At 40.8% G+C, this 144179-nt stretch overlaps 1 protein-coding gene and 1 pseudogene across 1 annotated transcript; one reads left to right on the plus strand and one right to left on the minus strand.

Annotated features, from left to right (window-relative positions):
• Positions 1–14805: 14805 nt before the first annotated feature.
• Gnai1 (guanine nucleotide binding protein (G protein), alpha inhibiting 1) lies at positions 14806–110084 on the minus strand. The gene is made up of 8 exons (NM_010305.1): positions 109723–110084; positions 58454–58496; positions 58224–58365; positions 41134–41291; positions 39195–39323; positions 23117–23246; positions 21497–21650; positions 14806–16880 (listed from the first exon to the last, which is right to left on the minus strand). Exons 1-8 carry the CDS (start codon positions 109838–109840, stop codon positions 16690–16692), a joined length of 1065 nt encoding a protein of 354 aa, NP_034435.1. The 5' UTR covers positions 109841–110084; the 3' UTR covers positions 14806–16689.
• On the plus strand, positions 99912–103119 carry Gm3527 (annotated as a pseudogene).
• Positions 110085–144179: the final 34095 nt, after the last annotated feature.

A 144179-nucleotide genomic window follows, 5' to 3' on the forward strand; every position in this document is an offset into this window, starting at 1 on the left:
GTACTGCAAAGAACTAGGGACCTGAAGATGCATTCATGCAACAGTCCCAAGGTTTCTTGAAAGAGAAGGAGCTAAAAGAATAATCAGCTCTTTCATAGCTTTGCTATAGAAATAACTGTAGACAGTTGTCACCATAGCATTAAATACTAGACAGTATCTCTTTTGGCAATTTCGGTCAGCGATAAGACTGGTATCTTCTTCCTCTGTAAACCATCTCCCTGTGGGTGGGTCAGTGTTGCAGCAGAACACAGCCTTTTAATCACCCATCTGCCCTACATTTGTTCAACGTCTCTGCTCTCCCAGCTTGGCTACACATATTTGTCACCAACTTTCTCCCCTCCCCTTCATTCTCTATTTGCCAAGGTTGTTGCTGTGGCTGTTGTTATACTTGTTTATGTGTGTGCATACCTGTAAAGTCAGATGACAACTTGTGGTTAGTTTTCTGCCTCTACCATGTGGGTTCCAAGGATTAGACTGAGATCATTAAGTTTGCCAGCGAATGTCTGCACCTGCTGAGTCATCTCAGAGGCCTTGAGAGGTTAATTATTAAAAGGTGCTTCAGAAACCTCAAGCTTTCTGAGATATTCTTAAAATAACAACTCTTTATGGCAATTCCATGAAAGCCAATTTGAAAGTCAGTCATGTTCTATTCGTTACTACTCTTATTTTTTAAAAAGCATGCCAAGGAAGTCGACTTTGCTTTATTCTTACTTCAATTACAGCACCATTAAAATTGTCACCTAACGTTCAGTAAACATATGGTAGTCCACATATTTTCAGAATTTTAAGCTTACTTTTCCCAGAAAGAAAAGCCCTCACCCAACTTCATTTTCTGTTACGTATTATGGATTCTTTTCCCTATTTTGAGGAAACTCAGCTTAAGATCCTTTTCCCTCCCAATCCTTCTCACATAATGAGGACTTCCAGCAGTGGATCTCCTAGCCTATTCATACATCTAAAAACTTCCATTGACCTTCGGGACTGTGTTTTTCAATAAGATCCAGATTTTGCTTTGAGAAGTTGTAGTTATCTGACCTAGCAAGTGCACAGGATTGGTAGAATTGAATATTTTTATCTTGAACAGGTTTTTGTTTGGCTTTGAATACTTCATTCTTGATCCGTGGGTAATGAACTGATCCTCCAAAGCAGGCCAGATAGTGACTCTCAAAAATATTGGCACTCTCCTCTTAGGAACATTGACTGGCTAATGTTACATGGTAGACGGGAGTTTGCAGACGATTTAAGTGAAAGATCTCAAAATGCAATCAGGGTCCTGGATTATCAAGGCAAGAGCAATGCTATCACAGGGACTTTGATGGTTTGTATAGGTGTGGCCCAGGGAGGGGGACTATTTGGAAGTGTGGCCTTGTTGGAATAGGTGTGTCACTGTGGGTGTGGATTTTAAGACCCTACTCTTAGCTACCTGCCTGTCAATATTCTGCTAGCAGCCATTAGATGAAGATGTAAACTCTCAGCTCTTCCTGTACCATGCCTGCCTGGATGCTGCCATGTTCCCACCTTGATGATACTGGATTGAACCTTTAAAACTGTAAGCCAGCCCCAATTGAATGGTGTCCTTTATAAGACTTGCCTTGGTCACGGTGTCTGTTCACAGCAGTAAAACTACCAGAACAAAGACTACAGAAAAGATGGGAGGCTGAAGGTTTAGAAGACAAAGGCAGCAGTCATAAAACAAGGATAGTGGACAGCTTATAGAAGCTGAATAAAGACAAAGAAACAAAGTTCTCCTTTGGAGTCTCCAGATCACGTGAAGATCTGTGCACCCATTTTTCTTTTTCCTTCCTTCCTTCCTTCCTTCCTTTCTTTCTTTCTTTCTTTCTTTCTTTCTTTCTTTCTTTCTTTCTTTCTTTCTTTCTTTCTTTCTTTCTTTCATGTTTTGGCAGGGTCCTGGAAAGAGGGCTCAGCCAGTAAAGTGCCTGCTATACAAAGTTTCAGGACTGTAATTCAGTTCCACAGGATGCACATGAAAAAGCCAAGAGTAGCAAGGCCTAATAGTAACTGAAATGAAGGGGTGGGGTGGGGGGAGGAGAGAGTAGATTCCTGGTGCTCACTGGCCAGAGAGCTTAGCAGAACTGAAAAGCTCTGGTGTCAGTGAGAAATTCTGTCTCAAAAAGAGAAGGAGAAAGTAGAGGAGGAGGAGGAGGAGGAGGAGGAGGAGGAGGAGGAGGAGGAGGAGGAGGAAGAGGAGGAGAAAGAAGAAGAAGAAGAAGAAGAAGAAGAAGAAGAAGAAGAAGAAGAAGAAGAAGAAGAAGAGGAAGAGGAAGAGGAAGAGGAAGAGGAAGAGGAAGAGGAAGAGGAAGAGGAAGAGGAAGAGGAAGAGGAAGAGGAAGAAGAAGGGGAAGGGGAAAAGTTGAGTGATAAAGGAAAGAGATCAAATGTTGGCCTCTTTGTTTGGCACAAACGTGTACACAACAGGTCTATAAGCACCCAACACACAGAAACACACACACACACAAAACACCTTTTTTCCTTTTATATGTATCACACTGCTGAGGTGGAAACCCAAGGTCTTATGTTTGAACCTATTTTAGATAACTTACCTACATAATTTATAAGAATAAATTATCAATTTAAGCCTAGTTTTGTGTGTGTTTTTTACTGCTTAAATAGGAAGAAAGTAGAAGCTTCTTTGATTTTTTTTTTTTTCTGATTGTCTGAAAACTCAATAAAATTGTAGCTGTCTTCCTGTCTATTCCTTTCAGGCCAGCTTGGAAAGGAACAGAGAAATGTTTTCCTCTGCCTCTGTTCCTTTCATGGGTCACTGCAAAGTCTTCTCTCTATGTAAACTGAAGTCCCAAACCTAACCCTACTGCCTTTATTTACTATAACTACAAGCTCCTGCTGAGAGTGCAGTGATGTTAGCAGTCATGCTGGGACAGTGGATATGAACTGGATTGGACTGACAGGCTGCCATTTCATCTATAGTCCTATTTCATTTTTTCCTGAATCCCAATTAATTGTCAACATCATCCATCCCCCATGTTTTTCTTTCTAGCCTCTAATCTTCATACATACATCCCCATCACCATCAGGAAACTGCAGTCATTAGAACTGCCATACTTCTTATTGTCTGGTACATCATATGACCGATTAGCCCATTTAACTCTGGCAACAAGTACAAGGGGATGGCCCTTAAGTTATTTCACTCATGCTATCGAGAGAAATACTGAGTCCTGGAGATATTAACTGACTCAAGGTTATAGAATGGGTCAAAGCAGGGCCAGGGTTGAGTGTCAGAGTGTCTAACTTCAGCATTGCTGTCTCTGCTTTACCTTCCAAATGGAGCCTGTCCACTGAGGCAGTGCTATGAAGTCATGTGAAAAGCAAAGCCTAGCATTTCTATAACTGATCCTAAATACTTGAGGAAAGGAAACTTGGAGCACAGGCAATAACAACCACAGAGTAGCTTACATCCCATCCAAACCTCTGTGGCAAACTAAGAAAGAAAAGCTTGTTGACCTTGCTTTTATGAAACCAAAATTAAAATATTAGAATTGATTAGGGGAAATAAGTGCTATTGGGAAGAACGTGTACTTTTTAAAATTGCCTTTGTGATCAGAGCTTAGCCACATAAGTGGAGCTGACAGCTGTACGTTACTCACCAGGTCAACGTGTCCTTGATAGGAACTAAACAGAAAGACTAACATTTAATTAGTAAAAAAAAAAACCAGCATCTACTTGGCTTTAAAAATATTGTGAAGGTACATGGTGTGTGTGTGTGTGTGTGTGTGTGTGTGTGTGTGTGTGTGATACACACATGCACATACTCAAGAGCAACAGATCTACTTTGTGGATTCAGTCCTCTTATTCCACCATTATATAGGGTCTTAGTAATGAACAGAGGTCACAAGGCCTGCACACCATGCATCTTTAGTTTCTCTCTCTCTCTCTCTCTCTCTCTCTCTCTCTCTCTCTCTCTCCCCCTGGTTGGTTGGTCAGTTGATTGTTAATTTTTCCATCTGTCTGCTTCATTGTACTTGGTGTAAGAATACCCAGTTCAATACATGTTATGTGGAACAAGACTTCATTCTTTATTATACACATCTATCCTCCAGTGCATATCTATCTCACAATTCTTTATTGGTTAATCAATTGATGGGCACTTGGGCTGTTTCCTGGAGAGATTAATACAGTCAAGGTATAGGCTACATCAGGGCTGTACTTCAGAAAGTCTGGCGTCTTCCTCAGATGTCTCTACCTTCCCAAAAATTCACTGAGGAAATGTTTATTTATAGAGCATTAATTGTGCTATATGGATGTGGAAGCCAAATGTTTCTTTGAAAAACTCTTAAATATGGATAAACACCTAGTCGCTGAAGTCCTGGACTGCAAGGGTTCTGTCTTCAAAGACTGAAGGCACAACCACATTGTTTATGTAATAGCTGCACTCATGCATTCCTAACAACAGTATGCAAAGGTTCTCATGTCTCCACACCCTCCCCAACACTGCTGCCTCTGTTCTTTTAATAGAACTTCTTCTTAGTGGACTTGGGTGATAGCTTTGATGTACATTCACAAAGTGAGCCTTTCCATAGACTCTGGGGCATTTGTACATTTTTTTGTAAATACCTACTTAGGTATGTTCTGCACCCGTTTATGACTGAGTAAATTAGGTTTCCATCATTGTGATAAAATGCCCTAGAAAAGCAATATAAAGGAGGAAAGATTTATGTTATCTCATGCTATGAACTATGTTAGTTCATAGTTCTTGGCTATATTATTTTCTTTCTGTGGTAAGACAACAATCTCTTGTTACAAAATGAAGCCTTGCAGTACTGGCACTGGGCTACATATAATTGAGTTGGTGGTCAAAGGGGTCACATAAGAATCTACAAACAACTCAGGCTTCTGTCAAGTTAAACATTGGTCTTTACAAATAACAGCAAGGCTCCATTGCCGAAGACAATACCCACATAATTCATTGAACATGGAGAAGCCAAGCTGGTGCCCACATAGAGCTTTCCCTCCTATATTCTAGCATATTTGGATTTGATATGGGAAGGTATTCTGTACAATGCCAGAAGAGAAACATAAACACCAATTCAGCCACTTATCCATGGATTGACAATGGTGTCCTGACAGCAAGATATGCTGGCAATGGTGGCACAGAATTTGTGGGAGTAGCCAAGCAATATCTGACTTAACTCAAGGTCCTTTCCATGAGATGGAATTCATACCCAACAATAGGTAACCAAGAACCAAAGACTAGGTAGCTCAGGGTCCTAGAGTAAAGCCACACACCATAGCTTTAAAAAATAGTATCAGTAAAAATGACTCCTAAGAACTTTCTGCTGTACTAATAGATCAGTGTCTTGCTCAGCCATCATTAGAGAAGCTTCCTACTGTAGCAGACAGGAACAAATGCAGAGACCCACAATTAGACATTATATAGAAAATGAAAGACCTTAGAACACTTTTCCCTAAAAGAGATGTCTCCATTAAATCTCTCTTTTTCATTATTAGTTACATAGATACATATGTGTGAACAAATGTATAAATATAACCTACTGTCTGTTTTTGTTGTTTGTTTATATATGATATAAGGAATGAACACGTGGTATTGAATATCCAGTAAGGAGACTTGTCCTAGGGAGAGGCTAATTCTCCCCTTCTCATAATCATTAATCACATGTAGCTTTTAATGTAGGGGTGGACCATATAAAACTTTTCTTCTGTGTTAATATACACATTAACTTTGCCATTGTTCCAGTCTTTCTTATGCAAATATTTCTAGGTGATACTATTTCATAGAAGTATCTTGCACTCTTCCTTTCCTTCTCCTTCAATACTCACTGAGTCACACCTATTGGAATATTGATGTATCTACCGTGGTTGGGATACAAGGCATCCTCCATCATTCTCTATAGACACTTGCTCAGCAACGTTCCTTGCCACCCAATTCATAATAGCTAGGAAATGGAAAGAACCTAAGTGTTCTTCATCAAATAAATGTATAATAAAAATGTGCTACATGTGCACAATAAGATGTTCATCTGTAAAGAAAACTGAAATTTGCAGATAAAGGGATGGATGCATCTAAAAAAAAAGTTATAGTTAATAAATTAACCCAGACCAAGAAAGATAAACACCACATGGTCTCTCTCACCTGAGGCTCCAAATCTTCTGGTAAAAGTATACAACAGGGAGTGACCAGAAAATATAAAGGGACTCTGGGTGTGTAGGTTCTTGAGATGGGACTAACAGGGTACAGGAAATAAGAAGTGGGAAACATAGAAATGTGGAGACAGGCTTCAACTGAAGGGAAGGTTAATACAGAAAGAGAAAGAAGGTAGGACAACTAACACGAATATTTGATAAAGCCTTAAGGGATTATGTTACTTATATTCACCAAATCACACACACACACACACACACACACACACACACTCACACACACACTTGGGTTGACAATGATCCCCAGAAGAACCACAGATTAACCAAACAGCAGTCCCAGTGCCAGTACTAGGTACAATAAATAGCCTTTAGAGTGGTTGAGCAGGTAATCCAGTTAACTTTCCAAAGTATGCAGACAATGAATGGACCCTTGGTTGCCTCTCAGAACTTGAAGATAAGCTCCTCTTCCTGAATAAACCAAATGCGTAGGCCATAAGACTCAGAAGATTAGAGCTGGATCCAACTTGGAAACCTACACTATGCATGATGTCAAGGGAGAGAAGCAGTTAGGAGTCCTCCTCAGCTGTACCACCTGTGAACCACAGCAATGATCATCCTATCATTAATGATTTATAAGGGTACAATAAGCAGTACACACATGCTGGTGGGAACCCATAGCTGTGTAATTGGACTGAAGGCCCACTCCGCAGCAGGGAAGTTATACATAATACTAGAAACCTAGCCAGCTTCCTGGGGTGAGAGAAGTCATGTAGCTTAGAAAATAATGTACTACCTCTACTTTACTGGACCAGTATTCTTTCTTACTACATTTTAAATCTCATCTTTCTACTTGCAGACAAGGATAGCTACCGCCCCTCATCAAAGAAGCGCCTCTTTACAGCAAGCAGAAACTATCACAGAAAACCACAACTAAAATGTCTTGACAGTTTTAATAAATTGTAAAGGAAATTATTGACATCTTCTAATGTATGAGTTATACATAGTATTTAAGTAAAAAGTCATCATAGGTCTCCTGGAATATTTATATATACGTACACTCTGAAAATAGATTTGCTTAAAATATGCACATAAATATCGCCTTCTGATTAGCCTAATGAATCTAATCATAAGGGAACTTCGTAAATCTGGTAAGCTTCAACCATACAGATGAGACTTTGCTGACTATTAAAAACCTTTTGTGCTCTTCTGTCATCTCAAAACCAAAGCTGTCCATCTAGCACCTGAAGGGATTTGAAGTCCTGCTAATTCTGATCCTTGAGAACTCTTGCTCTCACCTTCTTCCTCATCTTCTGGAGCCACTCCCTCTGAACTACGTAAGGACGCTTCAGCTGACTTGCATGCTGGTTCACCAACCTTGTGCTGTTTTGGAAATAGGAAGGAACTTGTCTGAGGGAGTAGAAACAAGGTTTTTAAGAACACAAGACAGCATCATTAAAAACAAAGCACTACTCTTGTGATTTAGGTACAGGACAGTTGGAGATGGGTTGTAAACCTGTGCTTAGTAATTTTCCAGTATTCCAGGAGCCCACTCCAAGCATCAGGACTAAAAATAACTCTAAAGCTCACTTTTTAGAGCATGGACTTTCAAATGTGCACTTGTCTCTTCTGTTACAGATTTGAAGTGGAAATTGGGCTTTTTTCTCCCTCAGCAGCAAAGGGCACATCTATCTCAGCGGCCAAACCACAGCACTTCAGAACTGACATCGTCCAGTTTGGAACAGGGGCTTGTCACTGAAGTAGTATTTTGTTGGAGACCCCAATAATCAGATCTTTCATACCTAAATTTTAACAAACTCCTCTGAAACATTTTCATGAAATTCAATCAGAATTGCTTTAGAATTAAAACAAAACAACAACAAAACAATGTGATATTAAACTTTTTTCCATTTTTTATTAGGTATTTAGCTCATTTACATTTCCAATGCTATACCAAAAGTCCCCCATAGCCACCCACCCCCACTCCCCTACCCATCCACTCCCCCTTTTTGGCCCTGGCGTTCCCCTGTACTGGGGCATATAAAGTTTGTGTGTCCAATGGGCCTCTCTTTCCAGTGATGGCCGACTAGGCCATCTTTTGATACATATGCAGCTAGAGTCAAGAGCTCCGGGGTATTATACTTTTGAATGAATCTTGTTACAGTAGCCCTTCCAGAGGACTTTAAAGCCATGTTGTTTGCACAGTGGGTGTGGAGCTCTCAGAATGGGGGCAGGACCTTGTGTACTGACTGTAAGCTTCCCACTGTGAACTCAGCCAGGACAACACATAAGACACTGGGCCAGTTCTTGTGAAGAATCAGTTAAAACAGGGAATGTGTTAACAGAATAATATGAGCTCAAGGATGAAAACTTAAGTTGTACTTAGGACAAGTGGTTTGGCTTGTATAGTAGGGTTCTAGATCACTTACAGATGGGAAATTCCGTGTATAATAAATGAAGAAAATATGTTATACTTAGTGGAGCTCTGAGAAGCATGTCCTACATAAGTTATATTTAAGAATCTGTTAGGACAGTCTGTTGCAGGAAATATTTAAAAAATAGACCACCAGGCTTCCCGCGCTACCACCAGCAACGGGCAGACCACGTGGCTCCAGCCAGGTGATCTCAACTCCGAGGTTTCTCTGGGCTGGAGCTCCTCAGTCCCTTGGCAGTCAGCGGTCACACCAGCCATCAATCTGGTAGAAACGAAACTCTTGAAGATTCTAACTAACCAATCAGATTTATGAATCAATAAATTCTCAGTTTACAAGATGCCAATACAATAATTTCAGAACCAATTGATAATGATCAAAGTTTTATCTCAATTTTTCTAACCTTATGATATCATAACTACCTGTGGCTATCTAAAGCCATGCTAGTTCAGTTTCTTCCTCCTGTCTGTCCTCCTCAATCTTGGCCTTCTCCTCTCTCCCTGAGACACTCTCTGTCCTGTACATCTTAGCTCCACCTCCCTTTTCCCTGGCCAATCATGGGCCTCCTGCTGCCCTGTTATTTTAGTGTGATTGGACAGGGAAAATCCTGTCACAACAGTCAACTTTGAACAGGCTCAAATCTGAGAAAACAGCAAACATCATCTAATTCAATGAAAGCTAAAGGGACAGTTTTGAAACAGCTTTAGCTTCATTCTTTTGCTTTCAAAAGCAGTAAACAGATGGCTTCCTGTAAAGTTTCCATGAACAATAATTATGATCCAAGCGTGAAACTCAGAAGATTTTAGGTAACCAAATTACATTTCTACACTGGTTCACTTTGTAGACCAGTTTCAGAGTGAAGCTGCACAGTTATTTGTCAGTTTGGTAACGTAAACAGAAAGGACAAAACAAAATAATACAAAACTATGGATCGAATTAGGCAAAATAGAAAACTGTGCTGAAATAGTGAATGAATATGCTTGGTATGTCTGAAACGTAATGAAATATTAAGAACCTCTTTTCTCTTAGTGCCTCCTGCTGCTCTAATGTAACACTCAAGGCTACAAAATTTATAAACACACACACACACACACACACACACACACACACACACACACACACAAAGATGTACTTCTTATAGTTTCTGGAGGCTGAGGGTATAACAAGAAGCTGCAAAGGCATACAACAAAGGTACAAATTTTGAGTTTGGAGCTCTCTCTTCTTACAAAGCTACAAATTGCACTACATGACCCAGGCTGCATCCCTTCATCCAGTCACTTTTACCTCCTAGTATCCCAACTTCCAAATACTTTAAAATTGCAAATCTGCCATAGATTTTACTGCATTATCAAAAGTAACAGGTGTCCTAAAGTCGTAGCTTTTTCCTCCTTTCATTTGAGTTTTCCAGTATCAATAGCAGCACAAGACAGGAGGAGGGTTTTAACCATAAAGATGAAATATGTAGTTAGTTTTTGAGACATTTCATACAAAATGTACATCAATAACCCTTTGGTTATAGATATGTACTGAGTATGATACAAATTTACCATGAAGTGAGGTTTGGAGAAGTAGCTAGGATTTAAGAGTGGAATTCAGTTCCCAGCACAGAGTTTGTGCTTCAGGGTATTTGATGCATTTCTTGCCACTGTAAACACACACACAGGCACAAGCACATGTACGTACGTACGTACACACACACACACACACACACACACACACACACACACACACACACTAAATAAACAAATAAGTAGATAGATAGATAGATAGATAGATAGGTAGATAAACAAACTCTAAAATAACATAGTCTTTATAATCAATAAACAGCAAAGTTTATCAAGGACTTCACACATGCTGTACTCTCTTCTAAATGGTTAAAATTCCCATAAGCTTTAGAGTGAGAACAGTCATTAAGATGAACGATCCACTTAGTACCACTTTCTTAAGAATGATAAAATTGACTCAGAGCAACCAATTAATGAGGGAACCCGACTGTGAAGCCAGACTTCTGTAAAATAACATACTAAGCAATCACTATGCTAATGGTTGCAACACTTATCACATTATTAAATAAGTGCATTAAAGATACCAAGGGTAGTGGGCAGTTCTGCAGACCAAAATATTATGTAAAAATGCATAATTATTGTGCCCTGTACTCCTCTCCCTGATGTTGACAACATAGAAACAGACAAACTGGTACCATGTTGTAGGCACACTTATTTTGCAACTTACTTTTAAGAAAGGTTCAACCTCTTCTCTAGCGCACCACCCCTCTGAGGTAGTGGAAAAGTTATTAGGATATGGGGAAAGTGGATCTGTTCAGCAAGAGTTCTTTAGGGTCAAGCTCTATCTTCTTGGGCAGTAATTCAGTCCCATAGCAAGCACCAAATACAAGTCAGCAGCTGCAGACCCGTCCTCTAGGCAGGCAGACACCAGGCATGAACCAGCAGCTATAGTTCAATAGCGAAGAAACGACCAACTTTCCAACCAGACTGAGGTGAGTTCTTGGGGGCGAGTTTCTCTCAATAACAGCATTACCACAAGTTGAGCTCAACAATGCTATGCAAGGTCAACCAAAACATGTGTGTCATTACTGAAGATTAGTGAGGCCAAACAAACCAAACCAATGCTCAGTGCTCATCTTCCACTGTCTGTGGGGTCACCTGTGTCTGCTCCAGCAAAACATCCTATTACCTGTGTGTCCCTGCAAAACATCATTTGACATAACTGACTTTCTAAACAAACCAGAAATTTCCATGTCACCATGATTTTGTAACCTAAAAAAGTATCAGGGTTCAAAAAGACTCTGAAGCCATGGGTAGAACAAAGTGGAAGACTTTGATAATGTTTTTTTTTTTCTCGAAGGAAGATAACTTTTTAAAGCCATCTAACAAACAAGAAGTCCTGCATTTGATTTGGCTATGTAAAACTTACCTATCAGGAACTTTACCTTGACTGGTTGACAGCACTCAGTAGGAACACACACATTTCTATTTTTTTCAAAGGGGTTGAATATTCTTGAATCAGATTAAGTATAAGAACAGTTTTTCAGAGATGCACTGAAATGAAGAATATTTCTGAATCACAAAAACCTTATTGGTTCTGCAAATGGAAACTGAGACTGTATGTGGGTTAGTCTGAACCTTCTGTATGAGGGAATTGGTCAGGCTTGAACCAGAAAAAGTAAGAAATGTAATTGGAATGGCAGCCTTCCAAAACCACAGTTACCCAAAGAACATACAGAAGGGCAGATAACAGGATATAAAGTATCATGAACAAAATAAAATAATAGCGTGAATGAATACATCCCATACTTTAGGCAGGATTTTAAAGTATTTCCATATATAATTTTCCCTTTTATTGAAAATGGGTTTTTTTATACAATATATCCTGATTACAGTTTCTCCTCTCTCTACTCTTGTCAGTTCCTCACTACCTCTCTCCCTTTCAGATTCACTTTCTCTCAATCACTCATCAAAAAAGAACAGGCTTCTATACGATAACAACCAAACGTGACAAAATAAGATTAAGATAAAACAAAGAACACCACATTCAGGCTGAGCAAGTCAACACAAGAGAAGGAAAGAGCCCCCAAGAGCAGGCACAGGAATCAGAGAGACCCACTGATTCACACAGTCTCATACAAATACTATAATTTATACATATAGGATCTGGTGCAGACCCATGTAGACCCTACGCTTTCTGCTTCAGTATCTGTGAGTTCACATGAGCCTCACTCAGTTAACTCAAGGGTGTCTTGTTCTTCTGTTGTCCTCTAGCCTCTCTGACTCGTACTCTTTGCTCCATCTCCACTTCTACGCGAGTTCCATGAAAGGAGGAATTTGATGGAGACATACCATTTAGTGCTGTGTGTTTCAAGGACTCTCTGTAATGTCTGGCTGTGAATCTCTACATCTGTACTCATTTGCTTCAGGAGGAAGCTTCTCTATAAAGTACTGAACTATGAGTAGTATCATTAGGAGTAATTTTACTGTTATGTTTTTTTTTCCTTAGACCCATATTACTCAGTTTTATCTTAGGTCTCTGAACTATCTAGTCTCTATAGTTATTGGACATTGGAGCAGTGTTGAGTTTTGGTTCCTTTGCAAGGATTGGGCCTTAAGTTGAATTGAGCATTTGTTTGTTACTCCCACAAGTTCTATCCCACCATAACCCTAGCATATTTTGTAGGCGTGGCAGATTTTAGATCAAAGGTTTAGTGGCTGAGATGATATTTATGCCACTTAGCAGCCTACAGAATAACTTCCCACATCAAAGACACTAGAATGTAGGGGTGAAGTGTTTGTGTGGGTGCCAGCTTATTCTCTCCTTGTTCAATGAGTTTGTGTGTTGTCCTCAGCAATGGGGCTCTGCTGTCAATTGTAGGGAACAACCTATTTTCTTGGCAACAGTATGGGTTGTTTGGGGATTGCCATAAGATCCTTTGGCCATATCAGTCCTGGTACTGGACACTTCACTTGGTGACAAGAGATGGCAAATTGGAGTTCTGTCTCTCTCGTTATCTGGAGACTTCATTAGGACCACCTTCATATATTATACAAAGTTTTGACTGCACTGGGATTTCTTTCTACCTGTAAAATGCCTTGTGATTCTAGCACACTCCTCTCATTCCCTCCCTCTATCCCATTATGCCTCCCTCTTCCTGCCTGACCCTCCCATACTCATCTCCAGTTTACCCTTAAGATTTATTCTATTTCTCCCTCCCCAGAAGATCCAGGTGGCCCCCAACCCTGTCCTTTCCTCTATGCCCAACTTCCTTGGGTCTATAGATTGTAGTTTATAATTATTTATCTTCATAATTTATTTGATGTCTAATATCCAGATATAAGCAATTACCATTGGTCTTTCTGTGACTGTTACCTCATTCAGGGTGATTTTTTTTTTCTAGTTCTATCCATTTGACTGAAATTTTCATGATGTCATTTTTTTAAAGCTGAATAATACTCTATTGTGTAAATAAACATTTTCTTCATCTACTCTTCTGTTGAGAAACATCTAGGTTGTTTCCAATTTCTAGCCGTTGTGGATAGAGCAGCAATGAACATGGTTGAACAAGTGTTCTTGTGGTAGAATGAAGCATCTTTCAGGTGTATGCCTAAGAGGGTTATAGTCGGATCTTAAGATAGATGGATTTGCATCTTTCTGAGAATTCACCTAGGCAGGACTTTACAGCCTATCCATGTGACACTTGCAGAAAGTCTGGGCCAAGCACATTTGTATGTAGTATAAAATAGGAGTCAAAAGTACTAAAATGAGGTCAGAAAGAAATGCTTTGACTGGGAGGCTTTAAATAACACTTAATTTTATTGACAACTCAGAGGCAGTGTGGGTTAAAACAGAGGGTGATGTAGTCTGGATTCCATATTAATCAACTCAACCTAGATTACATGGGGTTGAATTTTATTAACAAGCCATTTTAAGGGGAAACGCAATAAAGACCTGAAAACATGAAACTAACAAAAACACCCCTCACCCCAAGTAATAAACTAGGTTATTTAGTGAAAGTGAACATTCCATCTAGAGATGGAGGCAGAGGATATGAAGAAGTCCAGGTGGCCAATTTTAATTGAAAGATTCAGGAATGTCCATCCTCCCTCCCCCCCCCCTCTCTCTCTCTCTCTCTCTCTCTCTGTGTGTGTCTTTCATTTTGTGTTGGACCATGTTCATAGATGTCTTGTACCACATGTGACCTATGGCTTATATATCTTCAACGAAGATGGTATTCAGTAGGTATGTTATATAGCATATATAGTTTATATAGTTATATACATCTGAGGTAATGTACAAAGCTAAAAGGCTTAGTGTGACTTATGGATTTGGAGATTCTAGACTGCTCAACTGACCCCACTCTTTAATCCCTGTGGCAAGCGCCATGCTGGAAGCACATGGGCACAAATGAATCTACTCACTGCCTAAGCCAAGCATTAAAGAAAGCAAGAAAGGGGAGACCACCACAAGCCTCTTCTAACGCACATCTTTATGACCCGAGACCCCAATTCTCCAAGACTCTATGGGCAGAGTGAGCTGGAGGATGAATTCCCATAAGTGGGTGAAAGGCAGGCAATTTAATGTTGACATCATACTTTACAAGAACACTTAGGGCAAACTCAAGCTTCTCAGACAGATGAAGCTAAACTGAGAGAGGACTGGAAACAAAGAAGGGAGCTTTCACACACTACACCTATATTCTAATAGAAAATAAATTCAGTCAATAGGTTTGTAAAATTTTAAAAATTTAGATTTATTGGGATGTATTAGTAGCACAGTTACACAGACTAGAGTTCAGGGATTCACCAATGATGGTCACCAATATGTGCTTCTTTGTGGCTTTTAAACACTACTTTTCACCATTCAAATTTATCCAGAGTATACTTGAATTTCATACATAGCTTCGCAATGTGGGTCTGACAGGTCTTCCATTAGTAAATGAATGGAAATGGATCTTTCATGAAAGGCACATAAAATAATCTAAACTCACACTGAAGGAATTTGGTAACGCTGAATTTCTTTACATTACAAAGAAGGAAACAAATTTGCTCAAAGTAAACAGGTGTGAATGTAGTTTACAGTTCTCCACACGCTTACATATACACAAACTTCAACAGGGAGACTCTGGGGAACTGGCAACACCTAACTCAAGTGAGCAACTATGCACCAGCAAAGCTCGTGGACAGAGTTAATGTTGCAGGATGAGTTCAAAAGGAGAAGGAGCTGGGAAGGCGAGTCAGCTTGCTGAAACCAGGGCGCACACACATTGTAAATGATTTTGTTTCAATGGCACGAACAAAGTTCAGTATGTAGCTGTATTGTAACATCTATTTAAGCCCACATACACTCACTTATCTTGTTAAATACTATTACTCAATTTCTACTTATAATTGTCCACTTAATTTCAGAAATCACACAATAGCTTTAAAAGAATATAAATTCAAGCAAGTGGAAGGAATTTGAATACCTACTGCAAAAGAAGTCATTTTTTGACATAAAGTGATGAACTTGAAACTAGTTCCATATGAATCAAAAGCTCGTATAATATCAGCAATATCATATTTTCTGATTTTCTTCCAGACAAGGAAGTATCATATATGCTTAAATACAAGGGCTTTGTCAAAAAAATACATAAATCAATGTCTCAAAATTCACATAATACTAAAAGTTTTTACCCACAAAAATGCTTTCATCACTCATCTAAACTTCATTATAAATAAAACAGTGGTCATTTAAGTGTATAAAATTAATTTAGCATCACTCCAAGGCAATGCAGAAATTCTATCCAGATACTAAGACCAAATTGAAACAAAGTTGTGGATTTAAAAGTGAAGGACTTTTAAGTCTAAGATCCTGTGTCCTGAAAAAATCTGGAGATTTGGTTTCTTAAATAAATCTAAACTAGAGTCAGAACATCATGCACTCTGTAAATAAATTCTAATGCACTCAATGCTTAAATAATTGATCCAAAGGCAGGTGCATCCAACCTCTGTAAGAACATCCTCAGGAAACACGTAAACGTTAGAGGACAAATCATGTTATTAAAATAGTCTGTGCAATGTTTGTACAAATAACATTTTACGAATACAAGTAAACATAGATTCAGGGTAAGGGCAGTGACATTTCCTAATATTAATTATGGTACCTAAAATTTAGGGGCAGGAACATAAATAAAGCTGATTAAAACTGCCAGACAAAGAACCAATCTGTCATTCCATACAAGGTACTTAATATTTATGTTTTTTTCCAAAGCCATCACACTAGAATCAAAGTTGCCACTCTTACAACCTAAACATATGTGGGAAATCAAAAGTTATGAGTACATCTTACATCTGCATATTTACACCTACACAGAAATCATCAGTACACTAGAGACCAGCTTCAACATCACTCCTCCCTCCCACACCCCAGGGCCATCTTTCTCCTTCAAGACAGGTCCTTCTATTACGTTCAGATAAAGATACAATACAGAACAACTTTGGTCAGAACTCTGGTCAGGTCCAGGATGCATTTGCTGTACACTACATTCTGAGTTGCTGGGACACTCTAGTCTAGAGAGATCCATATATAAGTACTCATCTGTTGGAAAATGCTTTTTTACTACCCACTGCAGAACTTAGAAGAGACCACAGTCTTTTAGGTTATTCTTTATGATGACGTCTGTTACAGCATCGAACACGAACTGCACGTTCTTCGTATCTGTGGCGCACGTGAAGTGGGTGTAAATTTCCTTTGTGTCCTTCCTTTTATTGAGGTCTTCAAACTGACACTGAATATACGCGGCCGCTTCTTCATATGTGTTTGAGCCTGAGATGGGACAAAGGAAAGAAGCATGCAAGAACTTAAACTTGTCTGAGTAAAAGACACTTTAAAACACATATAGTCAGTTTTCTGCATATAAAATAGAGGGACTCCATAACTGCCCTCTCCCTTCTCGAGCAAAATGAACCTCTTTCCAAATGAAAAATACCATACATAAACTAATCTTTACAGGCCGTCTTTAAACCTAAAGATTCTGTTGTCTATGTTTGCTGTTCCTGTTTAAATCTCCAAGAGTCAGACTTTCTTATCTACCACACTCTTTCTTCTACATCCCTAAGCTGGAGAATTCAAGCCACCTAACCCTAAGGTTGGCCCACTGTTACTGTGCTAACCCCAGGGCAAATCAATAATGCCTGTCAAATGCTTCCTTCTCTCCCTCCATATTCACTCATTAATTATCCTTTCACAATTATTTTTTGTTCATATCTGGAATATGGTTAAGGGCTATGAAGTTATCGAAAGAGAAAAATGGGGTGGGGAGGGTCATCCAGCTTTTACTTGAGGGGGTAGAGACTGGCTCCGAGTAAGAACAGTTCAGAAATGGGGTGGCAGAACCTGAGGATACGTGCACACACTCTGACCCAGAGACCCAATGCTGAGCTGCAGGCTTGAGGACTGTGCTGTGGTCAGAGAAGAGTCCCAAAGGCTGCTAGAGCACAGCATGGCCTTCTACGTTGGGAAATATCCTGCAAGTCCATGCACTGTCACTGACAGGGACAATCTGGGAGAATCAGATCATTAGCTGCCATTCAGAAACAAGGACTTTGAATCCTCTTCTGGACCCAAGGAGCCAAACATAAACACGGATGCACCACATGTGACCCAGCTGTTGTTGCCAACCAATGAAAAGGAAATCAGCCGCTCTAATGATCATTTTTCAGGGGGATGAGGGCAGGGGATGAATCAGGTGAGACTGAAAGAGGGTGGGAGAGCTTTCGGGGTGATGGGAAAGTTCAGTTTCTGGATTCAGGCAATAAAGGGCCACTTGGTCCTGTTTGTGTGTTCATTTCCCTCCTTTTCTTTTTATAAGCTTTTTTTTTTTTTTTTTTTTTTTTTTGGTGGGGGTTTTTGTCTGTGTGTGTGTTTTTTTTTTTTTTTTTTTACTTTTTGAGATTATAACAGAATCACTTCATTTTTCATTTCCTTGCCTGCCTTGGAACACCTATCAAATAGCCTTCCTTGCTCTCTTTCAAATTCACAGCCTTTTTCATTGACTGCTGCTCCATGTACAAGTATGTGTACAAAGCTCCAACCTGCTCAGTGTGTTTCAGGTTGTTTATGTGGGCATTCTCAGGGCTCACCAAGGTATTGGATAGAAACCTGGTGCGCTCCTCCCTGAGAAGTTTCTGCTCTCACATCTCTGATTTGTCTGTCACTCTTTGAGTAGAATTGAGGCCTCTTGGATTTTCTCTCATCTACTCTGGGATGTCTATTGGTGTTGTCCTTGTTTAGCTCATGCCTAGGCAGTCATGTGAGACTCTGTACGTAGCTTCTGACATTACTGTGAGATACACTCTCACATCCAACTCTAATCTTCTGGCTCTTACAGTCGTTCTGCCTCCACTTCCATGTCATTCCCCAGGCCTTAGATGCAGGAGCTAATTCACAGATGCATGAATTGGAGCTGGACCCCACAATTCTGTATTTGATTGTTTGTGGTTTTCTAAACATGTTTCATACTAGAGCTAACTGCATATTTGTCCACTTGATACTGTTAGAAAATATTATATGGCATATAACAGAAAAAATCTATTAAATCCCTCTTTTATAATAACCCAAATGACTCATGTGCCTTTCAGGATTCTTTGTGCTCCCCGCTTCTGCTCTGAGGTGCTCTGTTCCACAACTGGGTCTCAGCGTTTACCATGACAACTCAGGATACAAAGTGCTGCTGTGTTCTACAGCACTGCTTCTCTGCAGTCCACCACCATCCAAGATGTTCACTCTTTCCACATCTTTTTTTTTTTTAATTAGGTATTTTCCTCGTTTACATTTTCAATGCTATCCCAAAGGTCCCCCATACCCACCCACCCCCAATCCCCTACCCACCCACTCCCCCTTTTTGGCCCTGGTGTTCCCCTGTACTGGGGCATATAAAGTTTGCAAGTCCAATGGGCCTCTCTTTGCAGTGATGGCCGACTAGGCCATCTTTTGATACATATGCAGCTAACTAACCAAACCCAGATGGGTTCTGTACCACTTTAAAAAACAAAACAACGCAAAACAAGAAACTCTGACAGATAATACAAACAGTATCTCAGCTTTGTTGTATGTTTTCTTACATGTTTTGCTGGATCTCAATTCTTCTTCACCATTACACATCCTGAGATAGACTCTAATGACTCTATCCTGCCAACCCTACCCATTGTTATCACACCATACATAAAAATACCATGCAACGCATGGGAAATGCCACATGACAAGGCCCAGAGAGAAGTTGTGTTTAGTGTGCTAGACAGCATGAATGATACAACCACCGTCACTGAGTTTCTACTTTAATTGTTTTATGTAATAATAAGCCTTTAAAAATCCAATCATTCAGTGCTCTAAAATTTGTATGCAATGTCTTGTTCGGTTAAAGAAGCAATTAGAATATAACTCCTAAATTAATTACAAAGGCGTTTGTGTGAAGTAATTTGTACTGGGTACAGTACTCATAGGCAATACACATTCTGAGTAGCTAAATGACTGTGCCCCAGGGGCTTCCAGATCCATGAATAAACTGGTGAACACATTCTTTGATCTGACTTTCAGTCTGAACAAGAACAAAGTGTGTGTGTGTGTGTGGGGGGGGGCATATATGTGTTTCAGTGTGTACACATTCATGGTGGGAGCATAGGTACTGTCTACCATGGGAACTTTCCTGAAAGAATATATGATTGAGTGAGGGCAACTTCAAAACTGGAAACTTTATGAGACAGTCAAAGGAGAAGGAGAGATTAGCTTGGCTTATGCTTCAGTGCTAAAAACCACATTCAAGAAACAGTTGGAAACAGAGGCAAGGGGCTGCAGAGGGATGTTCAGGGTCTGACAACACAATTCAACAGCCAGCATGACCATGAAAGGACTGGAAATGGATCCCGGTGAAATGGCAACTTACAATGAAGAAGGAGGAGGTGCTTTGCAAGTCAGCAGACAGAGGCAGGATACACCCAAGCAGGTGGGGGCTACACAGGGTTTATCCATAAAACATAAAGGCTCATAGTCGTAAGAACCAAGTGCTCATGGTGATGCAGGAAGCAACGGAACCAATTCTTAGAGCAAGTAGTGCAGATCTGAAATTATAATCTTAGCACTTGGGCTATCAAATGATTATGTAATAGTCTTGTGTTTACCAAGGAACAAGTCCTTTCTGCTTCCACTGAGACCCTAATTAACTGCTTGGTGCAGGCCTAGGTGCAGATGTGTGGTGCACTGGGGTCTCAAGATGGACTATATCTGAGCAGGGCTATCCAAGAACCAATGCCAACAGGCTGCTCAGCGTCAACTTGGAAGCAGCATTCACGCAATGCCCACCAACAACCAGTTCAGTGCAGCATTGACTCAAATTTTATTTAGAGTTTGAGAAGTTCTGGAGAATTATTTTTTGCTTTTTCAAACAGAATGAGGAAAAGGTTAAGAACATTTACATTTTAGATTTAGAGTTCATACAAACCAGTGAAAGTCTTATATTTTAAAGAAACAGGATGGATATAAATATATATATGAAAACCAATTTACTTTGCTTATATATGAGGACTGGAAGGGTGTGTGGGGATAGATAGCTCTGGTCCTGGTATTCACTTTTTGTTTTGGAAACAGGTTCTCATATACCCTGATCTGTCTTTGGACGTTCTATGTAGACCAGGATGGCCTTGAAGTACTGATGTTCCTCTTCATCCCCCAAGACTGGGGCTCATAAGTGTGAACACCAGACTTGCTTTCAATATCAGCTTGGGATGTGCTCCAAGGAAGTAAACCAAATTAAAACCAAGGTTTTAACCCAGTTCCTAATTTTATAGATGAGGCACTGGAACATAGATAAAGTATCTGCTTTGTTTGAGATCACAGACCAAATTTTGTAAAAGCTAGGCCTTTACTCACAGAGGTACATTGTCTATGAGAGTCTCACTATTAAGGCCTGGATTTCCTATCAAAGTTTCCCTGGCACCGTGGAGGAAGTGGCTGCCTCTCTGGCTCCTCTTCACTTGTCTTCTTACAGTAATATTCATGGTCCCTCTTAGAAGCAGGGTGACTGCTATTGTTTATCATGAATGTGTTTGAGAGAAGATAGTGAGCAGAGACAGATCTTATCTTGTTTATCCAATCTGTGATCTGGTTATTTTTTTTTAACAAGTCAGTCTTTACATTTACAGAGACATGGAGACATCTCTGGAAATTACCTCCAAGCCTTTTCACAAAGCAAACCAGGGATGTTCAGAAAAACTTCTCCACACCTTAAGGGACTATTTGTGCTCAAATGCAGTTTGAAAAGTATGACACCCTCCAGTGAAAGAATTAGCATATCAATAAATTCAAACCAACACCTGCAAATCTTGCCATAGGGGGAATTTCACTCAGAAGCACAGGATTTGCTAGGTTACTCTAAGAGAGTGAAATACCTGCATATTCTGGGTAGCATATCGTGAGGGGGCTCTTTTTTATTTTTTCTTCGAAGAGGTCCTTCTTGTTGAGGAAAAGGATGATGGACGTGTCTGTAAACCACTTGTTGTTACAGATGCTATCGAACAGCTTCATGCTCTCGTGCATACGGTTCTGTAATTAAAAAAAAAAAAGAAATCATTTTCATGAACAGTGCAGTTTCTGAGGATCTGTTTTAAAAAGAACAAATGTGGCAACTGCCAGATCCTTTCAGCTGAAAAGCACGTAACACCCTGAAGGATGTCCCAGTTGGTGTCTCAACTCCAATTTTGTCTCTAACCTGTTCTGTCTGAGTCACTTTGGCTTATTTCAAAGTGAAGAAGAAAGAGCCTTAAAGGTTTACTCCCTGTGATGGAAGGGAAGCTGGCCCCGGGGTGAAAGCAATTAACTCCTGATGAAAAAACCCGAATGCCTTCCCTCTCCTCAAGCAACAACAATATACTAGACAACAGCTGGAGACCCTGCACAACCAGGGCTGTGACAATGTGACCAGATCACAGTTCGACCCAGACACTAGGACCATGCACACCCAGTGCTTCCGGCTTTTTCTTTTGCTCGTCTCAGCTTCTAACAACAGCCTAGGGTGCAGATACCCTGTTCTCCCAGGAAGGCTGTAATGAATGATTTTTTTTCCCTCTTCTTCCTGGCCAGCATCTTCTAATTAGACTTATCAGGTGACAGTTGGCCAGGTACAGTGGTTGTGGCTTCTATCTAGTCAGATCTGTGCTCTAGAGCTGATAATAATTCCAGAATACTAACTACATTCTTTGTCATTTCTGGACAAGCACAACATAGATGTTAGCGGGCACCTTGTTCAATGTCTTTCAAACATCACTGGCTCATGCCTGAGAGCTATAGGATGTCACAGTCAAGGGATGTCCACATGGGAACACATGGAGGAAATGTCACTGCTGCACAGGCCATCTAAGCTTTGCTTAGGAGGTAGGTGGAAGCTTTAAGAGCACTGTGTCAAATGGAGAGAGCTGAAATCCAATTAGCCCAGCACAGTGGATGTTAGAGAAGATGACTTCCAGTTCTTGTTTTCTATCCTTTCGTGCTGTGTTCAAAGAGGACACTGACACGTTTTACAGTGGGGAAATGCAAAAAATGTATGTTATGCCCCATTTCCCCCCATGACTGATGACGGTATGAACTTGATTTAGAAAAACCTGAAACCTGCCCATCATTTTCATATGTTTATAAGTGCCAGAGTTTTCAATGTATTAGAAAATACTTCCTAGAGTAATGGTATATTTATTGGATGTTACTTGAAAATTGTTTTTCTATAACTAGAGAAGTATAACATATAAGGAAGATTATAGACCGACAGAGTAACTCATGGGGAAATATGAGCCTTTGGGCAGATGCAGGCAATTCCCAGGTAGATGGATGGAGAAACACCTGTGCCTTCTAAGCATCGGTGCCCTCTGGGCTGCAGCAGAGGCGCTGAAGCAAAGAAATTGAACTTGCAAATACTTCGTTCATGAGCAAGGACTTCTCAAGGCTCCTCAGCTAAGGTCTTGGCAACGTGTGCAGCTCTGGACATTTCAGGCTGTACCCCTACAGCTGCTTCTACTTGCCATTTCTTCATCTTCAGCAAGAACCAGGTCATAGTCACTCAGGGCCACACAGAAGATGATGGCGGTCACCCCTTCAAAGCAGTGGATCCACTTCTTCCGCTCTGACCTCTGACCTCCCACGTCAAACATTCTGTAAGAGGAAAATGTACGATTTGACACCACATTAAATGTTCAAAAGCTCCGAGTTCTGTAATGCCAAAAAAAAAAAGTTTCACATAGCTTGGAGGCTGTGGGATGGGAAGAAAGGAGAAAAGGGACATAGTGGGAGGAAAAAAAATGTTACCAGTTAATTTTCTCAAAGGGAAAAATGTTAATAAATCATTCTTATTAAGCATTTGATTACAGCTAGAGTAACTATAAAGCAAAATCAAAAGTACTCTCCACACACAGCACATCTGGGTCCTTGAGATGGCCCAGAGAACGCCTAGCAGCCTGAGTTCAGCGCCTGGATCCTCTCCACACCCACTCTGTGGCATGTGTGTATGTGTGATATCCTGTGTGCATACACACACATAAACAAATAATAACAAATGAAAATTTAATTTTTTAAAAGCATAGACATCCATTAACAAACATATGAAAGCACTTGGGGACATCACAGCAGCTGAAGATGAATGCATCACACTGTTGTCACCACTGACAGTCCTACAAAGCAATGAAGGAAGCCAGAGATCAAAGAAGCATACTGAACTTGCCAGTCCCAGGCATTAGTGCTACACAACAGGGTTCCCCTATTTCAACCAAGAAATGAGTTCTCTTAAAACAGAGAGCAAGATGTTGGAGGAAAGAAAAAGCAATTACAGGTAAGAAAACGGTTCTGAAATAAAGTAATTCAGAAAGGGGCCAAAAGGTTTGTGTGGATTACAGAATAAAATGGAAAGGGGTAGGGGCTTGAAATTTAGAATAAAATTCCTCAATTTTTATATAAGGCACAATTATGGGGAATTGGAGGCTAATGTGCAAGGTTCTGGGACACAATCAAACAACATAATGCCAATGACCTTTTCTTCTTGTTCCTGGCAAGAGTTTATAAAGTTAAGCAAAAGTTTAAATTTGCATAGACTACATTATACAGCCTAGAAATAACCACTTATATAATGGAAGCGCTCTGTAAACTGGCACAGTTTTAAAGGCCCCATTTATCTTGATGGTACACTAATTAAAACCATTCCTATTTAATTCCCCACAGAGCAGTAGTGGCCTACAAACCAAATCTGAGTTTGTCCACTAAGGTTGTTACTTTTGTCATTATGGTTGGGCTGGAAGCCGCTCACTAAAGTATGTTATAACGAAAGGATCCTACCACAGCATAAATCAGAGTGCACTGGCTGGAAAGAGAACAGAGAGCAGAGTGGTCAAGATAATGACACGTCGTAAGAGAGATCAAACAAGAACAAAGGGAAAACCCATTTAATTAGATCAACATTTCTTAAATTGCCTCGGAATACAATTCATAGAGTTTTAGTATAACCTTAAGAAAGCTCTGTTACGACAAGTCCCTTCCGCTCGACTCGAGCCCCAGGCTACCTTGCCAGCAGAGTCTTGCCCAACACCCGCAAGGGCCCACACGGGACTCCCCACTGGATCCTAAGACCTCTGGTGAGTGGAACACAGCGCCTGCCCCAATCCAATCGCGCGGAACCTGAGACTGCAGTACATAGGGAAGCAGGCTACCCGGGCCTGATCTGGGGCACAAGTCCCTTCCGCTCGACTCGAGCCCCAGGCTACCTTGCCAGCAGAGTCTTGCCCAACACCCGCAAGGGCCCACACGGGACTCCCCACGGGATCCTAAGACCTCTGGTGAGTGGAACATAGCGCCTGCCCCAATCCAATCGCGCGGAACCTGAGACTGCGGTACATAGGGAAGCAGGATACCCGGGCTTGATCTGGGGCACAAACCCCTTCCGCTCCACTCGAGCCCCGGGCTACCTTGCCAGCGGAGTCGCCTGACACCCGCAAGGGCCCACACAGGATTCCACACGAGATCCTAAGACCTCTAGTGAGTGGAACACAACTTCTGCCAGGAGTCTGGTTTGAACACCAGATATCTGGGTACCTGCCCTGCAAGAAGAGAGCTTGCCTGCAGAGAATACTCTGCCCACTGAAACTAAGGAGAGTGCTACACTCCAGGTATGCTTACAGAGGCTAACAGAGTCACCTGAAGAACAAGCTCTTAACAGTGACAACTAAAACAGCTAGCTTCAGAGATTACCAGATGGCGAAAGGCAAACGTAAGAATCCTACTAACAGAAATCAAGACCACTCACCATCATCAGAACGCAGCACTCCCACCCCACCTAGTCCTGGGCACCCCAACACAACCGAAAATCTAGACCCAGATTTAAAAACATTTCTCATGATGATGATAGAGGACATCAAGAAGGACTTTCATAAGTCACTTAAAGAATTACAGGAGAGCACTGCTAAAGAGTTACAGGCCCTTAAAAAAAAGCAGGAAAACACAGCCAAACAGGTAGAAATCATTAAAGAAAAACAGGAAAACACATCCAAACAGGTGATGGAAATGAACAAAACCATACTAGAACTAAAAGGGGAAGTAGACACAATAAAGAAAACCCAAAGCGAGGCAACGCTGGAGATAGAAACCCTAGGAAAGAGATCTGGAACCATAGATGCGAGCATCAGCAACAGAATACAAGAAATGGAAGAGAGCATCTCAGGTGCAGAAGATTCCATAGAGAACATCGACACAACAGTCAAAGAAAATACAAAATGCAAAAGGATCCTAACTCAAAACATCCAGGTAATCCAGGACACAATGAGAAGACCAAACCTACGGATAATAGGAATTGATGAGAATGAAGATTTTCAACTTAAAGGGCCAGCTAATATCTTCAACAAAATAATAGAAGAAAACTTCCCAAACATAAAAAAAGAGATGCCCATGATCATACAAGAAGCCTACAGAACTCCAAATAGACTGGACCAGAAAAGAAATTCCTCCCGACACATAATAATCAGAACAACAAATGCACTAAATAAAGATAGAATATTAAAAGCAGTAAGGGAGAAAGGTCAAGTAACATATAAAGGAAGGCCTATCAGAATTACACCAGACTTTTCACCAGAGACTATGAAAGCCAGAAGAGCCTGGACAGATGTTATACAGACACTAAGAGAACACAAATGCCAGCCCAGGCTACTATACCCGGCCAAACTCTCAAATACCATAGATGGAGAAACCAAAGTATTCCACGACAAAAACAAATTCACACAATATCTTTCCACAAATCCAGCCCTTCAAAGGATAATAACAGAAAAGAAGCAATACAAGGACGGAAATCACGCCCTAGAACAACCAAGAAAGTAATCATTCAACAAACCAAAAAGAAGACAGCCACAAGAACAGAATGCCAAATCTAACAACAAAAATAAAAGGAAGCAATAATTACTTTTCCTTAATATCTCTTAATATCAATGGACTCAATTCCCCAATAAAAAGACATAGACTAACAGACTGGCTACACAAACAGGACCCAAATTCTGCTCCTTACAGGAAACCCATCTCAGGGAAAAGACAGACACTACCTCAGAGTGAAAGGCTGGAAAACAATTTTCCAAGCAAATGGACTGAAGAAACAAGCTGGAGTAGCCATTTTAATATCAGATAAAATCGACTTCCAACCCAAAGTTATCAAAAAAGACAAGGAGGGACACTTCATACTCATCAAAGGTAAAATCCTCCAAGAGGAACTCTCAATTCTGAATATCTACGCACCAAATGCAAGGGCAGCCACATTCATTAAAGAAACTTTAGTAAAGCTCAAAGCATACATTGCACCTCACACAATAATAGTGGGAGACTTCAACACACCACTTTCTTCAAAGGACAGATCGTGGAAACAGAAACTAAACAGGGACACAGTGAAACTAACAGAAGTTATGAAACAAATGGACCTGACAGATATCTACAGAACATTTTATCCTAAAACAAAAGGATATACCTTCTTCTCAGCACCTCACGGGACCTTCTCCAAAATTAACCATATAATTGGTCACAAAACAGGCCTCAATAGATACAAAACTATTGAAATTGTCCCATGTATCCTATCAGACCACCATGGCCTAAGACTGATCTTCAATAACAACATAAATAATGGAAAGCCAACATTCACGTGGAAACTGAATAACACTCTTCTCAATGATACCTTGGTAAAGGAAGGAATAAAGAAAGAAATTAAAGACTTTTTAGAGTTTAATGAAAATGAAGCCACAATGTACCCAAACCTATGGGACACAATGAAAGCATTTCTAAGAGGGAAACTCATAGCTCTGAGTGCCTCCAAGAAGAAACGGGAGACAGCACATACTAGCAGCTTGACAACACATCTAAAAGCCCTAGAAAAAAAGGAAGTAAATTCACCCAAGAGGAGTAGACGGCAGGAAATAATCAAACTCAGGGGTGAAATCAACCAAGTGGAAACAAAAAGAACTATTCAAAGAATTAACCAAACGAGGAGTTGGTTCTTTGAGAAAATCAACAAGATAGATAAACCCTTAGCTAGACTCACTAAAGGGCACAGGGACAAAATCCTAATTAACAAAATCAGAAATGAAAAAAGAGACATAACAACAGATCCTGAAGAAATCCAAAACACCATCAGATCCTTCTACAAAAGGCTATACTCAACAAAACTGGAAAACCTGGATGAAATGGACAAATTTCTGGACAGATACCAGGTACCAAAGTTGAATCAGGATCAAGTTGATCATCTAAACAGTCCCATATCACCTAAAGAAATAGAAGCAGTTATTAATAGTCTCCCAACCAAAAAAAGCCCAGGACCAGATGGGTTTAGTGCAGAGTTCTATCAGACCTTCAAAGAAGATCTAATTCCAGTTCTGCACAAACTATTTCACAAAATAGAAGTAGAAGGTACTCTACCCAACTCATTTTATGAAGCCACTATTACCCTGATACCTAAACCACAGAAAGACCCAACAAAGATAGAGAACTTCAGACCAATTTCTCTTATGAATATCGATGCAAAAATCCTCAATAAAATTCTCGCTAACCGAATCCAAGAACACATTAAAGCAATCATCCATCCTGACCAAGTAGGTTTTATTCCAGGGATGCAGGGATGGTTTAATATACGAAAATCCATCAATGTAATCCATTATATAAACAAACTCAAAGACAAAAACCACATGACCATCTCGTTAGATGCAGAAAAAGCATTTGACAAGATCCAACACCCATTCATGATAAAAGTTTTGGAAAGATCAGGAATTCAAGGCCCATACCTAAACATGATAAAAGCAATCTACAGCAAACCAGTAGCCAACATCAAAGTAAATGGAGAGAAGCTGGAAGCAATCCCACTAAAATCAGGGACTAGACAAGGCTGCCCACTTTCTCCCTACCTTTTCAACATAGTACTTGAAGTATTAGCCAGAGCAATTCGACAACAAAAGGAGATCAAGGGGATACAAATTGGAAAAGAGGAAGTCAAAATATCACTTTTTGCAGATGATATGATAGTATATATAAGTGACCCTAAAAATTCTACCAGAGAACTCCTAAACCTGATAAATAGCTTCGGTGAAGTAGCTGGATATAAAATAAACTCAAACAAGTCAATGGCCTTTCTCTATACAAAGAATAAACAGGCTGAGAAAGAAATTAGGGAAACAACACCCTTCTCAATAGTCACAAATAATATAAAATATCTTGGCGTGACTCTAACTAAGGAAGTGAAAGATCTGTATGATAAAAACTTCAAATCTCTGAAGAAAGAAATTAAGGAAGATCTCAGAAGATGGAAAGATCTCCCATGCTCATGGATTGGCAGGATCAACATTGTAAAAATGGCTATCTTGCCAAAAGCAATCTACAGATTCAATGCAATCCCCATCAAAATTCCAACTCAATTCTTCAACGAATTGGAAGGAGCAATTTGCAAATTTGTCTGGAATAACAAAAAACCTAGGTTAGCAAAAAGTCTTCTCAAGGATAAAAGAACTTCTGGCGGAATCACCATGCCAGACCTAAAGCTTTACTACAGAGCAATTGTGATAAAAACTGCATGGTACTGGTATAGAGACAGACAAGTAGACCAATGGAATAGAATTGAAGACCCAGAAATGAACCCACACACCTATCGTCACTTGATCTTCGACAAGGGAGCTAAAACCATCCAGTGGAAGAAAGACAGCATTTTCAACAATTGGTGCTGGCACAACTGGTTGTTATCGTGTAGAAGAATGCGAATCGATCCATACTTATCTCCTTGTACTAAGGTCAAATCTAAGTGGATCAAGGAACTCCACATAAAACCAGAGACACTGAAACTTATAGAGGAGAAAGTGGGGAAAAGCCTTGAAGATATGGGCACAGGGGAAAAATTCCTGAACAGAACAGCAATGGCTTGTGCTGTAAGATCGAGAATTGACAAATGGGACCTAATGAAACTCCAAAGTTTCTGCAAGGCAAAAGACACCGTCAATAAGACAAAAAGACCACCAACAGATTGGGAAAGGATCTTTACCTATCCTAAATCAGATAGGGGACTAATATCCAACATATATAAAGAACTCAAGAAGGTGGACTTCAGAAAATCAAATAACCCCATTAAAAAATGGGGCTCAGAACTGAACAAAGAATTCTCACCTGAGGAATACCGAATGGCAGAGAAGCACCTGAAAAAATGTTCAACATCCTTAATCATCAGGGAAATGCAAATCAAAACAACCCTGAGATTCCACCTCACACCAGTCAGAATGGCTAAGATCAAAAATTCAGGTGACAGCAGATGCTGGCGAGGATGTGGAGAAAGAGGAACACTCCTCCATTGTTGGTGGGATTGCAGGCTTGTACAACCACTCTGGAAATCAGTCTGGCGGTTCCTCAGAAAATTGGACATAGTACTACCGGAGGATCCAGCAATACCTCTCCTGGGCATATATCCAGAAGATGCTCCAACTGGTAACAAGGACACATGCTCCACTATGTTCATAGCAGCCTTATTTATAATAGCCAGAAGCTGGAAAGAACCTAGATGCCCCTCAACAGAGGAATGGATACAGAAAATGTGGTACATCTACACAATGGAGTACTACTCAGCTATTAAAAAGAATGAATTTATGAAATTCCTAGCCAAATGGATGGACCTGGAGGGCATCATCCTGAGTGAGGTAACACATTCACAAAGAAACTCACACAATATGTACTCACTGATAAGTGGATATTAGCCCCAAACCTAGGATACCCAAGATATAAGATATAATTTGCTAAATACATGAAACTCAAGAAGAATGAAGACTGACGTGTGGACACTATGCCCCTCCTTAGATATGGGAACAAAACACCCATGGAAGGAGTTACAGAGACAAAGTTTGGAGCTGAGATGAAAGGATGGACCATGTAGAGACTGCCATATCCAGGGATCCACCCCATAATCAGCATCCAAACGCTGACACCATTGCATACACTAGCAAGGTTTTATTGAAAGGACCCAGATGTAGCTGTCTCTTGTGAGACTATGCCGGGGCCTAGCAAACACAGAAGTGGATGCTCACAGTCAGCTAATGGATGGATCATAGGGCTCCCAATGTAGGAGCTAGAGAATGTAGCCAAGGAGCTAAAGGGATCTGCAACCCTATAGGTGGAACAACATTATGAACTAACCAGTACCCCGGAGCTCTTGACTCTAGCTGCATATATATCAAAAGATGGCCTAGTCGGCCATCACTGGAAAGAGAGGCCCATTGGACTTGCAAACTGTATATGCCCCAGTACAGGGGAACACCAGGGCCAAAAAGGGGGAGTGGGTGGGCAGGGGAGTGGGGGTGGGTGGATATGGGGGTCTTTTGGTATAGCATTGGAAATGTAAATGAGCTAAATACCTAATAAAAAATGGAAAAAAAAAAGAAAAATTGTTTGACATTTAAATGACAGACAAATCCAAAAAGCTTCATTAGCTTAAAATGTAAATAATGAAATTTGATGCTCAGAACAAAATATTTTCACATAAAACAATTGCAACTTATGATCAAATAGTAATATACTATTTTAATGGGATTACTGATCTCAAATATTAAATGAATATATTTTAACTAATATTATAATAAACAGATTGGAGAACATTGAGTTTCAGTGAATTGTTAGTACATTTCTTGTAAAGAATTTAGAGTTCTATTAAAACTATCAAGGCTACCAACTCAAAAAAAAAAAAAAAAAAAAAAAAAAGAAAGCTCTGTTACCCAGCATGCACCTCTCCTCCACTCTCCCCAGCAGTCCTGTCCTTCCCATTCTCCACCTTCTCTGTGCTGGTTTGCCAATTAAGTTATTTAATGACTTCTTCATGCTTCTGTGTTATGATAGAGTTGATGCAGGCTGATCTGAAGCAAGGAAGACTTGTCCTGCGTGGTGTCGGCAGGCTCCCTCCAATCTACGATGAGCAGGACCAAAACTGGGGGATCTCAGACAAAATGGCAAAATATGCTTAGGACTGCAGCTCAGTTTTAAGTTAAGCTTGACAGCCGCCTCTACAGACTCTGGTCTGCCAGCCTCAGCAGCCATGTATTCAAGTGACAGCAAACGGTCTAGCGATTGTGTTCTCTGAAGACTACAGAGTAGCACAAGGCTGAGCCAACAAAGGGAGCTTCAGTAACCAAATAATGAGGAGCATCTTGAGGGGTACTGAAGTACTTCACAGAAAAAGAAACAACTAGATTATCTTGAGGTACAAACAACAAGGTTCGTTCTACTTCAAATTTAGGCAAAATTGAAAACCCTGCAGTTTTCTTCAGTCTTAAGAGGCTGTGAGGAATGGAACATGAACAGGAAGCTGGCGAGATACACTTGTAATGAGTTCTAACAGCAAATGGGCAATGTACTCTGAGGGAAGGTGATGTGTAACTGGTGGGAGTGTTTGAGCTGCTTGTCTATAGCAGTCTGGAAGTAACAAACTCATCTGCTTATAGCAACACAAGGGCAGAAAAGTAAACCAAGGTATGAATTCTAAGTCAAAAGGGAGTCCCGAGCCCCTCTCCCCATATAAGAAAGAAGAACAGGGGGCATTAGAGGGAGAACAGGTGTGAGCCAAGGTATGCTGTAAATTGAGCAGCTATCAGGGACTGTCTTCCCCAAAGCCCTGAGAGGGAGTGCGGCCTTCCACTGGACTGATTTCATTTCCCCCCTCTAGAACAGGAGCCTAGTCAATTTCTACTTGTTCATGAACCCAGTTATTTTCAATTTGTTACCAAAGCCCTAGGAAGAGAAAGCATTCTTGGGCAATGGATATATTTTACCCGTAAGTCATATCTTTTGTCATAGCAATCACCATCTAAAAATTAAATATCTGCTTTTTTAATGTCTTTCCACTTGAAGAATTTAAAAGCAAAGACTCTTGTCTCTCTTGTTTATGTCCCCAACATGTGATACATAAAGAACCTTCTAACTATATCCTACTAAATGAGTAAACTATGCCTACTAAACACTTTCCAACACTTTTAAGAAATAATACCTGGGATAAGGGAGGCACCCAAGAACCAATGGGGGTGACCTTAGGTGTGACTCACACCACTGGGGATATGGAACCTGAAGAGGCCACCTCCTGTAGCCAGACAGGAAGACTAGAGCAATAGAGACACCAACCCACCCATATAACTTTCCACTCCAAATTTATCCTGTCTACAAGAAATGCAGGGGCAGAGGATGGAGCAGAGACTGAGGGGATAGGTCCAACTTTAGACCTTTCCCATGGGCAAGCCCCAATTCCTAACACTACTAATGATACTCTGTGATGCTTGCAGAGAGGAGCATGTTGTCCTCTGAGAGGCTCCACCTAGCAGCTGACTCAGATACAGACACCCACAACCAAACAGTGAACGGCACTTGGGGACTCTTATGGAAGAACAGGAGGAAGGATTGTGGCCCTGAAGCAGATGAGAACTTCATAGGAAGACCAACAGAGTCAACTAACCTAGACCATTAGGGCTCTCAAAATCTGAACCACCCATCAAAAAACATACACAGGCTAGACCTAGGCCTCCCCACTCATATGTAACAGATGTGCAGATTGGCCTTCATGTGAATCCTGAACAACTGGACCAGGGCTATCCCAAAAGCTGTTGCCTGTATATGGGATACGTTCTACAAGCTGGGATGCCTTGTCTGGCCTCAATGGGAGAGGAAGCTCCTAGCCTTGCAGAGACTTGAACTACCAAGGTTAAGCCCCACTTAATTGAAGAAGAACAGGAGGGAGAGATGGCTAAGGATTGTGGGAGGGGTCACCAGGAGGGGGGCAGTGACTTGCATATAAAGTGAATAAGTAAAGAAATAAAATTGGAAAAAAATAGACTAATTTTATTATGTTTAAGATTTGGAACTGCCTTCTAGACTAAATGAATGTTGAAACCAAAGAGATTTCATTCTATGTGACAGTTGGGTACTTTGAGTATAGAAGAAACCTCCCATATTTAACTTAAGAACTATAAATGAATGATGGTCCTTCATAGATTGGTCATAAACTGGAACATGTCAGCCAGTGGTTCTCAAGTTGTCTAATCAGAAAAGACCAAGCAATGATGAAGTCACTAGTCTGGGACTATCACTTGAGAAAGAACCTACAAGTTAATAGCATCAACAGTTGAGACCAAATCGTGTTTAAAGTTAGTAAGTATTTAAAGAGCTAAATGAAGATAATGACCAAAATAACTTTAGTTTTTACTACTGTTTTCATGTTCCATAAGGCATATAAATGACAGAGTACTCAGAAGTGTTAGAATTATTTACTCAGAAATTTTGTAATTCTTTAATAAATTGTTTCTCAAATCCCGAGTCTCTATTTAAACAACAAAAAAAAATCATCACATAGTCTTTTCTCCTTCATATGAAAATCTTGTAAATTGTATCAACTAGAGAATCAGTCTGAAGTTCTTAGGTATTTTTAGAAGTTGAAGGAAATGTTGGCTTTCCTGAAATATAGTAACTTAGTCTTTGAAGTTTTCCAGTTCCAATGTGACCTAGCCCAACTAGTGCAAAATTAGCTAACTGTATATACCAAGCTCATTAAAAGAACACTGTGTCCCCAAATCTGTTAAACATTTATATCATCAAAAAGGAATGGAAGCTTTCTTAAACTATGCTAATTTTATAACAGAAAGGATAAATTAAATCTTTAACTGGGAATTGCTAACTAGAGTTGCTCACTCTTCTGTCCTTAGACAAAGACCCTGACCATCAAGGCCTATCCATACAGACAGATCCTTAAATTGTAATAAAGCCCCTCACAGCTTATTTTCTATTTGTTAATTCATTCATACAAAAACGTGAAATATATTTCACTTAGCAACTAAAATTAGATGAAAAAAAAAAACCACAACCTGAACCACACGAAGCTCTCGTCAATGATCAGCGCAGTAAAGGCTTCTCAGTAGATTCATACTAAGTACACATCCGCCCTCATCCACTGGGGATGTGTTTAACACAGAAATAGCAAAGCTAGAGACACACATAAGCAATCGCTGTGATTTAGCAAGCTCAGAATCAGAAGAACTTCTCCCTGAAGTTTTAGACGAAATGTCTCTACGTCATCAAATTAAAACTGAAACGAGGCACGTCCTGTGATATCATTGTATCTCACTCAAGGATCTCACACAAGCAGTAAGAAACACTTCCTGGGAAGAACATGGTGACAACTGACGTCAGTGCATATTTGATGTCGAATAACAACTTTAAAAAAAAACTCTAGGAAGGCATCTTCTGAGGGAGTACCCTGAACCAAATCTAACATGATTTCATATGGCCAGGTTAGTCTTAAGATCAAACACTCCACCGACTCCTGCCTTTGTCACCTGTCACCACAATGGAGTTCTATCTTTACACTACTTTTCTTTTTCTTTTTTTTATAATATTTTTTATTACATATTTTCCTCAATTACATTTCCAATGCTATCCCAAAAGTCCCCCATACTCTCCCCCCCACTTCCCTCCCCACCCATTCCCATTTTTTTGGCCCTGGTGTTCCCCTGTACTGGGGCATATACAGTTTGCGTGTCCAATGGGCCTCTCTTTCCAGTGATGCCCGACTAGGCCATCTTTTGATGCATATGCAGCTAGAGACAAGAGCTCCGGGGTACTGGTTAGTTCATAATGTTGTCCCACCTATAGGGTTGCAGATCCCTTTAGCTCCTTGGGTACTTTCTCTAGCTCATCCATTGGGAGCCCTGTGATCCATCCAATAGCTGACTGTGAGCATCCACTTCTGTGTTTGCTAGGCCCTGGCATAGTCTCACAAGAGACAGCTATATCTGGGTCCTTTCAATAAAATCTTGCTAGTGTATGCAATGGTGGAAAGGAGGGAAAAAGGATTCACTTTATTACTAAGCTTCTGATCAAGGGCAACGTTTGGATAGTTAAGCAACTGAATGGAGTTTACACAGATATTTAACGGGGGGAAAAGGGGGAACCTTCTTTTCCAACTGAGATGCACTCCAGTTCTTCCCTAGGCTACCCAGGTGAATAGTCAGCCATTTCCTTACCAAAACAAAGAAATTTAGGTTTTCTTTCGTCAATGGCCACTAAAACCCTGGGTGTGGTAGCATACATAACTAAAAAAGGCTCAGGCAGGTACATCTATAGATTTGAGGCCAGCCTGGTCTACACAGTGAGTTCTGGTTCCCCAGGGCTACATGAGACCATGTCTCAAAAAAACAGCAAAACGAAACAAAAAGCAATCAAACAAACAAACACCTCAGTAAACAAGGCTTAAAAAAATCAGATTCTAAGATGTCCTGGAGTTAGGCAAATAGATTTTAAGTCTTCAAATAATAAACACCTTAAGAATTAAATATCATCGAATAGTTTTAAGACAAATGAAGCAACAAATGAATGTTTCTAGACCAGACATTGCATATAATTACTTGTCAACCTACAAGTATAACAAACAGGCTACGTGGCAAAGCGACTCTACAATAAGAAAAAAATATACCCACCATGAGGTACAAATAGAAGGAATACAAGTGAGAATCCTAAGAGTGAACGCAAAACCACACCTACTACATGAAATCAGTACTGCAGATAAGCAGCCTATATCTTCATCAAGGACATTAGGGAAATAGAGAGGCATTTTTATGCTCTGGCTGCTCTGGCAAGGGATCACATCCAGACATTTTAGGTCCCTGTGATCTGGCTGTAATGCAGACCTGCCGTGGATTAGAGTACGGTCCGGCTGAAACATAGACAGGGCTTTACTAACTTAAATCCCAAACACTGCTATCTAATTGTGGGGCAAAGTGACGAATCAGAGGAGGATTTGACAGAACGAGTCAGAGCTAGGAGTTGGATTCCCTTGGGAGTTGAGTCAGGTGAGTGAGTTCAGAGTTAGCTGAATGAAGGCAGTGCAGGGGAGTTGAGTTTATCCATGAGTCCATGCAGTGCCCTGCAGGTCAGCAGAGGCAGCTGAAGCCAGAGAAATAGGAGGAGCCAGAAGATTAGAACAAATCGCCAGAGTTAGTGTGTGCCCAAGCAGAGCAATTCGGTGAGAAGCCAAGAGAAGCCAACTCAGTCAGTCAGCTTGGAGAGGAGTTTGAGCCAGAACAGCTGAGTTGAACCAGGCCGAGTTCAAACAGAACTAGAAAGGGTTTTCTCCAGTAAGCAGCTGAGATAACAATCACATCTGACAAGTGGAAGTTACATTTACAGGGAAGCAGTTGCTTGTTTGAGGGGAAAGAGATCACGGAGGATTAGAATTGAACTGATGTTCTTTGGAAAGCTGAAGCACGGGAATCACTCAGTGACAATGACATTAGATGGTGTGCTGCACTTCAAACACATACTCACATGGGCACACATCCCGGAGCACACGGGGAAGCATGCGGAGATGGAGCTGTAGGTGTGTGACCATGCTCCTACATGGGAGAACTGAGCCTTCGTTAGGAAGTAAATGATGTTGATGTGCCTTGTTTTGTTTTTTAACAAGGCTCTGTGAGTCTCTTTAGTTAAATTGCTTTTAGAAATTCTGTTTCCCTTATCACTTCAGAAGATCATAGCTAGCTGCAGCAGTCTAACCCATGATTAATAACACTTCCTTTTGAATGACTATTTTGAACCAAGTATTTTACAAGCAAAGCAAACAAAGATAAAATAATTTTGGTGACAGCGCGAGCTACTCCTTTTCATGCCGGTGGAGACAATGACTCTTGAGGTGAGTCTGAAGAGGCTGATAGTTTTGCCTTCCTTTCCTTTTTGCCCGTCAATGTTTCAGACACTGTGCTGATGGTAAAGAAGAAAAGATAATGGAATATATTTCCAGCCACATGGAGTTTAGATTTCTACAAACCACTCATAAAACACTAAAGGTAACCTGGAAAGGAACATGTGTCATGAGTAGATTAAGCAATGATATGGTCTCTTAACGAATGCAAAAAACCCAGAAATCTTAATAAGACAGAGGTACGGATTCCAGGACAACTCTCATAAGGGAAGAGGCATATCACAGATTTCTTTTCTAATCTCACTGCTATACTGCAAGTGGGGTCTGCACACCCAGAGTCACTGCATCTGTAATGTCCTGCAACAGCAGACTGCACCTGACAGGACCGTACACATCAATACAACCACAGTGCTCCCTAAACCAGAACTGGCAGTGCTCCCCGACCAATCTCACACACATGGATTTGAGAAAAAAACAAAACAAACAAAAAACCAAAAGGAAACCCCCACCTGCTGAACCAAGAAAAACGATACAAACCCATGTATTTCTTCTTTGGAGTTATTAATTAGCTGATATTTCCATGGTCTAGGGAACATGGTATGTAATGAGTCTGAGTAATCCACTGCCAGGTTTGTGTGACAGAGGGAACCGGCAAGCTGCCGAAGGGCTTAAAAAGCAGGATCCTCTGGACACAAAACTAACACTCAGGGAATGTGTCAGTTCAAGTGAAATTGAACTGTAAGACATGTGGGTTTTGAAAAACAATTTCCTGCAGTTCCCCTATAGAGCTTCAAAATACAAAAAACACAGCATGAAGGAGAGAAGGGTGATTTTATATTTTTTTAAACATCAGGAAATCGCACCGTGGTCTTGGATTTCTATGAAGATGCCTGAATTTTTGTTTCAGAAAACCTTTCTGTGGTCAAGTTGTTTTCCTTAGGGATACGTCTTTCTATGAGATGCACTGCCTCCTGTTTCTGGATTCCACCATCATTACTGAAATGAGAGCAAGGTGGGCAGAATGATAAGCCCACTGAACATTCGCAGCAGTGCTGGGGGGCGGGGGGGGGGGGGTAATGGGGAGTGGTCTGCCAGAGCAACAGTGAGGACAAAGACACAGGGGATACAAAGTAAACATAAAAAGTGCTTCAGCAGGAGATCTATCTGTAAGGGAAAACTGGATGAAAGGAACTGCCAAGAAGGCTTTAGGGCTAGACGATTTGCCAAATTAAAACTCCGACTTGGCTGTGAGTCCATCCTCACCCAACCCCTTATGTTCCTAATGGCTCCATTCTGCACCGCTCAGTACACCCAGCACGTTCACAGTCAACCCACCCGACGCAAACACTGCCCACCCCTGGACTGTCAGTGTTACATTGATCGATGAAATTTTTCATACAAAAATTCAAAGGCACCTTTCTTTAAACACATTTTTATAAGTCAGCATATACTCTAACAGTAAAACCTCCATTTTGCCTAATGACACACACAGTGTCTTCATCAGACACACACCTTTATACTACATAAATTCAGTAGCTGTAAAATCAACAGGCAAAGGGCATTTGTCTATTTTTTGGTTGGTTGGTAGATTGGTTGGGTTTGGGATATAGGGTTCCTCTGTGTAGCCCTGGCTGTCCTGGAACTCACTGTGTAGACCAGGCTGGCCTCCAACTCAGAGCTGCCTCTCTCTGCCTCCTGAGTGCCAGAATTAAAGGTGTAATTAAAGCACTGCCCTACTTGGTTATTTTGTCTTAAATAAAAAGTAACATATTCCTCTGAAAATGTTATTCTTGCTCATTTCCACAAAATTATTTTATCTACCTTTCTGAAGATTTTTTCCAATAGTGAAAATATTATAACCAAACTTATGAACCATGCATCCAGAAGTTACTCACTTAAAATGAAGATCTTTGAAGGTAAAGTGGGTTTCCACAATCCCTGTGGTCTTCACTCTGGTTCTGAGGACATCCTGCTGAGTTGGGATGTAATTTGGCTGTGCTATTCTGTCCAAGTCATTCAGATAGCTGCATACAACCAACAAAACACCGTTAATCGGAACAGGAGCCAAGACGCTTACTTAAAACAAAACGACAACATATTTTAATTATGCAATGTTCTAAAGGCTTCAAGGGTCTTTAGAAGCATATAAAAGGACCAGCTTAAGCCTTGATGCTGCATAATTATGCAAAAATCTTCAGTTCCTCTTTAAGTGCCTTAAGCTTTGGTTTTTAGGCACAGTGATTCAAAGGAGAGGGGCTTAAAATGCCTAAATTGAGAAATACTGTGAGCTTGTTTCTTAAAATTCTTCCTTACGCTCTGACTTCACCACCTTGCTTGAGTCTGCCCTTTCCCTGCTATTGAAGACTTCATGGGTCTTAATTGCGAATGCAGCAGCAAGAAACCTCACCAAAGGCTGGGTGAAAGCTGCTTCCTGCTAGCCTTATGTCTCACACAGGGAAACCCACACCTTTCTGTTTTTTAATTCAATAGCTCTACAAACACTGAACAGGGAGGCCCCAGAGTCTCCCAGTACATGCAGGCTTTTGTCTGTGGCCTTACTTGTCCATCACAATGAGAGGACAAGTCTCTACCGTTAAAGGTACCACACACTTCACCTTAAGACATAGAAAAAGCAAACCATACCATTTCTTCCCTGATGGCTAGCATTCAAGTCCCAGAAAGTGCTATACAGGCTCCTGGGAGATAAAGGGCATCAGGGATGTTGTGAACCCTATGAATCAAAAAACTAAGCTGCCTCGCAAGATGGTCCTACGTCTCAGTAGTGGCAACACTAGTATAGAGATAACCCACTGCCTGTCTGATTTGAGACCTGCCCCATAGTTAGAAATCCAGTTAGCAACCTTTGTCTTGGGAAGTTGTAGGCCCAAGTATAGTTACCAAATTGATAGAACATCAACTGTAACTGGACTTTTCCACCTGCATCCCAGTTCCGGAATAACAACACAGAGGCTTCTGTTTATTTAAAAATGACTAGGCCATAATCTAGGCGTGTTCCCTAACTAGCTCATAACTTAAATAACCCCTTTATTTGACTGCATGTCTGCCACATAGATGGTTACCTCTCATTAGTTTCCTATGTCCAAGTTCCTTTTCAGAGTCTAGGAGACAAATCATCCCCCTGACTATCTATCTCCCAGAGTTCCAATCTCTCATCCAGAACTCCCACCTTCTACTTCCTGTCTTTTGCTAATAGGACATCAGCTTTTTATTGACAGATAATGGTTCCACTTACTACTCAAGAGATTAGCCTTACAATCAAGGTCCTTTTTCTAAAATGTATGTTTATCCTCAGAGATAGTAGCTACTCTCAGCCTTAATCAGAGAAGTTTCTCTTTACAGTGAAAGGAAGGGAACGTTGATCCAAGTGGATAGCCAGGATGAGGATAAGAAACAAGAGTTGAGGGCTCAACCTAAGGAAGACATTCACACCACCCTTCCTAAGGCACAGAGAACTCAGCAGAAAACAATGCAGCAAGTGTATCAGAGCTGCATAAGTGCTCTGAAGAATGCAGAGGGAATTTTGGAAGTCTCAGTGACATTCTTGGTGGTATGCTAGGAACAAAGACAGCCCTATTCTGTACGCTTCCACCTAGAAATGACATATGCATGAGGCTTTTTCAAAACATAGGTAATAACAGCATTGCTACCACAAACGTGTTAATAAGACAGAGAAAGCACTCAAATATGGTCACTCAGAAAGCATGAGTTTCACACTAATGTGTCAGGCAGTTCTCTGGCACAAGTGGCCAGGAGATAGATTTGGTTAGAGTGTGGTCTTCATGATAGCTGACTTCTAAAGCTGTGGCTACTTACTACGCTGCCGAATCGTTCAGCTGGTACTCCCGGGATCTGTTGAAGCAGGCTTGCACACCACTGTCTTTCCACAGTCTCTTTATGACACCGGCGAGCTCTGCAGTCATAAAGCCTTCTTCTGCAGCCCCAGCAAGCACGAAAAGTTGGCGAGCATCATCCTGCACATTTCACAAGACAAGAGATGGTACAGATGAAGAGATAAGTAGGGGGGAAAAGCAGCACAATTGGGAACTTTCTTCATGGTTTTTATAGAAGCGCCACACTTTTCTTTATCTGTGTGTGTGTATGTATGTATGTATGTATGTATTAATAATCACTGAGGAAGTGTTTGCTAACCAAGACATAGGGGAGGAGAACAGCACGGCTTTGATGTAGATATACCCACAGTGCATGTATGGGACAACACACACACATTTCTAAACAAAGGACGAGTGTATATATAACGTTGGTCCAGCTCTGCTTCAGTGATGAAGGGCTAACAGTCAGTTTGTGAACCACAAGTAATCACCCACATTCAGCCATTGTTGCCGAAGAGAAGCAGAACAAGAGCCTCTGACTGGACCCATGCTGACTTACGCACCCATGCTGTTATAAATAGAAAACAGGAGGTCAGATGGAAGGAGCTTTCACGTGCACTTTATGCACATTGAGTCTTCAATATCTGGGGTGTAATCTAGCATAATCTTGAACTAAGACCAAACACATGTTTAATTTCTCAGATATGAATATGGGTAGTAATTACCATCCTGGTAGCATAGTAGAGACCCTAGGTAGAAACAATTTAAAGTGAAACAAAACAAAACAAAACAAAGCCTAGGTGTCATAAATTGCTACTTTGCTCAGGTTATTTTTAGCTTGCGATGTATGGTGGAGGAATAAGCCATTATTCCCAAGGAGCATCCTTCCAAACAACAGCTGGTTCTCTGATCTCCAGGTTGAAGGTATCTGAAAAGTTCGAGTGTGTTGAAGAGATGCAGAAGTGTTTATCTTTTTGTTATTCTTATCACTATTCTATGTACAGAACTAAATAACCTCTATTACACTCTGATCAGGTTTTTTTTTTTTAAACAATAATCTAGAACTTATTTAAAGTACACGGGCAGGATTTCTGGAGATTACATGTAAATATACCTTTTGAGTTTTTAAAATAGGTTTCTACTACTCAGCCCCGGCTAGCTTTGAACCTGTGATCCTCCTGCCTCAGTGCCAAGTACTGAGATTACAGGAGGGCACCACCATACTTGGAAGCCATGTTATAAATAAACTTGATCATCTTCTGATTTGAGTATTTGCTGAGTGTTCTTGGACTAATTGCCTGCCTGCCACTCCTGGGGGAACAGTGTACTGTTGTCTAGTCTTACGGAATGATGGAAGTATGACAGAGTATGCAGCAGAGAAGTGTCTCAGGGCATGGCGGCAGAGGAGACCAGCTGACAATATGAATTCATCCTGCTGCTAATTCATGAAACATTTTCTTTTCAGCTGGAACTCATCATGGAAACTAATTAAGTCTCTCAGCATGGGAACACATTATTCAAGCATATGTTTCCCTCTTTAGTAAACCACAAGAGAGATACATGCAAGCCAGCAACACGTGCGTATCCTTAGCAAACCAGCCTACCACAGGCTGCGGCCACTCTTAGCATAATTATCCTAGTTCCAATAAGCAATAAGGTCACCTACTAAATAATAACCTACACACTCACACTCACACACACACACACACACACACACAGAGAGAGAGAGAGAGAGAGAGAGAGAGAGAGAGAGAGAGAGAGAGAAACCCCACCATTTTTATTTACTAAACCACAGAAAACATAATTTCATTTAGAAGAATTCTTAAGTCCTTTTTAAAAAATATACTTCATCATGTAACCTTTAGTCAATTTCAGTAAAGTTTTTGGCAGACGAGGTGAAGACGCTCAAGTCTGGGTCACCTAACAGACCCTTTTCCTTCCTACTTTCCAGGAAGGCACTCAAAAGAAAACACAGAAGGAACTTTGGACACTGTACTTATAAACTACACTTCCCAAGGCATTCAAATGTCTCTTCCTGTTTTAGATTGCACATGTAGTAAGACCATGCAGTCCTGTTCCTTCCATGTCTGCCTTATTTGACTTAGCACAGTATCCTTCTGATTATAATGAAATGTTGGTCAAACCTCCAGAGATAGAAAATTAAACAATGCCCACCTGGGATAAAGGAAGTGGACAGAGAAGCAGGAAGTATGGTTCAAAGGAAAGGAAGCAAAGGACAGGCCGAAATCATTGCAAGGAGTTAATGCCCAATGTCAGAACTAATCATACAGCTGAATTTTATTGGAATTATGTTAACTATGTTTATTTTAACCCCTCTCATAACCCAAAAACTGTAATGTGTGAGAATGGACATGTTAACTTACATTATTGTAGTAACTATATTGCTATCCTGTGGATCCCATATAACATCAAATTGTAAACCTCAAAACTCTACAGTAACAAATGTTAACTGTAAAAAAGTCTCTTCCTCACAAAATGTAAGTTAACTGGAAGTAAGTGGACACAGTGTGATGGTGTACAGTTACAATCCTGGTACAACTTGGTATATACCTGGGATGCTGACAAAGGCTCATCTCAAGTTCTAGGCCAGCCTGGGCTACAGAGTGAATGTGAAGTCAGTGTATATTACAGTGAGACCCCGTCACAGGAGAAACAACGGGAATGTTTACCTCCCAATGACTGCTGGACATTTAGTCGTCACCCACAGGAGAGCCCTGAAGTAAAGAGTTTGAGCAGAAAGCATTAGAGAAACCTTTCTACCTCACTTTTTGTTTCAAACAACCCAAGGCAACTTGTCTCAAGTATGACAACTAGTCACCCAGTCATCATATAAATCATTAAATCAACAATCAGTAAGTCCTTACTGTCTAAAACTTAAAATAGTAGGACTTTGCAAAATGTTTAAAACACAAAACTCCTCAAGTGTCTAGAGATGTCAACAGGAACACATGCAGTAAGGGTAAAAGGGACAGGGACCATGCAAGACGGGACTGGACTGCAGTCTGTTTATAGGATGCATACCACAGTGTTACAAACAAGGAAGGGCCGAAGAGCTTGGCTCAAAGTTAGACTTCAATTTCCAGCATACCTACTACCAAGACCTCTATGTAAGCACCATGTGGTGCATAGATCATACATACATACATACATACATACATACGTAATACATAGTGCATACATACATGCATGCATACATGACTCAGAGGCCTCTATCCATGATGGGGAAGACTCTGAAAGGACAAGATGGTGGACTTTTGAAATGTTAAAGATCACAAAAGCAAGAAAGACTACACTTCCTGCTCAGTGTAGGGCAGAAACGGTGCATGTTCAGGGCCCAATGCATCCAGATTCAACTCAAAAGCTCAATCACATTGTAATAGTCAAAGCGATCTAAAATCTGAGAACCCCAGGTGAGGCTGTTAAAGCAATAGCTAGATGACTAATCAGGACACAGAAGACAAAACTTCCAGATGAAAGTAATCTTTGCATAGAAAGCATCAAAAGGCTCTTCTAAAACACAAGGTAAATAAGATGATAAACTAGATTAAAAATAGTGACACCTCTGAACTGAAGCTACAGGGATAATTTTCTGCTGCCAGGACTGATATATGACATTGTCCCAATGCCTGCATCATTTATATTTGCCAATGATACTGGAAATCATATATAATGACAGCTTCTCTTGTGTTAAACCCAGCGCATTCCTATAGGTATGGTGGTATATAGATATATAGCAACAAAGTTCTCAAGAACTTTATTTGAGAGAGAAAGAACTTTTTAGTGGGTTTACCACTCTGTGGCTCAATGGCAACCTTAGATGATGAAGGCTTGCTTTAAGAAGCATGGAACTTGGAGGAGGTAGGAGGCATCTCCAGGAAGAGATGGAGACCTGGAGGGAGGAGGAGCCCAAGGATCACTGTGGTGTCCTTAGCTGTGACTCACAGCACCTAGAGGCTGGGGAGGAACCCTGGTGCAGTCTTAGGAACACCAACCCACCCACAAAACTTTTGACCCAAAACTTATCCTATCTACAAGAAATGCACAGATTGGGGATGGAGCAGAGACTGAGGGAACAGCCAACAAATAACTAGCACAACTTAAGACCCATCCCATGGGCAAGCACCAATTCCTAACACTATTAATGAAACTCTGTTATGCTTGCAGACAGGAGTCTAGCATGGCTGGCCTGAGAGGCTCTACTCATGCCGCTGACTCAAATGGATGAAGTGACCCACAGCCAAACACTGGATGGAGCTTGGGCACTCTTATGGAAGAAAAGGAGAGAGGCTTACAGCCTCTAAGGGAATATGAATGCCAGAGGAAGACCAACAGTCAACTAACCTGGATCCTTGGGGCTCTCAAAGACAACCAAAGAGCATACCCAGGCTAGACCTAGACCTCCCAGCACATGTGTATCAGATGTGCAGCTTGGTCTTCATGTAGGTCCTGAACAACTGCAACAGGGGCTATCCCAAGAGCAGTTGCCTGTGTTTGGGATATGTTCTTCTAGCTGGGCTGCCTCATCTGTCCTCAGTGAGAGAGGAAGCTCCTAGCCTTACAGAGACTTGAAGTGCCAGGGTGGAAGAGGATATCCAGCCCCCCCCCCCACCACCACCTACTGTGAAGAGAAGGGGGAATAGGGGAAGGATTGTGGGAGAGGGTGACCAGGAGAGGGGCAGTGAGCAGGATGTAAAGTGAATAAGAATAAATGAATGAATGAATGAATGAGCAAGAAACTGCAACACATCTTCTCTATAGTCAAAAGTAAAAATGATTTAAGGCGAGGGCATAGTCATGCTTCTTTCCACATAATATTATTTAAAAGAGGAAAGCCTAAAAACAACAACAACAAAACCTAAGCTAATTTTAACTCAATTTGAGGTGGTAAGAACTTTTACTAAATTATCAGGAATCATAAGCGTCATAGTATTATGAAATTACTGGAAAACGCATTGCCAAAAATGTATCTTTATATATGTTTATAATAATATATGTACTAAATTAATAAAAATACTGACACTAAGTTCTTCATGTGGGCAATCAAAAGTCCACCAGAGAGACACAGAAATACATGATAATCAAACATAAACTGAGGCAATGAAGTAGTCTGTGCTGGAAGCACATATTACACTTCCAAGTTCAATGTCATTGAGCTATTTGCATAGCTATTTCTCGGGATGGAAAGAGTATAAAACTTGGCTCCTCACCTCTCTCCTCTAACAAACACAGAGTGGAATACTACTGTAACCGCCTAAGCTGCTCTTCTTGCCAGCACACCAGGTGAAAGTGCCTGGGGACATTTTGAAGAAATGAGATTTGGAAATAGCAGAAATTACCAGCTATTAAAAACCTACACTATGTAGAACAGTCTGGATTTAATACCAGCCAAGAAGATAAAAATACCAGCATAAACTTATATGATCAGAGTGGTAAGATAAATCAGTATGAAAGGATGTGGTTATTCCAAAGATACTAATGGATAATAAGTTATAAACAGAGAAGTACAAATATGGCTTATTAAGTTCATCTGACAGAATATTTCAGAGGCACTAAAGAACAAATGAAGATTCAAGAACTGAATTCCACTGCCTTGCAGAACTTTAAAGTAGCATAAATATTTGTTAAATCTTTTGTTGACTGAAGGTGTTCAAAATTTAAACATAATGAAAACACAAGCATAGGGAATTTTAGTAATGAAAAATACCCAAGAATAAGGTGAAGGATAATAAACAAAATATAAGAAAACTATTTTTAGGAAAAAAGTCTGACGCATGTGCACTTACAAACCAACAAGGAGAAAATCAAAACAAAAAGATCCCAGGGGGTAAGCAAACACAGGCCACAAACAAACAATAAAAACAAAGACAGTAACAGTCTGGAAAGCCATACGAGGAAAAGAATTCCCATTCTATTGAGCCAAGACTCACTAATCACAGATCAGAAAGTTCCCTTAACTCTGGCTGCCTCAAGTAAGAAGAAAATACATACCCAGATTGCTGCCAAGGTGAATTGTTAAATACTCCAGAACAGCCACCTTGCAAATCAGGCAGATAGAGATAAAACAACGAACAAGCAGATGAAAACAGCCACAAAGCGTTCAAAGCAAAACATGACCATCTTCTAGGGGCAACGTGAGCCTGGTCAGGAAGGTGAGGGAATGGACCTGGGGTTCCTCACACTATAAGGTATAGCAAGTAACTTCCTAAGAGTAAAAAACCAGTCTTGAGTTTGAATGTACTGTCAAATGGTTTCAGATCAATGCTACTAGAAAAATAAAGCCCAATGACATAGAAATCATAATTTTCAAGCCAATTGCTACAAGCTCATAAAAGCATGCTTTCTGGCTCTTCTTGTTCTGGGCATGTTATTGCAGGTCAGCCCACTGTCGTAATGTTACACCAGAGCCAGCCGTGTGCTAGCAGTTCTATATAATGCTTTCTGCCACACAAAAATCTGAATTACCAATACTTTAGTATTCACAGATGGAATGGCCTCACTCGGAGAAAGTTTTAAAGAGACACTAGCCATAAATTTGATTGTACTATGTCAACCTTGAAAATAATTTTTATTTGTTTTCTCCTCAATTAAAATAGGCAATGTAGGCTATGGATATACATCCTCAACATGTCTGAGTAGTTGGCTCATTCCAGAGCATATATGTGTGAGCACCACCAGATGACTCAGTATGGTACATTTATATATTTATTCTTGTGTGTATATGTAAAAACATTGGTTAAAAACAAGGCCTGGGAGAGTCGCAGAGCTTCTGGGCGGCGCCATCTTCAGCTCCAGATAACCGGCCACCTTCCTGGTGAGAGCACGGGGGTCTGCCAGGCCTGAGAGGTTTGTGGCACAGGCGCCGGCGGGAGCCTTCTTGGCTCCGGGACTCCGCGGAGGGCAGGCTGCACGGGTGACCGTGTGGAATACAGAGTGCCAGCCGTTTCTGGGACGGGCGAGAGTCTCAGAGCTTCTGGGCGGCGCCATCACAGCTCCAGACAACCAGCCACCTTCCCGGCAAGAGCCACAGAGCTTCTGAGGCAGGGCCATCCTCAGCTCCAGACAGCCGGCCTCCTTCCGGACAAGAGCCACAGAGCTTCTCAGGCGGCGACATCTTCGACTCCAGACAACTGGCCACCTTCCTGGCCAAAGCAACACAGCTTCTGGGAAAGATCCTGTTTTGGGCCTTCACCTTCAGCCAGGAGGAGGTCCAAACACCAGATAACTGTACACCTTCCCTGAAAGAGGAGAGCTTGCCTACAGAGACTGCTCTGACCACTGAAACTCAGAGAAGAGAGCTTGTCTCCCACGCCTGCTGATAGAGGGTAACAAAATCAACAGAGGAACAATCTCTTAACAAAGACAACTATAACAACTAACTCCAGAGATTGCCAGATGGCGAAAGGTAAACGTAAGAATCCTACTAACAGAAGCCAGGACCACTCACCATCATCAGAACCCAGAACGCCCACTTCGCCCAATCCAGGACACCCTAACACACCTGAAAAGGTAGACCTGGATTTAAAAGCATATCTCATGATGATGGTAGAGGACATAAAGAAGGAATTCAATAACTCACTTAAAGAAATACAGGAGAACACTGCTAAAGAGTTACAAGTCCTTAAAGAAAAACAGGAAAACACTGCTAAAGAGTTACAAGTCCTTAAAGAAAAACAGGAAAACACAACCAAACAGGTAGAAGTCCTTATAGAAAAACAGGAAAACACATCCAAACAGGTGATGGAAATGAACAAAACCATACTAGACCTAAAAAGGGAAGTAGACACAATAAAGAAAACCCAAAGTGAGGCGACGCTGGAGATAGAAACCCTAGGAAAGAAATCTGGAACCATAGATGCCAGCATCAGCAACAGAATACAAGAGATGGAAGAGAGAATCTCAGGTGCAGAAGACTCCATAGAGAACATCGGCACAACAATCAAAGAAAATGGAAAATGCAAAAAGATCCTAACTCAAAACATCCAGGAAATCCAGGACACAATGAGAAGACCAAACCTACGGATAATAGGAGTGGATGAGAATGAAGATTTTCAACTCAAAGGACCAGCAAACATCTTCAACAAAATTATTGAAGAAAACTTCCCAAATCTAAAGAAAGAGATGCCCATGAACATACAAGAAGCCTACAGAACTCCAAATAGACTGGACCAGAAAAGAAATTCCTCCCGACACATAATAATCAGAACACCAAATGCACTAAATAAAGATAGAATACTAAAAGCAGTAAGGGAAAAAGGTCAAGTAACATATAAAGGCAAGCCTATCAGAATTACACCAGATTTTTCACCAGAGACTATGAAAGCCAGAAGAGCCTGGACAGATGTTATACAGACACTAAGAGAACACAAATTCCAGCCCAGGCTACTATACCCAGCCAAACTCTCACTTACCATAGATGGAGAAACCAAAGTATTCCACGACAAAACTAAATTCACCCATTATCTCTCCACGAATCCAGCCCTTCAAAGGATAATAACAGAAAAAAACCAATACAAGGACGGGAACCACGCCCTAGAAAAAACAAGAAGATAATCCCTCAACAAACCTAAAAGAAGACAGCCACAAGAACAGAATGCCAACTTTAACAACAAAAATAACAGGAAGCAACAATTACCTTTCCTTAATATCTCTTAATATCAATGGACTCAATTCCCCAATAAAAAGACATAGACTAACAGACTGGCTACACAAACAGGACCCAACATTCTGCTGCTTACAGGAAACCCATCTCAGGGAAAAAGACAGACACTACCTCAGAGTGAAAGGCTGGAAAACAATTTTCCAAGCAAATGGTCTGAAGAAACAGGCTGGAGTAGCCATTCTAATATCAGATAAAATCGACTTCCAACCCAAAGTTATCAAAAAAGACAAGGAGGGACACTTCATACTCATCAAAGGTAAAATCCTCCAAGAGGAACTCTCAATTCTGAATATCTACGCTCCAAATGCAAGGGCAGCCACATTCATTAAAGACACTTTAGTAAAGCTCAAAGCACACATTGCACCTCACACAATAATAGTGGGAGACCTCAACACACCACTTTCATCAATGGACAGATCGTGGAAACAGAAACTAAACAGGGACACAGTGAAACTAACAGAAGTTATGAAACAAATGGACCTGACAGATATCTACAGAATATTTAATCCTAAAACAAAAGGATATACCTTCTTCTCAGCACCTCACGGGACCTTCTCCAAAATTGACCATATAATTGGTCACAAAATAGGCCTCAACAGATACAAAAATATTGAAATTGTCCCATGTATCCTATCAGACCACCATGGCCTAAGACTGATCTTCAATAACAACATTAAGAATGGAAAGCCAACATTCACGTGGAAACTGAACAACACTCTTCTCAATGATACCTTGGTCAAGGAAGGAATAAAGAAAGAAATTAAAGACTTTTTAGAGTTTAATGAAAATGAAGCCACAACGTACCCAAACCTTTGAGACACAATGAAAGCATTTCTAAGAGGGAAACTCATAGCTCTGAGTACCTCCAAGAAGAAACGGGAGAGAGCACATACTAGCAGCTTGACAACACATCTAAAAGCTCTAGAAAAAAAGGAAGCAAATTCACCCAAGAGGAGTAGACGGCAGGAAATAATCAAACTCAGGGGTGAAATTAACCAAGTGGAAACAAGAAGAACTATTCAAAGAATTAACCAAAGGAGGAGTTGGTTCTTTGAGAAAATCAACAAGATAGATAAGCCCTTAGCTAGACTCACTAGAGGGCAAAGGGACAAAATCCTAATCAACAAAATCAGAAATGAAAAGGGAGACATAACAACAGATCCTGAAGAAATCCAAAACACCATCAGATCCTTCTACAAAAGCTTATACTCAACAAAACTGGAAAACCTGGACGAAATGGACAAATTTCTGGACAGATACCAGGTACCAAAGTTGAATCAGGATCAAGTTGACCTTCTAAACAGTCCCATATCCCCTAAAGAAATAGAAGCAGTTATTAATAGTCTCCCAGCCAAAAAAAGCCCAGGACCAGATGGGTTTAGTGCAGAGTTCTATCAGACCTTCAAAGAAGATCTAATTCCAGTTCTGCACAAACTATTTCACAAGATAGAAGTAGAAGGTACTCTACCCAACTCATTTTATGAAGCCACTATTACTCTGATACCTAAACCACAGAAAGATCCAACAAAGATAGAGAACTTCAGACCAATTTCTCTTATGAATATCGATGCAAAAATCCTTAATAAAATTCTCGCTAACCGAATCCAAGAACACATTAAAGAAATCATCCATCCTGACCAAGTAGGTTTTATTCCAGGGATGCAGGGATGGTTTAATATACGAAAATCCATCAATGTAATCCATTATATAAACAAACTCAAAGACAAAAACCACATGATCATCTCATTAGATGCAGAAAAAGCATTTGACAAGATCCAACACCCATTCATGATAAAAGTTTTGGAAAGATCAGGAATTCAAGGCCCATACCTAAACATAATAAAAGCAATCTACAGCAAACCAGTAGCCAACATCAAAGTAAATGGAGAGAAGCTGGAAGCAATCCCACTAAAATCAGGGACTAGACAAGGTTGCCCACTTTCTCCCTACCTTTTCAACATAGTACTTGAAGTATTAGCCAGAGCAATTCTACAACAAAAGGAGATCAAGGGGATACAAATTGGAAAAGAGGAAGTCAAAATATCACTTTTTGCAGATGATATGATAGTATATATAAGTGACCCTAAAAGTTCCACCAGAGAACTCCTAAACCTGATAAACAGCTTTGGTGAAGTAGCTGGATATAAAATTAACTCAAACAAGTCAATGGCCTTTCTCTACACAAAGAATAAACAGGCTGAGAAAGAAATTAGGGAAACAACACCCTTCTCAATAGTCACAAATAATATAAAATACCTTGCCGTGACTGTAACTAAGGAAGTGAAAGATCTGTATGATAAAAACTTCAAGTCTCTGAAGAAAGAAATTAAAGAAGATCTCAGAAGATGGAAAGATCTCCCATGCTCATGGATTGGCAGGATCAACATTGTAAAAATGGCTATCTTGCCAAAAGCAATCTACAGATTCAATGCAATCCCCATCAAAATTCCAACTCAATTCTTCAACGAATTAGAAGGAGCAATTTGCAAATTCATCTGGAATAACAAAAAAACCTAGGATAGCAAAAACTCTTCTCAAGGATAAAAGAACCTCTGGTGGAATCACCATGCCTGACCTAAAGCTTTACTACAGGGCAATTGTGATAAAAACTGCATGGTACTGGTATAGAGACAGACAAGTAGACCAATGGAATAGAATTGAAGACCCAGAAATGAACCCACACACCTATGGTCACTTGATCTTCGACAAGGGAGCTAAAACCATCCAGTGGAAGAAAGACAGCATTTTCAACAATTGGTGCTGGCACAACTGGTTGTTATCATGTAGAAGAATGCGGATCGATCCATACTTATCTCCTTGTACTAAGGTCAAATCTAAGTGGATCAAGGAACTTCACATAAAACCAGAGACACTGAAACTTATAGAGGAGAAAGTGGGGAAAAGCCTTGAAGATATGGGTACAGGGGAAAAATTCCTGAACAGAACAGCAATGGCTTGCTCTGTAAGATCGAGAATTGACAAATGGGACCTAATGAAACTCCAAAGTTTCTGCAAGGCAAAAGACACCGTCAATAAGACAAAAAGACCACCAACAGATTGGGAAAGGATCTTTACCTATCCTAAATCAGATAGGGGACTAATATCCAACATATATAAAGAACTCAAGAAGGTGGACTTCAGAAAATCAAATAACCCCATTAAAAAATGGGGCTCAGAACTGAACAAAGAATTCTCACCTGAGGAATACCGAATGGCAGAGAAGCACCTGAAAAAATGCTCAACATCCTTAATCATCAGGGAAATGCAAATCAAAACAACCCTGAGATTCCACCTCACACCAGTCAGAATGGCTAAGATCAAAAATTCAGGTGACAGCAGATGCTGGCGTGGATGTGGAGAAAGAGGAACACTCCTCCATTGTTGGTGGGATTGCAGGCTTGTACAACCACTATGGAAATCAGTCTGGCGGTTCCTCAGAAAACTGGACATAGTACTACCGGAGGATCCAGCAATACCTCTCCTGGGCATATATCCAGAAGATGCCCCAACTGGTAAGAAGGACACATGCTCCACTATGTTCATAGCAGCCTTATTTATAATAGCCAGAAGCTGGAAGGAACCCAGATGCCCCTCAACAGAGGAATGGATACAGAAAATGTGGTACATCTACACAATGGAGTACTACTCAGCTATTAAAAAGAATGAATTTATGAAATTCCTAGCCAAATGGATGGACCTGGAGGGCATCATCCTGAGTGAGGTAACACATTCACAAAGGAACTCACACAATATGTACTCACTGATAAGTGGATATTAGCCCAAAACCTAAGATACCCAAGATATAAGATACAATTTCCTAAACACATGAAACTCAAGAAAAATGAAGACTGAAGTGTGAACACTATGCCCCTCCTTAGAAGTGGGAACAAAACACCCTTGGAAGGAGTTACAGAGACAAAGTTTGGAGCTGAGATAAAAGGATGGACCATGTAGACACTACCATATCCGGGGATCCATCCCATAATCAGCTTCCAAATGCTGACACCATTGCATACACTAGCAAGATTATGCTGAAAGGACCCTGATATAGCTGTCTCTTGTCAGAGTATGCCTGGGCCTAGCAAACATAGAAGTGGATGCTCACAGTCGGCTATTGGATGGATCACATGGCCCCCAATGAAGGAGCTAGAGAAAGTACCAAAGAAGCTAAAGGGATCTGCAACCCTATAGGTGGAACAACATTATGAACTAACCAGTACCCCGGAGCTCTTGACTCTAGCTGCATATGCATCAAAAGATGGCCTAGTCGGCCATCACTGGAAAGAGAGGCCCATTGGACACGCAAACTTTATATGCCCCAGTACAGGGGAACGCCAGGGCCATAAAAGGGGAGTGGGTTGGTAGGGGAGAGGGGGTGGGTGGCTATGGGGGACTTTTGGTATAGCATTGCAAATGTAAATGAGCGAAATACCTAATAAAAAATGGAAAAAAAAAAAAAAAAAAAAAACAAGGCCTGAAATCCAGGGAGAAGAATGGGAATAGGGAACAGAAAATGATATAATTATATTTTAATTATTTTTAATTAATAAGGATATAATCGCAACAAAAACAAGCAGGCTTTTTAGTGTTGGTTTAGTAATTCTGAAGCCCATTTGGAACAGAAATGCTAACTAGTCTTGATACTTGGTAAAAAGAACAAGACAGGTTAATCTAAACCTACTAGGTACCAAATATGAAGCAATATGAACTAACACACTGTCATTCTCAGTACAAATATTGATAATAAAATCAACAATGTTTACTGAGCATCTATTATAGCCAAGGAATATTATAAACAATCACTACTGATTTTATCTTTTAAAAATTCTATGAAGTAGTTGTTCCTTTTTTTTTCTATTCTAGTCCATATAATTAAATATGATGAGAGACACTGAATCACGTATCTGGGGGCTGGTCTGGGAAAACCAAAAGCACATCAGTGGGGAAGGCATCTCTAAGCACACCCAATTGACCGCTAAAGGTAGTACTTTCAAGTCATCAGAAATGGACTGGTTACTTAATAAGTGGCAATAATGCAAGAGACAAATTATGACATATTTAGATCCTGTTTAATAGTGAACACCCCCTAATAGGTGGATAAATAGATTAGAAAAAAATCCATAGTATTATTGACAATACTAAGAGATAATGTTTGAGAAGCTGTGTCAGCTGTTGTGTGCCTTGAGGATCTGGTCCAGGTCCCTCTCACCCACAGAAGGAGCTCAGCATGCCAATATGAATTTTTGTGTGCACTTTGCAGTTGGGGAAGACTGAGAAAGACTCCTGGAACATCTTGGCTACCCGAGCAAGCTGAATTACTGAGCTCCAGATTCAGTGTGAAACCCTGCGCCCAAAAATAAGGTGGAGAGCAAGGGAAGAAGACAAAAGAGGACGTTAACCTCACACACAAATGCACAGGGACGTGCACAGATGCAAGCACACAAGTACTAAGTTCACAATCATTTTGGCTATACAATGAGTTTGATGCCATTCTGGGATACCTGAGACCTTGACTTAACAAGAGAATACTAATTACAGTAATTATGAGTATTGTCTTTATATCAAGACCAAGACAAAAATGTCAGAATTAATGCAAAAATAAATAAAAGTTTTGGTAAGAAACAAACCATAAAGAGTGAATATCTCTCATACTCAAAGAAAACCCTTCCCAAAAACAATTTAACAAAAGTGAGAGTACCCAGAGGGTTCACAAGGAAAATACAAACAGATAAATGATTATGAATATCAGGGAAAAACTAAAAGGCAAAACTGATAATCTTCCTTATTTATAAGCTATTGAAAGTTGGAATGCTGGTCATATCTAAGTCAGTGTAACCCTCAGAAAACAGACAGTGATGAAGGCTTGCTATGCTGACGCCAGAGCTTCCGAAGAGCGACTAACCATAAAGCAGCACACTTATTCAGAGTATTTACTCCTAAGGCTAAGCACACGGATCTGTCAAGAAAGGTTTGGAAAGAATTTGTTCTAAGACAGGTAGGAAAAATCAACGGCTTCTCATAAAACTGCCTGCACTGTCCCTGAAGCACCAAAACCTAGGCTCCAAGCGGCTCTGAAGCAGTTAGTTCTTCTTGCAGACACTGTAGGAGATTCCCAGGACTGGGAATGTGGGGCGCTATTGAGTTTGGTTCGGTTTTCTGAGACGAGGCTTCGAGGCTACACTTTGTAGCCCAGGGTGACCTTGGACTCACGATATAGCTTATTAAGTTCCTGGCCTCACTCAAGAGGTGCCTCCTGCCTCATATCTCCCAAACACTGGGATTACAGGCTTGAGCTGCAACAACCAACTTACATAGATGAATTTGCATGTTTTCAGTGGCCATAATTGGAACTGCTATAAAGTACAATTTCTGTTTACTTTCTCTCCTTAATCTCAGTCTGCGCCATTCTTTTAAACAGAGATTAAGAAGTCAGTGGTATTTCCAAGAGTGTTTCCAAATAATTTTTAATAATTCATAACATTCCTCTAAATTTCCTCCTGAAAAAAGATTTGATTATATCTAGAATATTCCGTCTCATCTACTATTCATCCAGTGTAATTTATGCATTTATCATTTATTCACCTAACAAGTGCTCTGAGAGTGTTGAATGAATAAATGATAAATTAATTACTTAGAATGATCTTGACCACAGTCTCAACATTGTACCTTCCCTCTCTAGATTTACCTTACATATATGCTACTTTGTAGGCTTGGTAGTTTGGGGGCCAAACTCTGGGCCCCACATAGTCAAGGCCAGTAAGTGCTATAGCACCAAGCAATATTCACCCAGCCCTGTATTCAGGAACTTGCAAAGTCAGTAATTATAGAAATGATGAATGTTACGTTTTTATGATAGTAGTGAGTACCCTGCTACATACGAATCTCTTAAAATACACTACACCCCATTATTTCCCTCCATTTTACTCTGTGCCCCACTAACAACTGTTTTACTTTCTCTTTGAGACTTGAGTTGTACATTTTTTCAGATTTCACATACAAGTGAAACCAGACTGTATTTTTTTCATATATCATAATATTTTTGGTGTAGAAATGACAGAACATCCTCTCAGTGATGTGTGGACAATAACAAGTAAAGATCCTCAAATAAACAGAGTAAGCATCAAATAGAGAGAAAGGAGAAGACAGTGCCTTGTGGAAAGGATACTGTGGATGAGTGGAGGGAGCCAGCACAGAGAGCCTCAGCCAGCACCAAGCCTGCTGCACTCCAGGCCTGCTGCTGCCCTGCCATGAGCTTCCTTCCTGCCTTCCAGCTTCTCTACCAAGCACTGGCTGCTCTGCTGAAATCCCACTTAGCTCTGAAACTCTGATTCATGTCTTTAAATAGCTGGTATTTTCCTGTCCCAAAGATAAGCAAACTCATACCGTTTTCATTACTGAGGGTTCAGTCACTGTTTTAGTCTAGGCCCAAGAACAAATAATGAGATCATGCCAGTGCTGAAATGTTGTTTTATTTTCTTGCTGTGTAGTCCTGGCCTGGCTGTCCTAGTACTCACTGTGTAATCCATGCCAGCCTCATTGCAGCAATCCTCCTGCCTCAGCAAGTCAAGTGCTAGACTAAAATATCTAAACATCTGAGGCAAAGTAAACCTTTTGTCTTGTTAAGCTAATTACCTCTGGCATTTTATTTTATTGATGGTAACTGCATATGAGCTTGTAGGCACAGAGGTATCTATGTGTTATGGTTTGAGTATAAAATGGCTATAAATGTTCATTTGCTGAGTTTTTGTTCTCTAACTAGTGGGCTATTGACATGACTGGATGGGGCAAATATAACATCACTAGTGAATTAAACTGCTGCCAAATTCATAGGTGAACATGCAATTAGAATGGGGCCAAGCAAGCTGGAGGAATCATGTCACTGTTTGTCTTTGAAAAGAATATCTTGTCCCTTGTCCTCTTTGTGTCTCTCTCTACCTCCTGCCTGTCATGAGGTAATCCATTGTTCCATCTCCCTCCCCACCATGATGTTTTAGCCTTGCCTAAAGACCACAGGAATGGAGTCTGCCAATCGTGGTCTGAAACCTTTCATGCTGTGTGCCACCAGCAAATTGCCCCACTTTGAGTGGGTTTGCCCAGGTGTTTTGTAGGGCTGGGAAAATGTTACTAAGACTCTAATATCTATGTTATATAGAAATTACTTCAGCTATGTCTGAAGAGGCTGGAGAAGTCAGGGAAAACAGCAGAAGGTGGAGAGTGCAGGTCTGTGTATTTCTTACTTCCCTTACTTCCGAGGCTCCAGACTCACATCTGTCCTTTTGATTTCTTGCATGAGGCATTCTGGACAGCTGTCTGGCCTCAGCTATACAGCTACGGATGCAGCAGCATCCCACGAGTTAGTCATCAGACCCATGCCAACACACTGAATGCCTTACCGCCCGAGCAGAGTCTCCGAAGTCGATTTTCAACCTCCCCATGGCTCTAATGATGGCAATGATGGACTGGATAGTGTTGCTGTAGACCACTGCCTTGTACTGCTTACACTCCTCTTCCGAGTAGCCGGCTTCGTGGATAATCCTACCGAGATCAAAGGGAAAGAAGAACACTTCCTTACAGAGGTCACTTAGAGTCATAAAAACGTATCTAATGTCTTCCATTTACTTACTTCATCTGCTTCACAATGGTACTCTTTCCAGATTCCCCAGCACCTAGAAAACAAAATAAGGATTTTCTAATTCAGTATAAGCACTTAAGTATCTCCAGCTCCGAAAGCACACACGTGTTCACGTCTAGCATGTTCACGAAAGTGCGTGTGCATCCACCACATTTTATGCCACTTAATAGTGACTCTTGTATTAAAACAAGACACAAGCAGCGGCTCCATAGGATTAACAAGTACACAGACCTAAGGTATGGTGCACATATCTCGTCACCAGCAAGAAGTGCTCTCAGAATCAACTTCCCCCCTTTTCTCTGTCCCTACTTCTTCCTTCCTGTTCTTTCTTGTGGTGCTGGGGATCAAACTCTGGGCTTCGCATACTCAAGACAAGTAAATGTTCTAGCACTAAATATGTCCCCCACCCCCAGCCCTGTATTCAGGATTTTGCTAAGTGAGTTGACTTTAACCATTTCTTACCACAGGAAGAAAAATGTATAATTACATGCAATGATGAATGTTAACGTTTTCAAGATGGTAGTAATCACTTTACTACATATAGATCTCTTAACAAAATTTTGTACATCTTAAAACATAATAAAACAGTAAAACTTAAGATGAACTTTGCTACCGACCATAAGAATGCTCGCATTTAACTCCATTTTTCTATTATTTCATTAAACTCAGCAGGAAAAAAAAATGTTTCTGTTATTGCATAGTCTCTAAAATATTTTTTTAAAAAATCCATTCTTTGGCTGGACATGGTAGCTAACAGCTCTAACTCCAGCATTTCTGAGGCTAAGGAACAATATTGACACATGTTTAAACAGACCCTGGGCTAGTGAGTTTTAAGGTAGTGAGAGAGACTCCCAAACCCAAAACCATGAAAATAAATAAATAAATAAATAAATAAATAAATAAAAGTAAGCCAAGCTCCCATTGCAAATTGCAGTACTGGAAATTGTTTATTCATGACTTTGTTCCACACTGGTAGACATTTTAACTGCTGGGTAAACATCTTAATATTAACTTTTGGCTCCTTTGAAGCAGGACAGTTATATCAAGAAGCCACTTGGGGAACTGGAGAGAAATAGTTAAAAGCATTTGATAAGTTTACAGAGGACGCAAGTTTTGTTTCCAGCACCCACACTGGACAGCTCACAGCCAGCTATAATTCCAGTTCCACAAGATCCAATGCCCTCTTCTGACCTCTGAAGAAACCAGACATGCATATGGTACATATTCATACATGCAAGAAAAGACCAATGCAAAAAAAAAATTAAAAAAGAAAATTCAGGGAGCTGGAGAGACATATCAGCAATTAAGAGTAGCCACATGTTTGCTTCTCTCATGGTAGATCACAACTATCCTAACTCCGGTGCCAAAAGGTTTGATGCCCTCTTCTGACACCCACAGGTCCCAAGCATACACATAGTACACATACACACAGGCAAAATATTCATACCCCCAAAATAAATAAATCTAGAGTGAGGAGGAAGAGGGGAGATGGAGGAGGAAGGGGACGAGGAGGAAATGGGTAGAGGAGGAGAAAAGAGAGAAGAGGGGTGAGTCAGGAGAGGTGAGGCAGGAGGTGAAGAGAGGAGGAAGAGGAGAGAGGAGGAGGAGGAGGAAGAAAAGGGAGGGGCTTCTATGCCCATGGTAGCCACCGCCTCCAGGGTATGTAGAGACCGTCGCTCTTGCAGAAGAACCTGTTTCCTAGCCCCCACATGGTGGCTTACAACCACCCATAGTTCCAGCTCCAGGGAATTTGGGATGGTCTTTGGACTTCTGTGGAGATCAGGCACATACATGATACATTTACAGACATGCAGGCAAAACACTCAGATTCATCAAACAAAAATTTTAAATCCAGAAAAAAATTTAAAGGAGTTATATGAAAAAAACTTTAAAGAGTAGATGTTAATAACAAGGCCGCTGTATCCCATGCCGATATGACTTGCTGATTCTGAGACTGCCACAATGTGTCAGATGGGGCATTTCCATCTTCCTTTCACAGAAGTCCCAAACCAAGGGATCATTTCCCAAACTGTCCCCTGTCGGCTACCTACAAAAGGTTTCCTCATGAGCTGGAGCCTAGCTTTATGCCATACTGCTCTATTAAGATTCCTGAGGAAATAGCAGCCCCTTTCATTCTCAATCCATATAGCAGTAGCTACTACTCCCAGGGCACATTAGACCATCAAGCTTTTCTACATTTCTGACTGTTGAGAACAGAAGAAAGGAAGCCATGGAAATAGGACACACACACACACACACACACACACACACACAGGGCATCTGAATACAAGTTGTACTTCAACAGCATATTTGAGACATCTCAGGAGAAAACTGCCTAAAGTTTACTAGGTGTTTGATATTCAAGCGAATTTCACAAGATACCCTCACATTAAATAGGAGAGTGGCATTGGTTAAACAATAGGGGTATTTTTTCTTTACAGACAGCCTTTGAATCTTTCAGAGCATCTGCCCATAGAAAACAATTCCAAGATAAACACCCGTCATTTATTATCAACAACACTGGTGTGGTTCTATGGAAGGCACAATGGCAGGCATTATGGCCCACGCATTTCTCTAACCCAGGGGTGGGTCCCCCTAACAGCACAGTCCTCGGAGGGCGGTCTGTCAAAGGAATTTTGGAATACTGCAAGTACAGAGAGCAGCTGCCATGCTGTGGTAGAACATGCTAGAATCTAGGATCCAGATACAGGGAGTTACTCCAGTCACGTAGACCTTTGATGAGTAGCTTTCCTGGTCTTCGTTGTCTGGGAAACAATTCAAAGGCCAGAGAAGGCTTCAAGTGATGGAAGCTTGTGAGGTCTGAGAACCCCGCAAAGAAAAAAAGGAAGGAAGACTGAAAGAATGAGAGTGTCTCAGGTGACGAGGCATGCACGGATTAGAACTTTCAAACCTTAATGTAGAGGAAAACCTTTTCAATGCTAAGATTATCTTTAAATTCAAATTCACTTTTTAATCTCTTAAAATTATTGATAACATGGGGTACCTGGCTCTCTTTGCAAGGAGTATGTTACAGCTCCTGGTTCCAAAAACATCTTATCTATATAGGTTGAAGAGTAGACATGCCACTTCCTTTTTCACTAGTGATTATGTCTCTGCACAACAGATACCTAGAGGCAGAAAGCCTGAAAAATTTTTTTCAAAACTCAGCAATTAATTATTTTTGTTTGTTTTGAGACAGGGTTTCTGTGTAGCCCTGGCTGTCCTGGAACTTGCTCTGTAGATCAGGCTGACCTTGAACTCAGAGATTCCCCCTACCTCTGCCTCTGCCTCTGTAGCTGTTGGTTAAAGTCAACAGAGACTCAAGAGCTTTGGATCTGTATCCTGCTATTTCCAAAAAGAGATAGGTGTGATGTGCTGTGTTTATGTAGTAGGTATTTTTTTTAAACACCATTCAGTTCATATCTATGCTTTTATATTTCTAATGAAAAACAGTTTTATAGAGACTTTTAGAATTTGTTCAGCCCATGACTTTGTGCACGGCTGTCGTGGGTGTTATGGTCACTTGCACCCTCCACCTACTGCTTTTTAAAGCTGCTTCATGATAAGGATCTAGAAGTTCCATGATTCACTTTTCTCTCCTTGCCACAAGTAGAGAAATGGTTGGTTCTTTGCTTTTCAGTTAGGCTACTAAATAAAACTCAGTTACACCCTGACCCCCCACCCCCAAACTGTGATTATATTGCTGTTTTTGTAGCTTAACCAGGGCAACACTACACATTCCTTATCTTTATGGAAGTCTTTTCTGGCTGCTCATGTGTTAGTGTTTTCTTTTTCTTTCTTTCTTCTTTTTTTTAAGAATTATTTATTTATTTTATGTATACCAGTACACTGTAGCTGTCTTCAGACACACCAGAAGAGGGCATCAGATCCCGTTATAGATGGTTGTGAACCACCATATGGTTGCTGGGAATTGAACTCAGGACCTCGGGAAGAGCAATCAGTGCTCTTAACCTCTGAGCCATCTCTCCAGCCCATGTTAGTGTTTTCAATTGACTATCTGAAGAACATTAAAGTCTTAAGTCATCTGAAAAACAAACAAACAAACAAACAAACAAACAAAAAAAACAGAGAAAATCACAGATCCCTCTTGTAGGTTTCAGCATTGCAAATACTGATATTGTTTCCTTACAGCACCAAGGAAACAGGTTAAAGGTTGTTCTGTGTAAACTTCAGTCAGGTTTGAGAGGCCAGCAAGAAGCAGTATTAATAAAAATCAAAGAACCACAACAAAATCCTGCAAAGAGACCGGAGGAATGGGCTGCTTTTCCGGGAAGTTCTCCGACACCTCGAAGCTTGGACTTTTCACATAAATCTAGACTGAGATAAGAAAAATCAATTGTATGACTCTGTCAAGTGCAGTTTGGAGGAGAACATGAAATGCCCACATTGAACGTAGCAGTCAGAAGTTTCAAGTGTGGAAGTGTTTTGGTCATAAGGCCCAGAAGCTCAAGGTGACTCTGGTCACAGTGAAGTGAGACCTGAGAGGAGAAAGAGGAGGAACAGTGACTCCCAGAGGGCTGAGGCTATGAGCAGACATGTCTGGGACACAATGGGCTTGTGAAGCTAAATGTGGGTATATTAAGGGGAACCCTCCCCTGGGCCTCCTTTGAGGAGGAAATGACTGGCAACACACTGCATTTCTCAGAACTATGCTGAGCCCAGCAGCTATGTGAAGTGGAGCTTAGCAGAAAACGACTGCAGAGACAGACACTAAAGGAGCATCACCAACAAGGGACACAGAGGGACCACCTGGCAGGTCCCACATGCCTGGCTGCCCACCAGGGGGATGGAACCCAGGAAGCACACTGAGGACAGTGAAGAGGAAAACCTAAAAATAGGGAGTCCCAGGTCAAATAAGGGCTTGATCCCAATTCCTTTTTTTTTTTTAATTTGAATTCAATATTTTCTTTTTTTTTTAATTAGGTATTTTCCTCGTTTACATTTTCAATGCTATCCCAAAGGTCCCCCATACCCACCCCCCCAATCCCCTACCCACCCACTCCCCCTTTTTGGCCCTGGCGTTCCCCTGTACTGGGGCATATAAAGTTTGCAAGTCCAATGGGCCTCTCTTTGCAGTGATGGCCGACTAGGCCATCTTTTGATACATATGCAGCTAAAGACAAGAGCTCCCGGGTACTGGTTAGTTCATAATGTTGTTCCACCTATAGGGTTGCAGTTCCCTTTAGCTCCTTGGGTAATTTCTCTAGCTCCTCCATTGGGGGCCGTGTGAACCATCCAATAGCTGACTGTGATCATCCACTTCTGTGTTTGCTAGGCCCCGGCATAGTCTCACAAGAGACAGCTATATCTGTTGATCCCAATTCCTTAAACAAAATAATGGGTTTTATCGCCCGAGAAATGATGACCTCGTATGTGTTTGCCCCTGACCTTGTTAAAGGGCAAAGTGAGAATGTTATATTTTTAATTCTGGCAAAATCTAAAACCAAACAGAAAGCACTCCTGACTTCAGACAAGTTGTTTGATGTTGTTTGCTTGGGATGAGGATGGGGATGGGGGCAGGGGTAGAGACACAGCTGTAGATAGCCCAGGCTAGCCTCCAACAAACTTGTAGCTAAGGATGGTTTTGAAGTCTGATCCTCAGCTGCCTGCCCTAGAGCTCTGGAATTATAGGTGTGGCCCACCAGCCCTAATGGAATACGGTTCTGGGCTGGCACCCAGGTGCAGATCCCACTGTAGAACCTGGGGCTTCATGCACAGGGTCAGCTCCACCCAACACCTTACTGGAAAGCCACTTGTCCAAATGCTGTGTTTAAGGTCACAGTTCCAACATGCATTTCTCTGCTGCAGACTGTAGGCCATGCGCCATCAGACAGATGCTGCTCAGCTGTTAACAAGGGGATCTTGTCAGGGCACCAGTGAATGCCAGACAGTACTACTGAAGTCCTGTTCATAACATTTAAAAAGTTTAAATATTTAACTTCAATGAAAGTAAGCTAGACTTTTAAGTAAAAATGGAAAACAACTCAACGAGGCAGCTGTGGAGATGCTCTGTTTCAGAGCTGTGTCGATGAGGGGATGGAGATAAAGACCTTTTATCTGTTACTATAAAAGTAAACAAAGGAGTGTCCAGATAAAAGAACATCAGGGGCTGCTGCTCCTCTTAAATGCAAGGAGAGAAAATTCCCTCCGTCTTCTCCCAGAGAGAATTTATTTTAGAAAAATTATAATCAGAAGGACTTTTCTCTCTTTGAACTTCTCTCTCTTTCTCTCTCCCTTCCTCCCCCTCTCTCCTGTGTTTGTATATGGAATTTGAATATCAGAGGAGACAGTGTTCCCAGTCTCCCAGTTTCAATGGGAAGGCAGCTATCTAACTTGTCCCTGTCCTAAGAATGGATACTGTTTCTCCTCTGGATGTAGCTTGGTGAGCTAACTAACAAAGACGGGCACTGCTATTCACACATGTGAGGAAAGGGTTGTCCAGTCCTCCCTGAGGACCCGAACCCGGTTACTGCTCAACTCAATGGTGCCTCCTCAACCAGGCTACATGGTAAGTTTACTCTCTGTCTTCAGTCTCTCAGCAGACCCCCTACAGTATGCATATCAGCTACTGCTGTGATGGTTATTCAACTATGAAAATACTTTCTCTACAATGTAACCAGTGTTTCTGAGCTGGGTGATTTTGTTATTAATTTTAATTCCTCAACAGTAGCAATAATCTATAATCTTTTCTATTTTGCTCTAAGAGCACCAGATGAATTTGAATTATATTTACAACGTGTCTGATAGTCTAGGATGGAAGAATAATTTGATAATGACTGTAAACACAAAAACTTAAAACGTCAAAAGAAGCCACATTCTTCAATTAATACAAAATTATTCACCAAGGCATTCATGACAAAGAAAGGTAGCACACTGTCAGAGCCACTAAGAATGAATATAAAGGAAGTTATCTGCATGCACTACAGCATCAGCCACCCAGGCAAGAGCTTCCATGAATCTCACTGTAGATAGATAACTAGATCAAGAGAACATGATGAAGATATTCATTCCCATGAGTGCCCTCGTGTGTATGTGAGTGTGTGTGTGTGTGTGTGTGTGTGTGTGTGTGTGTATCTGAAATATGGTGGGAACAGATCTTAAATATCCTCACCACAAAAAATAATGGTAAGTATACAATGATAGGTATTTTAATTAGACTAATTTAAACACAGAGAGATATACTAAACATGATATTAGACACTGTAAGCATACATCTTCACATTTATCTAAAACACACATGCATATTGTATTAAAATAAATAAATAAAAGAAATAGAAGCAAAAATGACCCTACAGACACCTTCATCTTGGAGATTCGGAAGTGTAAATGAATAGTGCATGCATTTTAAAAATTGAGTATACATGCTAGAAAAGCACAGACAGACTGGATAAAAGAACTGTGTGCAGTACTCGGTGCTCATTCCTGGAATCTCTGTCAAACTACATAATTCAGCAACTGAGCAGGCAGGCAAGATAATATTGCAGATCTCGTGACCCTCAAAATTATAGTGAAAAAGAATGGAGGACTGGAGGCTACAGGCGTGTTCCTGTAAATGCCTGCAGTGGTCTTTAATCTAGTGTTTCTTTTTGTACAGCAATAAAAATAGCTTATTCTATTCCATTCTGAGTCACTTTCATGACTCCATGAGAATCAGACAATATCAGACTCTATCTGCGTTTGTGTTTATGGGTTTTTTAGCAAGTATCAAATACTGTGCACTGTATTTGGTTCAGTGGCCAATCAGTTAACCACTGACAAACAAATATGGGCTCATGTATTTTCAGCTGTACCACCAGTGTATATTACTAAGAGTGAAATTATGTTTGTAAGGCTCATACCAAACATGAGATAAATATAAATAAATTTTTGCAGCTTAGAAAAATAATGTAAAGATAAATAATCTTAAATTTAGTAACAAATCTTTGGATATAGGAGGACCTCCTTCTCCAGGATAAACCTTGTCAAGCTTGAAATATCAAGGTACTAAAAGACTGACATAGATTTGATCCATTGAAACCATTTTGCATGAACAAATGATGTAAAGAATCAGAATAAAAGGTCGGGTCAAAAGCAGTCCCTAGAAACCATGAGAATGAAAAGATTCGCTTCTCTGCACTTAAGCTCTCGGAGTAGATGCTAAGACAGTTCACCTACAGCCCAGACACCCTACAGTCACAGCTAACCCTGATCTCCTGACCTTCCTGCCTTTGCTTTGCATGGACTGGAAAATCAGCTGGATGCTTCCACATCTGGCTCCACAGATGTTCTTTAAATATATTCAGTTAATTCATAGACCTAGCTTGAGGAACCCTTGAGAATTTAAACCAAGAGTGAGATCAGCAAAGGAAGAAAACTAACTCTGTTGTGTCACCAAGGGTTTGTGTAACTTGTTTTCCAAATTTGCTATTAAAAGGCAGTCTATACAGTATGACTCTATACAGTATGACTCTATACAGTATGACTCTATACAGTATGACTCTATACAGTATGACTCTATACAGTATGACTCTATACAGTATGACTCTATACAGTATGACTCTATACAGTATGACTCTATACAGTATGACTCTATACAGTATCACTCTATACAGTATCACTCTATACAGTATCACTCTATACAGTATGACTCTATACAGTATGACTCTATACAGTATGACTCTATACAGTATGACTCTATACAGTATGACTCTATACAGTATGACTCTATACAGTATGACTCTATACAGTATGACTCTATACAGTATGACTCTATACAGTATCACTCTATACAGTATCACTCTATACAGTATCACTCTATACAGTATGACTCTATACAGTATGACTCTATACAGTATGACTCTATACAGTATGACTCTATACAGTATGACTCTATACAGTATGACTCTATACAGTATGACTCTATACAGTATGACTCCATCTCGTGCTGAGCCATGGCTTTACCCTTTGGCAAATCGTTTAATTAAAGATATCTGGATTCTCATAACTTATTTCTGTATTTAATACATTAATTTGGTTGAAGAATACAAAGAAAGCTCATTTTCACAAAATTTGTGTAGTTAGGGTATTTTAACAGCATTTCAAAAGTACTTTGATTCTTGATTCTGTATCAAAATGTTACTTATTTATTGGTGGTTTTTGTTATTTTGTATCAAAATGTTACTTATTTATTGGTGGTTTTTGTTATTTTGTATCAAAATTTTATTTATCTATTGGTGATTTTTGTTTTTTTGTTTTTTGTTTGGTTTTTTTTACACAAACACAATGTCTTTTTAGGTCTTATCTATCCTGATAACTTCTTACAGTTTAATAGAACAGATTCTGAAGCCATCTTTATGAGCTTCTTATACTTTTGTACATTAAAGAAGGAAATTAAAGTTGCTCGGTTTATCTTGTAATCTTAAGGTAGATGTTTTTAATAAAACCTGGATCACTGGCTTTCAGAAAATTAGACACTGACATATTTCGTTATTCAAATTTTAAATCCTCTATAATTGTGTATAATTTCATCAGAAATAATGGTGTGGGAAGACCTGCGATATCAAAGCCAGTGACAAGTATTTTTCTATTTTGAAAACTGAAATGTTACTGCTCATTGTTTTCTCTGTAGTGAAAGGCTAAGCTCCCAAGGAGTCCAACAAAAGCATGGTGAATCCATCTCACAAATCAACTGTAGCTCTGCTTTTCTTAGGAAAGCTATCGTGCTTTGGGACACAGCAAAGACACTTTCATGCGCTTGTTTAGTTACACAGAGTATTAAGGACATGTGCATGGTGGAACACACTTGTAATTTCAGCATTCTCGGGGCAGAGGCAGGACAGTAAGTTCAAAGACAACCTGGGCTACAGAGCAAAATCCTGAACCAAGCAATACCAACCAACACAGAATGACATATGCAATTAAAAGTAAAGTTAATAAAGGGTGACTCTCGTATCTTCGACTTTCTCTGTTTAATCAGAATGTGAAATCAGGCTGTGACATATATTGCAACTATTAGTACAGTTTGGTACCACTGACTTTATTCCCTCTATGCTGCCAGCATGTTGTCGTGTTACCATTATACCAGTAAGAGCACAGCAGAAAGTCCACAAATATTATATGAGCATTGTAGGAAAATTATCCCAGAATGCCCCACACCCAGGGTCACTCCGGTGATTTAATGTCTTCTTTGCCTGACTATACTCTGAAAAAAAAAGAGAGAACACATGCTTTTCACCACTAAGACAGCCAATCCCTTCCTGCTGTGTTTGGCACACAGCAGCAGTAACTCAATAGAGGATAATTCACTGGCCAGAGGGGAAGAAGAAATGTGCCGTGAAATATAAGAAAACATAGCAGATATGTGGTTTGTGGGAGGAGACAAATTCTGTGGGAGAAGAATGAAGAAGTGTCTGGTGGTGGCCGGTGTGGGGCTGCCCACTAGAAGAGCTTCTCTCTCCAGCCTACCTATTAGCTGGGTACTGTCAAAGGCTAGTCCAGGGGCTTCCCTTGCAAACTCAAGGCTCTGACTTGGTCTTAGCAATGCAAACTATAAAGTTGGCAAATGGCAGTGAGCTAGCCATTGTGTCCCTCATGTGCTCCCCTGCTGTTAAATGGAAGCCAGATCATATTTGTCACCAGAGCTCAAGTCCCACACAGGAGAAGCAAATGTGGCCATAGGGTTTCTAACTCTTGTCCTTACATGTGAAAGTGCTTATTCATATAAACATTGTCTACAGTGTGGATTAAGCCACTGCCTGGAGAGGAGGGAGCCATGAGGTAGCAGGAACCTGGGTCTCTGGACGACTGTAAGGCAGAACACCTCTAGGAGACATGGCATCCTTACCCAAGTTTCTCTGATACAAGAATTTGACTTTCAGGCAGACATTTGTTTTAGAATTGGCCAAATTTTATGTATATTGAAAGGATACATAAAACAACTGTACAATAGGGAAACATTCCTAATGAATAAAGATCAAAACAGACTCTGCTAAGTAATGTCATATCAGCTGCTAATAAAAACTGCCAATATTAACAAACCGCAGCAGCTGATAAAGAGTCCTGTGGGGGCGGGGGTAGGCAGTAGAGAAATTCATCAATGGTTAAAAGCACTCGCTATGTTTTCAGAGTATCTTGTTCTTTCCGAGCACTCAGAGGGTGGCTCCCATTTGTCCGTAACTCCAGTTCTAGGAGATCAGATATCCCCTTTTGGCCATAGGCACCAGGCACATTGTGTGTTCTACATACACAGGTAAACACTCATACACATCTTAGAGGAGGAAGCAGAACAGCAGAAGAAAAAGAATCTCCATCCTCCTTCTTGGTGGTATAGAAATATTAAATGACTCCAAATGGTATATTTATTCAACACGTATGCCTTGAAGGTACTAATTTACATGTTAACAATATAGCATTACATTCAAAGGATAAACAACAAAATGACAAGGACTCGTTGAAGAAAAGCAATGAACATAAAATTGAAAAGTATTTATAAATATATGTATCAGACAATAAAAAACTCATAAGGGAATCAGAGACTTATAAGGGAATATAGTGTAATCGTATTTATATCTGAATAATGTAATTTTATTCATCAGATGTCTGCCGTTTCACACTTTTTACATTGTACATAAGACTGAATCAAAATTATGTAATTTATTTAGAAAAATTCAGTCCCATTTCTCCCATGATTAAAATTGAATAAAATCATCCTCTTTAATTTCATTTGCATCTACCCACCTTCCCATCTCATCACCTATGCACAGAAATCTGACACTGTAGTTGTAGAAAATTACTTTTTATTCTCAAAATCTCACCATCATCTTTGCCTCCATTATTGTTGCCTGGCTCTCAATTCCAAACTGATCAAACTGAGTCCAAAAACAGTAAATGGCGTGGTCAGCACAGAGCCTCAGGGTTCAGTTTTTCCATTCAGGGCAGCCCTCACTTTCAGAAACTATGATAAGTGAGTTGGCAGCCACTGAGCCGCTGCATGGTGCATCATGGCAGCAGAAGGGACAGCTACATCAAGGCTGAACAGTGCAAGAGCTTGAAGACCATACTTAGAGGGAGCTAAGACAGGCAGGCAGGCTCTGAGCAACCTTGTGCCACAGCACCAGAGACCTTAGATAACCTCCAAGACCAGAGCAGGCCCTGCAGATCAAATGCTAGGTGCAGGGCAGGATATCCCTGATGAAAACAAAAACAACAACAACAACAAAATAAACAAAAACTCAAGTCACTTTTTTCTCCTTCAAAGCTACCTTCCATCTTCCTTACTAGTGATATGGTAAGGCGCAGGCAACATATACACAATGGTTTTTGCTGCAATATTACATTAATTGACTGTTCAAATAACTGGGCTTTACCAAGGCTCTGGTAATTAATTTCAATTTTTAAATATTGTTTTTAGTTTTCTTCTACTAAACAGCAGGTGACGATCTGATTATAAACTAAATTCAGATGATATTTCCTTCTACATGAAAGCTATAATGCAAATTAACTCTTGCAATCCTAGTTGTTAAGATATGACTTTTGAAGGATATTTAGAAAGAGACATGGACATTACTCTTTTGCTCTGCCTTCTTCATAATGTGGCTATCATCTGAATTGTAAGCCGACTCCATCTTCATGTGAGCTTTGCAATGAGTGGAAGTAGAAAGTAGAAGAAATAAAACAAATGCCCTTTCCTAACAAAAGAGGAAACTCCAAAGTTCTCATCGCTTACATCTCCATGGCTACAACATGCTGTTCCAACTGCCCTTGGTTTAAACTAAGACACAAAAATAAATTTACTAGGTATGTAGAGATGCATCACAAAGCAGCTAGAGACTCCTAGACGTGGGAAGTAACCAAAGTATTTGCAGCATACATAGCCCCATGCTCCCGTCTTTCCTTTCCCTCTGTCTCATTGTTACATTAAGAATTCTGCAATTCAATATATGCACGATACAACAGTTGAAGCAGTGTCCCATATGGATTCCATCTTGTGGGATGGGCCTTCAGTCAAATCAGGTATTGATTGGTAAGTCCCACTTTGTGTTCCCATTTACTAGCCTGTCTTGCAGGCAGGACTGCATTGTAGATCAAAGGGTTTCTGGCTGGGTTGGTGTTTACATTCCTCCTTTGGTAATTAATATGCAGAGTACCTTCCTGTGCCAAAGACACTAGAATGCAGGGGTGAAGGCTCTATGTCTGATATTGTTGTTGTTATTGTTTTCCTTTTTTAGATTATGATTTTGTTCCTTCAATTAAAGTCGAAGGCTTTTGAAAAATGAGGAATAAGGAACGTAACATTTTTTTTTTTGGTTCTTGTTTTTGTTTTTGTTTTAAGCCATGAATTCAATAAGGATAAGGCACTGGTTATGCATGGAACTTAACTATGAAGTTCTGAAGGACTCTTCATTCAGAATGCTTTCTGTCATTTAGTATTTTACTCATCTCAAAAAAAAAAAAAAAGGATCCATCTTGGATTTAGAAAACAAGGAAAATCTAAGCTATAAGCATTGAATCATACTTAGAAAATAATGTCCTGACCCTGTATAATATAGCTAGGATCAAGAAAGGTATGGCTACAATTTTTTTTTTGATTTTAGAATTTTCCATTAATAGAAATTAGTTTTGGCTATCTAACTATGATCCCAGAGAGATTTCTCCAAATATATTAATTTAAAACTTAGTTGCATCCATTTCCTGTCAGAACTATTCTAAAATGGGCGAGTTGTTCACATTCCTAACTGGAACCTTCTAAGCACTGTGCGTAAGCATTCCAAAACTGGATCCAAAGCCTTTCAAACTCACCTCTTTACATACTTCCAACCACCCCAAGGCCACATAAATCTTCAAAATTACCCAGTCCACAGACGGGACACCACAATTACTTCTATCCACAGCCACACTTGAAAACGCAACCAAAGGAATAAAGAATAGAATTCCCATCTCTAATCCCCAATCCAACCCGCAAGGAAAACAACCATGTAAGGAACTGCTGGAGGCCTCTGCACTGATTCAGAATTGTGGGCTATACAGCTATCATTGGACAGGCACACTGGGAGACACAACGGAAACAGCCCACAGGATAAGACTTGTGTTTCTTCATATAAGGGGAGAAGGGGTGGCAGGAAATACCTCACACTGAGTGGTAAGGAAGTGATTAGCAGACAGGACGCCTTACTTAAGTTACTGACACCTGCTATTCATATGAATCAAAAGCATATTTAGTAACTCATTGTGAGACCTTAAATTAATGAAAAACAAGCAGTGACAATAAAGAATTATAAAGAAGTTACTATAAATTAAGCTCGCAGACACGCAAATACAAGGTCTTCTGCCATATTTTGAGTTCCATTTGCCCACTGCCATTTCAAGAATTATGCTTCAAAACCCATTTTTCTTGGAAGACTCCTGAGAAAAAAGATTACATCCAGGAGATGATTTAGAAAAAGACAAATGGTTTTCATTTGAAGAGTGATGAGAGAGGAAAAGTTAAGGGGAGAAAGTCTAGGACTATAGAAGCTACCAGGTAAGAACTGAAGATCCCTTACACAGACGACTTTACCTGTGTGACACTCAAGAGCCCAGAATGAACAATAATGGCAGTCACAGAGTGGGAACTGGGGCAGAAGAAAGAGTAATCTATGAATTATCTGAGTCAGAACATTCAAAACTCTTATCATTGCCAACAGGCTTGTCCCCACGTGAGCCCTTTAGTCTTAAAAGTGTCACAAGATGCCATCAATGTGTGACTTTGAAGGAAATAGGGAAAACGACTACACAGCGTGGATTTTGTCTACCCTGATTCGGGAAGTGATTTTAAAATGTTAAGTTGCATATAAACATCAATGAAACAACCACATGATTCTTATATTCTAGCCATAACAAGGCCTCTCTGTACAAGATCTGAGTACAATGGAAATCAATAAAAGATTAGCGCCACTGCTCTTTCTCACCATCTGTCTCCCCAAGATGAGAGCGAGCCGAAGCATGATAAATGACAATGTGACTTTACCTAAGTCCCTCATGCCACAGACACAGTGAACTAAGTCAATACAAAAGCGCAAGTTCTGAATACTTAATCGGAATTTAATGTTTCTCTTTGTGAGGAAATAATGGGGTTTGTGAATTCATCCGGCTTTTTTTCCCTTTTCCTTCTTTTTAAAATTTGTCTTCAGTTTTTTTCTCAGAATGAGGATAAATATTGTATCAAATTAATAAAGATGGGCCACAGCATGGTAGAACAGAGTAGGCCAATCATAAGTTATTTACAATCTTAATCTGGTAATAAGAGAAGTCTTAATTTGAGAATACTTTTTTTTTTTACTAGTTGTTAATAGGGATTACAGAACCTAAAACAATATACTACTTAACTGTAAAATATATTTTCATTTGCAAAATGCCTTTCTTGTAGGTGCAATACATTTACCATGAAATATGGTGGTGCTGTTACACGTGAAAAATGTATATGTCAGAGTTAATAAAATATGCTCTGTGTCCCTTCATCTATCCTCGTTAATAGATGTAAATGTCAGGCTAATGCTTCCATTGGAGATTTGCGAGTTAACTTTGAACAGTTAATAAAATTAATAGTTTTTAAAAGATACTCAACACCATTATTCATGGGAGAAACCAACATCAAAACAACAAAATGGCACTACTAGGACTGTAAGAAAAAAGACTTGAAAACGGAAGTGAAGATTTCGGACCTGTGGAGTCTTCTGGTCAGAATGTGAACCATATAGTGGTTTGGGGAAACACTGCTAGATAGAAAAAAGTGTCTTAACAGTTACCACTTGACTGACACTTCCAATCCTACACATATCCATCCAAAAAAAAAAAAAAAAAAAAAGGAAAAAGAGATCTTGACCCAAACCATTATATATGGGTGTTCACAGGAGCACCATTAACAGCACAAAACTAGTGAGAATCCAAATGTCCATCCCTGCTGAACAAAATGTAACTTATCGTTACAGCAGAAGCGCATGAACATGCACGGGAATGAGGTTTGCACTGACTCTCACTGCAGTGTTGAGAAAGGGCTTCAACATGAAGCTAGCTGAAGGAGACCAAATCAAAGGTCATAAGTATGGCACGTGGCTGCAAGGAACGGCAAAAAAAGTAGCAATGGAGATTACTTTTAGTTAAAATAGTCTCACGATATTATAAATAGACTCAGAAAAATATCAAATTGTACACTTTAAATAAATAGAACCAATGGCTGGCAAATGGAAGTTCAAACCTTTCATTACAGTTCATGAAACTTAATCACTGACTATAAGAGAATCTGTATGGATTAAATGTGGCATGTCCCCATTCAATCTTGTATTTGAGCACTTGGGTCCCCAGCTATTGGTGTTCCTTTGAGAAAGGAGGCATGGTGACAGAGGTGGTGCAGTGGGGTGGGCATTCAGGGTTATAGCACAAACAGGCCTGCTTTCAGGGAGGCAGACTCTTAGCTTCCTGCTCAGCCATTTTACCATGCCTTCCTGCCATGGAAGAAATTCATTAATCCCTGAAACTAAGTTAAACTTCTACCTTAAGTTGCCTCTGTAAGGTTATCTGTCAAAATGACAATAAAAGTAACTAATAAAATAAAGGAAGAATTATGTTCAAAACCATGAGTAGTTATTTCGGTGTTGTTCTTTTAATGAAATCATCTTGAAACACTAATGTCTTGTCCCTTGCTCATATAAGACCAAGCCTCTTGTACAGGCAACCTTTTCTTCACCAGACTCGTTTCTATCCACACAGTTTGCCAAACCTGGTAATTTTATATAAAATAGTCATTCCCAAAACTTTATACCAAGTAGGTGGGTGTTATTTGATGAGAGCATGATACATTTATATTCCTTTACTATAACATGATACTATAATACGATACGATTTTATAATAGTAAAATATCCCTTTGCAGGAAATTTTAGTCTCTAGCGCCCCAGTCTTGACAAACTCCTAGAGGTTGAGTAGACATGCCGAATCCAGGCTTAGTAGAAGTCTGTAGTCCCAGCTCCTTGGACGACTTGGATAAGGGGGCTGCAAACTAGAGGCCTGCCTGAGTCACAGTGAGGTCAAGGCAAGTAAGACTCAAGGCCAGAAATAAAACGTGCCAGTGGCCGTCAATACAGGTCAGTAGTAGAATGCTCCTGTAGCATGCACGAGACCCTAGGAGCAAACCCCAGCACCACAAAAAAGAGCAACAAAAAGTCCTAATATAGCTTTATTACAGCAGGCAGGAAGGCCACTGAGGGCAAGCAAGAGTCATGTGTAAGATGCAATTTTCCCAGCGTGCCATCTCTTGCTGACTTGAATCCAATCGTCATTTAGAATGGAAAAGAATCTCAACACTTAAAAATATTGCAACAACAAAATGGATAGGGAAATAAAGGACAAGAGAGCAGAAAGATGGGAGTGAGAAAATATCACTTAAATTTAGATACGGAGGAGGAAAACAATACATCAAAACGGAATAAGGAGAAAACGGGAAATGGAACTGAAGAAACGCACAGGCTCTGTGCCCATGAAATGACAGCTACACAAAGTCATCTATTGTAAAAGGCTTTCTGCAAATTATACTTCAGTGAGAGCAGTGAGCCACATTGTTGGAATGTGAACAAGAAGCCGGCTTGCTTCGGAAAAGCAGAGGCACCACAGGCTTCCCATGCTAACTGCAAACTCCAGGAGCCTTTTTAGCAATTGGTCCTAACACATGTATATACTTTAACTACAAAATATATACATACATACCTCAGCCAGGTGAAATATTTAGGGATAGGGGTTATATGAAGATATATTTATGCAATGCATTTTAAATGCATTAAATGTGATAGTTTGATAGTCAACACAAAAACTGTACAAAAAATGCCCCAAAGCATGAACATATATGGACAGATTAAATATACTGTGTGAACATATGAACGCACAAACAACACTGTGGAAAAGGCTGTGCCTCGGGCTGGGAGTGGTACTAGCTTTATTTTCTCTGCAAATCAAAACCAACATGAAATACCAACTCACATCTACTAGGATATATATACTTTAGTATATTAATATGATAAATAATAGTTATATATAATATATAGAATATATTAACAATATGATAATTTAACTAATAACATTGCTGATATTGTTATTAATGTAATAATATTTATATATAATAATATAATAATTTTTTCTGGAAAAAATCAAAACTTTGCACACTGAGGGTGGGACTGTGAAGCTGTACAGCTGGTACACAAACAGAACAATGATTTAAAATTTAAAAATGTTATTTAAACTAGAATTACTATATGATCCAGCAATTTTAGTTATGGATACACATAGCCCAAAACCAGAGTCTCAAAGAGAATTTTCTACTCTGCAGCATTCATAGCAGCCAAAAGTAAAGCAACTCAACTGTACATGAGTTTAAGAATAAATGTGATATGTAAATAAATAATGGGTTATTAATCAACCTTAAAAGAAAAGGAAGTTTAGAAGCATCTACCAACATAGATGAACCTTGATAACATTATATTTATATATATATATATATATATATATATATATATATATATATATATATGCATGCTAGACAAGGAGAAAATATTTTTCCAGGAGCTGGAGAGATGGCTCAGTGTTTAAGAACATTTGCTGCTCTTGCAGTGGACCAGAGTTTAGTTCCCAGCACCCAGGTCAGGCAGCTCAGCTTTCTGTACCTCCAGCTCTGAGGATCTCAGACACCTCTCTGGCATCTAGGGGCATGAACACACACATCCACATATGCACAAATGCACATGAATTCAAAACATAGATAACAAACATTTTTTTATGATCCCACTGGACAGGCAAACTCAATGAAAACTGAGTAAAATATTGGTGTCAGGAGCTGGAGGGAGCAGGAATGGGTTCATCATGGGCTGAAGTCTACACTGTAAACACTGATGATGCTTAAACAGATTACAACTGATTCCGCTCAATTCTATACTGAAAAGTGTAAATGGTGACTTTTTATTGTGCATATTTTTATATGAGTGACCCTGGTAGTTCGGGTATCATCACTATATATATATTTTTTTTCTTGTTTCAAAAAAGTTTTACAGTAATCTCAGAAAATAACCCAGTACATTATTGAGAGGAGAATTAGATCCACATTGGAATTTCCACCACAACTTTCAAATGTGCAGGTTCATGTAAGTTCCTCTGGTAACAAGGCTTGGCTGCTGACGGAAGTTCCAGCAAGGCAGTGTAATGGAAACACCAAAGAGCACCTTTGGTTATCGGAACGACAGGGCACACTACCTAGTATATGGAACCTCTCATTGTATACTGAACACATGCTCAATGAAGTATTGCCTATTGCCTTATACATATTTTCCAAGGACTCTGCGTATTCAACTTGGGGAAAAAAAATGGTCATTGTATTAGCACCATTTTCAACATGAACATCAATCATTTTCTATGGTTTTCATATGTGGTTTTTCTTAGTTATACAACTACTAGAAAAAAGGAGACTGCACCTGTATCATCTGAAAATTCTAGATGAGTTATCATGTCCACATATCATATTCTTGGTGGCATACACACTGCACCCCTGGAAGCCACAGTGAAATACTATTGGCTTTATAATTAAAGTGCTAAAAGCGTTTGCATACTGAAAACGTAATTTTTTCTTCATTTTCTAATACGCTGCATTTAGAATGTGCTATATTTAGTAAACATATGAAGACAGGTCATCTATATATCTTTGTTTCAAAATATTATGTAGGGCAAAACTTATTTATTAAGAAAGGGGGGCACTGAATGTAAAAGGGATGAGAACCACAAACAGTCCAAAATGTAGACTTCTTTTCCTCTACACATAACTAACTCAGCCTTTCCTTAAGGAAGCTGACTTCATAAGCCTCTTGGAAATGCTACAGACAAAGCAAAGGTCTAGCATCCACAGAATCCCAGCATTGCAAAGGATACTCTCCTCTTTCTTCCACCCATCCATGTGCAAGTACTTAAACCAGACGGCCTCTCATGCAGAGCTGCAGAAGAGCAAAGATCATCTTCACATTAGCTGTGAGGCCACGCTATGGTCAACTCCAAGTTCCTTTCCCACATAAGTCTACCACAGCACCAACTGTTCTGAGATGGCTTCAGTTATGACACATAACCAGGGGCAGCCACTCATTAGCCATGGTTTATGACACCACCATGTACCTCATATCTAACATGTAAGCAGAGAGACACCCTGGGACACACACTCTAAAGACAAGTCAGTCACACACACACACACACACACACAATTACTGACCTTATAAACTTATAAGCCTGAAGGTTGAATAGCAAAGCACTATGATCTGCTTGAGGACATGGAGAAATAACTTGGGCAATGACGGGGATATATGGCTCAGCAGTTAAGAGCACTGATTGCTCTTCCAGAGGTCCTGAGTTCGAGCCCCAGCAACCACATGGTGGCTCACAACCATCTGAATGGGATCTGATGCCGTCTTCTGGTGTGTCTGAAGACAGCAATGGTGTACTCATGAAAGTATTAAATGAATTAAAGAGAGAGAGAGAGAGAGAGAGAGAGAGAGAAAGAGAGAGAGAGAGAGAGAGAGGGAGGGGGGGGGGAGTTCCCTGCCTATACCCAGCACCTTTGTGTGAATAATGCATGCATCCATTTACCTCCTAAAAGGAAAATCACCAACAAAAATGTTTTAAGCGTTTGAAAGTTTTGTTTGGCCAAATGATTAACTATCCAACTTGTCACATGTCTTTTGTAAAACACAGCAGTTTGGTCTCTTTAGGACTTGGACTCTTAGTGTGGACCTGGGGCCCAGGATTCCCATAATCCTTCCCTTCCATCCCTCTCAACTATTTCTAACCCACATCCATTCCTTTGTGACTCCTCACCTGACCTGCAGAACAGTTCTTTAGCAGGGACTCTACAGGCACCCCACATGGGTGGAACTCAGGAACCCCATAGCTTCCACATGTGTTAGGTCTCAGAGTGCAACCCAAGAACAGAGCGTCCTCCCCCAAATGATAAGACTAGTTACCTACACCAGGAACCACTTGAAATGTTCTAACTCCAGATGCCTAGGGAGAACCTAGAGAAAAAACACAATTGTGGACCGCCAGAAGCCAGCAGCCTTATTGCATTGGGTTCTGAGAAGAGACTCTCTCTAAGATCCTTCTTTTCTCATAACTCATTACTCCAGCTACAAACCTATGCAAGAACTTATGTCTCCTGAGAGAAAGAAAGGAACACTTTCCGTTTTGTATACTCTGTGCTTACCAATGTGCCTAGTGAACAGAGGAACAGTGGTAACTAGTTGAATGTTTTCACTAAGACCTACAAACAGATACCATCACCATTATGGTCTCATGGTGTACGTAACCAGCACTACCGGAGGAACTGTGCATTCAACACGCATCTATCCTGAGAAGCACCAGGTCATCACCAAGACACATGTTGATTGGGGGAAAAAGTAAACATAGATTTGGAAGCCAAAACTCATATTAATGTACTTTCTCTATTTCTGATTTCCACTGAAGCAGAAGGTGAAATGAAGTGGGATGCTGCTGCCCAAATTGGCAGGCAAAGCTGTGGCAATACTCATTATTTTGTTTGGTTTTAAGATTCACTTCATCTCCAAGTCAGAAACGTAAGGAGGTCAAATTCTCAGAGAGAGCATCTGTCCTTTTAGGTAGCTAATAAACCCTGATTAGTAATCTTTTTTTGTAACACTACTGTGAAAAAAAAAAAAATGCCTCTAGTTACAGAATGATTTAGCCAGAAGAACTGCCTAGCAAGAAATGACTTGAAGGCAAAATAAAACCAAGAACACAGCAAAAAAAAAAAAAAAATAATAAAATAAAATAATAAAATAAAAATGTTCTGCCAAAATCCTGAAGGTAAAATGAAAATAAAGGCTATCTTTAAAAAAGAGCTACCCAGCACCGCACTTCTCTGTGAAATGCTGACATACCACATGAAGTATTTATGTTTTAGCTAAAGATGAGAGGGAGGGTTTTATTTCTACACTTAGAATAGCACAGCATTCTGCCTGGTCACCTTTCCATTAGCGGACTCACGATGGAATGTTCACAGTCCTTTAAATGACAGGCCGAGGAGGCACGAGGGTGAGCCCAGTGCACAGCAGCTCTAGATGTGAAGTGAGACTTGTGAAAGAAACCTCGCCGAGCAAGAAAGGGCTTGTGAAGGTCAGCCAGTCCCCCTCTGCCGGTGGGAGCAGCACCCGGCTCCTATGGTACTGCAGATGAAAACCAGTTATTTTTAGACAGTTTCACATGGAGAAAAGTCACAACTTTTCCAAAAAGTCATTCCACAGATGAATACTATTTAGAATCATAAAATTCCTTTTTATACTCAGTGAAAAATCCATGAAGAACACAGCTTAAGTTCATCTCCTTGCTTGCTCCCTGGGGGATGCACACAATATTTTGCTATCACAATCTAACTTCACATAAAAAAAAAAAAAAAAAATCTTGGCTTTTTCTCTTTAGAGACTAATTAAGGCATCTTCAGATTTTTCTCCAAGGCTTCATTTTCTAAATGTTTCAAACTCTTTTTTCCATGTTGTCTCTTTCTTACTGTTTAAAGGCCCAGTAAAAAGGTGGGTGATGCTCTAATGTACCAATGCCAACCCCTTTGGACATATTTCTGGCTTCTCTGGTTGTTGGTATCTTTGTAAATTCATCCAAGTGAATCTAAACAATCATGGGTCGTGTCAGCAAAAGCTGTGGTGGGCACACACCCCTAATTTAAAGGGAAGTGGAACCTAGGCCAAGTTTAGAGTTCACTTCGGATGATTCTGAACATAGTATTAGGGATACTTAGAGAAAAAAACTACTAAAAGTAGCATAAAAGCACCCAAAATGCCAATTCCTCTTAGAAATAATTGCTTGACGGGCAGGAAAAAGGCATAGTTGTGTCTGAGGCTGAGAACCGCCTGATTTCAGCAAGGCTTTAGCAATGTGTCTCATAATATCACTCTGCTCAATACAAGGATGCAAAGCCAAACTCTAGCTCATCCGCTGAGTCTGCATCTAGTGATACATCTCTGCCGAAGAATCTCTCTGCAATGAGTTAGGACCAATATCTGGATGATGTACTACAGAGGGAGGAAAAAAATGTAAGGAAAACTAGTCTCTTATTCTCAGAAATTGTGTAATAGTGACCGAAACACACTCTCTTCACACATATGGAATTTATTATAAAATATAAAACATACTAAAGAGTTCAAGCACTCATATGCATTACTTGTTTGAGCTAAGTAGACACTAATTTAACTGATTAGTGTGTCTACAGTGAAGAGGTCAATGATGAAGATCCCATCACAAACTGAGCTTATGGAGTTACATACAAGGCAAACAAAAAGTTAGAACTCACTGAAACTTAGACTACAGTTGGCATTTACAAACCGGTCTAAGTATGTGCACAGTTGGGCTAGTAGGAGATATGGGAAATAATATAATAAAGAAGACCATAAGGCTAGAATTATTTAAATAAAATGAAATTTTGATTTTAAAAGTATAAAATAGAGGTCACCTGGTCCTTCTAGTGTTTAAACTCTTAAAGATGCTGTATTAGGGAGAAATGACAGTGTTATGGCCACTGGAAGATAAGTGCGGGTTCCAGGGAGACAAGTGAGGCAGACCGCATTAGCCTCTTGACAGGCCTCGCTCGGCCTTCTGCCAAGTCCTCCTTGATGCGGTAAGGAACTTGGCTGCATTACCTACAACAAATTTACTTTTGCAAATTCTTTCTTTCAAACAAACATTTAACACAAATTTTGCAGAGAGCCAGTGAAAACTTTTTACATCAAGACACTAACCCATCTGTGACTCCTCAGAGGTTGGATTGTAGCACCCCTTTATCAGAAACAAACCTTTAATTAAATATTTAGAAGAAGAACTTTTTAAAGCTTAGGCTTTCTTTAACCTCAACATTTATTAGGTATAGTTTTGAGACCTCTCTACCATTATGAATAGCAAGAATATAGAACATATAATTCCTAATTTCCTTAGGAGATATTCATATTGTTTTAGCAGAATATTCTTCTCATCAAAACAGATTTGCTAATTGCTATAGGGGATATAATATTTTATTACAATTCAGCATACAATTCTTAAAACTTAAAACTTTAATTTTGCTGGGCAGTGATGGCATATGCCTTTAATCCCAGCACTTGGGAGGCAGAGGCAGGAGATTTCTGAGTTCGAGGCCAGCTGGGTCTACAGAGTGACTTCCAGGACAGCCAGGACTTCACAGAGAAACCCTGTCTTGAAAAACCAAACCAAACCAAACCAAACCAAACCAAACAAAACAAAACAAACAAACAAACAAACAAAAAAAAAAACTTTTTTTAACCTGATGTCTTCCTTATCTTTATAAACATAGTGTAAAAATTCTATTACAATTTTATATGGAAAAACAAAAAGCCTAGGATAGCTAAAACAATCCTGAAAAATAAAAGAACTGTTGGAGGTATTCACCATTCCTGATTTCAGGTTGTACTACAGAATTATAGTAATAAAAAATTGCATTATATTGGCACAAAATCAGAAACGTTGATCAATTCAACCTAATTGAAGACTCAAATATAAATTCACATATCTATGGACAACTGATTTTTGACAAAAAAGCCAAAAATACACACTGGAAAAAGAAAGCAACTTTAACACACTGTGCTGGTCAAATTGGTATGTGCATGTAAAAGAATACACATAGATCCAGATCTATTATCCTGCACGAAACTCAAGTCCAAGCGAATCTATGAGTTCCACATAAAACCAGATACACTGAACCTAATAGAAGAGAAAGTGGGCAGCGGCATTGAATGCATTGGCACAGGAGACAACTTTCTGAACAGAACACCTGTAAGACAGGCACTAAGATCAACAATTACTAAATGGGACATCAAGACACTGAAAAGCTTCTGTAAGGCAAAAGCTACTGCCATATGGATAAAGAGGCAGCCTACAGAAAAAAGCTTGGGAAAGCATTTTAACCAACCCCATATCCAACAGAGGTCTAATATGCAAAACTATATGAAGAATTAAATAAACTAAATGTCAAAACCCCCAAAACATCCGATTAAAAATGAGGTATAGAGATAAACAGAGAATTCTCAAACAGAGGAATTGCAAGTGGGTGACAAACACTTAAAGAAATGTCCAACATCATAGCCATCAGAGAAATGCAAATCAAAATGACACTGAGATTCTATCTTATACCTGTCAGAATGTCTAAGATCAAAGACGCAGGTGACAGCTCATGCCTGAGGCTGCAGGGCAAAGCAGACACTCTTCCACTGCTGGGGGGGGGGGGGAGGGGGGCTCAAACTTGCATACCTACTTTGGAAATCAATGTGGCAGTTTCTCAGAAAATTGGGATCTATCTAGCTAAAGATCCAGTGATACTGATTCTGGGCAAATACTCAAAAGATGCCCCATCCTACCACAAGTACTCTTGTTCAACCACGTTCATTGTGGCTTTATACACAATAGCCAGAAACTGAAAACAACCTAGAGTTCTCTCAACTGAAGAACAGATAAAGAAAATGTGGTACATTTACACAATGAAATATTACTTAACTGTTAAAAAATTAACATCATGAAATTTGCAGGCAAATGGATGGGACTAGGGGAAAAAAAATCGTCCTGAGTGAGGTAAGCCAGACTCAGAAAGACAAATATGGGAAGCATTCACTTGTAAGTGGATATTAGCCATTAAGTGAATGATAATCAAGTTAAAATCAACAAACCCTGAGAGGTGAGGTGCAGTGAAGGACTCTGGGAGTACACATGGACCTTCCTCTGAAGGGGACATAGAATAGACTTTGTGAGTGGGCTGGGAACAATGGAGACAGGAGCAGATATGGATGGAAGGAGCTATGGGGGAAGTACAAGGAGAGAGCTGGAATTAGGAGTCTTTTAAGGGGTGGTATGGAAACTGAGTGCCGTAGAAACATCCTGGGACCTATGAGGGAGACCCTAGTGAAAACTCCTAGTAATAGAGAATATGGAGCCTGAGGTGGTCATCTCTTGTAAACAGTCAAGGCTCCCAGTGGCAGGGATGGGTTGAATTTGGTTGAAATGATTGCCAAGGGGGTCCTGTGAAGATCCCTAAACAACCCAGGTTGATGCTAGGACAGTGACAGCAGGAGCAACATTCATGAGGACAACAACTACAGCACTCAGTGAACACACAGGGGTCGAGCTGGTGCCTACATGGAGCCTTTGTTTCTGCACTCTAGACTCTCTGGTGTGAGAAGGTAGTCTGCATGCTACCAAAAGAGAAACGTGGAAAGCAACCTGGCCACAAAACCATCCACCTACATTCTGTCCTGCCTGCAAGACATGCTAGGGCAATGGTAGTGTAGAAAGTCTGTCCAATGTCTGATTTAAGTTGAGGCCCACTCCACTGCTATTGCCTGGATGTCCAGGAACCAGAGACTGACTGTCACAGAGACTTCAAGTAGAAGCAGACATGACTGGCAAAAGCACAAGACAACGACAACAAAATCATGAAATGATTCATAATGATATTCTGTTGTCCCTTGTCCAGTTGGAGGTGAGAGGCTTCTTCACGGAGGACATGGAAGTGGGTGCAGAGACACACAGGCAACCACGACCCGGAGAGCCTAAACTGGAGGTCTCCATCAGGTCCCTCCCCTGAGAGATCAGGAATCCCATGGAGAAGGGAGAGGAAGATAGAAGAGTCAGAGGGGATAAAGGACACAAGGAAAACACAGACCACCAAACCAACTAGCAGGGCTCATATGTGCTCACAGAGACTGAAGTGGAAAGCATGGGGCTGCATGGAGTAGCACCAGGTCCTCTATGTACACGCCATGACTGTTAGCTTGGTGTTCTTGTGGAACTCCTAACCGTGGGAGTGAAAGTGGGCATATCTCTGACTCTTGCCTGCTCTTCAGACTCATTTCCTCATATTGAGCTTTCTTGCCCAGAGTCGATGTGAAGATGTCTACTCTGTGTTATTGTATCTTGTTTTATCCCGTTTGGCTGTCATCTCTTGGAGGCATGCTCTTCCCTGAAGAGGAAATGGAGGAAGAGTGGATCTAAGGGAGAGGAGAGGTGCAGGAGGAACTGGGAAGAATGAAGGTGGAGAAACTGTGGTGGGGTCGTTGTATTGTATTGTATCTATTTTCAATAAAAAATAAATAAAATAAAAATGTAAAACTCTGGCTTTGATTTAAAATAGATATCACAGTTATTAATCTTTAAAATCTTTGCAAGCTAGAAGCAAAGTGAATGGAATCTGTCAGATCTATTTCCAAACTCTGACCTCAATGTGAATGTCCCCTGGATACTTACTCCAGGATAGAAATATCTGACTCTTAGTTTATACACACCACCTGACTGAAATACAAAGCTGAACAAAGACCTTCTTCAGAATAGCAGATCTTGACCCCAGACAAGTTCTTACAGTGTCCCTTGATTCCCTCGTCTGCTTTCCTGATTACAAATGCATAGTCCAGAGAGCATACCTCTATGAAACTTGATTTTTTTAATCGACCCTGCTGACTACCTTATAATGCTCACATGTGCAAACAGTTCTGCTTCCCTATCAATTTCTAAATATCTTTGATTACCCAAGGGACAAGGGAGTGTCAATCCACACAGTGTAGCTGAAAAGCAAAAGGAACCAAGGCCTGTGCGTGGTGTAACCCAGTCCAGATCCCTGGGACTTATACTTAAACAGAGCACAATGGGACCACAATATATAACCAAGGAAACCCAGAGTAACTAGGTCACAAAAGCTGCAGTGATCGCGTGTGAGGGAGGGGAAATGACTAAGTCCACGTGGAACCAAGGACTCAAAGATGATGGAGAGATTGTCCTTGACAAATCCCAGGAAAGACTGGGAGAAATTTAAAAGTGATAGATCTCCTAAGGTCAAAAGGAGTACTTGCTGTAAACTGAGGAAATTCTGCTTGGCCTGTTGTATTGTAACTTTTTATTTAAAGGTCACCCTTAGGAAAAGATTTTAATACATACTCGGAAATACTGTTAAAAATTAGCATGCCAATTAAATCTGCAAGTGTCTCATCAAGAGTTAGGCATTTAGCCAGGAAATTGTTTTGTCGCGCTATCAACAAATGGATTCTAAAGTTTACATGGAGAAACAAAAGATCCAGACTAGCCAATTGTGGTGTTGAAGTAAAACAAAGCCAGAGCGGTTACATTAATTACCTGTGCTCAAAATTAACTGCACAGTTCTCCTCATCAAAAGCATTTGCTACTGGCCAAAGACTAGAGAAGAAGCACCAGTGACCAAAAGAAACAGCTCCGAGGTAGACACACACACTCAGGGCCAGCTGACTGTGGACTAACGTAAGGAGTGCTGAAATGAGACATCCCTGCGCAAAAACAACAAGGAAAACAAAAACAAAATGCCAACACACAAAACAAACAAATAAATGACTTTAGCCAACTCGTATTTCTTCACACAAAATAAATAGATGGATCCAAATGGACCCTAGACCTAAAAGTAAAAGACAAATATGATAGAAAATCTATATGGCTTGAGTAGGTGTTGACTTAGTGACTGGGTTCCAAGGTAGGATGTGTTTCTGCTCTGTGAAGACATCAAGAGGATGGAAAGAGAAAACTAGTAGAACTTGTTTCCAGCATATACAATAAATATATATACAGCATATAATAAAGGGCTATCGTGCAAAAATAAAATGGTCTTCTTAATTTAAAAAATAAATAAGCTTAAAATATAACATGTTACATAGAAGAGTTAAACACACTAAAACGTATTAAAAACTATGCCAATGACCTTAACAAGAGACATAGGTGGCCAGTTAGTAAACACAAAGCAATGCACAATGACACACCCGAATGGCCCAGTCACAAACCTGACAGCACCAAACGCTGGGTTGGGTCAGGAGGGACTCGATTTGCTACTGGGGGAAATGGAAAAAGAAATAGCTACTCTCAAAGTGTCTGGCAGTTTCTAGATCATTGCTGCAGAATCCAACAATTTCCATTTTTGTAAACAAGGAGTTGAAAATAGGTCTACACAGAATACCTGTACATAGCTGGTTACAGCAGCTCTATTTATAACTGTAACTCTCACACCATTCTGGTGATGGGTACTGTAACACAGAAGGCCATGCATGGACAGTTATCTGGGCATAGGGAAATTGCTGACTCCCACGCAATACTTCTATAAATGTAAAAGTGCTAAAAGGAGAAGCCTATGCCTCTAAAGAGGCAGAATTAGCAACCCAGGGTTCCACTTTGGTGTTCAGACATCCACCCCATTCACCAGGAGATTGCCACAGTCCACAGAAGACACCTTCCCTCTTGCTGTGAGGCCCACAGTGTAAGAATACTTTCAGTTCTTTAGAGCAAGCTCACAACATATGCCTAATGAACAAGATGCAGTTTTACACAGCAACTGGAATGGCTCTGCACATGATCACAGCATCCAGAGGCAAGCAAGGCCTGTACCAACAGCTCTGCCTTCTTGATGTCACAGGGCGGAAAGTCAACCTTGCCTGCCTGCTGATGGGTACATTAGCTTCCTAATAGACTGCTCAGTGACACTGTGTTTTTTCTCTTTTTTTTCCTTAAACACCTAACTGCATAACTCTGCTATCATTCCTCCTGGAATACCACTGCTACTTAAAATTTCAAAACCTCAATTATAATCACTGATCCTTAATAATAAAGACACCAGCCTACTCACTAACTTTGACACCTTAATAACTACGCATGCAGTCTTGAAAACCAGACTACATGAGATATATTTAAAGAAATAAGTACATAGGAGTTTTTCTTTAATTGTGAAGAAATCATTTGATTCCAGAGGAAAAAAAAACCTTTAATAACCAAAACCACTAAAAATGGTCAACTATGATAGGCCCCAAATGCAGCATAATAATAATAATTATTATTATTATTATTAATAACTTTATGCATTAATTGTCCTCTCTGATCAAAATGCAGGAGTAGACATCTCTTAAAACTGGTATGATAAAGAAAAGTTTATTTACTTATTTATAAGAGAATAAAATTATTATGATTACAAACATCCCAAATTTATCTAATGGGCTAATATTGCTAGATATGTTGTCCTTCTTCATGTAGAATCTATGAGGAGGACCACACATTTCCTTTTAGCAAGCAAATATTTCCAAAGGTACACAATCCCAGATGTTAGGCCAGTAATGCAGAAAAAATTCTGTACTTTTGTTACAATTTATAAACTCAACATGGACAGGTCATTTTGAAATGAACTAAAAAGCAGACTAAAACAAAAAGTAATGTCCAGTTTAACAATCCACTTTTTTTCCTCTAATATGTTATGATTATTTGTCCAACGGTATGTCACTATGTATTGTCACTATGGTAAAAAGTATTCTATAGAAAAATAACCTACTTTTAAAAAATACTCTATCTGTAACCTACTAAACTATAAATCCAAGTCTTTCACAATTACCTCCCTTTCTTAATGCTGGAACACAGCCCAGCATTGATGATAGCAGAACTCCAGATGGAGTCACTGAAACTAAGTTCCTGCCACGTGGAGAAAATGCTATCTTCAAGTAATATCATATGCTTTTTATCTCAAACATAGAATCTATTCATGATTTCCTTTAATATAAAGAAAACCAAAACTTCAAGAATAGTGTAATAATTAAACTGTCTATCATCATGAACATATATGAAGCTTCTCTAGTAAATTCCCTCCCCGACATAAGGCTGTGTGTCCACCATATGTATGATCTCCGTGCCAGCTTACCTTAAATGGCAGGGCTTCCTGTCTTTCTCTGTATGTTCAACCTACAGGCAGCGGACAGAATTGATAGCTTGTGTGGCCTGGGATTTTTCCTTTAAAGTCTAATACAAGTATCCTCAAGCTCAGAAAAGCACTGTGTCTGTGTGTGTGTGTGTGTGTGTGTGTGTGTGTGTGTGTGTGTCTGTGTGTGTCTGTGTGTGTCTGTGTGTCTGTGTGTGTGTGTGTCTGTGTGTGTGTGTGTGTGTGTGTGTGTCTGTCTGTGTGTGTCTGTGTGTGTGTCTGTCTGTGTGTGTCTGTGTGTGTGTCTGTGTCTGTGTGTCTGTGTGTGTTTGTGTCTGTGTGTCTGTGTGTGTCTGTGTCTGTGTGTCTGTGTGTGTGTGTGTGTGTGTGTGCACATGCGTGCATGTGTGCATGTGTGTTTGTGAAAAAAACTTAAACTAAAAACTAGAACACTGAAATTCCTAGTAACTTCCATCTGGAAATTCATACTCATGCCAAGTGTGCAGAAGTGCAACCAGTCCCTGGGTACCAGGGTCAATCCTAGTCTCCACTATTGAGCCAGCCACACAGAATTCACCAAATTCATACATATTCTTAAAAATACACCCTTAAAAATGCTTGCAAACCATAACTCAGCCAAAAGACAATAGAATCATAAAAGCAGCAACATACAATAAAGTATCACCTCTATTTACTTCCTGAGAAAATTAACATAGGAGTTACCTAAAGCTGGTTTCCATGGGAATTTATATAAATCAGATGCTTAAAATATGTATGGGTATAATAAAAAAAAAAGAAGTAGAAGTTACAGATGGTAATACTAAGATGAAGAAAATGAATCAAGTAATCTACACAGAAGCAAGAAAATAATAGCGTTTAAGGCCTTTTGGTTTCACATTACTGAGAATGCAACAAAGGAGCTGTATGTCTTCCCAATGGCTCTTATGGACATGTGTCTAAGAGTCCAGTTGGAATACTGAAGTCAGTGACAAAGTCCTCAGAGCAAGGTGCCCTACCATCAGCCCATGCCCAGGACGGAAGCAGCATCCTACCCTCACCACCTCTGACTTGGTTCACAGGAACCTCGCTGTTTTCTCCTACCATACCAGACAGGCCACTGCAGCACACTCCTGCTCAAGTCAGAGGTGGGACCGGCTTTAATTCTAATTTAGTAGTTACAACCAAGATCACTTTCAAGCATGTTCAAAACATTACTAGAAAAAAATCACGTGTCAATTTCAGTTTCCTGATTTTAGGACACAGAGTTTACAGGGAAAACTTTAAACAGAGGATGGAAAACTTTATTATGGCCACAAAGGGGAGAAGGTGCAAAGGCCCGGTGTGCCTTGGATCCCTTTGGAGGCTGGAGTCACAGACGTCATAGGAGTTTCCCTTGTCCTATCTCTGATGTAAACTATTAGAAACCAGCATGCTAGGGCACAAAGGGCTCCCACGTGTTCCCAACCTTCACAAGTTCAGAAGTCTGGCTTCCTTGATTAAGGGGAAAGTCATGGATGTGTTAAAAAAAATTAAATGGAACACTCTACAGTCGATCTTCAGTAAATACCGCGCATTAAATATAATTAAGTCTTCCTTCAAAAATTCAGGACATCAAATTGCCTCGGGTTTCTCTTTTAAATAAATTTCACTTTCTATTTGAAATATTTCAGCCCTAGCTACTGAAGGTATAAGAGATGAGAGTGAATTTATATTAACTCCAGTTTTACTCTGGAATTAGTCTTTCATAGTCTAGTTCTCTTTTTAAGCAAGCCACCATACTATTTTAAAGCTTATATAAGATTCATTCTCACCTTTTAAAACTGCATTTAAAACACCTGATTGGGCACAGGCTATTATTCATACCAAGTTGATTATTTATGTTTTCAGCCATCATTATTATTAACTTATTCAGTAAATATGTGCTTAGCATATACTCTGCCAAGCCCTGTCTTCATAAGTGAGACCCTTTTACATTCACAGTTGTACACATTTTTGAAATAACATAAGCAAGTTTTTCTCAGATTTTAATGTAGGAAAGGACTTAGAAGATCGATTTGGCAGGTTAAAAAATGGAAATAATACATGAAGAAATGACATGACACTAACACTATATTAGTTCTAGAAAATGCAAAGAAACGCGGACAATGAAAAAGAATAGGAAAAGTATATACACACAATTTTTAAAAAGTCAATAAAAAAGGAAACATACAGAATAGGCTCTGAAAGAAAAAAAAAGAGGGAGGAAGGGAGGGAAGGAGAGATGGGGGAGGGGAAAAAAGAAAAGACAATTCATTTTTATTTTTTACTTACCTGTGTATATATGTGTGTGTCTGTGTGTGTGTGTGTGTCTGTGTGTGTGTGTTCATGCATGCACTTGCCCAGAGTGGCCGTGTGTGTGTGTGTGTGTGTGTGTGTGTGTGTGTGTGTGTGTGTTCATGCATGCACTTGCCCAGCATGGCCATATGTATGTGTGTGTGTGTGTGTGTGTGTGTGTGTGTGTGTGTTCATGCATGCACTTGCCCAGAGTGGCCATATGTGTGTGTGTGTGTTCATGCATGCACTTGCCCAGAGTGGCTAGTAGAGGGCAGAAGTTCTCCTAGGTCTGGAGTTGTCCAATCTAGATGCTGGGAGACAAACTGGGCTTTTCTGCAAGAGCAGCTTATGCTCTTCTGAGTCCTCTCTAGTTCATACTCACCATATCCCAGCCAATCAGCATTAGAAGCTGAAACACTCACTGCCGCTTAGGTGCTTCCTGCACCCGTGTAAATCCCACTGCTCAGCATTCTGCCTTCTGTTACATGAGTGACCTGTCTGTTTTTCTTTCCCACTAAGCTTCCTAAGGGCAGGATCCATGCCAGACACAGGTTTGGATCCATATAATCCCCACCACTGCCCCCGATAGACAGTTACTTAGTAGTATTGCCTGGTAATTGCCTGCATTTCGGTAGGTTAATGTTAATATTAATGTTAATGTTAGGGAGGGCCAGATAGATTGTTGTGTTGTGGTGCTGGTTTTGGTTTTTTCAGAGAAAAGAAAGAGAGAGGGAGGGAGGGAGAGAGAAAGGGAGGGAGGAAGAAGGAGAGGAGAGGAGAGGAGAGGAGAGGAGAGGAGAGGAGAGGAGAGGAGAGGAGAGGAGAGGAGAGGAGAGGAGAGAAGAAAAGAGAGGGAGGGAGGGAGGGAGGGAGGGAGGGAGGGAGGAAGGGAGGGAGGGAGGGAGGGAGGGAAGCAAGCAAACATATGGAGGTAAAGTAGGCCTTTTGATTCCTATTACACATGATGCTACAAGGAAATTTTTGTTCTACCAAAGAAGATGGAGCCACTCTAAACTGAGGTGTTGCAAATTGAGAGAGAGAAGGAGAGTACACAGCCATCCTGGCTTTCGGGAGTAGGCATGGAGCGTGCAAAGCTGAGCCTCCTAGGTGGCATCACGCCAAGCAAGGAGGATGTGGTGCTCGGGAAACTGCTCCACTTTTTAACTTTGTATGCACTGGTTTGGCTCTGGGGTTATCTAAATCTTCAGACTAATTACAAGTTTATGCAATTATATATATTCAAATGATGTTGAAATACATTTAAATCATGATTAGGAATCAATAAAAAATTATTTCACTAAAAATCCTGATATTCAATATTGAAAAAATAAATCCATGTCTCAAATTCTGTTCTTGAATTTACATAGGCAGGACCAGACACAGACAAGAGGGAAGGCTTCCTGGGAAGAGGAACAACATGAGGGCAGGCATGGGGATCAGCACTATCTACTATACATGATGTCATAGCCAAAGCAGGGCAAAGCAGGGGCATGGGAAATATGCAGAGGCAGAGTGGAAACCAAACCACACAGAATCTTAACACCCTGCTAGTGATTAGGGTGCTGGTCTTTAAATAATGGGAACCATGAAGGACTTTCGAGCAGCCACTAAGATTCAAGCTGTCAATCAAGAGGCTTACAGGTGGAAGTTATGCAGGCAGGAAGACCAGATAAGAGACTGTTGCAGCAGATAGATTCAGATGAAAATTGGAAAGGAGGGTGGAGTAGGCCACATGCCAAAGAGAGGTGGCAAAGTTCAGGGGACAATTGGACCTGAAAGCACGGGAAGATAAGATACCTACCTGGACAGGTATCGATGTACAATAATAAATCCTGGGTTTATTTGTGAAATATTTTTACCAAGATAACAACATGAAAAGCATCTTGGTACCTGACACCTTATGATGTCAGAGCTAAAACATTATAGCCCTGTAAACTCTTCTGATGTCCCTATGAGTGTAAACCTTATAAAAGCTCAACAGCATTAACCTAGGAATTTAAAAATCAAACAGCAAGAACATAGGCACATGGTATGATAAGGCAGCAGACTTACAACACAGCAGGAAGATCTCCATTGCCAACATTAGTATGGTTACATAATCTGTGTAATGGATTATAATGAAACAGGCCAAAACAACTAGACTGTGTTATTCGATGGCCAATGTTCAAAGGCTGTTTTCTCTCTTATTAGCTTCCCAAAGATTGTTCCATTCTAAGATATGTGGGTCCTGCAAGCATAGACTTGGGATTCTATAAAAATTTGTTAAGTGAATTACACATGTTTAAGAACCAGATGTTACAACTAATTTCGAGTAAGCCCAGTACACAAATGATATGTAGGAATCAAACAAGCTGAAGAACATGGGCTATAGTTGATCATAAGTACTTACAATTATTAATGAGAAGTAAGTGGTCTAAGTTCTAAATTCCCTTCTGGATACAATAAAAAGTATGCTGAAACTTTGGATACAGGGAATATTTGGTTATGAACATCATGGCATTGTCAATCATTCCAAGGCCAGTTATTTTAAACTTCTTCAACTGATTTCTCTGTCATTCGCACACTTTGCAAAAGTCTCAATTCGTTTGAATTGTTCTGATACCATAACCAGACTAGGCAACTTCAAAAGCATTCCTCCTGGTTCTGAAAGCTGGAATCCCATGAGGAGAAATGCCCCTCGGAAACCCATCCCTTGGGACCTCCCACGGGCTCCAGGCTTAGTCATTACATTAAGATCCAGATTTTAGCAGAAACGATGAGGAGACACAGCGTTCAACCAAAGAGCAACTTCTTTATGGCCAACAAAGGCATTCCATCATGAACATTAACAGGAAAAAACAGTCATAAAAACATTACGAGGACACTTCCAGCCAGACCTGAATAATCTTATCATCAAAGGGGCTTCACATGAAAGCTCTTCCACACATAGAAATGGAAGATTGACTGTCACTAATTATGTTTCTGGGTCAGTGCTTAAGAAGTGCATGTTTCCATGGAAGATAACACTGAATTATTTTTCCTCAAAATGTCCTACTCAAACTACTCCCCAGATTTATATCAGAAATGCATAGCACAAAAATGATATGTAAGCAGGAGAAATATTGACAAATATGTATATGTCAGTATCAGTGGATAGTTTTACCTCAAGGGATGGCAAACAGTCCTACTATGTGTCAACTTTTTGTAGGAGAAGCCCTATAACCTGTCCGTGATGCATTCCCAAAATTAAGGATAGTACATTATATTGATGATATCCTTCTTGCCTCAAAGAATAAAGAAAGTTTAGATGAAGCCTATATTAAACTAGTAAAAGAATTAGAAATGAAACAATTATTTATAGCTCCTGATAAAGTTCAAATGGGAAATTTAGGAGAGTTCTTGGGTGCTCAAATTATTCCACATTTTATTACACCTCAAAAGATAGAATTATGTAAAGATCATTTGAAAACATTGAATAATTTCCAGAAGTTGTTGGGAGATATAAATTGGATTCGTCCATATATGAGGCTATCAAATTTTGAATTAATCCCTCTTTTTGATATATTGAAGGGTGATCCACAGCTTTTGTCACCTCGTGCTCTCACCCCTGAGGCCCAAGTAGCATTAGAAAAGGTAGAAAGGTGTTTAGAAAAGGCCAAGCTGTATAGATGGAAAGAAGGAGAGGACATCCTCCTATGCGTTTTGAAGACATTCTGTCAACCAACAGGAGTGTTGTGGCAGTCAGGTCCTCTATTGTGGATTTATCCTCATGTGTCTCCCAATCTGAGTACATTAAAGGAAATTGGTTCGGCTAAAGTGGAGCAGTTGTCCAGAAAGCTGCTCCTCCAGATTGCCAAACTCAACAGCACTGGACTGGACCCTGTCACCTTGGGGGACTTCACCTCCTGGATCACCAATGCCTTTTCATTTTTTAAGGAATGGGCGAGAATGTTGGCCTGGGGGGCAGTGGTCCTCCTGGGTTGTGTTTTTTGTATCTGGCTATTGTGTCGACTCAAACGAGAGCATGCTCAGTATTAGGCAGTGGTGTACCAAGCATTGATGGCGATTTAAGATGGTGCATCTCCCAATGTTTGGCTGGCCTCTTTAAAAAATTAAGAGTTCGCCCTAGGTCATCTGGCAGCTGTAGTCACACAGATCCACAGTATCCAGTGACGGGCAACTTTCCTTATGCACAGACCAACCTAAGACACGGGGCCTGGAGGCGGTAGGGAAACCCTATGACAGGTAAGGCTGTGACATGAAAGGATTGACCTAAGGCAGGAGCCGTGGCCGATGGACAGATTTGCCCAGACCTAGTCCAGCATCATATTACTAAACAAAAAAGGGGGAGATGTAGGCAGCCGACGCCTAAAAGATAGCGCCGGTTTCCAGTACACTTAAACAACACCACTGTGCAGGCGCTAGCCTGAATCTGGCCCCAACCCCTCCCGAGCAGGTGTATGCAAATTAAGGTGCCGGCAGACTGACCAATCCCAGGAGGATACAAAGCTTTTCCCTGTGCTGGGGTGTATATAAGGAGTCCTCCCTGGGTTCCCGGGGTCCCCGTAGCAGCATTGAGGCATTCCTGCAATAAAGGCTGTTGAGAAGAATCCGACCGTGTTGTGTCTTCCTTGCCAGACGAGGTGAGCACGACAAATTAGTGTAAAGGGCTTAGTAAGAGCTCACTTTATTATATAAGGTATTTGTTAAACCCTATTGATAAGATTATGAGAGGTATTCTGAATGTTGAGAAAAGAAGAAAGAAGGCAAGACTTGAAAAATACTTATGAGAACGCTAGCTGTAATGATGTTTGGAGGATTCTCTCCTCCAGGGCTATGCTTCTCGTCCCATGGACTAGCCTGTGGCCCTGTAGCACAGGGATGCCCTGAGAGTCTTAGAAAAAAAATGCAAAATCCCAGACCCAATCCTGTACCTTCTGAGAACCAATCTGAACACGAGAGTTCAAATCTGTCTATACATGTTATAAGTTTAAGAAAAGAGGTTCTAGAAAAAAGTGGGTTGGCAACTGTGATTTTCAGGGATGGCTAAGAGGAAGAATTTCAAGAGGAAAAAAAGAAAGGTTAAAAAAATACACCTAACTTCAGAGCAGGCAGTAGAGAATGTAATATTCATTGGCTAGAGAGGGCTCTGTGGTTAAGAGCACAGGACACTCTCACAGAGGACCCGAGTTCCATTCCTGACACGCATATTACGTGTCCCACAACCTGCATCTGCAGTTCCAGAGGAATCAGGGGCCTTCTACCTCTCCTGACATCTGCATTCATATGCACACACCACCACACAGACGCACACATGCGCACGCACACACACACACACACACACACACACACATACACACACACACATACACACACACACATACACACACACACACATACACACACACACACACACACACACACACACACACTTAAAAAGATGATAATGTTCTTAGTGTTTTGAAATCTGCTGGTGGGCTTTTTATTCTCTTTCGTACTTAGAAGAATAATGGGGGTAAATAAGATATGCATGTCACCAGATGGAGATAGAAGAATATCTAAGTGGCCTACTTTCCCAGGCAACCCTCTTGGCAAAACCTACAAGCTTGGGAGGTAGTCAGTAGCAAAGACAGAAGACAGATGGGGACAAGCAAAACAGAGTCAGACCTCTCTCTTCCTTTCTCGCCTGGGCCAAAGTTCTAGAGGTAACTGGCCAGCCGGGGAGGAGGCTCTCTGCAACCTGGTGGACAACTGTATGTAGGAAGGGCTGAACATGCAGTTCCCAACCCCAGGGCACCTGTGAGCAATGCACACACTGTGTACTTCTCCTGAGGCCTGCAATGAACAGAAGAAGCAGAGTACTCAAGAGTTCAGAGCACGGATTCCCCATAATGACCCTGCAGCAGTAGGATGCCCTAGGCAAACAGTAATTGGGAAGGACCAACAGACAGTCCATTAAGACAAAAGCGAGGTTGTTGAGCTATCTATCTGTTAGTAGACCAACAAGTGCAATGACAAGTCAATGGGGTTTGCCAACAGATGAGAATTACCCCAGCTACCATCGAAGTCAATCAGGATGCCCAGCAGAGTAACAGAAATCTTCCTCATCTAACATATCAACGGTTGGTGGTATCTTCAACAATGGAAGAAGAAAGAAAAGGTGGGGTTGGGAGGAGTGTCTAAACAAAGGATAAGAAATGTTGTCCTCAGCCTTGATCAAATGGTCTTAGGAACCTTAGAAAACTCTGCCCTCCCCTTTCATTCCACAAAACTGATAGGACAGTAGAACCATCCTAATATGCACAAGGCTCACAGGGGCTCCTGTTCCATGTGCACCGTGGGAAGGAGCTACAGGGGGGACACACTCTACTATGAAGTGGCATCAAGGAGACCACCCAACTTTTCAAACTATGCATACACTGAAGACAGTGGTTAAAAATCTAGAAAATAAAAGAAATGAACAAACAAAACTAAGGATTTCAAAATGATTTCCAGCAATGACACTGACACCGTAAAAAGTGAGCATATTAAAAGGTAAGCTAAAGTATTACTGAACAGAGGAAATGAACCCTGAACATACAGAAGTAGCAACAAGAATTATGGAAAAGCCCAACCTAAGTATAAAGTATTTCATCCAAGAAGAGGCGAGACAAGACACTACCTCCTTAAATAAATACTGATAGGTGTGGTTACATGAGTGTTGTATTTCTCAAGGCCTCCAGATTTCTGAAATAGTCTACAATATAAAACCACTTCTACATCAGTGAAAAAAGTCCATAATCTAGTGAGATCTGGTGGTAAAAGTCTGTAATTCCAGATAATTTCAGGGAGGCTAAAATAGGAGGTTACAGGTTAAAAGCCCATGTGGGATACGCAGTGAGTTCAAGGCCATCCTGTGCCTTGAGAGGGAAAACAGAGGATGGAGATCTAAATCAGTGATGTGGAACCTGGCTTAGCACTTGTGAAACCCTCTGTCCAATATGCAATACCACAAAAAAAGGAAAAGTCATCTATTCATAACTGACTAAATTATCATTTATGAGAAAGCAAGAGCAAAATCAGAAATATTATGAAAAGGATTTTAATTACTAAGGAACATATGAATGGTTTTCTTTGTCTCATATTACTTTAATGCCAGTATGAGAGAGAGGATGGAGGTGAGAGGCGCGGGTGCTGAGGCAGCTGAAGATGAATGAGGGCTCAGATGCAGAGCAGTGTCCCATCAACAGAGCAAATTTACCAACCAGACTGAGCGCTGCCACGACACATCCCGTGATCCAAGCGACTGGGAAGATATGTGGAGAGTCAGGTCAGCTATGCACGTATCCATCATATCAAAGTGAACTGTACCGCTTAAGACTGGGTTAACAACAGAAATGCCAAGCCACTTGCTTCCTATCAGTTGACTTCCCACAGTTTTGTCTTGTTTTAAATCTACTCAACAGGGATAAAAGAGTGCCTACCTCAGGGGTTTTAATGAAAACTAAGTGTGGTGTGCTAACAAATGTAGAATGCTTAAAATTATATCATCATCTTCATTATTATCATCATCATCATCTTTTGGTTTTTCAAGATCGGGTTTCTCTGAGTAACACCATGGCTGTTCTGGAACCCACTCTGTAGACAAGGCTGTCCTTGAACTCACAGAGATCCACCTGCCTCTGCCTCTCAAGTGCTGGGATTAAAGGTGTGCGCCACCACACTTGGCTTAGAATTCATCACCATGGCTCAGAGCAGGGGCTGTGGTGACATAATTACCACGTGAGGCCAGCAGGCTCTTCTGCTTGGGGAAGATCTTTCCGTCTTTGCTTTTCCCTCCTTTTAATTCTGGTTCCCCCTCTGCTAGGGAGCGGATAAACCCACATCTACAACCAGGATTTGTGACTTAGGCATTAGGTACTTTTTTTTTTTTTTCCATTTTTTATTAGGTATTTAGCTCATTTACATTTCCAATGCTATACCAAAAGTCCCCCTTACCCACCCACCCCCACTCCCCTACCCACCCACTCCCCCCCTTTGGCCCTGGCGTTCCCCTGTACCGGGGCACACAAAGTCTGCGTGTCCAATGGGCCTCTCATTAGGTACTTTTAAAGAAATCAAAATAACTGTTCCTTCAGCCAGTTCTGAAACCTGGGGGGAGCCTGATTTGGAAAGATAGACCTGTCCATGTCACCAGTGAACATTCTGGGGCCAGGTTCCCTGATCCCCTTTGGCCTTGTGGCGCTAGGAGTTCTAGTTGGTCTGGTCTGGTCTGGTGGTGGTAGTACTTGGGGGGGGGGGGGGGGGCGTGGCATATTTCTACCTCACAATAGCTTGTCTGAGCCTCCACCCTATGTCATATTTTAGGATTTGTTTGGCCAATGAGATTGCAGCACACACACTAGCCTCGGCCTGAGGCCTGAGGCCTGAGCCTTGCCTTTGATGTCACAATCTGACCTGTAGCCATTAATGTGGCCACAGCCACTCACAGAGCAGATGGCAAGGTCAAGAGTACCACAGTAAGATGTGGAAGAGACCTGATCCTCAGGCCAAGATCAAAGCAGGGGACAGGCCTCAGACTTGCCAGTCTCTGGCTCTGGGATGGGCCACAGAGTGGGCCCTGCCGCAGGCTCTAGAACTGTCAGACTTTCAGAACTTTTCGGTATTTGAGGACATTAGCCAACACACCAAAGAAGTGGGAGTCAACTGGTAAAGAAAGTGAATGCTATCTTTCAGCTTGACATCACCAAAGATGGGAAGACCATTCTGCAGTGGACCATTGACCCCAAGAATGGTGCGGGGGACATGTACCTGGGATCGGCCCAGCTTCCTGCAGACACTGTCTTCATCATCCCTGACTCTGTCTTCACAGTTAGTTGTGGGTAAGATAAACCCACAGAAGGCTTTCCTGGCTGGCAAGTTTAAAATGAGAGGCAAAGTTCTCCTTAGTCAGAAGCTGGAGAGGATCTTCAGAGAGTGGGCTAAAATGTAAGCATGTGGGAATACCCAGGAAAGATCAAGACTTCTGGCTTATAATGCTGAGTAGCAATCATAATCATGCTTTAACTGAAGATTAAAGGAAAAAATAGCCAATATTTTTACTTAAAAAAAAAAAAAAAGAAATGCCAAGCCACACACAAGTTTTCTTCTAAGGGCCACTGTATTGTACTGGCCTCACTGCAGCTTTACCTACATGACCTGTGCATGTAAAACACTGAATTCACAGAATTAGTGTGGGTTGAGACTGCCAAGAAAAAGGTAAGTTTCCAAGGAGGAAAATATACAATACAGATTAGGTAAATAAATTCCCCAAATAAAAAAAGCCCATGACCCTATCTTAGGAGGGCAATGCAAGCAGAAAGCATTTCTTATAACTCCAAGTTGAACCTTAAGGGACTCTTTTTATAGTTTATCAGAGAGTACAAACACTAACAGGTTTAATAACTCATAACTTAAAATAAGAGCTTAAGAGCTATTACCACTTTGCAAGAGATGCATCTCCTTGCCCAAAAAGTAAATTTCAGAGTAGGTCTAGAGTTTTATTTTTAAAAAATCTTGGGAATCAAAAGTCTGATAAATTTCAGAATGATTTCAAATGTCTGGAAAACAATCAACTCCCCCATGCAAAAAACATACTTATCTGAATCTGTCCAAATGATCTTTCATAATATACAGTTACAGGTTTGTGTGATTTAATAAAAATTAAGAAAAAGTATAAAATGAAAGGATGCACGGAAAATGGTGTTCATTTGATCACTGAGTAATAACATGGAAGGAAAATACTTTTAAATCACTTATAAAGTCTTAAATGTTCTTAAAATTCATCGCTGCAGAATTCTAAACAATGCACATTGTCTGGTGTAGTGCCAGTGAAGGGGCTATTAACAGAAACACAAGCTCTACAAAGAATCTGTGGTAGAAGCAGAAATAAATAAAATTGATTTTTACCTCTGGAAGCCTTCGCTATGCACACATCTTTGCTAAGAAAGTCAACAAAACCATTAAGGACTAAGGCAGTAAATGGCTGAAGCATAAGACAGGCCTGAACCTCCAGTGCTGATGACAGTCTCTATTAAGAACTGATGGGCCATTTTCTGAGAACTTCAGTACATTCATTTATTCTGTCCCCAGCCCCATGAGCTAGATATATTTGGAGAACATGGGAGCTTCGAGTATGTGGACTACTTAAGGTCTCAAGAAAAAGAACTACCATTAGATTCTCAGTCACCTGCCTTCACTCTGGAGAAGTTCAATACATCTAAGGGAAGAAAACTATTCACTGAGAGCAAAGGACTCAGTGGGATTCTACACTACACAGAGCTCACCGCCAATTAGGATCAAATATGCTCAGAAAAGCACAAGAGAGATTGGCAAGTTTATAGACAAAGTAATCTCTGGGGCATTCTGCAACACGAAAATCCCCCAAACTGAAGTGCACCCCTCTACTATTCATTCTAGTCTCCTTCTGCTCCCTTTGGCCATGGAAGTTTGGTCTTTTAATATAAATATATTATTTCTCTAAATACACCTGGTAAGCCTCACACGGATAACAGAACCATAAGACATACTTTATAAACACCACCAGTAATAATTCCTACCACTTAAGGAAAAGTACACAGAGGGAGCACAATGCGGGTGAGGGCTGGCTATACTCTGCTGGGCTTCATATTATCCCAGGTGACACACCACTATGGTAGGGCATGCCTCCATATCGGACTCCATGCATTTTACAAAGTCAAATGTGAAGCAGCCGTGTGACAATATCGTCCAAAGCAAAGAACTGAGAATCAACAACAGGCAACACCAACAAAGCACTCTCCAGCCTGTCACTTAACTTACCCAATGACAGTGCTTTCTGATCAAGCAAGAAGAATCTACCCCACAACTAAGAGTAACTTATTAAGTTTTAGTTATTCTAACGAGCACCACATAGAATAAAAATAAATGGAGATATGCTGAATCAAAACTCATCCAAATTATCCCAGATACAACAAAAATGTGCCAATTTTTTCTGCATAAAGCCTCTCAGTCAAACTTAATGTGACTCGGATATGTACTCAGTTCACTGATAATGAAGAGAAGGCTACCACAGGCCACCCGATCAGACAGTAAAAAAGCCACACAGGATTCTTCTTCTAAGAGCCAATCCCACTGAGCAAGTCAACCATTTTTTTTAAGTCAGCAATTTCAGTATGGTGCAATCAAGAAGAATGATATTTAGGCTAGATAATCAAGAACTACCTCATTAACAAGGCAGAGGGAGAAAGACTAATTTTTCACATTACAGTTTGAGTACAGTACCATGGGTTCAATACAGACACCAGTGATTTCAGGTTCCATAGGTATATAACTTATCCAGGATTAAAGAATATAAAATTACAACCACCACCCATTTCCTAGTGTTATAAAATATCATAGAGATACCTGGCTGGTGGGAGCTGCTTTAACATATGCCTGACGTGATACAAACCACGTTGCCCTGGTGTGCTCAGTATACATACTACAGAGTTCTCTCCTCGAAAGGACTCAGAAGAAAGACAGAGCATGATAGATTTCTTTTTGTTTGTTTTGTTTTGTTTTGTTTTTCCAGACAGGGTTTCTCTGTGTAGCCCTAGCTGTCCTGGAGCTCACTCTGTAGACCAGGCTGGCCTTGAACTCAGAAATCCGCCTGCCTCTGCCTCCCAAGTGCTGGAATTAAAGGCATGTGCCACCAGGCCCAGCTGATAGATTTCTTAAAGCATCATGTTAGAAGTATCTGAGTTCTCATGTATGCACTGTTGGGACACACATGTACCTTAAAGGCAGTGAGGAAAGGTGGGGAAGACATTTTGTAAGGGACAAGAGTAAAGGGTCTGTACTGGCTAGTTTTGTGTCAACTTGGCACAGCTGGAGTAATCACAGAGAAAGGAGCTTCAGTTGAGGAAATGCCTCCATGAGATCCAACTGTAAGGCATTTTCTCAATTAGCGATCAAGGGGGAAAGGCCCCTTGTGGGTGGGACCATCTCTGGGCTGGTAGTCTTGGTTCGAAAAGAGAGCAGGCTGAGCAAGCCAGGGGAAGCAAGCCAGTAACGAACATCCCTCCATGGCCTCTGCATCAGCTCCTGCTTCCTGACCTGCTTGAGTTCCAGTCCTGACTTCCTTGGTGATGAACAGCAGCATGGAAGTGTAAGCCAAATAAACCCTTTCCTGGTGATGAACAGCAGAATGGAGTTGTAAGCTGAATAAACCCTTTCCTCCCCAACTTGCTTCTTGGTCATGTTTGTGCAGGAATAGAAACCCTGACTAAGACAGGGTACTTGTCAAAATAGCTGAAAGCTTAATTGAGTTGGGTCCTATGAGAAGCAAACTTATAAGCCCCCAACTCAGACATTCAAATGAAAAGACTTCATCTTTTTATGATGATGATGATGATGATAATAATAAATCATTATTACTATAGTATTATAGGTGTGTTCTGTTTGGGTAGCTTTTTCATCCTATGGGAAGTGGGGAAAATTATGTTGTGGGAAAAAATGAAATAATGATATAAGACCATCTACATTCTACGAGCAAGTAAGGAAATGGTCTGTTGCCTCTTGGCCTGTTGGCTAATATCAAGTGAAGAAGGGGGAAGGTATAACTATGAGCTGCACACACATGATACCACCCAAGAAGAAGCAGGGATGGCCAAGGGGCAGGATGCAGCACCTCCTGGTGCAGACCCTCAGCAGCGATGCTCCCTGCCTGGACACCTGGTGGGATTAGGGAGGGCTGAAGGAGGATTCCATCCCTATGAACTGCATTTTGAATGGTTGTACGGTGGGATGTTCAGAATTCATGGCCTCCTCTTGTCCCATAATTACATCTAGAACAGACAACTTGTTCTACTTGTTTACTTTGCACAAAACATACCTAGAATCTCACTCACACCCAATAAGAGACTTTGGGGTTTCCCATGGTGCTGTTAAGAACAGAAGTGGAGAAGATGGGGTGCAGAACAGACTGGAAGCTCTGACAGTGGCATACTTGGGTATGGTAGGTAAGGTCAAAGTTCCCAGTCAAGCCCCATCCTGAAAACCTGTGAATGTTGCCTTATGTGGTTAAATCCACTTTGCAGGTATTAACTATAAGTCTTTGTAGATTTGCTTGATAAAATCATAAAGGCTGTAAGAAGTGAAGAAGAGAAACGGGAGGAAAAGCTCACTGGCTACTGTTGGCTCTGAGTAAGCAGCGGCCTACTATAAACTAATTAAGACATGCAGCTGCCTGGAGAGCAATTCTCAGCCTTAGGGTCATGACCCCTTTGGCAAACTCCAGTCTCCAACAATATTCACATTACCATTATGATTCATAAGAATACCAAAATGACAGTTATCAAGTAGCAATGAAAATAATTTTATGGTTCGGGACGAGGCTGGGGGGTCACTGCAACATGAGAAACCATATTAAAGGGTCATACAGTGGCAAGGTGGAGGGCCACTGCTCTAGAGCATGTGAGGAATGCCAGGGAACAGAGCAATCCCGAGAACCTCCACAACAGACTTCCTTTTTCACAGGTTCTAGGGATGGGGCTTGACTCGGGACTTTCACCTACCTACCGTCTTAACCCACCGGAAACCTGTTTGGGAAATCTGCCCTCCAGAGCCCCATATCAAATATTCTTTAATTTGAAGCCACTTAATATAAGCCAATGAATGCTGGTTTTAAAACTGTTTCCTCCTAGCTGTATTAAGATTTCTAACCATCATTTAACAAACTATTATAAAAGATAGCCTGAGTACTACAAGATAAGGCTCGGTGGCCCTTCGTTCATAGGCTCAAATGCCATCGGAGATCTGGAGCTCACCAGTGCCTGACCCTAGGGAATCACCCTCTGGGGAAATGCATGGCAAAACATGTGACCAAGAAATATGTGACCTAAGAATGTGACCAACACACTTCGTTTGCCTTGCATGAATGTGTTGATCTTAGATGTCCCAAGGCAATGAGAACAAATAACAAAAGAAAAATTAAGATTGTGGCTGGGTTCAAAAGCTTACAATACATATTTTCAAGTTTTACCAACATTTCCCCCCAAACTCTAGACGATAACTCTTCTGTTTCTGAAGCCGTTCACTAAATCCTATAAGGCAGGCATTATAGCTTCTGTCCGTGATACATTCCACAAATATCATGGTCTAAACACTTGAGCAGAGGACCTACGTGTACCAAAAACAAGAGTAAAATGCCCTCGGATCATTAGGACACTGCAAACAGTAGACCCCACTACAACAAAACGCACTGTCACTTTAACGATTACTAGAGTTATCTAAGAATAAGCTTGGTGTGGGAAAGCACTCTGTTTGATTTTAGGTATCATTCCTTCATTTTGGTCCTTTCACATTTTTACTAGTCCTTTTTCTTTAACGCTGTTTGGCTGCTATTTGTTCCTACAGACAGTGGGAAATTATGAAGAATATATTCTGGCATATTTTTACATAATTTAGCACACATTTACACATGACAAAGTAAAAGGCCTGTAAAGAAAGTGTGGAACACAGAGAAAACATAAGGACTTTGTCCCCTGGTGTGTTCACAGAAGTTGGACTCAGGCAGTCAAGAAGACCAAACACTAGACATCAACCGCACATATTCTTAATCCCTGTTAACTGCTCCTGTTGGAAACGCTGAGATGCTGGCGGAGAGGAGCCGGGTCTAAAACAGATGTTCATTCGGCATGCAATGGAGAAGGCAAGAACGGTTTCTGACACACAGCACGAGAGGAAAGAGAGGCAAAGGGAAAAGGCCAAGAAGAAGCAGAGAAATCTTCAGCAAGGAGGCTGTGAGGCAGAGGGAGCCTGGAGCTAGAAGTGGGAGGACGGGAAGTGGATTCAAGAGAAACTCCACATATGCAAAGCACACAATGACACAACCAGTAGCTCCAACTAGAATAACTACTAACACAAATAGACAGGGACACAGAAGCACACAACCCAGGGGGAAATGGCATGTCGACTCGTCCAAGGGAACATGTTGCCTCTCTGATAACTAAGGCTCTGGGAAATGGCTAAAGCAATGAAAAATGGAAACCTGATAAAGCAAGAATTCCTCAACTACACAAGTCATAGTATGTGTCCAAAGGCAGTGGAAGGACTGCTGATTGAAGGGCAACAGAAAATGCCCGTCAGCAGAAAACTTAAAAGTCCCCACCCGACTCCCCACCCCCACCCCAAGCCTATAACTATAACAGTATGCTATGCTAAGGAGGGAAGTCGGCTTCTGGGGGTGATTTGCTTGTGTGCGGAAGTGAGTATAGAGTACCGTCTGCTATAATAAAAGAAAATACAGCTCAAACCTTTGCAATGAGATTGCAACTGAGCAGCGAATTCTTGAGAACTGTACTTTTTTTTTTTTAAAGCTAGTACCTTTTATCTTAAAAAATCATCACCAAATGCAATTTAATAAATGACAGGAGTCCAACATAGTCTAACTGAACAATGTCCTAATTGTAATTCTACTGACCTTAGAATCATGAATTCTCAAAGATGTAATAGTAAAAGGTATTTTCCTCTGGAACAGTTATCCATACACAGTGGAAAGAGTGCTAAATATCTGCATGGATCATGTAAGCATCTTAACTGATTCATATACTGAAAGCTGGAAACTAAACTGAAATACTTAAGTGACCAAAAGTGCAGCCTGATCCCCTTCAGGTCAGAAGACAAGATTTGGTCCTCTCTATTGGTGCAGGCTTGAATCTCTGGACTTAGGGAACAGGGAAACACCTATGATTCAAATAGTAAATACTACACACCCAGCACCCAAATAGTTACTAATTATTTGCAAATCTTATGCAAGAGTCTCTCACTTCAGATATTTAAAACAATGCATTATTTCATGCAAAAAATGCAATGTTCTAAATAGACTGTTTTAAATGTTTTTATGCTGTATCTTTAAGTAAATTATTGAGAAGCAAAACTAAACAGATGAAGATGAAGATGAAGACACCCTCCTAGGAGTCCAGGTGGTATTGCTGGGTTACTTAGATACCACTTTACATCTCAGTTGACCAGCTACCATGAGTTAGGTGGATGACACCATAGAGTTACTTGCACACAGCCTTAAACATCCAAATTTGGACTAAAGGTCATAGTTCACTGCTAAGTCTGACTTGGGGAAAAAATTTTCAACTATTACAAGAATTAAGATTTGCGAAATAAGTACACAAGGATTTTTTTTTTCTCTTAAATGGGAACTAGGGTGTCGGATGAAGTGGTGCACAGGAAGACAGGGGTGGGCTGGAATTCTCGACAGAAAATACAGTTGTAGATGAAAGCAAAACCTCAAAGCTAGAAACAACACTTAAAGGAATTCCTTCACTGTTTCTTTGTTTGCTTGTTTATAACTTTAGAATCCTTCTCATGCACTGGTTTGGAGGAATAAGAACTGTATAATTTCTTCTGAAAATCAGGACTCTGGTACATCTCTCATTAACTCCCCACAGATGGTAAGAGAGATCAACTTCAGCTGCATGTTACACACTCAACTATATTTAATTATTAATCTAAAACAGTGGTTCTCCGCAGAGGTTACATTTCTGCCTCCAGGGGGCGTTTGGCAACATTTTAGGAGATTAGAAAGGGTGAGCAGCAATTAGCATCTAATGGGTGGAGGTCAACTTCATTGCTAAACATCCAACAGCACACAGGATACCTCCACACACACAGAGAACAACAAAGAATTATCAACTTCAAATCGTCAACAGTGATAAAAAGAGATACCTTGCATTCTGAAGCTTGCAAAAATTCCATTTTTCAAATCTTTCATAGGTGTCTAATTAAAAGATAAGCTGCCACTATCACTGGGAGGGCTCATTTTACAACTGCTTTAAATGTGGTGGATGGTAGCTCCAACTGAGAACAGTATTACAACCAAGGAGACCTTCCAAGCAGGTGCTCTGAAGCCACAGAGAAAGAACTGTCTAATCCCTTTATTTTATGTTTATTGTAAGTTACATGGTTCTGTGGCTAATATTCTAAAAACACGCCGATCTCATGGAAAGACAGTATCTTTTTAATATAAAAACTCAGTCAATCCTATTTACAGAGAAAGATTTATGGGGAGGCTGTGATGGGTGAAAAACACCACCCAGGTCTTTAAAATGCAAAGTTATTTCACAGTTTGCTTGCAAAATGACTCAGATCATTATTACTTTTAGTCATGCCAAGTTTGCTTCTTCTAAGCCTACTAGTAATGGAGAAAGAAGGAAATAACCACCATCTTTCTGCAGTCGTTAAACCAATGAAACGGGAGCTTACTAAAAAGCAGATCTGTGCAGCGATGTTTCTCTTTTATCACAACTGTGAGAAGAACACAAGCAAATCGCTGGAAGTGCAAACGAAGATTCTAAGAAATCTATCATCTGCCTAAATACCTACAGTGTGGGAGAAAAACAAACAAAAGGAAAAACCCTGACTCACAGATCTAAAAAAACCATAACCTGTGAATATTTTCCTTATATCGCTCAATCAAAATCCGGATCTACTCTTTTTTTTTTTTCCTCCGTTCAAAAAAACTGGAAGAAAGACCTTCACGTCGCCTATTAGCAAAACAGTGTTAAGAATGAAGAAAGAAAGCATGGTGTGCAGCTGTCAAACCTCACTGGAGCGAACACCGCAGTGGAGGAACGACCCTGTGGTCGAGGAGCCTTTCGCACCTGTCAGGGCTGTTTTCACCCGCGAAGCCTCTTTCCCTTCCTACTATGAGAGCAAACGTAAGCCAACTTTGGTGGTTTCCATCCCCCACCCAGGCAAAATCCAGCTTCCAGAGCAGCTCAAGTCCTTACGCAGGGAAAATCTCAGCGCTCTTTTCCACTCACTGAGTCGCCATATGAAGTTGACAGGAAGATCACTGAGACCCCGCAGAGGAAGAGGACCCACAAAGAGAGCCCCGAGGCCACCCAACGTGGCACTTTCCAGGCGTGGGCAAAGCGCAACGCGGCACGACACCTCTCACCACCGGGTTTCCGTGGAGAGGGGGTGCTTGGCTTTGTGGTCCCGAATTGTCCCTCATCTAGGGAGGGCAAAGCTCAACTTCAAAGATCGGATTCCCACGCGTCCCGCCGCCCCGCCACACTCTGGGCTGCCAGTGAGGTCGCGCGACAGTCACCGCCGCGGCCAAGAAGCCGCCTGCGCTGTTGAGGGACTGGGATGCCGCGCTCGCTCACCGCTGTCCCCCGGCCCGGGCCCCGTCCCCACGGCCGCGCTCACCCAGCAGCAGCAGCTTGACCTCCCGCGCCGCCTTCTCGCCGTCCTCCCGGAGGTTGCGGTCGATCATCTTGCTGCGCTCCACGGCCGCCTTGTCCTCAGCGCTCAATGTGCAGCCCATGGTGGCCGAGCGTCGCCGCGCCCTCGGCGCCGGGGCCGGCTGGCAGAGCGAGGAGAGGCTGGCCCGGAGGCGGCCCCGCTACGTCCTCAGCTCCCGCAAGCTGGAGGCGAGGTCTGCTAGTCCGCACGCTGCCGCCTCGGGCGGCCGTCCCTGCCGGCGACACTCCGCGATCCGCGCCCGCGAATCCCTGCGACCGCTAGGCTCTGCCGCCGCCGCCGCCGCCGCCGCCACCGCAGCTGCCCGTGGCCGAGCCGCAGCCGCGCACAGCCCGAGCGAGCTCGGCGTCCGCGCGCCGCCGCGGCCCCGCCCCTGCCCGCCCCGCGACCACTCCCAGCGCGCGCTCACGCCCGCCCGCGCACGTGCCGTCGGACAGCGCCCCCTCCGACCGCCGCGCGCCCGCGTGATCGCCGAGCCCAGCTTTTCCTGCAGGTCCCCCCACGAGGTGCCCCGTGCGGCCGCTGACTTCTCCAGCTCCGCCTGGGAGCTCACTAACCCCCTCCCACGCTTTGGAGACCACTGCGGGGGATCCGTGGGTACCTGCCCCTTAAGAGCGCGAGTGGGACGCTTGCCAAAGTTGCGAGCAAGGGGTGAGGAAAGGCAGTCCAGGGCATTTGAGCATGCCCGGAGCCTGCAGCCACCCAAGGGTTTACAAAATGTGTAGGCTTAGGTAAAGAACCGTGGGAAATAGAGCGAAATGAGCGAGAAATGGAGCCCTGCGAAACCCGAAGTGGGGAGCAACCAAGCGGGAATTGGGGTCTTGGGGTTGCCAATGCTCACTTCCTCCCTTGCCTTTTCTCTTTTCCTCTGGCTCTCCCTTTGATCTATGCTCACCTCCCTTTTCATAAGGGAACACATTTCTAAGGAATTTCTTCCTAATCCGACAGAAACGTTTGACAAAGAATCAAAGAATTGTTTTAAAATGGCGTGAGCAGTAAAACACACAAACAAGTCTGCGGCCTCTGTGGTAATGGATCGCCTTTAGGGCACTTGTAAGTGTCTTGCCAAGCTGCCTACCCATGGTTTATGGCTCTGTTGTAACTCCTGTGCCAGTAGGCATGGCATTTCTTTTTGTAGGCCTTAGCTTCCTTGCTTTTAAATGAGCTGTTGATCTACACTACAGTCCATCTTTCCAGGGGCAGGCCAAGGACTAGATGGCTTTTCATCCAGCGTGAGGGGAGGAGCATAGGTGGAAGGTTGGACTCTCCTGTCAGTTGCACTGCTGATTATAGGAGAAATGTTGATGAATTAGATGATGAAGCCACTAGCAAAGAAAATACATTCCTCGACGAGATAAAAATTAGGCAATTAGTCTCTGGCTCCCATTTGAATATTTAGCTTCAGGTTGGGTCCCTCAGAGCAAGCAGAGCTTATAGGTTTCCGTTTTGTTAGAGTCACACCTGCGGGGCACAAGATAAGCAATCTTAAGAACTCCCTCCGCTTTTTGTTGGATTCTTTCAAAATAGAACAAAACCCGCACACTTTTAGGGTACTCGGTCACCTTCTACCTCCTTTGTGTTTCCTGACACTCCAAAAGTTCATCAAGAATTCCAGAATTAATGAAATCTAATGTGACTGGGCCATTTGCAGCCATCAGTTGACTGTCCTTCCTCCACGGTTCAGGCCAGATAAGTGTGGGGCCAGCCAAAAGGGAAACAGGACTGAGGCATGGTGAAGCTGCACACCTTGTATAGGAATTGTCAAAGACTTATATGAATTGCCCCTTCCCTTTGAAAAGCTCGTCAAGGACATGAGGAAATAATCCTCACTTCTGAGAGGATGTTGGAAGAACTCTCCAGGGAAGCTGGTGGGCAGGGAACTGAGCACTGGAGCCCTGAACTGGTTGCCATAGCAAAGTATGGTGATCACATGACTTCAACAGCAGGCATTTATTTCTCAAGTCTGGAAATCTAAGATTAAAGGGCCAATGGATCCAGCTCTCTCTCCAGTGAGGGTTTTCTTGAGGAAAGAGGACCAGGGATGAGAGAAGAGAATTCTTTCTTCTCATACTGATATTGGCCCGCCACGTTCAGGATTCCATCTCTATGTACTTCCCAAGGGCTCTGCCTTCCAGACCAGGGTGTTAGGGCTTCAGCCGAAGGGTACTGAGGAGACATAAGCATTCAGTCCAGACTAGGGAATATTTTGTTTCATATGAATATCTAACTAAAAGATTAATAGGCAAAGTGTGAACAGAAGATGGCCAATATTTTATGATTGAAATGAAGTTTGCTGTGATGACTGAAATGAATGGAATGAACTTTTAAAATGAAAGTTTAAAAAGAACTATAAATATTGAGGTAAATAGTTGGACTTGTTACAGTGAGTGCTAAGTGTGCGTACATTCTTCTGAGTTAGGTAATAGAGATATAAAAGGAAAAATCTCTGCATTAGATGAAAACAAATGAGTTACTTACTATACTAATAAGTGAATGACATTGGTAATTCAGATATGAGATGGTAACCATCACTCACACTAGTAATATACATAATTATGATTTTGCAAAATATGACTCAGCAACATTATCAAGGAGTTGGAACAACCATTACGAAATCATCTACTATAGAGTACGTGAAAGAGTAAAATCGAAATTACAGAGGTTAAAAACCTACGTCTGAACACACGTTTCCCTTCAGAAATTCGTGATTGTTTTAACAGCTATACTAATTCCATAACACCTATCAATTTGAAATGTTCAGTTCAGTGGCTCTTAGTAGAGACAGAGTTCTACAACCACACCATTTGTGAAATGTTTTGTGCCCCACCAAGAAACCCCATATCCTTTAGCCATTCCCCCTAATCCAGTCTATTCTTCCAGCCCTAGAAAATCACTAATCTCATTTTTCTTCTTTTGCCTAATCTAGACATTTACATAAACAAAAAGAACCATATAATATCTAGCCTTTTATAACTGACTCCTTTGATTTACCATATTACTATTGGTTTTGAATGTTACTTCTTTCTATTGCTAAATGATGCTGAGTCTCATGTGCTAAGATAGACACACACATCAAGAAACAAATTGGGACATAATTAACTAAAAAGCATCAGGGTTTGAAATAGCTCTAAACTGAAATGGAAGTTTCTGGATATGTCAGGTGATGCAGACTCACGTGTTGTTTTGCTGAGGCAGGACTCATGGGAGGATATGTGATGTTTGGAGAGAGTATAAATAGAACTCAACAGACAGTGACAGTGTGCTTGCGTAGCTAGCTTTGCAACACTTAGTCTCAAGTCTTCATTGATTTTTGCTTCATTGAGAGAGGGATAGCAGAGAACTTTTCCTGGTGTCCTGGATGATCCTAGTCACTCCCACTGATCCATGCTGATTTGGAAGCCTAGCAGTTTCTGCTGGATGGTTCCACGTCTGCTGATTCATGTTTGGTATCCTGAGACTACTGAACTGGATTGCTGGTATTCTGACAAAAGGAGATTGGAATTTCCCCAAAGAACTACTTCTAAACAGATCCACATCTCCTTGTCCTATTTACCATCTTTTCTCCTCTACCTTTGGATGGTGGGCTAGAAGTGGAGGTTTGAACCATTTGAGGATCCTTATTAAATGTAGGTTTTGAAAAATCTCAGCCTACACTAAACTATGTTATAAAATATCTTGGGGGAAAATTGTGGGTATTTAATGTAGGAATGAGAAGAAACATTTGAGCTGACCATTATTTTCAAACGAATGAGGATATGTCATAAATCAGAGGCCAAGTGACTTTGGGTTGTAGAGGTAGAAATACAAAAAGAATGCTACAGCCAACAAAACTTCCTTGGAGTGAGGGAAAGAGGTGCACAGTTCCTGCTTATTCATCATAGTCTAAGATGTAAACATCTATTTGAGCACTCTAGACCTATATCAGCTTTGAAGATTCTACAGTTCTCAGTCATCAAATGGCCTGGTCCCATTTGAGTCTAAACTGAGACTGCAGTACTCCAGAAACAATTTCTCTGTTCATAATACCCTTACAAGTACAAACAAAAGTTACCCGAGATGTTGGTTTGAGGTTGGAGTAAATTAGTATGCGAGAAGAAACTCAGAAGAGATGGAGCCAAGATACCTCTGGGGACCAAGGAGTGAGTGACAGATCAGAAGGATAGTGTTTATCATTGGATATAGGGTGAACACACTTGGCTTATGAACCCCACTCCATTAACTGCATTGGTTAAAGCTCCTGTTTAGGAAATCAAAAGAATTTGGTTTGGGGACTAGCTGGGAATATTTCGAAATATAGGTGGGGTAGCCTGGCCTTTGCTTTCAATTTGCTTTACAGATCCCAAGCTGAAACCATTCTTATTAGAGGTCATGTGAGCTTTTAAGTGAAGATTTTGGGGTGGAGTGGGATGGGGTAGGGTGTGGGTTGGGTGCAGGACTGTTGAATTAATATAAAGGATGTGGTGGTTAGAACCACTGGTCACCACAACAAAACCTGGACTCACCTAGGAAAGAGACCTTTAGACATTCCTGTGTGGGTGGGTGTGTCTTGATTACATGAACTAAGCTGGAACATCTTCCCAACACCATGACGTAGAAACTGGGCCGGCATCCTCTCTGGTTGAGGCATACTACTACCTATCCATGCCAGCTTGGAGTCACTGAAAGCATCTTTGGTGTTGAGTAGCTTCATTTTAATGATGGACCTTGCTCCACGGCAATGTTTAGTCTCCCTGAAGAAAATTCATGGACAGTGGCACGATGAATGGGATTTATAAATAGAGGTTACAGAGAATATGAGACACTATCATTAAGCTGCAGGATAATCTCTGAGTGCATGTGAATGTGAAGGCATCTTGAGTGACTCAGAATTATTGGGACAATTTTCATTTCCTCAGACTGAAATCTATTTGGGAGATTTAATTTCCTGCTGAAGGTGGTCATTCCCGAGGTCCATAGGAGGCATAGGAGGAGGAGGGAGAGGTTTCAGAATAAACAAACAAACAAACAAACAAACAAATAAATAAGTAGTAAATTGAGCATGATATGTTATTTTTAAAATGTTATCTGGAACATGTATAGAGAAAGCACACTGTCAAAAGTGGAGTGGAGGAGCTGGGCTGTGGTGGCACATGCGTTTAAGCCCAGCACTTGGGAGGCAGAGGCAGGCAGATTTCTGAGTTCGGGGCCAGCCTGGTCTACAAAGTGAGTTCCAGGACAGCCAGGGCTATACAGAGAAACCCTGTCTCGAAAAAACAAAAAACAAACAAACAAACAAAAAAAACATACAAACAAACAATAGAAAGTGGAGTGGAGGAAGAGACTCTCTCAGCCAGTAACCAGGTACTCCTGGGACAGTTCCGAGTTCTGTCTTCAACTTCATACATGGCTTTACAAGTTTGAGGCTCTTCTAATTGCAGTGTCCTTGCATGTAAGCACAAATGTGATGACTTAGACCATCCATAAGGTTCTTGTAATTGTGGCTTTTTGTGAGCCTGCCATTTCAACAGGACAGATGGTTGGCAAATACACAAAAGCACGCTTTGATGCACAGAGGCCTTCCCATGCAGGCTGCATTGGTGAGCAAATACTGGGCTATCTGTGGAGCATCTCTCTGCTTTCTCTGTGCCCACTCTTATCCACTACTGCTCTGCACCCAGTGACTAGAGTCAGCCTTTTAAAATGTCAGTATTGCCTATTCACTTTCCATCTGGAGAGTCCTCTCTAAGCCTCTTAGGATGGCGATGGCTTACAAGGTATTACTTGATGTGCAATGTCCACTCCCTTCAGCCACAATAGTGTCTCCCTTTCTCCTCTTTTCTCTCCATAGTTCAGCCTCACCGACCTCTTGGTTATTGCTTGAAGTTTCCACATGCATCCCTTCTCGGAGCCTTTGCACGTACATCCTATCTAACTAGAGCATTCTTTAGCCAGAGAGTTCCTTGACTCATTCTCTTATTTCATTCAGTTCTCTGTTCAAATGTCACCTTATCAGATGGGGAGTTATCTCTGTCCACCGACGTCATTCTTCATTCCTTGACTCTGCACTATGATTTTATGATAGCTCTTATCATATAGCACAAGTTTTGATACTGCTTATCTATCATCTTCTCTCTTGAGTATGCATTCAAAAGGGCCGAGACTTTGTCTCTCTCATTTCCTGTTTTGTGTCCAATGCCTTCCACAGGAAAAACTGTAGTAAGCAGCTAAATTCAGGAATAGAATCCATTGTTTAATTCATTCAAAATTATTAATTGAAGACCTCTCATAGGCTCAGAACCGTTTCTTAGCACTGGGGTACAGTAGATAATAAGACAGTAACAGTAGAAATAATGGCAGTTGGAGGAGGATATTTTTTAAATATGTAAATTGATCGATTAAGTGAAATAAACATTGGGTAATTGCTATGAAAATAATGAAACCACATTTACAAGAATGTGGCACCAGTCCTGAAAGCAGACATTAAGACTGTGTTAGATGTGATCCTGATTGATCATAAATGCTGGGAAAGCCAAAGGAGAAAGTGTGCTGCTACAGACTGGAGAGACCTCAGGGGCGGCCACAGCTCAAGGCTAGGATTTGTTGTGGCTTAGACTGAGGCAGAAGGGTTAGGAAGATCACCCAATTGAGAACACCACCATGAATCTACTGATTTGGCAGTTGGAACTGTCAGCCTGAGTCATGAACCTCAAGGGCCATTCAAGAAGTTAGTCAAGGAGGGGATTTCGAACTTTCAGCTCAGTGTTTAGGGAATTATGATACATATGGACTAAACACCAGACAGCAAGAAGAAACAAGATTTGGGCGGAATGATTCCACTCTCAGGCAGAATGCAAAGTCAGCAGGCTGGAATTTAGGCTCTTCTGATCAGAACCTACTACATGTAGTAGAGGCAGAGAAAGAGCAGAGAAGTGAAGCTGGCCTTGGCCATGAGTACTTGGAGAGAGGAATGAGGGAAGGGCAGGGGAAGGGGAGAGCAAGAGCAAGAGAGAATCATGAGAGAACGAAAGAGGCAAGAGCAGACAAGAAGTCCCTTTTACAATGGGTCAGGACTACCTGATTGTTGCCAGGTAACTGTAGGGTAGAGTTTAGACAGAATGCTAGCAATGTCTTTGACTGTTGTCTTTAAAACTGAAGACACCGAAGGGTTGTTGATGGGACCACGTGACAGGTCTCAGGTGGGAGGTTTTTTTATTAAAGGGAAGAGAACACAGAGGTGGCCTCTAGGAGAGAGAAGACAGAAGAGATTCGGGGAAGGGGGAAAATAACTTTCCTTGCATCCTTGGCGCATCCTTGAGAGGACATGTAGCAGGGGCAAAAATGTGCGGCCTCCTGGGCAGCTAGTGATGGCGTGTCTTGATCAAGGATCCTTTAAAAGCTGGCTGTGAAGATGCCTGACTTTCGCGGAGTCACTTTCAGCTGTCCATAGATGTCCCTGATTGCCATCAGTTGTAATGATTAAATAAGATGTATAAAATTTTTCCATCACGTGCTCATGACTACAATACAGTGACTAAGATGGAAGGGACAGTTAAGGGCTTTGAGGATCAAGATTAAGATAGAGGTCTGGTTAAGATCTAACTGGGAGAAATTACTTTATAGCCAAACTCAGGGTGAATTATCTGCTTGTAGCTGGATAACAATAAGGTTACATGTGTGTTTTCTTTTTCTTTTTCTCTGTGCCCCTCTCTACCCATCTATCTATCTATATCTGACTTTCAAACCTTTATTCCTCTCTTCCAATGTTTGTTTGGCATATGGTAAACATAATTTCAAAAATGCTGTTCTAATAGAGGATCAAGCCAGGCTTTGACCAGGCTCACAGAAGCTAGCTTCTCAGAGCTACCTGCCATGGCTTTATTGCAGTCTGTTTATTTACTACATTGGATTTTAAAATAGCTCTGTTGACACCTCTCCCTCTGTTCCTGCTTCCTGCTGGCTCAGCTGTTTTTCTTTCACTGCGGGGGCTCTGGTGAAGCTGGAAGGCTAGCAAGTATGTCTCTTGTTTAGTTCAGCAGGGACTTGACAGAAGGCCTGCTGGGGGACAAAGAATGGAGCTGGTCCAAAGGTGTTCTGTGAAGAACCGGGGTGGGGGATGAGTAAGGGGGTGTTCTGTCTCAATTATTGTTGGTGGCAGCATTATTCCACATATGAATACTAGGGAATGTAGAAAGCATTTGTTTAATATGAACAGCTTATTGGGTGTAATATGCAATGTTTTAGGCTATATATAGAATAAAGGGGGAAAACATTTTATATTACAATTGTAAGAATTAAGTTCTTGCATTCTTCACAGAGACTCAACCAAGCTATCTGTGAGAGTTTCTTTCTGTTGCTGCACCTGGGTGGGTGTATGGGCTCCACACCTCCCTGTATTACAACGTTTGGCCCAAGCCCAAGCACACTGGTCCACAGATTTCTAACTTGCTTTCATCATCATTGTGAGTTGAAAATCATTGTTCAGTTGCTTGGGTTTTTTTTTAACCTAATTTTAGGATTTCCTTTGATCAAATTATTCTTTCTCAGAGGCAAGGGACAGTCATCTATCCTGGTACTGGTTAGACAGTGGAGATCCAACAAATACACACTGGAGAATAAGTTAAATATAACCTTAGTGATTCCTTTAAAAAGCACTAAAAGTCTTTAATCACAGGAATGAGTTCTTGGACCCCTGCTGCTAAGGCAGGCTACCTCACTTGGCTCTGTCACTGTCAGAATTTTTAAAGAGAGCAAGTTCAATGCAATAGAGGAGCCCCTGAGGTGGTGTCTGTCCTGCTTTCTGTCTGCTCTGAGGTTTCCTTGCCCTGAGACTTTGCTTGTCTGTAGTTTCCTCATCTGACAATGGATAACTGGATCTGCTGTAATTGCTTGATAAGCCTTTGAATGGAATATAGAAAAAAAAATGAAATGTTTACAACCCCAAGTCAGTGGCTGCCTACCTTCTCTGGCCACTCTGAGTGGAATAGGCCCTGTCCGTGCTGCTGCTTTAACTCACAGTCCTTCTGTCCTGTGGTCATCACATGTGGCAGTTACAGAACACACACACACACACACACACACACACACATACACACACACACACACACTCACACTCACACACACATACACATCACACACACACACACACACACACACACACACACAATTTCCTCCTTTAATAATATCTACAGAGAAAACAAATTTTCTAAACTAAACTAAAACTAAAAGTGACATAGCAGATGTATTCTACCCTGAAAACTGTAGTGTGGAACTATAGCTCAGCAGCTAATAGTGGGTACTGCTTACAGAAGACCCATGCTCAGTTCCCAGCACCTACATGGATTTGCTCCTGAATCTCCAGCTCTTGTCTCTTTAGTAACCTTAAGTTATGTGCATATGTGTACACGTTTTCTCACGCACTCACACGTACGCATATGCACACAAAGTAAGTTCCATAATAAATAAATAAATAAATAAATAAATAAATAAAGTGTGCAGCGGGTGCTTTTGGACAAGATCCTGTACTCTGGGGAGATCTCTATTCCAAGTCGATTCTCTGTCTCTGCCTTCCAGCTCTGCTCTGTATGTTCTTCTTGTTCTTCAGTCCACTCAGGAAGACATCCAATGCCTCTAATTTTCTGCAACAGAGAGCCCTAAACCTCTCTTGTTCTTGAAATACCGCTGCCAGAGATGCCCTCAAGATCTCCCTTTTCTTTCAAACTCTTTCTCAAAGTATCTTTATTTTCTCCTCCCAAAGGAAATATTTCTATCCTTCAGAGAAAGTCTGTTTCTGTTACCATACTACTGTTTTTCTCTTCTTTCATTCCCATGGGGGAGTGGCTTGGAAAGGTACACAGAACGCTGCATACTTTCAGGGTAAGGGGCTTTCTTAAGGGGAAACAACCGTCTTCACCCCGCTGTTCTTTCCTTTCTGTAACCTCAATCATTCCTCATCTAACATTCCAGACTCCCTTAGAATCTGTGTTTGGAACCAGATCAGCATCCTTTCATGACAGGGTCTGCAAAATGCATTCTGTGGATCTGTGGGAAGCCAGAGCATTTTCACATTTGAACAGGCAAGAGAGATCTGAATTTAGTTATTATTTTTTTTAATGCTTCAGCCAGAGAACAAATAAAGGAGATGAAAGGAGAAGCAATCAGTTCCAGTTCTTTGCTGAGAACTTGATGCGTCTCTGGTTTCAGATACCAGGAAACAGTTCCCTGTCCTTAGTACCACCTTTTGTTCCCCTTCAGCTAATTTGCGTTGGTTCCTATTGCTTGCCATCATGAGATTCCTAATATGAGAAACAGTAACAAAATGAGCACTTTGTTAGAGTTATCATTGTTAAAATTGTTCCAATTTTTCAGGAAAATCAATCTTTCTTCCTTCATCCCTCTGCCCTCCTTCCCCCCCCCCCACCTTCCTCCTAAGATATATTTATATTTTCTGCGTCATTTGGATCCCATGATAATCCTGGGAAGAAAATAATGTGGGATTTAATATCCTCATATTATAGATGAGGAAGTTGACTTTTAGAGAAATTAATTGGCATGACCTTGATTATATAATCAGTAGTGGCAGAGGCATAGAAAGAGGGCAGAGCTTCTGAGTTCACCCCAGAGAGAACTGAAAAGGACATGCCTTCTCAGTGGGCCACCTACTTGTTTGTGAAAAGGGTTCCTGTTTGAAAGTGCACATCAGTTCTCCCTATTCACATATGTTGATGGAATAATAGTAGCATTTCAATGCAGCACTTGGGAGGCCAAAATCACTTACTGCCCGAGTAAAAAACAGTCCTATTTATACAGTATACAGCATTTATACATATGCATGTATAAATATATATATACATGTATGTATACATACAAAATATTTTCATACAAAAATATATAGAGATTTATACAGTACACACCATAATAGCATCCAGCTTGATGTACCTGCAGCAGAGGCAATTAACCACCATTTTTCCCATTTTGACCAAGCCCTTCTGAAGAAACAAAGCAATGTAATAAATGAGCCAAATGTGGTGAGCTGGTCGGTATCACTGGACACTTTCTTAGGTGGTGTGCCAACTGGTGTCAACTGGACAATTTCTTAAATAATTCTGCATATTAATAAAGTCCTTACATGAGTTGTCTAGCTTAACATAGAGATCCCTTTCCCAATGCTCAAGGAGCTAAGATCGAGACTTCAAACAATGCTTCAGCCTATAAGTCCCTAAAACCAGACGCTGTGCATCCCTGGGTCTATCGGTGTTGTTAATGGGTCTAAGGGAAGCTTGTCTCTGGGGCCTTGATCACGCACTATGGATTAAAGGACATATTTACCATTGAAGAATTGGATTTCTATGAAAAAAATAACTGAAGCAAAATTCAAAATACTTTTTGTGGTAACTTTAAGTATACATTTTTTTCTCTCAAAACATAAGGAGATAAATAAGACAGAACTACAATGGCACACATGTATGAAAATTCCATATTGAAACCTATTACTTTGTATACTACCATAAAATGTAACTTGCAGAAAGTCTCTCCTTTCCTATATCTGTTATTTTCTTTACACTAAACATGAATCTTTGCAGGGTAGAAATGTAATAGTAGCCTGAGATTTTTTTTAAAAAGTCAATATTTGGACAATATGTTAGCTATTCAATACTGAGTGGTTGATCATGTGGTACAATCAAAGCACAAGACAGAGACGGTCCTATTCATTTTGCTTCCACTGATCAGAGGATATTATGATTTTTGTAGGCTCATTGCTTTGAATTCTGACTACCTGCTCAGTTCTTCCTGAACTGTCTTGTGAAGTGTTCTATTCTGTACCTTTGCAAGCCTGTGAGGGCCCCTAGTTGGATGACACTTTCTCAGGAAGTCAGTGGAAGGGAACCTGTCCATATGTCTTTGACTTCTGAAGTTACTTATGGTGTCTTCCCAGAGGCACACACTAAGGATATAAATAGGCCATAGATTACAGCCACTTATATCCATGAGCTTGTGTTCATTTTTCTTTTTGAAGGATAACATTGCATTTGTCTAAATTTATTTTAAAGTCTTCTTTAAAAGGTTATATCATCAGAGTAATATTTTCAGAAAATTGAGAATAAATTTTGACATTATAAAAAAATGGTGCTGTTGTTAGACATCATTATCTGCTTCATATAATTATTTATTCACTTTATGTGAATAAAAAAGTAGTGCATGTTCTATAAAAACTATTTTCTAAAAATGTCTCCTGGGTTCCTCAACTTCCCAACCATTTAGCAAAGAAGACATGTAGTTTTTATAACCATTCTTCAATGGTAAATGTGTCCTTTAAATTCTGATTCCCAACATTGTATAAAAAAGTAAAAAGTAAAGAACCCATTTGACATTCACTAATAAATAATGCAACGATCCACAAAGTTAGATACTAGGCGGGCTCTCCAAACGGCTATATATAACTCTTATCTATCGTCTTTAAAACAATGATTTTTGCATTACTGCTCAATCAAATAAATAGTTCATTAAAAATAATCTTTATTTTAAATGTCTCGATATAAATATAGGCATATATTGAAGAACCATACATTAGAAACAAAATATACACCATTTACACAATTTAAAATTCCACTACCACATTAGAAAAACTAAAATAAATACCTTGAATATATCTCTGTAGCATATTTCATTTAATCCATTACGTACAAAATATTAACATTTTAATATGTGAACCACAAAAATATTAAGATCTTTTATACTCTTTTCTATATTATCTGCAAAAATCCATTAAGGATCACTGTGTCTTATATTTTTAATAATTAAGGCCACATGTAGCCATGCCAAACAGTGTTGTTTGCAGGAAAATACTATTCATTGCTTTAGTCTTCATTTTACCTCAATTACAACTAAATAAAATTAAATAAAACCTAAATTTAGTTCCTCATTTGTACTAGCCCTATTTCATATATTCAATAACTATATTTAGATCTATATAATAAAACTTGTGAATTGCAGGGTATAAATTATTAAATTAGAGTCCAATCAGGTAAAATAAGTTCAGATATTCATAGATTATTTTTAGTTAAGTCATTGTTAAGTAAAGATGAAGGGATTTCTCTCCACACTGAACTCTCTGTAGCTTTCTAGTAGGGTTTCCTGTCATCTAGAACTGCTTTTTTGTTTGTTTCAGGTTTCCTGATTTTATTTTATTTTTTGAATTTTTGAGGTGACTATGATGATTGGATCTAAATTTATCTTGGATTATATTGTGATGTCATTCAGTTTCACAGGATTTGTCTTCATAATATTATATATAGAATATATAGACAGACTGGAGAGTCTATGTAAATGACCTATTCATCTGGCACATATACGTCATGAAGTTATATAGAAAGTGTGGTGTGTGCAGATACTTGTTTAGGGATAAGAAAACACAACACTGATACAGAGAGAAAAATCTCTGACCATGAATAAAGTCCACTTCAGTAGAAAGTCAAACTGAGATGAGGTCAATATGAAAGTAAATACAATACATTGGAGTCATGAGAAGACAAAGGTTAGTAGGCAGATGCCATTATGAATATTATGGAGGAAGAGGAGAAGATTCTGCAAAATGGGGGAATTTGAGCTGTAATGCAAAGATGAGTGTGAGGCAAGTCAAGGTGGGTGTGGAGGAAGCTCTAGTAGTACAGGTACTAGAGACCAGACTAAAGGCTCGAGGTGGGGGGGGGGGGGGGAGTCCAGAGCTGCAAGCATCTGGTGAGGAGGGCTCACCAGTGCTTAGAGGTGAATGGAAGCTAGGTTATGAGTACAGAAAGGTGCTTTGCAAACAATTCACAAAGAAGAAGTAGAACAACATGGGAGGTAGTATCTTGTGGTTCTTTAGGAAAGATGGGGAGATGATTCAGAGTAGGGCATGGTGGAGGAACTGAGATCAAGTGGACATCAGGGATAGTAAGGTGGAACAGAGAAGAACCAAGTATGCCTTCTCCATAGTTCGTTTTCTCTTTCAACTGAATATTGGCAGGCTTATTTGAAAAAAATAAACAAATGATGACGATGTGGCTAGTTAGTTATAAGTGAAATGAGTTGTTGGATCACCTACAGTAGGAGGACTCAACTCAGAGAATGAGTTTGAGGTGATAATGCAATTGGAGGAAAACAACAACAACAACACACACACACACACACAAAACAAAAAACAAACAAACAAACCAAGATTTAGGTCAAGGAGCCTAGAAGAGAAGGTTCCCAGAGCAGTGTTGCTAACACAAGGAATACTGTGATACTGTGGAAAGGCAAAGCAGGTTAAACATGAAGGCATTCCTGTTGGAACTGGTGACTCTGATCTTGGTCAGTGAAAAAAAGAACAGAATCAAATATGTGTGATTAGGTTGAATAATTGGAGAAATGAAGTTAGGACAAGAAAAGCCAAAAACAAAAAGAAAAACAAAAAGGAAAAAAAGAAAAAAAAAAAGAAAAAGAAAAAACCTCTGGGAAGCGGAAGCAAAGAACATGACAGCATGTGGTATGTGGTAGAGACAGGAATTAGAGAATCACTTTTAAAAATAGAAATTGTAGAGATTATCTGTACACATAGGAGAACTGATCTGATAGGGAGGAAGTGACTCTATCCACGTAGGAAATGGGAGGGCCACTGCGGGAAGTTTGAGGGAGTCCTCAGTGAGTAAGGAGGCCAGGTGTGCTGTGCTGAGTGAGGAGCTTGGGATGAGAGAAGACATGCATATGACAAAGAGCTTAGTAACAGCTAACTGGAGAAGAGGTGGTGAGTCCGGTCCTCACCAGGAGCAAGCACAGGACTCTTGCACTGTGCTGCAATGTCATAATGAGGGAGTTGCCTTTCAAGACATGAAAAGTTGAAAGTGAGCTCACTGAGTGGTACAGCTTATATTTTCAAAGGCAAAAAAGGAGAGTTTGTGCTAATTGTAGAATTAGTTCTCTGTTAATTCTAAGAATCTAGTTGACTCTGTCTTCCATTTAACTTGTTTATTGCCTGTTCTGTGTTTAGTTATCTGCATATGTAGTAATACTCAGCTAAACTACAGTAAATATCTAAATACAGAAAGTGCCAAGAATCTCTCAAATGGAACCGAGATTCTTGATTCACACATACATGTCTTTCCAATTGAACATGTTGATCTACTGCAGGACTCTAGGTCATTTTTTAAAAGATTTTTCTAAAATACAAAATAAACACATGTGCAAACATTTATTTAATTAAGCTATGGCATAAGTTTAGGTCTAGAAATACAGAAAAAGTGAGGTTTTTATAATCATGCATGATTATGTTAGCAGAGAGCCTAATTAGTGCTAAGGAGTTATCAAATGCCCTAATACATAAGTCAGGATACAAAAATCACAAACAAGATTAAAGTTCTAATATAGTCCACCTTATAAACCTTTAAAGTGCAAAACTGGCCAGGTAGAGTAACACAGGCAGATGCTAACAGGTACTCAGAAGTCTGAGAGAGGAGAATGCAAATTCCAGGCAAGTCTGGGCAACATAATGAAGTCAAGAATAGTCTGAGCAATCGAGTGAGATTCTGTTTGAAAATAAGAAAATTAAAGAAAAGGGAGAGAGTTTCTTGGATACAGCTCAATGGCAAACCTCTTGCCTGTTATAAGCAAGACTCAGTTTTCAGTCCTCAGTACAAAAAAGTTAATTTTATATAATGTACATAAAACTCCATTGTATTCATTTACTATTTATTCTATGAATGAGTGTTTTGCCTGCATGTGGGTATGTGCACCACTTGCATGCCCGATGTGCATGGAGTCAGAAGAGGATGTAGGACCTCCTAAAACGTAGAAATACATTGTGATACTGCTGTAAGCGTTCCTAACTTCTTTAGTCCTTCAAACTACATTTTTAATTGAAGTACAGTATGGACTGTAACTTCAGAATATTTACTGTGTGAGTGCTTGTCCACAAGTTAATATTTGCATGAGGAATCAAATAAATCAATATGGAATATGAATATATTAAATTTTTATTTCATCAGTGCCCTAAATTCCTGTAGGTTTATTGTTTAGTTGAATAATACAATATGTTTACTGGGTAAACGGTATTATAAAATCATCTTTCTATGTTACTGGACTCTTCATTGATCAGCCACATATCAAGGAAAATTAAAACAGTTTTTTTTAAATTTATTGTTTATTACTTGGTACCAGTTCATCAAACCAAAGTAAATGTAGAAAGGGCTTTATATCTCCTCCACACACTCCCAAGATGATATTCAGGAGTTCAAATGACTATAACTGTACCTTTGCTAAGAGTAAAGTCCCAATCCAGTCACTTAGAATATGTTCCTTTCTATAGCAATAGCTTCAGACTCACACATCATTACATCTTGAGCCTCCCACTTGGAACCTGGTTTCCTGGAAGACTGTCTCTATCTACTCTTTGTTTCTTCTTTCTTTGTGAATCTCATGAAAGTGAGTATCTGCTACCCTAATTAGTTCCACTACCCAAGTACATTGACCAAACTACAAAAGCTGAAAATATCTACCTCACATTTTATTTACTACTCCTTTGTTTCATAAGAATTTTAGAATTTATTTTTATTTGTGTGGATTTGTGTTTCTTAAAATCATATACATACTGAGCAGCAAAGAAAACAAGCATGAACTGCCAAGCTGAGGTGGATATTATCTGACATTTTAATAAATACTACCAGTGGCCATTTAATGGTCTGAGCATACACAAATAAAATGTCAGCACCTCTAGTCTCTATTCTTACTATCATGGGAAGATGTAATGAATTATGTCACATCACCTTTATCAACAAGGTTTGCGGATTGGACAGTTGATTCTGAGTCTTTGGAATCCTCTTGATACTTCTGAAGGCAGCCTCATGCTCAGAAAAGACTCCTTGCTTCTCCTGGGCTTATCTGGCTGGTAGCCTATGAACAGATGTGATAATATGCTGGCTCAGAGCCTAGGTTTAAGAGGCCATCCCTGCTTCTGCTTGCTCTCCCAGGCCTCTGGCATCACCACAGGATGAACAAATTCTCACCCAGACTCCTGTTCCCTTGAGAAGGATAGCATCATGTGAAGTACTGCGCAGGCAGAGTGGAACTCAGCTCGGTTGGCCTAACCGTGATCAGCGTGAAGGAGAATCCACCATGGAGTGACTCATCTCCTCACCCCTCTCTCATTCACAAGTCCTTCCTTGCTCAGTGGAGCCTGCACACCCACACTTAGGTATCACGCTCATTCATTAGCTAGTCTTTCCAGTGACCAATATTCTTATATCAGTGAGAAAAAAATATTGTAAACCCACCAGATGTATGACTGACTAGTTGTGAATCACTAATGTGCCAGTGGTCCATGGATACAAAATGTCTCCTAAAGTGCCATATTTTTAAAAACACAGTTCTTGACTTAACAACTTTGTAATCATATTATCATTGTAAAGCAAAATGTTTCTTAAATATGCAGCACTGTTTAACTTTTATATTACATATGTTAATGTATGAAAGCTAGAGGACACGTTTTGGTAATCTGTTCTCTCCTTACACCAGGTGGGTCCTGAGGATGCAACTCAGATCAGCAGTCCTGGCAACAAGTATCTTTTCCCACTGAGCCCAAATATTGAACTTTCATCCTGAGTACATAATATTGATATAATTGTCTAAAAGACAAATGTCTTGCCTCCAAATTTTTCACTTCTGGTATCATTTGATCTCATAAGTTAATGAAAAAAAAAAAACACCTCTTACTTTATCTGAACCAATTTTCATATTTTATTTTTGGAGCATCTAATAGTACCTAAATAAACATGGCTTCAGAATAATGCCTCACACTTTTTGTATATCCAAAGAACAAATGAACTGAAGTAAGTTAAATTATGTTAAAAGAATACTTGTGACATGAATAAAACTCACACTTTTAAAAATAGAAAGCAGCAACTGTAAGACTCTACTGAGCCTTAGCGACCTGGGATCCTCTGAGTGAGCCATGGGGAGCCAGGGTTAGATGCAAAAGCAAGAAGAATTTATTGTTCCAGTGCACTGGGGTTATCCCGCACCTAAAGAAGAGGCAGCGACCCGAGGCAGCTTATTGTTGAGTTTTTATACAGAGCAGCAGTCATTAGGCACAATGTGATTAGCAGAACCGTGTGACTTTTAAACTGATTGGTCCTTGGGGAATGAGGTAGCAAGGGGTGGCAAAGGTCACCTCCTCCAGTGGTCTTCCTTTTCCAGGAGGGAAGGGGTGCCTACATGCTCCCTGACCTGTCTCTTCTAGGAAGGGTCAGGTGCCTACATGCTACATCAACCTCCTCTCCCTTCCAGGAAAGAAGGGGTCTTTATGCTCTGTGGTCTGGTGGAATTTTCCAGATGCCCTGAGCTTGACCTCTTCATTTCCCCCCTTTTCTTTGTGCATGCTTCAGTTCTGAAGCTATTGCTGGTATTCTGATAGCTCATATTCCTGGTCTTCTGTATCTAGTTCTTTGTATCTCTGCGTTAAAATCATTACCTGTACTGTACCTATGCTTCCCTTAACAAAAGTGACCAAGTGATTCAAAATGTAGGGGCCAAAAATCAGAAGTAAAAACAAGATGATTAAGGGACCTCAGAGGGAGGAGACCAGGGTGGTGAACCAAGGAGAATTGTTAAATCAGGATTCAGACAAACCTTGGGCTTGCTCTCTTTCTCTCTTCCACTTGGCTAGCACTTCTCTCACCTTGGCCAATGAATGATTCTTTAACCCCAGAATGGTCTATATAAAAGCAACACTCCTCAGCTAAGGCAGCATATAGCCCTCCTATTCTGTAGTACTACTTCTGATACTGAAGTCAATGATTCTTGAAGGTGATTCTTCTGATGGAAGTTTCTATTCTCTCTACATCTAAATCAATGGCTGCCCTCAGGCTGTCATAAATTTTCCCTTGCAAGACCAGAGCAGAGGTTTGCCCCAGGCACTCCCAAAACCAACAGAAGAGACACAGTGAGCTCTGTAACAGGTTTGGTGGGTGGGCACATAGGATAGGGAAAGAAACCAGAGTCTTGAGGTACCACCAGTCAGTCATGAACAGACTGTCCATCTTCTGTACCATCCAGCGGGGGTCTCTGGGGAGAGGGACGTCTGCAGGTTTCACATGGGAAGAGTGCACTCAGGCTGAAATACCATCCACCTAGCAGGCTGTGGGAGTGGCTAGCAGTGTCAAGAAGGATCCTTTCCACCAGGGTTCCAGCGACTGCGCTGATGCCTCCTTACATAGATCCAGTCACCAGTCTGGAATCACTGAGGGGTCTCTGGCATCCCTGGAGCATTTAAGGCAGACAGTTTGGGCCGAACCTCATGTTGTGTTGACTGAAGGGCTTAGAGCCTCAAGAAGAGGCTCTTATCCCTCCTATCAGTGAGTTGGGATACTGTCAGGAAAGGCCCAGTAGACACCAATAGAGTTGGGGTACCAAACAGGATCTCAAAAGGGGTGAGGTTACAATGGTAGGTGGGGTTCCAGGCTCGGAAAAGGGCCAAGGGGCCAAGGGGAGGAGCATCACCCAGTATGAGCCAGTCTCCAAGGTCAATTTACTCAAGGTCTCTTTTAAGGTTCTATTTATTCTCTCTACCAGCCCTGAGCTCTGGTTACAGTATGCACAATGGCGCCTCCAATTAGTCCCCAATGTCTCTGCCAATCCCTGACTTACCTTAGAGACAAAAGCAGGACCATTGTCCGATCCAATTAGACACGCGAACACTTGGGCACTCTGAACCTCTGGAGAATTTCCTGGAATACCTTCTTAGCTTCCATGGTAGCTGTTTCCTGCTTGGTGGGAAAAGCCTCATCCCATCCAGAGAAAGTATCTACAAACACTAGTAAGTATTTGTTGCCATATTTTCCTGGCTTAGCTTCTGTAAAATACCAATATACTCCAGGTCATTCTCCCCTAGGTCTTTTGCCCTGTTTACTCTTGGCCTCATAAGTATTCACTTGCTGGAGTACCTTACACTATTCTACTATCTCTTTGAGGTCCATTATATATACTTTAGTTCCCTTAACTGCTTAGACAAGATTTTTATCCCCTAAATGAGTCCATCTGTGCATTTGGCCTAGTAAGTCTTTTGCTTGCTTTCTGGGGAGTATAGTTTATTTTCTTTTTCTGTGGACCACTGCCCTTCCTTCTCTAGGTAGTAGTTTGTAGGGTAGCTAGTAATCTGAGTCCTTTCTTCTTCAGTATACTCTAAGTGAGGCTAGCCCTTAGTCCATTTTCCAGCAGGTATCTCTTACAGGCCCATAACTGGGAGAGGCTCCTGCATAGCCACTTCTCGAGCCACTTGGTCTGCCTGGTTATTGCCTCAGGCCACTGAGTCTCTTCCCTTCTGATGTCCTGAGCAATGCCAGCTTCATCAGGGCATCCAAGAGATCCAAAAATTTCTGTTTGTGTGTGTGTGTGTTTTATTTCTTTTCCCTTTGATGTGAGCAGTCCTCTCCCTTGAATATAGCCCCGAGGACGATGTGGGCTGTGGCAAAGGTATATCTGCTATCCATGTAGATGTTAATTTTCTTGACGGGCCCAAGTTCCAAGGCCTTGGTGAGGGCAATTAGCTCTCCTTTCTGCACTGAGGTGCTTGGGGTGGCGGGGGGAGAGTTTCTAGCCAGTTCTGCACTGAGGTGCTGGGGGTGGGGGGAGAGCTTCTAGCCAGATGACATTTGTGCTGCCCACCACCGCATAACCCTCTAGTCTCTGACCTTGGTAGAGAAAACTATTCCTGTCTATAAAGCAGGTAGCCTTACCTCCCTGCAGGGGTAAGGTGGAGAGGTCTTTCCTCCACCTATGGGCTCTCCTTTTAGGCCAGGTAGTTGTGGCCCATCCAGCAGGACATGTATCCGGGCTGCCATCTTGGAGAGTAAATCTAGCCCCAACAGAGGGTAGGGACAGTCTGGGATGACGATAAATGAATGGGATACCTAGTCCATCCCTATGTCCACTGTTCTTCAGGCAGTCCATGAGTACATTTTGGTGCCAGTAGCTCCTTAGACCCAAGATTTTTTCTTGGGAACAGTTCCCTCAGCTTGGAGGAGAACCAAGTGTTGAGTCCCTGTGTCCACCAAGAATTGAATGTGTTTCCCTTCTACTCTCAGAGTTCGGGGAGGGGTTTGAACCCCATCCTCCCTAGTGACTGTCTTCCCCCATGACTAACACCTTCACTGTTCGGGAACACTTCTACCAAGACCTGGGGTTTCCCATCCCTGGCTTCCATTTGTTAGGGAACTTTCAGACCCAGCAGCTGCTCTCCTTGCAATATGCATACTGGTTCTTTTCAAGGGGTTTTCTGTCTCTCTTCTCTGCTTTCCCTAGCTACTGTAGCCAGGACTCTCTGTAGATTCCTTCCCTATAGCTTTTCTTTCTTTCTCTTTCTCTGGTCCTTCTCTTCCTCTGTCTCCCTGTATGGTAGACTTTCTCAGCAACCTACACTAAATTCCTCAGTGACTTATCCTGTCTTTCTAGCCTCTGATGCTTTTTCCTGATATCTCTACTAGCCTGCTCTATTAAAGCCATAGCCACAGTAGCTTTGTGCTCATTGCTGCTGGGGTCATAGGGTATATAATGATGGAATGTCTCCATAAGTGGATTTAGAAAGGCAGCAGGTGACTCATCTGATCCCTGTCTAACCTCAGGTACCTTGGTCAAATTTGTGGGTTGTCGTGCAGCCTTCTTGAGATCTGCCAATGGAGTCTGGCAGTAGACATTCAGGAACTCCTTATCTTCATATTAAAGTTCCAGTCAGGTCTAGTCAGAGAAAGCCCACTGTTGACAACAGCCTGGTCAATCGATGGTGCCCCCATGTCTAAGGTGACACTCTTTCTGGCTTCCTGTAGTATAAATAAAACAGTCTCAAGGATTAATCAGTCCCTTGGGAAGGGGGTGGGGGATGGCCTTCCAGTTGTACAAGCCAGCCAAAGAGAGGGGCCAATATTGCATAGCTCAATTGCTGTTTTCTAGAGTCTCATATGCCCTCAGTGGGAGAGCCACCATGGTGTCAGGGGAGGTGGCTCTCAGACTTTGTGTACCCATGGTGGGACCTGGAAGTTGGGGGTCTCCTCCCACTTCTCCCTCTGGGAAAGGGGTACAAAATAGCCACAGTCCCATATGGGCTGAGGATCCCAGAGCTGACAGGTCCATGGTGGCAAGGGGAGGGGGATATGGAGGAGGAGGGTCTTGGAGCAACACATCCCCTGTTGAAGGGTCTTAGAGGATCGATTTCTTCTCAGTTCTGGGTCCCTCCTCCTGTGTTTCCTTCTTCCTGATGGTCAGAACCCATGAGCTGGGTCTTGGGGAAAGAAAGGCTTTTATCCATGGGGCAGTGGTGGGAGGGTCCTCCACTAGAGTCTTCCAGGTAACTATGTAGGACACTTGGTCTGGGTGCCGGAGGGATCCTGGCCTAAAGACTCTCTCCTCTACTGCTTTGATCACCTGCAAGTTAAAGGTCTCTACGAGTGGCCACCATACTCTGAAGGTGGGCCATTTGGAGAAGCTGACAAGTTTTCTCCTCCAGCGGTTAACCAGGATGTTTAATGGGGTCGATTCAGTTAGTGCAATGTCTAAAAATGTTGTCAGTCCAAGTCCAAGAACACAGAATGAGATAGCTGACACCAACACACAGAAAGACAATCAACACACAGACAGTCTGCCACTGCTGAAGGGAGAGTTACAGTTCCTCCCTTCCAGGGATGCTGAAACCAGGTTATAGCAAGACTTGGCTCCCTCTGATACTGTCTTGCCTTTTCCAAAAGGAGTGGAGTCCTCTCAACTCCTTCTGGGGGATGGGGTCTGAAGCGTCCTCCAGATTCCCCATGGTAATGATGTTAAGGCAACATTAAGGTACCTCTGCCCACCGCACTTAACCATACCAGACACCATAGGCTCTCCGAACACCCCCATGCTTGAAAGCAAACTGAAAGTTCAATTAGACTTACAAACTCAGACTTTTACAAACAGAGAGACAAGAAACTGTGGTACATGCTGGAGACCTCCAAGTCATTACTCTCCTGTGTGTCCCCACAGGGAGTGGACTTCCTGGACAATGCAACAAATGTAAGACTCTGATGAGCTTTGGCTTACCAGGACCCTGCCTCCCCTCCCTCCCCCCCCCAGTGAACAACAAGGAACTGGGGATCAATGCAAAAGCAAGAAGAATTATTTGTTCCAGCGCACTGGGGTCATCCTGCACCTAAAGGAGAGGCAGCGACCCTCACCCCCATCCCCTGGCAGCTTGTTCTGCAAGCTTTATACAGAGCAGCAGCCATTAGGTACAATGTGATTAGCAGAACAGTGTAACTTCTAAACTGATTGGTCCTTAGGGAATGAGGTAGCAAGGGATGGCCAATGGTTGGTCCCTCCCAGTGGTCTTCCTGAGGAATGTCAGCCTTTCTCTTCCAGGAGGAGAGGGGTGCCTATTTTCTACATCGACCTCCTCTCCCTTCCAGGAAGGGAGGGGTTTTTGTGCTCTGGGGTCTGGTGGAATTTTCCAAATGCCCTGAGCTTGACCTCTTCACAACTGCATGAGTGAAATTGACACTGAGAAAATTCTTGTGTGTGCTTGTGGTATATGGATGAACATGTAAGCATGTGGAAGTCAATGGTATCCTCTGTCTATTGCTTTTACCCTGCATATCTGGGACAGGGTCTCTCACTGAATTCACTCACCATTTTAGCTAGGCTGGCTATCCAGGAAGCTGTTTATACATACCTGTTTTACACACACACACACACACACACACACACACACACACACACACACACACTTTATGACCCTAAGGTCATAAAGGCCATGCTGCTATGCCTAGCTTTTTTTCTTTTAAACCCAGCTAGCTTCTTACTAGGGTTCTGGGGATCCCAACTCATGTCTTCATGATCACACAAAAACAGTGTTGATCACTGAGCTGTAGCCTCAAACTTTGGAGTATTTTTTTTCCAGTGTAACTAGAGCTTACCTGTTTGAAATAGTCAGAAAATTAACATGATTTGAAAATATTGAACTATCAATTTTGCAGAAGTGATTGGTTTGTGTATTTTTAGAGTGACTACTTATAACTGCATATTGATCTCTAGGATGCCTGACACACACAAATTTTTGGTAAATTCATATTAGCTATCTACTTTTTTTGAATAGTGACTACAACTAACTTTTACCTTAAATATGATTTTCATGTTTCGATTTGAGTGCCTCCAATAATCTATTCTAAAATATGAAGTTTTAATGAACAATAAAATAAATATTTTTAAATTAACTGTATTTAGTCAATGATAAAACCATTGTGACAAGAGATTGCAAAGAGATTACATTATTGTGCAACAGAGTGTTGTGTATCTGCCTTTTTGTTTCATATTCCCTGCTGGCCTTGCAGATTGGTAACCAGTGATTTCATGCACATTGCAGTATGAGGCATGTGTTACCACACAACTGGCTCTTCTACCAAGCATCTGGTAGAAGATACCAATGCATCTCTGAAGACTTCCTGTGACTTTGGCATCTAATGTCCTTAGCTGCTCATTATCCAGGTGTTGCTGATTTTGTCAGGGAGCCTACCTGAGAGCTTGCACATCTGAAGATCAATATCAGACAGAAATTGGAAAGAGGCTCAGGAGAAGGTAGATGATTATTAAAAGTCATACTTAATAAATAATTACATACTGGACATTTGACAGATAGCAGAAATACAAAGGCTATGCCCACTGATTTTAATGGAAAAATATTTTCATAGAAATGAGAAATCCTGGACAAATAATAAATAGGTATGAACAAAATATGTTTTGCTCATAACTGAGTCCACACACTAATGCATGCACACACTGTCTCTGTCTGTTTGACTGTCTGTCTGTCTGTCTGTCTGTCTCTCTCTCTCTCTCTCTCTCTCTCTCTCTCTCTCTCTCTCACACACACACACACACACACACACGAGCAATAGACTTCTAACTCACCCCTCTCGATTCTTCCTCTAAAGAAAATAAGACAGAGAGAAGGAGCAAAGAAGAGGAGAGGACTATAAAATTTCTCTGTATCAATATGAGGGAAAGGTACTGTGAATACAGAATGTAGTATCTATTCAGTAAGTTTAGTAGACTGTATGGTCAACATGTCCATGTTTGGGCCTGGTAGCCACTATAGCCATCCATCTGATGTCTTTGGGTCATGATGACTTTCTCACTGTGACATTGCTTCAGATATAAGTTCTTTACAAAGATAGTATCCATATAAGCAAACATGAATATTTTTTTATCGATGAAGGAATTGTTATTTTACAATTAATTGGCTTTCTGATTTTATAAATAAACCGATGAAAGACTCTATATCCTCCTTTTGAATGTTGCTCTATATCTTTTCTTAGTCTATTTCAGAACTCTGATTTCTGGGTCACTAGCTAATAAATGTTTGTAGAGCACCGAGCATGTGAAGGCACAATACCCTGCAGTACCCACATGGAGGGAATCTTCAAACAAGACCAAAGATAGATGGAGTATCATTAAAACTTTATGGCAAAAACTAAAAAAATAAAAAATAAAAAAATAAAACATTGCAAAAATTAACCAGTAAAAGATATTATTATAACCACCTAGTATTTTTTGCTATTCTAAAAACATGTCTGTAGTCTAAAAACTGTCCTTTTCTACTTGATTTTGAAATTCTGAAATATGTCTATTTGTTTACTGAATGCATTCAGTGGCCTAATTGTTATAAGTGGATTCCAAAGAAAAGCTGAGATGTGAAAAAGTAAACCTGAATGTGACTAGGAATACATTTCTTTGGGATTTAGTTTCTTCCCTCCAGTACCTGAGACTTTTAAACCTCCCAACATCTTAAACTTCTATTACTTTGAGAATTTGTACTTTGATTCTAATGTGCATTCTAGTAACGTGGTAATCTTGTTAACATGCAAATTAGCATTCTACAAGTCCAAGGCCTGACACTGCTTGCCTGTAGGGTATTAGTACTGGAATAATGAAGGAAAGAAGCCCAGAAAAACAATGCAAAATTCTAATAAACTGTTGTTTTGTTGAAAGAAACACAGTGTGGTGGTTTTGGTAGCAGCATTTATTTAGCCTATGGGACTAAACAGTAAACTCTGCAACAGCAGGGTTCATCATGATTCACCAGGGTTTATGGTATCAAACTGCAGAAATGAACTCTCCATTAACAGGTGAATATTACAAATGACTAATGTACTCTACCATGCACTGTCTGATACCAGGATATATGCCTGTCAATCAACAACAGCAACAAAGATACAAGTTATCCAGATGTTTTTGCTGAAAAATATGAAATTCTGTTTGCAAACATTTTATGGAGTTTCCTTTTTCTTTTCTTTTTTTTTTTCCATTATGTTTTCTCCTGTGCAACATAAATGTTTATTAAAGGTAGGGAGTCATCTATCCATCTTGGCAGCAGCCTTCCTCATGACTGCCAGGATGTTACTCAGCTCCTCCAGCTTCCCCTTGGCATCCGTGGGAGCCTCCACCCTCTTCTATACAAGAAGCAAGACAGTGCAGAGTTTCCTTCATCTTATATTCTTGCTGAGAACATTTCAGGTTTAACCTGAATTTAATCTCCTTGATGGAGAATCCCATGGAAAATTATCTAACTCTATTCTAGGAATTCAAGGTCAGGATGTCTAGCAAATTTATCTTAGCTTCTGCTAAACTGCGTGTTTGTTCAGAATCCCCTCCAGATAACTGCTTATCTTAGCTTCTGTCAAACTGCTTGCTAAAGCAAAGTTCCACCCATCCCACCCCAAGTTGCAGAGCAAGATGCAAGGGCATGGTTTCCTGCTTCAAAAACCTTCTCTTCTGGACATTAAGGGCCACACCTACATCCCCAAAGACTTTCTCTCTTTCTTTCTTTCTTTCTTTCTTTCTTTCTTTCTTTCTTTCTTTCTTTCTTTCTTTCTTTCTCTCTCTCTCTCTCTCTCTCTCTCTCTCTCTCTCTCTCTCTCTCTCTCTCCCTCTCTTTCTCTCTTTCTTTCTTTCTTTCTTTCTTTCTTTCTTTCTTTCTTTCTTCATTTCCTTTTTTTAATTGGATATTTTCTTTACTTACATTTCAAATGTTATCCCCTTTTATTGTTTACCCTCCAGAAACCCCCCCTATCCCTTCCTCCTTCCCCCTGCTTCTATGAGGGTGCTCCCCAACCCACCCACCCACTCCCACTTTTCCCTGTCCTGGCATTCCCTTACACTGGGGCATCGAGCCTTCTCAGGACCAAGGGCCTCTCCTCTCATTGATGCCCAACAAGGCCATCCTCTGTTACATATGCAGTTGGAGTTATGGGTCTCTCCATGTGTACTCCTTGGTTGGTGGTTTTGTCCCTGGGAGCTCTCGGGGAGAGTTGGGGGGGGTGGCGGGACTTTGGTTGGTTGATATTGTTGTTCTTCCTGGTGTGACTCTAACCAAGCAAGTGAAAGATCTGTATGACAAGAACTTTAAATCTTGAAGAAAGAAATCAAAGAAGGTCTCAAAAGATGAAAAGAACTTCCATGCTAATAGATTGGCAGGATTAATATAGTAAAAATGACCATCTTGCCAAAAGCAATCTACAGATTCAATGCAATCTGCATCAAAATTCCAAGTCAATTCTTCATAGAGTTAGAAAGAGCTATTTGCAGGTTCATTTGGAGTAACAAAAAAACCCCAGGATACTGAAAACTATTCTCAACAATAAAAGAACTTCTGAGGGAATCACCATCCCTAACCTCAAGATGTATTACAGAGCAATAGTCATAAGAACTGTATGGAAGACAGCCTTTCAGTTGGCTATAAACTGTGACTGGGTGGTCATCTTTTTTTTTTATTATTATTATGAGATATTTTCTTTATATACATTTCAAATGCTATCCCAAAAGTTTACTATACCCTCTCCCCGCCCTGCTCCCCTACCCACCCACTCCTGCTTCTTGGCCCTGGTATTCCCCTGTACTTGAGCATATAAAGTTTGCAATACCAAAGGGCCTCTCTTCCCAGTGATGGCCGATTAGGCCATCTTCTGCTACATATGCAGCTAGAGATACAAGCTCTGGGGGTACTGGTTAGTTCATATTGTTGTTCCACCTATAGGGTTGCAGACCCCTTCAGCTCCTCGGGTGCTTTCTCTAGCTTCTCCATTAGGGGCCCTGTGTTCCATCTTATAGATGACTGTGAACATCCACTTATGTATTTGCCAGGCACTGGCATAGCCTCATACAAGACAGCTATAACATGGGTATTTTGCTCCCTATTCTAAGGAGGAATGAAGTATCCACCCATTGGTCTTCCCTCTTCTTGATTTTCTTGTGTTTTGCAAATTGTATCTTGGGTGTTCTATGTTTCTGGGCTAATATCCACTTATCAGTGAGTACATATCTAATGACTTCTTTTGTGATTGGGTTACCTCACTAAGGATGATATCCTCCATATACATCCATTTGCCTAAGAATTTCATAAATCCATTGTTTTTAATAGCCGAGTAGTACTCATTGTGTAAATGTACCACATTTTCTGTATCTATTCTTCTGTTGAGGGACATCTGGGTTCTTTCCAGCTTCTGGCTATTATAAATAAGGCTTCTATGATCATAGTGGAGCATGTGTTCTTATTACCAGTTGGAACTTCTTCTGGGTATATGCCCAAGAGAGGTATTGCTGGATCTTCCAGTAGTATTATGTCCAACTTAAGTGGGGAAAAGCCTCAAAGATATGGGCACAGGGGAAAAATTGCTAAACAGAACAGCAATGGCTTGTGCTGTAAGATCAAGAATTGACAAATGGGATTTCATAAAATTGCAAAGCTTCTGTAAGGCAAAACACACTGTCAATAAGACAAAAAGGCCACCAACAGATTGGGAAAGGTTTTTTCCCAATCCTAAATCTGAGTGGTCAACTATTATGGGCTAGCAATACCATTGATGAACTTGAGAGTGTACTTGTCCTAGGACACTTTGAGCAACTCCACAGAAACTCCACGGCAGCTCCATGACACACATGGTAGGGTGTGACGGTTACATACTGTCCAGTACAAACTTGGCATGTTTAATGAGGCATCCAAAGTGCCAGATGTGCCCAGGCTTGCTGGTATTCCTATTCACCTTGTGGCCCTTGTTGAGACCCAGGGCCAAGACACAGTACAGGGCCAAGCTGACCACTCTCTGATGGTGGCTGCAACATTGGAATTTTCTTAGGAATGGTGAGTAAACAAGAACTGAGACACAGCCTTGCCTTCTCTCACATAGTTCAAACTGATTTTAAAATCATATACCCTTGGCTCCACCTCCCCAGTGGCATGTATTGCCCAGCCAGGCAATAATAGCATAACAAACTCTCCTGTCTATGGGCTTTTGCAAATGTGGGCAGATTATTTAACATATTACTGTAAAAATTGTTGCTGTCTATTTACCTTGAGTTTTTATGTAAAAGAAAGCCTATTGAGTATGATAAATGTTTTAAACCATTTTTGCTTTTATAAAGCGGCACAATAAAAATAGAGTAAAGGTACAAAATATGAAACTTCATTAATGCAATGTTTGGTATCAATTAATTATAGCCTGCCTGTGTACATAGCTTCTCAGCCCACATACTACTTCTTCTAGTCCTCAGTAAATCATGATGTGCCTTTATATTAACCTTTTGTATTAAGAAAATGGGCATTTTTTTTTAAAAAGTCTAGTTCTTCTATTTCTGTGGAAATCAGAACCCTCAATTTCTCTCTGATTTTTGAATTAAAGCAGCCTGATTTGCATGAATACAATTAAGCTTTTTAAATGTGGCTAGGATCATTTCCATAATTCTATATTTTCAGTTTTCCTTAGAATTCTGGAACCTGACATCACACTATAATTTGCAAAACTGAAATCCATTCAGAAACAGTTTTTGGTAGAAAAGGTAATAACCAGGAAGGCAGACAGTGCATTCAGTGCGGTGTTTCTCCTCATTATTAACCAGATGAGGGGGAAGAAGAGCAGCACGCATTCATTGGCTGGAAATGGGGCAGTTTTCATCTGAATTTGATTGGTTATGTCTATGACTATGTGATTTTACTTGGGTTTGGAAGTAGTTAGGTGTCTGTCCTGAACACAAAAGTAGGACTTGTGAGTTACTTTCTTTTTTTGGCTGGAACACCCTTATTTAAATATTAAATGAGAAATGTCACAAATAAAACAGGAATGTGACGGTCCTCTCACATCACCTTCTGGAAACCTTATGCTTTACCCTTGTCTCTGTAAGTTTTTGTTTGATTGTTTGTAAACAGCAGCCTTATTCTGTATGTGTTCATTTTATGAAGAAGATTTAATTATATGCTTAACTGAGGAAAGTATAATTTCCTTGGGAAAAAAAGAATTTGGTATAAAATACTTCAGTAAATAACATTCACTATTGTACTAATACTTAACATTTATTTCAGGAACTTTTATTTTATCTATGGGAACAGCATCTTTTGCTATGTCCCTCTGAAATCAGATAGTGCTATTACAGGGAGTTAAATAATTTCTATGTAGCTCGTTCCTACACTCACAACAGCAAGCACTTAGGCATGTAAAATAGAACATTATCTCATAAGCCACATCCTTAACAGAGATCTTTGAGAGGAAGCACTTTTTTTTTCCCCAATCGAAAAGTGGTAAGAGAGAGACTTGGAGCCCTTAGAGATAATATAGAGCCTGTCCTGTGGTCTGTTTCTACATCTGCACCTGCCAGTCATTGTTTGGTAAGTGAGCTAACTAAAAATAAAAAATCTGATGGGCTGTGTGAAATCCATAAATCTGCTTTTGGCCCACTAAGAAGTCATGAGCTTAGGACACTAGAAATTACCTGATGGTTTTCAGGTTGCTTTAAAGGCACCTCTTTAAAGGTGAGCTTGCCTATTTTATTCCTATGTTGTTATTTCATCCTTATTTTGAATTTGAAGTAAAGTAATCATCTGAGGTTAGTAAGTTTAGCAAAAATCTATGAAAATACCCAGAACATGACTTCAACCTTTAAATCTAGAGAAAAAGCAAAGTTAGGTTCCCATCGCTCTCTCTGAACTCCTGGAGAGGAAAGCCCATGTTCAACGTTTCTCTGCCTGCTCTGAGACTGTGCTTATGTCCAAGGCTAATAATGACCAAGCTGCTATCTGACTGCTGTCTCCTGCCTACTCAAGATAATAACTGTAAGGTCCCTCTTCCTCTCAGCTGCTCTTTTCCTCTTATCCCTTGCCTCCCCATCCCTCGCCTCCCCATCTCTCTCCTCCCATCTCTCTTCCTGTCTCCTGTGTCTACAGCTTTGTCTTCTATCCCGAGTGTACACACTCCTAGTGACTTCAGTTCCAAAAATAGTGTTTTAGTAGTGCCTCTGCGTTTCTTTCCCTTCAAAGCCAAACTACTTGAGAGAGCATAGCACTTCATACCTACCCATCTCCTCAAATCTAGCTTAGTCAGGTGCCCACACCACTTGGTCTCTTACATCCCCCTGAAAAGACCAAAGGCTTTAGGAAGCCACTCCACTGAAACACTTTCCAGATAAGTGTTTGCCTGGAATTCATGGCTATTGATGAAATGGACAGGTCCCTTCCAGAACTTACAACTCTCTGGCTAGTCTTGTTTTCTACATCCCCTTGTTTTATCTCTCACCAATCTTAAAACAAAAATATTTAAGTAAATTGTGGGCAGATGAGACAAATACTTAAGCATAAAGAAAAAATAATGTAAAAAAAAAAGCAACAAACTGCCGAGGTCCTAAAATTATATATAAGAAATGGATATCTTCTATACTTCTAATTAGCTAAATATATAAAGCAAAATTTTATTGTCAGTTGTCACTGTAGGGAGAACTGTCTTCTACACTCATTGTGGGGGCAGAAAATATTGTTAGTGTTGCCTGAAAAAAACTGATTGGGAAACACCACAATGCATGGAGCCACCTCAGTAACTGCCGCAGTGTTTCCATTATCATAAGAAGAAGATGCTAGGCTGGAAGGTGCCTCCAGCACTTATTTCTCAAACAAATAAAATTAAAAAGAAAAGAAAAAAGAAACAAAGAAATGAAGGAAGGAAGGGAGGGAGGGAGGGAGGGAGGGAGGGAGGAAGGAAGGAAGGAAGGAAGGAAGGAAGGAAGGAAGGAAGGAAGGAAGGAAGGAAGGAAGAACTGCCATGAATTCCAGGCAAACACTTATCTGGAAAGTGTTTTAGTGGAGTGGCTTCCTGAAGCCTTTGGTCTTTTCAGGGGGATGTAAGAGACCAAAGTGGTGTGGGCACCTGACTGAGCTAGATTTGAGGAGATGGGTAGGTATGAAGTGCTGTGTTCTCTCAAGGAAGGAAGGAAGGAAGGAAGGAAGGAAGGAAGGAAGGAAGGAAGGAAGGAAGGAAAGAAGGAAAGAAGGAAGGAAGGAAGGAAGGAAGATAAAAGAAGGCTTAAAATCAGCTTGTGGACTAATCTGAGGTAAGATTTTGTTTGTTTGTTTGTTTTAAGCAAGTCTCTATTTGTTTCTGCAAGTCCCTATTCAGCATTATGGGAGTATGGTGACTTCCTTTCCCAGAGCCATCTAGACAAAGAACCCAGTAACAGTGACTTATCACACACATTCTTACTCTCACAGTTCTTGAAGAGAAAAGTTGAAATCAAGGCGTATGCATGACTGCAGCCTGTCTGGGGCTTCCAAAGAAGTCTTTGCTGTCCCATACAGTTCATTCAAGTGGTTTGGGTAGTACTTAGTTTTCCTCAGCTTGTGGATTCACATTTGCCATCTCTGCCTGTATGCTTACATATCTTTGTCACTACATGGGTGTCTTCTTCTCCAAAATCTCATTATTCGCTTAGAAAATAGTCACATTGGATTTAAGACACACTGGGGTCCAGGATGACTACACTGGCAAACCTTACACCTCAGGTTCTCATCAGGCAAATATTCTAGGTTAAGGCTGGCTGAAATTTATCTGGTAGCTCCCGAGGAGACCTCAAGTGCTTGCACTCATAGCCAGAATCATAAATATCTCTTCAGGACACTGTGTAAAATGATAAAAGATAGTGTAAAATAATTAAGTTTTATGGTTGTGCTGGAGTAGTTATGTATTGGAGTCATTTGCTATGCAGCGATAGATAACAAAAACCTTAGCGTTTAAGAAAAACAAGTCATGGTCCATGCTGGGTAGGGAAGAAAGGACATTTACATGAACATAAGTATTTATTTTCTCTCTTACTTTACCAAGCCCTGGGGACACCTTTCAAATGCTATAATGTTAGTAAACACTGGCATCATTTGATGGATATTTATGACATTTCTATATTGCTTGAAAGGTGAGAAAAATGAAGTGTCAGGCTACAAGAATGCTAAAATCTAATTGGCCACAGTGTAACAAATTTATATACTGGGAAAATTATGAAGTACTCTGAATGTGGTATTTACTTCAAAGATGGAGGAAAGAATGAAGAGCTACACATGTGTTTTGTGTTTTGCAGGATGAGGACCCAGCGTTGCAGTGAATCCACGCAGGCATTACATACCTGCTACTATCTGCAAAATGTCTGTAAACTATCTTTGTGAACGTAGATGAAATTTTAAGTTTCGGAATCTGATAACTGTTTATTAAATCAGGACTGGGGTCCCTCTGTCAAGGCTTCCAGCAGTCTCATACAGTGTGCTCAACATCAAAATGCCCTGGGAAAAGATAACTTTTCAGGAGAAGGTAAGATGATGACTCAAGCAGACATACAAATATGCACACAGTAGGAGCATATTTACTGCTATTATAGCAACACATGAGATGTATAACTGGTTCAAAGGAGTCACAAACGTAGCAAAAACCATCATGGAATGAGGGAATTCTGATAAGGAACTTTGACAGAGACGGAGTCAAGTCAATCGCAGCCAGGCATGACGCAGGTACTTATCAACAGTTTTCTACAATATTCTAAAACTTGTGAAATAGCCCAAAGAAATCAAACAGAGTTAGCTTCTGATGACCCAGCAGGCTCTGCTGTTGAAGAGGCATGGCTTCCCACAGCACATTACCATACATTAGGTCAGTCTGTGCGTTCATTCGTCATAGAAGAAACAGAAGGTTAGCAATTATTTTTGTAAACTGTTTAAATAGCAAGTTTAATGAACTTGTTATAATTATAAATAAAAATTACTTCTCTCTTGTAACTTCAGTAGATGTTAACAGGACCTGTTATATTTCCCCTATCAGAGATGATATTGCCAGTGTACCACCTGTAGTTTACTCACAGCAGAAGAGTTTTTCACTTTTTTCTAACAGCAGATGGTATTTCTACCTATAAAGTGGAGACTTATTAAGACTTCAAGTGGGTGTAAAGGACTGTGCCTTCCAACCAGAAGAATGAGAGAAGCCTTATCTGTTTTGTTTTCCATCTGGAACATCTGCATAGCTCCACCCAGGCTTCTCCCTTTCCCTCTTTTCTGTGTCTCTTCTGGGCTTCACAGCCCCGGCTGCTATCCTAACTGTAGACCAGCGGTT

This window comes from Mus musculus, chromosome 5 (assembly GCF_000001635.26).
Source record: "Mus musculus strain C57BL/6J chromosome 5, GRCm38.p6 C57BL/6J".
NCBI lineage: Eukaryota > Metazoa > Chordata > Mammalia > Rodentia > Muridae > Mus > Mus musculus.

Excerpts from the sequence above, each read along its gene's own strand:
- Gnai1 (NM_010305.1), bottom strand. The coding sequence starts at position 109,840 with ATGGGCTGCACATTGAGCGCTGAGGACAAGGCGGCCGTGGAGCGCAGC. Across the intron at positions 58,497-109,722 it reads GGTCAAGCTGCTGCTGCTGG|GTGCTGGGGAATCTGGAAAG; the intron begins GTGAGCGCGGCC and ends TTTGTTTTCTAG. Across the intron at positions 58,366-58,453 it reads ACCATTGTGAAGCAGATGAA|GATTATCCACGAAGCCGGCT; the intron begins GTAAGTAAATGG and ends TGATCTCGGTAG.